The 136,703-nt window shown below is 36.2% G+C and overlaps 3 protein-coding genes and 1 long non-coding RNA gene across 10 annotated transcripts; 2 read left to right on the top strand and 2 right to left on the bottom strand.

Annotated features, from left to right (window-relative positions):
• Nucleotides 1-47,891: 47,891 nt before the first annotated feature.
• On the top strand, nucleotides 47,892-64,830 carry LOC129256980 (protein transport protein Sec61 subunit alpha-like 1). The gene is made up of 13 exons (XM_054895215.2): nucleotides 47,892-47,960; nucleotides 48,121-48,318; nucleotides 54,065-54,132; nucleotides 55,557-55,622; nucleotides 56,185-56,395; nucleotides 56,764-56,873; nucleotides 57,931-58,084; nucleotides 58,897-59,057; nucleotides 59,359-59,499; nucleotides 60,030-60,086; nucleotides 61,570-61,761; nucleotides 62,199-62,275; nucleotides 63,365-64,830. The coding sequence occupies exons 2-13, from the start codon at nucleotides 48,315-48,317 to the stop codon at nucleotides 63,549-63,551; spliced, it is 1,428 nt and encodes a 475-aa protein (XP_054751190.1). The 5' UTR covers nucleotides 47,892-47,960; nucleotides 48,121-48,314; the 3' UTR covers nucleotides 63,552-64,830.
• A 5,227-nt stretch (nucleotides 64,831-70,057) lies between these two features.
• Nucleotides 70,058-135,341, bottom strand: LOC129256982 (myotubularin-related protein 14-like). 7 transcript variants are annotated; one of them, XM_064097374.1, is made up of 22 exons: nucleotides 128,711-128,860; nucleotides 128,000-128,260; nucleotides 107,329-107,461; nucleotides 105,790-105,846; nucleotides 104,523-104,620; nucleotides 99,617-99,731; nucleotides 98,032-98,107; nucleotides 93,428-93,494; nucleotides 90,371-90,493; nucleotides 88,583-88,727; nucleotides 87,718-87,792; nucleotides 86,545-86,608; nucleotides 83,435-83,520; nucleotides 80,367-80,443; nucleotides 79,928-79,964; nucleotides 79,311-79,378; nucleotides 78,917-78,981; nucleotides 78,332-78,515; nucleotides 76,617-76,725; nucleotides 75,867-75,895; nucleotides 72,478-72,600; nucleotides 70,081-72,223 (listed from the first exon to the last, which is right to left on the bottom strand). In XM_064097374.1, the coding sequence occupies exons 3-22, from the start codon at nucleotides 107,431-107,433 to the stop codon at nucleotides 72,034-72,036; spliced, it is 1,893 nt and encodes a 630-aa protein (XP_063953444.1). In that variant the 5' UTR covers nucleotides 107,434-107,461; nucleotides 128,000-128,260; nucleotides 128,711-128,860; the 3' UTR covers nucleotides 70,081-72,033. The 7 variants fall into 7 exon arrangements, with proteins under 7 accessions (XP_063953446.1, XP_063953443.1, XP_063953444.1 ...); XM_064097376.1 differs by lacking the exon at nucleotides 72,478-72,600 and having other exon boundaries at nucleotides 70,058-72,223; nucleotides 128,711-128,814; XM_064097373.1 differs by lacking the exon at nucleotides 128,711-128,860 and having other exon boundaries at nucleotides 70,058-72,223; nucleotides 128,000-128,426.
• On the bottom strand, nucleotides 84,703-85,222 carry LOC135153637 (uncharacterized). Its single transcript, XR_010293115.1, has 2 exons — nucleotides 85,142-85,222; nucleotides 84,703-84,780 (listed from the first exon to the last, which is right to left on the bottom strand). It is a non-coding gene; the product is annotated as an uncharacterized LOC135153637 (long non-coding RNA).
• LOC135153443 (uncharacterized) lies at nucleotides 111,729-114,654 on the top strand. The gene has a single exon (XM_064096020.1). It carries the CDS (start codon nucleotides 111,729-111,731, stop codon nucleotides 112,893-112,895), a length of 1,167 nt encoding a protein of 388 aa, XP_063952090.1. The 3' UTR covers nucleotides 112,896-114,654.
• Nucleotides 135,342-136,703: the final 1,362 nt, after the last annotated feature.

Raw genomic sequence — 136,703 nt, 5'->3', positions numbered from 1 at the left:
TCGGTTGTAGAACTTTTGGGGGCCAGTGCTATGCGGATCGGGTCTGGGGCAATGGCGGCCCAGGATTTTTAACCTCGGGGGAGGCAAAAGAACATTTGGGGGCGGGTCAACACACAAATATTTTGCCTATTTCTCAAAATCGAGCAAGAAGCGCGAGCTATTTGTTTTTAATGTAGACCCTATTGACTTGAAAAGGGACCTGTTAAGGACTAGATGTTTGCATTGGGTCATGAAGTTGATACCTCACCAAATAAATAATGCGAGCGCGAAGCGCGAGCTGAAAATTTTAACATCCTGAGATGATAACTGGACGGTTTATAAGCACTTTTTGTAATCATGAACTGGATGGCTATCTAATTAAACATTTGATGCGAGCGCGCGTAGCGCGAGCTGAAATTTTTTATTTATGAAAATTATGAATAGGCAGGATGCGTATCTCGCCAAAACGAATAATAAAAACTCTAATCACGAGAAGCATATTGACATGAACAATGGATTATTAAGTCCCATTTGAACAGATAATTTACTTATTTCAGTCAACAGCTACTGCGAGCGTGTATAGCGCGGGCGACATTTTGAATTTTAAAAATGACCTGAAAGATTTATGTGAGTGACAAAAATTATAGGGAGCTAACAGTGAATGGATGAGAAAATTTTCAAAATTTAAGGAACGAAAAAGCTGTTTCGGAGCACTTAGCAGCTTTAGTAGACAACATTTACTATACATTTCTTTTATTTTTCAAAATTTTGGGAGTGGGGCCAACTCACTGGGGGCAAATGCCCCCCGTGCCTCCCCTTTCCTGCCGCTACTGGTCTGGGGCGGAGCCCCCGGAACGTCGGGATATTTCTAAACATTGCAGATGGCCACTGTTTTATCAAACCGCGGGTACATACACAACCCATATAACTTCAACGCAGTTGCGGATAATAAACGAAATATTTCGAGGCAGCACAACATTGCAAATGTGGAAAAATTTATAAAAGTCGCCAGCGAGCGAAGCGAGCCAGAAAAAATGGCCTTTGAATATGATTTTGAAATTAAATTCTACTTATGTGATAGTAGCTTTGCAAATTTAGCCAAAGTAAATTGGCTTTTTACGGTAAATCTTGCCAGCGCATAGCTTTACTTAGGTTAGGACATAATATCGGGGGATATGACTAGCCCTTGGCTAACCCTACTTTGGCTAAGGATTTTTCCCGGGACACTTTGTCCTGATTGCGACCATTATATATTGCATAAAATTTAGCAAGCTTATAATAGACGCCATCCACCTTTCTTACCGTTCTTTATATTTTTCATTCCTTGACAACCCGGTCGTGTTATTAAGTTCGCTTATCATTCTCGTCCCTTTTCTCTATATATTCTGATTTTCCAATTAAGCATTTGGTTCTTCCTTCATTTCCCGTTTCTTTCTGCCTCTTTCTCCCATTTTCCCGCCATTCTTGCCCGTGCATGCCATTGCTGAGTCATCCCTTTTGATTTTATATCCCTCTCTTGCTAATCATGCTAATGTATTAGTATTTCAAGATATTTATACTTCCTCACGTGTTCTTCTCTCCTTCTTTTTTCCGCTTTCCTTCCATTTTCCCTATTTATGTTCTTCCTTTCTTTCCCTTTCTTTTAATTTTTTTCCTTTCCCTTTTTCCCTTTCCTCTTTTTCTTTCTTTCTTTCCCTTCCCCTTTTTCTCTGTCTCCCTTTTCTCTTTTTTTCCCGCTTTTTTTTATTTTCCCGGTGAAATCCGCCAGGGGGGGCAGCTTGCCCCCCTGCCCCCCCCCCGCCTGTTACGCCACTGGGGGGGGGGGGGGCTAGCGGCCGGAGCAAAGAAGTTCAATTCAATTCATTTATTTTCTCTTTCAATCTTTTTACATTTTTATATTGATAGTTCAATATACATATTTACAAAACATTTTACTCATTTTTTATAATACAATAATACCATGAATCGAAAGGGAAGGAGACCAACTAAAAAGCAGGCCTACCATTTTTATTCGCCAAAAAATATTCAATATCCTTAATGCCTTTGATTCGAGCTTTGAATTCCACAATATTGGGGGTTTTGTTATTAAATTGACAAAAGTGAACATAGTATTTGAAAGCAAGGAAAATGAATGTTAAAAAATCACATTGAATATACCAAATATCTTTACAAAACTAAAGGAGGAAATTATGATATTCGAATGTTGTTTTTGGTTTTTTATTATAGATAAAAGATCGTCCCGCAATATGTTATCAACCGGACAACCACAAAAAATATATGTACAATGAACAGGGTCTCTTCTACATAATGAACAGTTTGGGGAATCTTTTCTCTTGATTTTAAATAAAAATGCATTGAGGGAGATTGTCTATATACATGTATATGGAAGACCTTGAAATAAAATGATCGGGCGCGGCTATCAAACCCTGATTTACAGGGGGGAAACAAGATTTTGCAGAAAGCATAACAGAATGAATTCATAAAACAGGAATTTTTCTACAATTTAACAGAACAGGTCTGTTTAAAAAGGGGAAAAGGGTGTTTTATTTAAGGAAATTTGTAAGGTTCTTACACCAAATATCAATTTCCTTTATTTTACATGATATAATGTATAAGATTACGCAATCTGGTATATATAAGATTACAGGTGTTCTCGAGACTCTGCTACAGGAACTTCTTTTATTTTAAGGATAAATTTTCTAAAAGTGTACTCTTAAAATTCAGCAAATTAAATGTATTTTCTCCCAGTCTACTTTGTCGTTAGGAGGGCAAGATTCTTCCCAAAAGGAAACATAGTTCTCAGGAAGACATTAATGAAATATTTTGAGTATGCATAACTGCTAATTTTCCTTTTCTCTAATAATTTCTTTACAACTTCGGAATGGATATCTAAATCTGGATTATTTTGCTAATCTAACCATGGACCAGGAATGTTTTGCAATAAAAAAATTATATCTTATTCTATCTTTTGCTGAAATTTCAAAGTCAATTAAGAGCTAACTCTTCAAGTAACTTGTAACCAGGATGGGGTGGATTAAAGAGATCACTTAAAAAACCTATACCTTTATGAAACCAATTTTCATAAAAGAAAAATTGTTTAGATTTGGATCTGACATTTTTATTAAACCAAAATACAATGTGAATAACCCAAATATAAAATAATCTTCATTAGGAGCATATTACAGAGAATTAGAGGTACATCATATTATGTATTGTAATATAGTCATAATCAAATAACGCCCATTAGGGTCATTATTATGTTATCAAGATGTCTACGAATCAATATTGCAACCCCCTATATACTGTTAGAAGAAAAACTAGAAAACCAAGCATGTTCTCCCCTTTGCTGTAACCAAAATTTTTCATCATTAGGTGATGAATGTGTTTCTTGGAGAAATATTATATCACTTTCGATTGAATGTAAATATATATAATTAAATATTTTTCTCCTTATAATGAATTCCTGAATTCCAAGACAATTGAAAGTATATAAGGTTACATACATGGTTCAAGAGGAATATCACTATGATAAACACTATCAATAAATACATATATTAGACAAAAATGGAGCAAGTATCAAGACACCTTAGCATTCAGAGAACATAGGGTTGCAGGCTGTATTGGAGTTAGATTAGAAAGAAAGATCATGGAGCTATAAAACACAGATCTGTTTTATAGCTCCATGCTGTTTATTTGGTTCTTTGTTCCGGGTTGTTGTTCGATACGATGGAGGTATGTTTTGGGCCAGCTGGGTTGGGTCCAATAAATAAATCAGGGACCGAGGAAAGGTTGTGAAAGTGGGGGGGGGGGGGCTGACCCGACCTTGCAAAAATCATTATGGTCATTTTTACGTTAATGTACAGGTTTTTTGGGGGGGGGAATAGGGGCTGAAGCCCCCAGCTACCCCCCCCCCCCGTTTCCGCGGCCCCATACGTGTATATAGGCCTATTGACAAAAATACCTTCTACAAATTTGAGTTATGTAAACTAAATTTTCTTTTATCTCCTGAATTGAAGCCTTTTCCGGTTATTAATCAGTTTCCATGTATAGGCCCACCGGTATGTTTGCCGTCGTTTCTTGTTGTTCAAATTCTTTACAAAACAATTTTTTTGGCATTACGTTAGACAGAAGTCAGGAATTGCATTTGATTTGATTTATTGATTTCCGTTTCACAGTTGTACATAATAATATGATAAACATAAGGTCGAAAATACTACAAGACATGATATAATATATAACATAATCATAGATTTAAGGAACACAATTCAGTAAAGTCAACTCAGATGACATTTGTATTTAAGCGTAAAGCGGAGGGTCTTGCCGAAAATAGCAAAGCTTGTACGAAAGGCAAGCCTCTAACTTATAATTTCATTACAAAATTACAACAAAGAAATATCGGGTCGTAATAACGTATAGAAATTTTGATTGAAAATGAATACAATTTTTTGTGTGCACTTTACAAAAACGTAACTGATGGATCGTGTGAGAAAATATTTTGTTTTACAATATTAGAGAGAGATGGGGGTGAGGGGAGAAGACAGGAGGGACAGAGGAGTGCAGTGTATACTATCAAAGAAGACGGGCAGCAGTAGGTACTTTGGCTAATTGCAATTTTAAGAAGAAAAAAAACAATATACATATATATTATGTATATGATATGAGCGCATATAATACACATATACACAAAAGCCGAGTATAATTGAATTTAGTTATTCAGCTTGACCTGTTTGCAACGACTACTGTAAAATTATAAAAATTTTCAGTATGCGTTTAAAAATATTTATATACATTAGTGGATTTTTTTAACTCTTGAGGCAGAGAGTTCCAGTAGGGAGGCTTGGAGCTAGAAGACAAATGAATTCTTTGCAAATAAAGTTCTTGTTAAAGGAAGTATTTTGGGTAGGTTTGTATCTGTTTTTTTTCCTGGAGCGTAGGCCTATAAGTGATTGGGAAATAAGGGTATAGCCCCTTATAGCGGGGAACCTCTTTGTAATCAGACTTTCGATTTGAAATTTTAAAAGAAATATATCTCTTTCGAAGCAGTTTGTGATAAGATCAATCAGTGGCGTAACAGGCGGGGGGGCAGGGGGGGCAAGCTGCCCCCCCTGGCGGATTTCACCGGGAAAATAAAAAAAAGCGGGAAAAAAAGAGAAAAGGGAGACAGAGAAAAAGGGGAAGGGAAAGAAAGAAAGAAAAAGAGGAAAGGGAAAAAGGGAAAGGAAAAAAATTAAAAGAAAGGGAAAGAAAGGAAGAACATAAATAGGGAAAATGGAAGGAAAGCGGGAAAAAGAAGGAGAGAAGAACACGTGAGGAAGTATAAATATCTTGAAATACTAATACATTAGCATGATTAGCAAGAGAGGGATACAAAATCAAAAGGGATGACTCAGCAATGGCATGCACGGGCAAGAATGGCGGGAAAATGGGAGAAAGAGGCAGAAAGAAACGGGAAATGAAGGAAGAACCAAATGCTTAATTGGAAAATCAGAATATATAGAGAAAAGGGACGAGAATGATAAGCGAACTTAATAACACGACCGGGTTGTCAAGGAATGAAAAATATAAAGAACGGTAAGAAAGGTGGATGGCGTCTATTATAAGCTTGCTAAATTTTATGCAATATATAATGGTCGCAATCAGGACAAAGTGTCCCGGGAAAAATCCTTAGCCAAAGTAGGGTTAGCCAAGGGCTAGTCATATCCCCCGATATTATGTCCTAACCTAAGTAAAGCTATGCGCTGGCAAGATTTACCGTAAAAAGCCAATTTACTTTGGCTAAATTTGCAAAGCTACTATCACATAAGTAGAATTTAATTTCAAAATCATATTCAAAGGCCATTTTTTCTGGCTCGCTTCGCTCGCTGGCGACTTTTATAAATTTTTCCACATTTGCAATGTTGTGCTGCCTCGAAATATTTCGTTTATTATCCGCAACTGCGTTGAAGTTATATGGGTTGTGTATGTACCCGCGGTTTGATAAAACAGTGGCCATCTGCAATGTTTAGAAATATCCTGACGTTCCGGGGGCTCCGCCCCAGACCAGTAGCGGCAGGAAAGGGGAGGCACGGGGGGCATTTGCCCCCAGTGAGTTGGCCCCACTCCCAAAATTTTGAAAAATAAAAGAAATGTATAGTAAATGTTGTCTACTAAAGCTGCTAAGTGCTCCGAAACAGCTTTTTCGTTCCTTAAATTTTGAAAATTTTCTCATCCATCCACTGTTAGCTCCCTATAATTTTTGTCACTCACATAAATCTTTCAGGTCATTTTTAAAATTCAAAATGTCGCCCGCGCTATACACGCTCGCAGTAGCTGTTGACTGAGATAAGTAAATTATCTGTTCAAATGGGACTTAATAATCCATTGTTCAAGTCAATATGCTTCTCGTGATTAGAGTTTTTATTATTCGTTTTGGCGAGATACGCATCCTGCCTATTCATAATTTTCATAAATAAAAAATTTCAGCTCGCGCTACGCGCGCTCGCATCAAATGTTTAATTAGATAGCCATCCAGTTCATGATTACAAAAAGTGCTTATAAACCGTCCAGTTATCATCTCAGGATGTTAAAAATTTTCAGCTCGCGCTTCGCGCTCGCATTATTTATTTGGTGAGGTATCAACTTCATGACCCAATGCAAACATCTAGTCCTTAACAGGTCCCTTTTCAAGTCAATAGGGTCTACATTAAAAACAAATAGCTCGCGCTTCTTGCTCGATTTTGAGAAATAGGCAAAATATTTGTGTGTTGACCCGCCCCCAAATGTTCTTTTGCCTCCCCCGAGGTTAAAAATCCTGGGCCGCCATTGCCCCAGACCCGATCCGCATAGCACTGGCCCCCAAAAGTTCTACAACCGAGAACATAAAAGAAATGATGAAAGAAAAGTAAAGGAAGATGTAAGATATGATGTTATTTTTTTAATACCATGTCACAATCAATCTCAAAGTTAGATTCTCATGAAAAGCTCTTTTTTTTTCTCGCTCGCTTCGCTCGCTCGGGACTTATATTAAGCAACTTTTTGCTGCGCGCGCACTGCTGTGCCCTCTCTTTTTTTTTTTTGGGGGGGATACTTATCACGCATTGAGCTTTGCCCTAATGCTCGGGGCACAATCATAAAAAATCCTGTTCATACCATGATATGACCGGGAAATTTTTGGCTCTTGCCCCCCCTGGCCACCGACCCCTGTTACGCCACTGAGATCAATTAATAAATAAAAATAACAATGTTAGCATCATTGCAATTAGGGCCTAAGGAAAACTTGCCATTCAACCGGTGATAAACTTTACTTTAAATTGTCATGTTAGACTTTTACGATATTATTTTTAGGCCTATTTGTATAGAAATGACTAAATTGGAAATGGTCGCTGAGGTCTGAAATCATGATACCAGAGTTTGCCACGTCCGGAGAATTGAAAAAAAAATGTTGTCAATAACAGACAAATTTGTGGTTGGTTATTAGGGCCTATAAGGGTGTAATCACAGGCGTATAGGGGGAGGCCCCCACTTTTATAGAGCGGGGGATGGTATTAGGCCTACAATCATTCCCCCTCCCCACACACACTTTTCAAGACAGAAACGATATTTTTAATCATCAAATCAATACTGTTAATCTTCAAACACCGTCAAAGTGCTTAAGTTTGTCAATTTTTTCATTCTAAAAATGCAAAATATTAAAGGCCTAATCTTACAAGATTTTGGCCATGACAAAAGTTTAGCTTATTGCAAATATTATATCCCCTGCATCTTAGGAGTAAACGTCCATTTATGAATTGTATGATACCAGCTATCGATTAGGGGTCTATTTCATTCTTATTTTTAACATTAGAAATGTCCACAAATATGGATTGTATATGCAGCTCTATCATGTATTAATTTGTAATCAAATCTTTATGAACACAATAGATCGACGGCCCCCTTAGTACATACCTTTAAATTATTTTACGATCATGAAGAAAGTTGTAATCATCGATATTGAAAGTGGTAGGGGACATTGAATACAAAGTCAGTGAGGCCAATAATAGAAAATGGAAATGGAAAAAGTCTACTCCTTATATCCATTATCGCTATATATTCTTTGTACAAAATTGACGTATTCCGTTCTGATATTGATCAAACCTCCTAAACTAGAATTATATATATACATGCATATGGAATAAAACTGTTTTCTTTGGACCCTTGGAATCTCCAAATAGTGGGGGATCAGTTAAGGGAGTTTAGGATTTATAGTGTTACGATACTGCAACAAATAACAAGGAAAATTTAATTTTGAATTTGATTTCCCTTTTTTATTACAGGAAATATAACAATCATAAACTAACAAAACATAAATCAATATTGATCTTACATGTACATCTCTTGAAGTGTCAGCTCTGCTGATATTCCAAAGTTATGATGGTCCAGTATTTAATCCAAGCTGGTTGGCGAAGATTCCGTAAATTAAAGTTCACAATGATGGCGATGATGAAACTGATTTTGAAGCACGATGAATAACAAGTCACTGTAACGTGTTGAAATGTCTGTGAAGACGATGTTGATGATGATTAACAGTCAATTTCAGCAATCCATGGGTTGAAAAGCGTTCATTAAAACAGGTTGATGATCTCGATGAAAACTGAGAATTCCTCTTTCAAAGTAACTGCAAACAGTTCATTGATGGCTTGCAAATAATTCCACAGAAGATAAATATTCCAGTTGGAAATAAACTCTGCTCTGACATAAAGTCTGGCGTGAAACTCTGAGTTCTGGGGAGTGTTTCATGAAAGGACTTGTCAGATGTTTTATCCGACAAGTCCCATTTTGTCCGACAGTTACCATAGTAACAGTGCTTCTCAGCCAATCAAAATCTACGAAAGTTGTCAGATTCGACAACTTGTCGGATGAAAATGTTAAAGGGGAATCCAGCCTTGGCCATAAAATGTTGTGTTGGGAAGGAGAAAAATAAATTAAACAGAATGGTGAAAGTCTGAAAGAAATCGGAAAAGCAATAAGAAAGTTATAGCTGCTTTAAAATTGCATGAGATCACTAATACTATGTAGATTTCACATTGGCAACTGGGTAAGTAAATTATGACAAGGGGCAAGGACAACTTTCCCATAGGCCATGTACTTTATTATCAAACTAGATTTGTGGTTTTTGTCCTTAAGTACCCATTCCCCTGGGGCAGTAATCTAAATAACCCAGGTAGTATATTGCTTTATGTCCTCATGAAAGAAAAATATAATTTGAAATAAAACTTTTGGGAAAAATGACATTTTAGCCATAATATGTATTGGAGTACATGGAAGAGTAGTCCTTGCCTTACATCACTATGACATCCCATATGCGGCCAATTTGAAGTCTCCATGGGTAAAGTGATTACCAATATTTACAACTTTTAAAAAGTCATAACTTTCTTGTTGTTTGTCCAATATTGTTCAAACTTTCACCTATCAACTTGTCTGATTTTTCTTTTCCTTATAAAAACAAGTTTTTATTTGGGTTGGATTCCCCTTTAATGAAACGCTCCTCTGATCTGATATGATGTGATGATGTCCTTGAAGAAACTGCCAGCTTATATACAAATTATTCACTATTATGGAAGCTTCTAGTATTGTCTACAAAAAGAACATTCTGCCAGTTACTAGAGTAGTCTAATTTTAGAACATTCTTCAATGACCTCAGTGAAATTAACAACATAGCTAATCCTCTTGTTCATTTCCACAACCACTTGGAATATCTTTGTGTTGCAGTCTCTATTCAGAAATAACAACATTCCTCAGCCTTTAAATGGGTGTAGACATTCTGGAATATTCTTAATCATTCTATGTTATGAATATCCTTAAAGAGGAAATAACTAAATAAATAAATGTTATTGCTCTTACAATTCTTTTTATATATAACAATAGTGTGGATAAAATTTCGCAAAGCATTTCACAATTTTTTTTCTGTGAGCTTCTTATATTTACGTGCATTGAACTAAAGTAGTCTGGAATATAGTTTGAAACTATTTTGCCATTAAATTCATTAGCTGTAATTCATTTTGAAGAACGTACTTTCCCCTTTATCTACGAAAATCAAGAAGTATCATATCAATATTCTGGTTAAAGGGATAGTCCATGCTGGAGATATGTATATCTCAATAAATAGAGTAAAATTCACTAAGCAAAATGCTGAAAATCTGATCAAAATTGGATAACAAATAACGAAGTTATTAAACATTAGAGATTTGCTCTATTCAAGGTTTATTTAAACATTTTCTACCAAGAACTAAAACAAATGGATTGACAGCTGCATGATTAAGAGCATTATATTGATTGCTATAACTTAGTTCGTCATGGAGACACATCATTTACACATGTATGAAAAAAAATGAAACAATTATGAATTCATGTAATAACATTAGAAAAAGGAAAGTGGGGATATGACACCACCAGCCCACCTAATGAATATTCATGATGATGTGCACATAACTGTTTTCACAAAATATAAAAAAACTTAAAAATTCAATAACTTCGTTATTTGTTATCCGATTTTGATGACATTTTCAGCATTTTGCTTTGTGAATTTTACTTTTTTTTAAGATATAAACATTTCAGCCCTATATATCCTATAGCTCTTTCGTTCCGCTGATGCATTATACATTATTTGCTGATCGATCGATGCTTATGATGAGATAGATAATTATGTGCATAGGCAGGGGCCGAGGGGGCCGCCCCCCCCCCTATTGGCGGAGCAAAAACAATTAAAAAGGGGGAGAAAGAAAAAAAAAGGGGGGAAAGAAAGGAGGAAAAAAGAGGGAAAGAGGAGTGAATAAAATAAGGTGATAGGAAACTTTAAAAAATTTAAACATATATTTCATGTCATTAGTATTCAATTTTCGCGCGCGCTTCGCGCTCGCATAACCTCTTCAGTGAGATACATATCTTGCTCAATAGGCTGATATGGAGCTTAAAATATCAAGTTTTTTAAGCCAATATACAAAATATATTTTAGCTCAGACACCGAGCTTTCATTATTTTGTTTGATTTACAAATTCATTTTTTAAAGTGCTCTTTAAAATGTCCGCTTTGTGGTCTGAATATCAACATTTTTCCCTCGCACTGCGCGCTTGCATTATTCGATTTGCCAAGTAACTTATTGTCTTCGTGTATTCGATAAAAGTTTTAAGAGTATCTACTTTTCAGGTCTGATTTTCAAAACGTATCAGCTAGCACAGAGCACTCGCATTTTGATTGGTAATTAAGCTATGTATACCATTTATACATTTAACACTTGTTCTTTTGTATTTGATTATCTGAAATTAGGTTTACGAAATAAGGTAAGAAAATGGATAAGAGGTGTAACCTCATCAGCACACCTAATGAATGTTCATGTCGATGTGCATAACTGATTTCACAAAATATTGATAAACTTTAGAATTCAATAACTTCGTTATTTGTTATCCGATTTTCTTGAAATTTTCAGCATTTTGCTCTGTGAATTTTTTACTCTACTTATTTAGATATGAATATTTTCAGGCCGGACCATCGCTTTAACTGCATTCTAAAAATACCACAAATTTAAAAAAATGAAAAAGAAAACATAATCTGTCTGGGAGTTCCGTTCTCCTACACTTTAAAGTGCAAGCCCAGTAGGCTCATAAATCACAGGATACCATCTCCCAGACAGATATTAACTACATCCTTACAAATAACAAGATTTTAGAAAGGAAAAAAGAAAAAAATTGATCTGACTGGGCGTTCGATCCGTTCTCCTACACTTTGAGGGGCAAGCTCAGTAGGCTCATAATTCATAGGACACTATCTCCAAGACAGAAATTAACTACATTCTTACAAAATAATGTCAACAATAAAAAAAAAACTACATTATCTATATTGGCGTTCCGTTCTCCTACACTTTAAGTGTCAAGCCCAGTAGGCTCATAATTCACAGGATACCATCTCCCAGACAGATATTAACTACATTCTTACAAATACTTAAAAAAAACATTACCTGACTGGGCGTTCCGTTCTCCTATACACTTTAAGGGGCAAGCCCAGTAGGCTCATAATTCACAGGATACCATCTCCCAGACAGATATTAACTACATTCTTACAAATACCAAAAAAAAAAAACATTACCTGACTGGGCGTTCCGTTCTCCTACACTTTAAGGGGCAAGCCCAGTAGGCTCATAATTCACAGGATACCATCTCCCAGACAGATATTAACTACATTCTTAAAAATACATAAAAGCATAATCTGACTGGGCGTTCCGTTCTCCTACACTTTAAGGGGCAAGCCCAGTAGGCTCATAATTCACAGGATACCATCTCCCAGACAGATATTAACTACATTCTTACAAATACCAAAAAAAAAAAAAAAACATAATCTGACTGGGCGTTCCGTTCTCCTACACTTTAAGTGTCAAGCCCAGTAGGCTCATAATTCACAGGATACCATCTCCCAGACAGATATTAACTACATTCTTACAAATACTAAAAAAAACATTACCTGACTGGGCGTTCCGTTCTCCTATACACTTTAAGGGGCAAGCCCAGTAGGCTCATAATTCACAGGATACCATCTCCCAGACAGATATTAACTACATTCTTACAAATACCAAAAAAAAAACATTACCTGACTGGGCGTTCCGTTCTCCTACACTTTAAGGGGCAAACCCAGTAGGCTCATAATTCACAGGATACCATCTCCCAGACAGATATTAACTACATTCTTACAAATACCAAAAAAAAAAAGAAAACATAATCTGACTGGGCGTTCCGTTCTCCTACACTTTAAGGGGCAAGCCCAGTAGGCTCATAATTCACAGGATACCATCTCCCAGACAGATATTAACTACATTCTTACAAATACCAAAAAAAAAAGAAAACATAATCTGACTGGGCGTTCCGTTCTCCTACACTTTAAGGGGCAAGCCCAGTAGGCTCATAATTCACAGGATACCATCTCCCAGACAGATATTAACTACATTCTTACAAATACCAAAAAAAAAACATTACCTGACTGGGCGTTCCGTTCTCCTACACTTTAAGGGGCAAACCCAGTAGGCTCATAATTCACAGGATACCATCTCCCAGACAGATATTAACTACATTCTTACAAATACCAAAAAAAAAAAGAAAACATAATCTGACTGGGCGTTCCGTTCTCCTACACTTTAAGGGGCAAGCCCAGTAGGCTCATAATTCACAGGATACCATCTCCCAGACAGATATTAACTACATTCTTACAAATACCAAAAAAAAAAAGAAAACATAATCTGACTGGGCGTTCCGTTCTCCTACACTTTAAGGGGCAAGCCCAGTAGGCTCATAATTCACAGGATACCATCTCCCAGACAGATATTAACTACATTCTTACAAATACCAAAAAGAAAACATTACCTGACTGGGCGTTCCGTTCTCCTACACTTTAAGGGGCAAGCCCAGTAGGCTCATAATTCACAGGATACCATCTCCCAGACAGATATTAACTACATTCTTAAAAATACATAAAAGCATAATCTGACTGGGCGTTCCGTTCTCCTACACTTTAAGGGGCAAGCCCAGTAGGCTCATAATTCACAGGAGGCCATCTCCCAGACAGATATTAACTACATTCTTACAAATACCAAAAAAAAAAGAAAACATAATCTGACTGGGCGTTCCGTTCTCCTACACTTTAAGTGTCAAGCCCAGTAGGCTCATAATTCACAGGATACCATCTCCCAGACAGATATTAACTACATTCTTACAAATACTAAAAAAAACATTACCTGACTGGGCGTTCCGTTCTCCTTTACACTTTAAGGGGCAAGCCCAGTAGGCTCATAATTCACAGGATACCATCTCCCAGACAGATATTAACTACATTCTTACAAATACCAAAAAAAAAACATTACCTGACTGGGCGTTCCGTTCTCCTACACTTTAAGGGGCAAACCCAGTAGGCTCATAATTCACAGGATACCATCTCCCAGACAGATATTAACTACATTCTTACAAATACAAAAAAAAAAAAAAGAAAACATAATCTGACTGGGCGTTCCGTTCTCCTACACTTTAAGGGGCAAGCCCAGTAGGCTCATAATTCACAGGATACCATCTCCCAGACAGATATTAACTACATTCTTACAAATACCAAAAAAAAAAGAAAACATAATCTGACTGGGCGTTCCGTTCTCCTACACTTTAAGGGGCAAGCCCAGTAGGCTCATAATTCACAGGATACCATCTCCCAGACAGATATTAACTACATTCTTACAAATACCAAAAAAAAAAAAAAAACATAATCTGACTGGGCGTTCCGTTCTCCTACACTTTAAGGGGCAAGCCCAGTAGGCTCATAATTCACAGGATACCATCTCCCAGACAGATATTAACTACATTCTTACAAATACTAAAAAAAAAACATTACCTGACTGGGCGTTCCGTTCTCCTATACACTTTAAGGGGCAAGCCCAGTAGGCTCATAATTCACAGGATACCATCTCCCAGACAGATATTAACTACATTCTTACAAATACCAAAAAAAAAAAACATTACCTGACTGGGCGTTACGTTCTCCTACACTTTAAGGGGCAAGTCCAGTAGGCTCATAATTCACAGGATACCATCTCCCAGACAGATATTAACTACATTCTTACAAATACCAAAAAAAAAAAGAAAACATAATCTGACTGGGCGTTCCGTTCTCCTACACTTTAAGGGGCAAGCCCAGTAGGCTCATAATTCACAGGATACCATCTCCCAGACAGATATTAACTACATTCTTACAAATACCAAAAAAAAAAAGAAAACATAATCTGACTGGGCGTTCCGGAGATATTCATATCTCAATAAATACAGTAAAATTCACAAAGCAAATATCGAAGTTATTGAATTTTAAACATTTCCGTTATTCCGCTGAAACAGTTTTAGGCATGTCTCTATATGAATGTTTCATTAGGTGGGCTGATGATGTCATATCCCAACCTGTTCTTTTGTATTTGACTATCTGAAATTAGGTTTATGAAATAATGTAAGAAAAAGGGATGAGAGATGTAACCTCATCAGCCCACCTAATGAATGTTCATGTCGATGTGCATAACTGATTTCACAAAATATTGATAAACTTTAGAATTCAATAACTTCGTTATTTGTTATCCGATTTTGTTGAAATTTTCAGCATTATTGCTCTTGTGAATTTTTACTCTATTTATTAAGATATGAATATTTTCAGCCCGGACCATCCCTTTAACTGCATTCTAAAAATACCACAAATAAAAAAAATGAAAAAGAAAACATAATCTGACTGGGCGTTCCGTTCTCCTACACTTTAAGGGGCAAGCCCAGTAGGCTCATAATTCACAGGATACCATCTCCCAGACAGATATTAACTACATTCTTACAAATACCAAAAAAAAAAAAAAAACATAATCTGACTGGGCGTTCCGTTCTCCTACACTTTAAGTGTCAAGCCCAGTAGGCTCATAATTCACAGGATACCATCTCCCAGACAGATATTAACTACATTCTTACAAATACTAAAAAAAACATTACCTGACTGGGCGTTCCGTTCTCCTATACACTTTAAGGGGCAAGCCCAGTAGGCTCATAATTCACAGGATACCATCTCCCAGACAGATATTAACTACATTCTTACAAATACCAAAAAAAAAACATTACCTGACTGGGCGTTCCGTTCTCCTACACTTTAAGGGGCAAACCCAGTAGGCTCATAATTCACAGGATACCATCTCCCAGACAGATATTAACTACATTCTTACAAATACCAAAAAAAAAAAGAAAACATAATCTGACTGGGCGTTCCGTTCTCCTACACTTTAAGGGGCAAGCCCAGTAGGCTCATAATTCACAGGATACCATCTCCCAGACAGATATTAACTACATTCTTACAAATACCAAAAAAAAAAGAAAACATAATCTGACTGGGCGTTCCGTTCTCCTACACTTTAAGGGGCAAGCCCAGTAGGCTCATAATTCACAGGATACCATCTCCCAGACAGATATTAACTACATTCTTACAAATACCAAAAAAAAAACATTACCTGACTGGGCGTTCCGTTCTCCTACACTTTAAGGGGCAAACCCAGTAGGCTCATAATTCACAGGATACCATCTCCCAGACAGATATTAACTACATTCTTACAAATACCAAAAAAAAAAAGAAAACATAATCTGACTGGGCGTTCCGTTCTCCTACACTTTAAGGGGCAAGCCCAGTAGGCTCATAATTCACAGGATACCATCTCCCAGACAGATATTAACTACATTCTTACAAATACCAAAAAAAAAAAGAAAACATAATCTGACTGGGCGTTCCGTTCTCCTACACTTTAAGGGGCAAGCCCAGTAGGCTCATAATTCACAGGATACCATCTCCCAGACAGATATTAACTACATTCTTACAAATACCAAAAAGAAAACATTACCTGACTGGGCGTTCCGTTCTCCTACACTTTAAGGGGCAAGCCCAGTAGGCTCATAATTCACAGGATACCATCTCCCAGACAGATATTAACTACATTCTTAAAAATACATAAAAGCATAATCTGACTGGGCGTTCCGTTCTCCTACACTTTAAGGGGCAAGCCCAGTAGGCTCATAATTCACAGGAGGCCATCTCCCAGACAGATATTAACTACATTCTTACAAATACCAAAAAAAAAAGAAAACATAATCTGACTGGGCGTTCCGTTCTCCTACACTTTAAGTGTCAAGCCCAGTAGGCTCATAATTCACAGGATACCATCTCCCAGACAGATATTAACTACATTCTTACAAATACTAAAAAAAACATTACCTGACTGGGCGTTCCGTTCTCCTTTACACTTTAAGGGGCAAGCCCAGTAGGCTCATAATTCACAGGATACCATCTCCCAGACAGATATTAACTACATTCTTACAAATACCAAAAAAAAAACATTACCTGACTGGGCGTTCCGTTCTCCTACACTTTAAGGGGCAAACCCAGTAGGCTCATAATTCACAGGATACCATCTCCCAGACAGATATTAACTACATTCTTACAAATACAAAAAAAAAAAAAAGAAAACATAATCTGACTGGGCGTTCCGTTCTCCTACACTTTAAGGGGCAAGCCCAGTAGGCTCATAATTCACAGGATACCATCTCCCAGACAGATATTAACTACATTCTTACAAATACCAAAAAAAAAAGAAAACATAATCTGACTGGGCGTTCCGTTCTCCTACACTTTAAGGGGCAAGCCCAGTAGGCTCATAATTCACAGGATACCATCTCCCAGACAGATATTAACTACATTCTTACAAATACCAAAAAAAAAAAAAAACATAATCTGACTGGGCGTTCCGTTCTCCTACACTTTAAGGGGCAAGCCCAGTAGGCTCATAATTCACAGGATACCATCTCCCAGACAGATATTAACTACATTCTTACAAATACTAAAAAAAAAACATTACCTGACTGGGCGTTCCGTTCTCCTATACACTTTAAGGGGCAAGCCCAGTAGGCTCATAATTCACAGGATACCATCTCCCAGACAGATATTAACTACATTCTTACAAATACCAAAAAAAAAAAACATTACCTGACTGGGCGTTACGTTCTCCTACACTTTAAGGGGCAAGTCCAGTAGGCTCATAATTCACAGGATACCATCTCCCAGACAGATATTAACTACATTCTTACAAATACCAAAAAAAAAAAGAAAACATAATCTGACTGGGCGTTCCGTTCTCCTACACTTTAAGGGGCAAGCCCAGTAGGCTCATAATTCACAGGATACCATCTCCCAGACAGATATTAACTACATTCTTACAAATACCAAAAAAAAAAAGAAAACATAATCTGACTGGGCGTTCCGGAGATATTCATATCTCAATAAATACAGTAAAATTCACAAAGCAAATATCGAAGTTATTGAATTTTAAACATTTCCGTTATTCCGCTGAAACAGTTTTAGGCATGTCTCTATATGAATGTTTCATTAGGTGGGCTGATGATGTCATATCCCAACCTGTTCTTTTGTATTTGACTATCTGAAATTAGGTTTATGAAATAATGTAAGAAAAAGGGATGAGAGATGTAACCTCATCAGCCCACCTAATGAATGTTCATGTCGATGTGCATAACTGATTTCACAAAATATTGATAAACTTTAGAATTCAATAACTTCGTTATTTGTTATCCGATTTTGTTGAAATTTTCAGCATTATTGCTCTTGTGAATTTTTACTCTATTTATTAAGATATGAATATTTTCAGCCCGGACCATCCCTTTAACTGCATTCTAAAAATACCACAAATAAAAAAAATGAAAAAGAAAACATAATCTGTCTGGGAGTTCCGTTCTCCTACACTTTAGGGCAAGCCCAGTAGGCTCATAATTCAAAGGATACCAACTCCCAGACAGATATTAACTACATTCTTACAAATAACAAGATTTTAGAAAGAAAAAAAGAAAAAAATAATCTGACTGGGCGTTCCGTTCTCCTACACTTTAAGGGGCAAGCTCATGTAGGCTCATAATTCACAGGACACCATCTCCAAGACAGTAATTAACTAAATTCTTACAAAATAATGTCAACAATTAAAAAAACTACATTATCTATATTGGCGTTCCGTTCTCCTACACTTTAAGTGTCAAGCCCCAGGGACCTGGGAAGCGGGGTGCTGGGGGTGCTGCGTGTATTATTTTCCATAGGCAGCACCCCCACGAAATCAGGTTCCCCCAGGTTTTATGTCGAATCAAGTGAGCGCGCGCCCGACCGCCCGTGTATTGTATACAAAAATTACAAGTCAGACAATAGAAATCAAATTTCACAGTCTTTTTCGCCCTGCCCCATGGCCCTCCGGGCTGGGAAGCGGGGGTGCTGGGGGTGAAGGGTGAAGCACCCCCAACATTTGGGGGTGCTGCGTGTGTTATTTTCCATAGGCAGCGCACCTCCTGGAAATCTAGTGGTAGGTATGATAAATGACAGAAATGTAATGAAAATGAACGACGTTTTGTAGAACCCCCCCACTCCCACTTCAGAATTTTCCGACACATACTTGTAATAGTGTTTCAATTCACCCTCTTTCAGATCGGAATATCAAATATTTTGTATTTTGATTTTTATAATAAAAAAATGTATTTAGAATGCCCAGATACTAGGTCTAACTCTAAACACGCGCACGCATGTTTATTCAGATACGCAGCTTGATAGGGGGGGGGGGTACTCCGGGCTGAAAATATTTATATCAAATACATTTTATCAAAATAAATAAATTTTATCAAAATCTGATAACGATTAGTTAAGTTATTTAATTCTAAAGTTTAGCAATATTTTATGAAAATGGTGATATGCAGTGTCGTCATGAATATTTAATAGGTGGGCTGATGCTGTCACATCCCCATTATCCTAGCTGTTCCTTGTGGAATCAAAATTCTTTCATTTTTTTCATACCAGAATGAATGATATGTCTCCCTTATAATGAAATAAGTTGCAGCAAAGAAAATCTAATGGACTTAATCAGTTGTCAATTCAACTGTTTTGGTTCTTGAAAGGAAAATACTGAATAAACCTAATTTTATATAATAAAATACAAAAGAACAAGTGGGGAATAATGCTAATTTTTAAAATGCAATAACTGATATGCCTTGTCTAATTTTGATCAAATCTTTATTCTAATGTTCGTCTGAGTCAGTTCTTTATCTGTTCAAACCATTTTACATTCAGTGTGGAGTTTAAGATCAGAATATCAAAAATTTTCTGCTCGCGCTTCGCGCTCACATTATTAATTTAAGAATATATCCAATTACCCATCATTTTCTTGATTTACGAAACATGAATAGAATGTCCCGTTTTCAGGTCTGAAATCTTAATTTTGTTTCCGCTCGCGCTTTGCGCTCGCATCAATTGTATAGTTATATACCTATCATGTTTATGATTAGAAAAGTGCATGAGATGTCTCGTTTTTAGGTTTGAAATCTCATTTCTATTTCCGCTCGCGCTTCGCACTCGCCTCAATTGTATAGTTTTATACCTATCCTCATTATGATTAGAAAAGTTCTTAGAATCTCTCGCTTTTTGGTCTGAAATCTCAATTTTGTTTCCGCTCGCGCTTCGCGCTCGCATCAATTGTATATATACCTATCCAGTTCATAATTAAAAAACGTGCTTAGAATGTCCAGTATTTAGGTCGGAATGTCAAATATTTCAGCTCGCGCTTCGCGCTCGGATTATTTGATTGTTGATATATGTATCGTCTTCATGGGTAACTGCAAACAGTCCTTATAACACCTCCCTTTCGATCAGGCCAGAGCGTATATAAAAAATATCTGCTCGCGCTAATCGCGCTCACAATTATTATTTGTTACATACGCATCTTGGACCACAAACACAAACATTGCTCAAAATGTTCAATTTTCAGGACAAAATACATGAAATTTCCACAAAAATTCGCTCGCGCTTCGCGCTCAAATTATCTAATTATATATTTATGTTCTTTTATAAGAAGAAAGCTAAGAAGTGACTGTCATATATATGTATATTTATAAATAAATAAATATATATATATATATATATATATATATATATATATATATATATATATATATATATATATGTGTGTGTATGTGTTTGTGTGTGTATATGTGAGGGTGTGTGTGTGGTATGTGTGTGTAATTATGAAAAACTCAATTGTGTCTGTCACCCCCCCCCCCCACCTTGAGGAGAGATTTCAGCACCCCCACTGAAAAAATCGTTCCCAGGTCCCTATCAAGCCCAGTAGGCTCATAATTCACAGGACATCATCTGCCAGGCAGAAATTAACTACATTTTTACAAATACCAAAAGTAAAAAAAAAAAAAAAAAAAAACATAATCGGACTGGGCGTTCCGTTCTCCTACACTTTAAGGGGCAAGCCCAGTAGGCTCATAATTCACAGGATACCATCTCCCAGACAGATATTAACTACATTCTTACAAATACCAAAAAACAAACCATAATCTGACTGGGCGTTCCGTTCTCCTACACTTTAAGGGGCAAGCCCAGTAGGCTCATAATTCACAGGATACCAACTCCCAGACAGATATTAACTACATTCTTAAAAATACACAAAAAAAACATAACCTGACTGGGCGTTCCGTTCTCCTACACTTTAAGGGGCAAGCCCAGTAGGCTCATAATTCACAGGATACCATCTCCCAGACAGATATTAACTACATTCTTAAAAATACAAAAAAGCATAATCTGACTGGGCGTGCCGTTCTCCTACACTTTAAGGGGCAAGCCCAGTAGGCTCATAATTCACAGGATACCATCTCCCAGACAGATATTAACTACATTCTTACAAATACCAAAAAAAAAAACCATAATCTGACTGGGCGTTCCGTTCTCCTACACTTTAAGGGGCAAGCCCAGTAGGCTCATAATTCACAGGATACAATCTCCCAGACAGATATTAACTTCATTCTTACAAATACAAAAAACAAACATAACCTGACTGGGCGTTCCGTTCTCCTAAACTTTAAGGGGCAAGCCCAGTAGGCTCATAATTCACAGGATACCATCTCCCAGACAGATATTAACTACATTCTTAAAAATACAAAAAAAGCATAATCTGACTGGGCGTGCCGTTCTCCTACACTTTAAGGGGCAAACCCAGTAGGCTCATAATTCACAGGATACCATCTCCCAGACAGATATTAACTACATTCTTACAAATACCAAAAAAACAAACCATAATCTGACTGGGCGTTCCGTTCTCCTACACTTTAAGGGGCAAGCCCAGTAGGCTCATAATTCACAGGATACAATCTCCCAGACAGATATTAACTTCATTCTTACAAATACAAAAAACAAACATAACCTGACTGGGCGTTCCGTTCTCCTAAACTTTAAGGGGCAAGCCCAGTAGGCTCATAATTCACAGGATACCATCTCCCAGACAGATATTAACTACATTCTTAAAAATACAAAAAAAGCATAATCTGACTGGGCGTGCCGTTCTCCTACACTTTAAGGGGCAAACCCAGTAGGCTCATAATTCACAGGATACCATCTCCCAGACAGATATTAACTACATTCTTACAAATACCAAAAAAACAAACCATAATCTGACTGGGCGTTCCGTTCTCCTACACTTTAAGGGGCAAGCCCAGTAGGCTCATAATTCACAGGATACAATCTCCCAGACAGATATTAACTTCATTCTTACAAATACAACAAACAAACATAACCTGACTGGGCGTTCCGTTCTCCTAAAGTTTAAGGGGCAAGCCCAGTAGGCTCATGATTCACAGGATACCATCTCCCAGACAGATATTAACTACATTCTTAAAAATACAAAAAAAGCATAATCTGACTGGGCGGTCCGTTCTCCTACACTTTAAGGGGCAAACCCAGTAGGCTCCTGATTCACAGGATACCATCTCCCAGACAGATATTAACTACATTCTTACAAATACTAAAAAAAAATATATATATATATGACTGGGCGTTCCGTTCTCCCCCACTTTTAGGGGCAAGCCCAGTAGGCTCATCATTTACAGGACACTATCTCCAAGACAGATATTAACTACATTCTTACAAATACCAAAAAAGAAAACATAATCTGACTGGGCGTTCCGTTCTCCTACACTTTAAGGGGCAAGCCCAGTAGGCTCATAATTCACAAGATACCATCTCCCAGACAGATATTAACTACATTCTTACAAATACTAAAAATTTAAAAAAAATATATGACTGGGCGTTCCGTTCTCCCCCACTTTAAGGGGCAAGCCCAGTAGGCTCATCATTTACAGGACACTATCTCCCAGACAGATATTAACTACATTCTTACAAATACCAAAAAACAACATAATCTGACTTGGCGTTCCGGAGATATTCATATCTCAATAAATACAGTAAAATTCACAAAGCAAAATGCTGAAAATTTGATCAAAATCGGATAACAAATATCGAAGTTATTGAATTTTAAACATTTCCGTTATTCCGCTGAAACAGTTTTAGGCATGTCTCTAAATATGAATGTTTCATTAGGTGGGCTGATGATGTCATATCCCAACCTGTTCTTTTGTATTTGACTATCTGAAATTAGGTTTATGAAATAATGTAAGAAAAAGGGATGAGAGATGTAACCTCATCAGCCCACCTAATGAATGTTCATGTCGATGTGCATAACCAGTGGCGTAACAGGGGTCGGTGGCCAGGGGGGGCAAGAGCCAAAAATTTCCCGGTCATATCATGGTATGAACAGGATTTTTTATGATTGTGCCCCGAGCATTAGGGCAAAGCTCAATGCGTGATAAGTATCCCCCCCCCCCAAAAAAAAAAGAGAGGGCACAGCAGTGCGCGCGCAGCAAAAAGTTGCTTAATATAAGTCCCGAGCGAGCGAAGCGAGCGAGAAAAAAAAGAGCTTTTCATGAGAATCTAACTTTGAGATTGATTGTGACATGGTATTAAAAAAATAACATCATATCTTACATCTTCCTTTACTTTTCTTTCATCATTTCTTTTATGTTCTCGGTTGTAGAACTTTTGGGGGCCAGTGCTATGCGGATCGGGTCTGGGGCAATGGCGGCCCAGGATTTTTAACCTCGGGGGAGGCAAAAGAACATTTGGGGGCGGGTCAACACACAAATATTTTGCCTATTTCTCAAAATCGAGCAAGAAGCGCGAGCTATTTGTTTTTAATGTAGACCCTATTGACTTGAAAAGGGACCTGTTAAGGACTAGATGTTTGCATTGGGTCATGAAGTTGATACCTCACCAAATAAATAATGCGAGCGCGAAGCGCGAGCTGAAAATTTTTAACATCCTGAGATGATAACTGGACGGTTTATAAGCACTTTTTGTAATCATGAACTGGATGGCTATCTAATTAAACATTTGATGCGAGCGCGCGTAGCGCGAGCTGAAATTTTTTATTTATGAAAATTATGAATAGGCAGGATGCGTATCTCGCCAAAACGAATAATAAAAACTCTAATCACGAGAAGCATATTGACTTGAACAATGGATTATTAAGTCCCATTTGAACAGATAATTTACTTATCTCAGTCAACAGCTACTGCGAGCGTGTATAGCGCGGGCGACATTTTGAATTTTAAAAATGACCTGAAAGATTTATGTGAGTGACAAAAATTATAGGGAGCTAACAGTGGATGGATGAGAAAATTTTCAAAATTTAAGGAACGAAAAAGCTGTTTCGGAGCACTTAGCAGCTTTAGTAGACAACATTTACTATACATTTCTTTTATTTTTCAAAATTTTGGGAGTGGGGCCAACTCACTGGGGGCAAATGCCCCCCGTGCCTCCCCTTTCCTGCCGCTACTGGTCTGGGGCGGAGCCCCCGGAACGTCAGGATATTTCTAAACATTGCAGATGGCCACTGTTTTATCAAACCGCGGGTACATACACAACCCATATAACTTCAACGCAGTTGCGGATAATAAACGAAATATTTCGAGGCAGCACAACATTGCAAATGTGGAAAAATTTATAAAAGTCGCCAGCGAGCGAAGCGAGCCAGAAAAAATGGCCTTTGAATATGATTTTGAAATTAAATTCTACTTATGTGATAGTAGCTTTGCAAATTTAGCCAAAGTAAATTGGCTTTTTACGGTAAATCTTGCCAGCGCATAGCTTTACTTAGGTTAGGACATAATATCGGGGGATATGACTAGCCCTTGGCTAACCCTACTTTGGCTAAGGATTTTTCCCGGGACACTTTGTCCTGATTGCGACCATTATATATTGCATAAAATTTAGCAAGCTTATAATAGACGCCATCCACCTTTCTTACCGTTCTTTATATTTTTCATTCCTTGACAACCCGGTCGTGTTATTAAGTTCGCTTATCATTCTCGTCCCTTTTCTCTATATATTCTGATTTTCCAATTAAGCATTTGGTTCTTCCTTCATTTCCCGTTTCTTTCTGCCTCTTTCTCCCATTTCCCGCCATTCTTGCCCGTGCATGCCATTGCTGAGTCATCCCTTTTGATTTTGTATCCCTCTCTTGCTAATCATGCTAATGTATTAGTATTTCAAGATATTTATACTTCCTCACGTGTTCTTCTCTCCTTCTTTTTCCCGCTTTCCTTCCATTTTCCCTATTTATGTTCTTCCTTTCTTTCCCTTTCTTTTAATTTTTTTCCTTTCCCTTTTTCCCTTTCCTCTTTTTCTTTCTTTCTTTCCCTTCCCCTTTTTCTCTGTCTCCCTTTTCTCTTTTTTTCCCGCTTTTTTTTATTTTCCCGGTGAAATCCGCCAGGGGGGGCAGCTTGCCCCCCCTGCCCCCCCGCCTGTTACGCCACTGTGCATAACTGATTTCACAAAATATTGATAAACTTTAGAATTCAATAACTTTGTTATTTGTTATCCGATTTTGTTGAAATTTTCAGCATTATTGCTCTGTGAATTTTTACTCTATTTATTTAGATATGAATGTTTTCAGACCGGACCATCCCTTTAACTGCATTCTAAAAATACCACAAATAAAAAAAATGAAAAAGAAAACATAATCTGTCTGGGAGTTCCGTTCTCCTACACTTTAAAGGGCAAGCCCAGTAGGCTCATAATTCAAAGGATACCAACTCCCAGACAGATATTAACTACATTCTTACAAATAACAAGATTTTAGAAAGAAAAAAAGAAAAAAATAATCTGACTGGGCGTTCCGTTCTCCTACACTTTAAGGGGCAAGCTCATGTAGGCTCATAATTCACAGGACACCATCTCCAAGACAGTAATTAACTAAATTCTTACAAAATAATGTCAACAATTAAAAAAACTACATTATCTATATTGGCGTTCCGTTCTCCTACACTTTAAGTGTCAAGCCCCAGGGACCTGGGAAGCGGGGGTGCTGGGGGTGCTGCGTATATTATTTTCCATAGGCAGCACCCCCACGAAATCAGGTTCCCCCAGGTTTTATGTCGAATCAAGTGAGCGCGCGCCCGACCGCCCGTGTATTGTATATAAAAATTAAAAGTCAGACAATAGAAATCAAATTTCACAGTCTTTTTCGCCCTGCCCCATGGCCCTCCGGGCTGGGAAGCGGGGGTGCTGGGGGTGAAGCACCCCCAACATTTGGGGGTGCTGCGTGTGTTATTTTCCATAGGCAGCGCACCTCCTGGAAATCTAGTGGTAGGTATGATAAATGACAGAAATGTAATGAAAATGAACGACGTTTTGTAGAACCCCTCCCCCCTCCCACTTCAGAATTTTCCGACACATACTTGTAATAGTGTTTCAATTCACCCTCTTTCAGATCGGAATATCAAATATTTTGTATTTTGATTTTTATAATAAAAATGTATTTAGAATGCCCAGATACTAGGTCTAACTCTAAACACGCGCACGCATGTTTATTCAGATACGCAGCTTGATGGGGGGGGGGGGGGGGGGTACTCCGGGCTGAAAATATTTATATCAAATACATTTTATCAAAATAAATAAATTTTATCAAAATCTGATAACGATTAGTTAAGTTATTTAATTCTAAAGTTTAGCAATATTTTATGAAAATGGTGATATGCAGTGTCGTCATGAATATTTAATAGGTGGGCTGATGCTGTCACATCCCCATTATCCTAGCTGTTCCTTGTGGAATCAAAATTCTTTCATTTTTTTCATACCAGAATGAATGATATGTCTCCCTTATAATGAAATAAGTTGAAGCAAAGAAAATCTAATGGACTAAATCAGTTGTCAATTCAACTGTTTTGGTTCTTGAAAGGAAAATTACTGAATAAACCTAATTTTATATAATAAAATACAAAAGAACAAGTGGGGAATAATGCTAATTTTTAAAATGCAATAACTGATATGCCTTGTCTAATTTTGATCAAATCTTTATTCTTATGTTCGTCTGAGTCAGTTCTTTATCTGTTCAAACCATTTTACATTCAGTGTGGAGTTTCAGATCAGAATATCAAAAATTTTCTGCTCGCGCTTCGCCCTCACATTATTAGTTTAAGAATATATCCAATTACCCATCATTTTCTTGATTTACGAAACATGAATAGAATGTCCCGTTTTTAGGTTTGAAATCTCATTTCTATTTCCGCTCGCGCTTTGCGCTCGCATCAATTGTATAGTTATATACCTATCATGTTTATGATTAGAAAAGTTCTTAGCATTATATGAATGTTTTCAGACCGGACCATCCCTTTAACTGCATTCTAAAAATACCACAAATAAAAAAATTAAAAAAAAAAAACATCTGTCTGGGAGTTCCGTTCTCCCACACTTTAAAGGGCAAACCCAATAGGCTCATAATTCACAGGATACCATCTCCCAGGCAGAAATTAACTACATTTTTACAAATACCAAAAGTTAAAAAAAAAAGAAAAAAGAAAACATAATCGGACTGGGCGTTCCGTTCTCCTACACTTTAAGGGGCAAGCCCAGTAGGCTCATAATTCACAGGATACCATCTCCCAGACAGATATTAACTACATTCTTACAAATACCAAAAAAAAAGAAAACCTGACTGGGCGTTCCGTTCTCCTACACTTTAAGGTACAAGCCCAGTAGGCTCATAATTCACAGGATACCAACTCCCAGACAGATATTAACTACATTCTTAAAAATACAAAATAAAAACATAACCTGACTGGGCGTTCCGTTCTCCTACACTTTAAGGGGCAAGCCCAGTAGGCTCATAATTCACAGGATACCATCTCCCAGACAGATATTAACTACATTCTTAAAAATACAAAAAAAGCATAATCTGACTGGGCGTGCCGTTCTCCTACACTTTAAGGGGCAAACCCAGTAGGCTCATGATTCACAGGATACCATCTCCCAGACAGATATTAACTACATTCTTACAAATACTAAAAAAAAAATATATATATATGACTGGGCGTTCCGTTCTCCCCCACTTTCAGGGGCAAGCCCAGTAGGCTCATCATTTACAGGACACTATCTCCAAGACAGATATTAACTACATTCTTACAAATACCAAAAAAGAAAACATAATCTGACTGGGCGTTCCGTTCTCCTACACTTTAAGGGGCAAGCCCAGTAGGCTCATAATTCACAAGATACCATCTCCCAGACAGATATTAACTACATTCTTACAAATACTAAAAAAAAAAAAAAAATATATGACTTGGCGTTCCGTTCTCCCCCACTTTAAGGGGCAAGCCCAGTAGGCTCATCATTTACAGGACACTATCTCCCAGACAGATATTAACTACATTCTTACAAATACCAAAAAACAACATAATCTGACTGGGCGTTCCGGAGATATTCATATCTCAAGAAATACAGTAAAATTCACAAAGCAAAATGCTGAAAATTTGATCAAAATCGGATAACAAATATCGAAGTTATTGAATTTTAAACATTTCCGTTATTCCGCTGAAACAGTTTTAGGCATGTCTCTATATATGAATGTTTCATTAGGTGGGCTGATGATGTCATATCCCAACCTGTTCTTTTGTATTTGACTATCTGAAATTAGGTTTATGAAATAATGTAAGAAAAAGGGATGAGAGATGTAACCTCATCAGCCCACCTAATGAATGTTCATGTCGATGTGCATAACTGATTTCACAAAATATTGATAAACTTTAGAATTCAATAATTTCGTTATTTGTTATCCGATTTTGTTGAAATTTTCAGCATTTTTGCTCTGTGAATTTTTACTCTATTTATTTAGATATGAATATTTTCAGCCCGGATCATCCCTTTAACTGCATTCTAAAAATACCACAAATAAAAAACAAGTGGAATGCCTCTGGCCGTCTCACCTGCATCACGCGATTCAATATAGCAGCAGTGCTGATTTTGAAAACTACTATAACTCGCACAAGATGTTCAGTGATACTTGGTTACTCTTATTTCCACGTTTTATGAACTAGACCAATACACTTATAGAGATATGATGGCAATTCAACAAATACCCCCAACGTGGCCAAAGTTCTTTGACCTTACATGACCTTTGACCTTGATCATGTGACCTGAAACTCGCACAGGATGTTCAGTAATACTTGATTACTATTATGTCCAAGTTTCATGAATCAGATCCATAAACTTTCAAAGTTATGATGGTAATTCAACAGATACCCCTAATGCGGCCAAAGTTCATTGACCCTAAATGACCTTTTACCTTGGTCATGTGATGTGAAACTCATGCAGGATGTTCAGTGATACTTGATTACTATTATGTCCACGTTTTATGAACTAGACCAACACACTTTCAAATTTATGGCTGTAATTCAACAAATACCCCAATTTGGCCAAAGTTCATTGACCCTAAATGACCTTTGACCTTGATCATGTGACCTGAAACTTGCACAGGATGTTCAGTAATACTTGATTACTATTATGTCCAAGTTTCATGAATCAGATCCATAAACTTTCAAAGTTATGATGGTAATTCAACAGATACCCCCAATTCGGCCAAAGTTCATTGACCCTAAATGACCTTTGACCTTGGTCATGTAATGTGAAACTCATGCAGGATGTTCAGTGATACTTGATTAACCTTATGTATAAGTTTCATGAACTAGGTCCATATATTTTCTAAGTTATGATGACATTTCAAAAACTTAACCTTAGGTTAAGATTTTGATGTTGATTCCCCCAACATGGTCTAAGTTCATTGACCCTAAATGACCTTTGACCTTGGTCATGTGACATGAAACTCAGGCAGGATGTTCAGTAATACTTGATTAACCTTATGGCCAAGTTTCATGAACTAGGTCCATATACTTTCTAAGTTATGCTGTCATTTCAAAAACTTAACCTCAGGTTAAGATTTGGTGTTGACGCCGCCGTCGCCGTCGCCGCCGCCGCCGCCGTCGCCGTCGGAAAAGCGGCGCCTATAGTCTCACTCTGCTATGCAGGTGAGACAAAAAATGAAAAAGAAAACATAATCTGTCTGGGAGTTGCGTTCTCCTCCACTTTAAAGGGCAAGCCCAGTAGGCTTATAATTCAAAGGATACCAACTCCAAGACAGAAATTAACTAAATTCTTACAAAAAAATGTCAACAATTAAAAAAAACTACATTATCTATATTGGCGTTCCGTTCTCCTACACTTTAAGTGTCAAGCCCAGTAGGCTCATAATTCACAGGACACCATCTCCCAGGCAGAAATTAACTACATTTTTACAAATACCAAAAGTAAAAAAAAAAAAAAAAAAAAAAAAAACATAATCTGACTGGGCGTTCCGTTCTTCTACACTTTCAGGGGCAAGCCCAGTAGGCTCATAATTCACAGGATACCATCTCCCAGACAGATATTAACTAAATTTTTACAAATACCAAAAGTAAAAAAAAAAAAAAAAAAAAAAAAAACATAATCTGTCTGGGAGTTCCGTTCTCCTACACTTTAAAGGGCAAGCCCAGTAGGCTCATAATTCAAAGGATACCATCTCCCAGACAGATATTTACTACATTCTTACAAAAAAAAACAAAAAAAAAACATAATCTGACTGGGCGTTCCGTTCTCCTACACTTTCAGTGGCAATCCCAGTAGGCTCCTAATTCACAGGATACCATCTTCATGACAGATGTTAACTACATTCTTACAAAATAATGTCAACAATTAAAAAAAACTACATTATCTATATTGGCGTTCCGTTCTCCTACACTTTAAGGGGCAAGCCCAGTAGGCTCATAATTCACAGGACACCATTTCCCAGGCAGAAATTAACTACATTTTTACAAGTACCAAAAGTGAAAAAAAAAGAAAAAAGAAAACATAATCTGACTGGGCGTTCCGTTCTCCTACACTTTAAGTGGCAAGTCCAGTAGGCTCATAATTCACAGGATACCATCTCCCAGACAGATATTAACTACATTCTTACAAATACCAAAAAAAAAAAACATAATCTGACTGGGCGTTCCGTTCTCCTACACTTTAAGGGGCAAGCCCAGTAGGCTCATAATTCACAGGACACCATCTCCCAGGCAGAAATTAACTACATTTTTACAAATACCAAAAGTAAAAAAAAAGAAAAAGAAAACATAATCTGACTGGGCGTTCCGTTCTCCTACACTTTAAGGGGCAAGCCCAGTAGGCTCATAATTCACAGGATACCATCTCCCAGACAGATATTAACTACATTTTTACAAATACCAAAAAAACACTACATTATCTATATTGGTGTTCCGTTCTCCTACACTTTAAGTGTCAAGCCTAGTAGGCTCATAATTCACAGGACACCATCTCCCAGGCAGAAATTAACTACATTTTTACAAATACCAAAAGTATAAAAAAAAAAAAAAAAAAAAAAACATAATCTGTCTGGGCGTTCCGTTCTCCTACACTTTAAGGGGCAAGCCCAGTAGGCTAATAATTCACAGGATACCATTTCCCAGACAGATATTAACTACATTCTTACAAAATAATGTCATCAATTTAAAAAAACTACATTATCTATATTGGCGTTCCGTTCTCCTACACTTTAAGTGTTAAGCCCAGTAGGCTCATAATTCACAGGATACCATCTCCCAGACAGATATTAACTACATTTTTACAAATACCAAAAAAACACTACATTATCTATATTGGTGTTCCGTTCTCCTACACTTTAAGTGTCAAGCCTAGTAGGCTCATAATTCACAGGACACCATCTCCCAGGCAGAAATTAACTACATTTTTACAAATACCAAAAGTAAAAAAAAAAAAAAAAAAAAAAAAACATAATCTGTCTGGGCGTTCCGTTCTCCTACACTTTAGGGGCAAGCCCAGTAGGCTAATAATTCACAGGATACCATTTCCCAGACAGATATTAACTACATTCTTACAAAATAATGTCATCAATTTAAAAAAACTACATTATCTATATTGGCGTTCCGTTCTCCTACACTTTAAGGGGCAAGCCCAGTAGGCTCATAATTCACAGGATACCATTTCCCAGACAGATATTAACTACATTCTTACAAAATAATGTCAACAATAAAAAAAAACTACATTATCTATATTGGCGTTCCGTTCTCCTACACTTTAAGTGTCAAGCCCAGTAGGCTCACAATTCACAGGACACCATCTCCCAGGCAGAAATTAACTACATTTTTACAAATACCAAAAGTAAAAAAAAAAATAAAAAAAAACATTATCTGTCTGGAAGTTCCGTTCTCCTACACTTTAAAGGACAAGCCCAGTAGGCTCATAATTCAAAGGATACCAACTCCCAGACAGATATTAACTACATTCTTACAAATAACAAGATTTTAAAAAGAAAAAAAGAAAAACTAACCTGACTGGGCGTTCCGTTCTCCTACACTTTAAGGGGCAAGCTCAGTAGGCTCTTAATTCACAGGACACCATCTCCCAGGCAGAAATTAACTACATTTTTACAAATACCAAAAGTGAAAAAAAAAAGAAAAAAGAAAACATAATCTGACTGGGCGTTCCGTTCTCCTACACTTTAAGGGGCAAGCTCAGTAGGCTCATAATTCATAGGACACCATCTCCAAGACAGAAATTAACTAAATTCTTACAAAATAATGTCAACAATTAAAAAAAACTACATTATCTATATTGGTGTTCCGTTCTCCTACACTTTAAGTGTCAAGCCCAGTAGGCTCATAATTCACAGGACACCATCTCCCAGGCAGAAATTAACTAAATTTTTACAAATACCAAAAGCAAAAAAAAAAGAAAAAAGAAAACATAATCTGACTGGGTGTTCCGTTCTCCTACACTTTAAGGGACAAGCCCAGTAGGCTCATAATTCACAGGATACCATCTCGCAGACAGATATTAACTACATTCTTAGAAATACCAAAAAAAAAAGAAAAACACATTCTGACTGGGCGTTCTGTTCTCCTACACTTTAAGGGTCAAGCCCAGTAGGCTCATAATTCACAGGATACCATCTCCCAGACAGATATTAACTAAATTTTTACAAATACCAAAAGTAAAAAAAAAAAAAAAAAAAAAAAAAAACATAATCTGTCTGGGAGTTCCGTTCTCCTACACTTTAAAGGGCAAGCCCAGTAGGCTCATAATTCAAAGGATACCATCTCCCAGACAGATATTTACTACATTCTTACAAAAAAAAAAAAAAAAAAAACATAATCTGACTGGGCGTTCCGTTCTCCTACACTTTCAGTGGCAATCCCAGTAGGCTCCTAATTCACAGGATACCATCTTCATGACAGATGTTAACTACATTCTTACAAAATAATGTCAACAATTAAAAAAAACTACATTATCTATATTGGCGTTCCGTTCTCCTACACTTTAAGGGGCAAGCCCAGTAGGCTCATAATTCACAGGACACCATTTCCCAGGCAGAAATTAACTACATTTTTACAAGTACCAAAAGTGAAAAAAAAAGAAAAAAGAAAACATAATCTGACTGGGCGTTCCGTTCTCCTACACTTTAAGTGGCAAGTCCAGTAGGCTCATAATTCACAGGATACCATCTCCCAGACAGATATTAACTACATTCTTACAAATACCAAAAAAAAAAACATAATCTGACTGGGCGTTCCGTTCTCCTACACTTTAAGGGGCAAGCCCAGTAGGCTCATAATTCACAGGACACCATCTCCCAGGCAGAAATTAACTACATTTTTACAAATACCAAAAGTAAAAAAAAAGAAAAAGAAAACATAATCTGACTGGGCGTTCCGTTCTCCTACACTTTAAGGGGCAAGCCCAGTAGGCTCATAATTCACAGGATACCATCTCCCAGACAGATATTAACTACATTTTTACAAATACAAAAAAAAACTACATTATCTATATTGGTGTTCCGTTCTCCTACACTTTAAGTGTCAAGCCTAGTAGGCTCATAATTCACAGGACACCATCTCCCAGGCAGAAATTAACTACATTTTTACAAATACCAAAAGTAAAAAAAAAACAAAAAAAAAAAAAACATAATCTGTCTGGGCGTTCCGTTCTCCTACATTTAAAGGGGCAAGCCCAGTAGGCTAATAATTCACAGGATACCATTTCCCAGACAGATATTAACTACATTCTTACAAAATAATGTCATCAATTTAAAAAAACTACATTATCTATTTTGGCGTTCCGTTCTCCTACACTTTAAGTGTTAAGCCCAGTAGGCTCATAATTCACAGGATACCATCTCCCAGACTACACTCTTACAAATACCAAAAAAAACACATAACCTGACTGGGCGTTCCGTTCTCCTACACTTAAAGGGGCAAGCCCAGTAGGCTCATAATTCGCAGGATACCATCTCCCAGACAGATATTAACTACATTCTTACAAAATAATGTCAACAATAAAAAAAAACTACATTATCTATATTGGCGTTCCGTTCTCCTACACTTTAAGTGTCAAGCCCAGTAGGCTCACAATTCACAGGACACCATCTCCCAGGCAGAAATTAACTACATTTTTACAAATACCAAAAGTAAAAAAAAAAATAAAAAAAAACATTATCTGTCTGGAAGTTCCGTTCTCCTACACTTTAAAGGACAAGCCCAGTAGGCTCATAATTCAAAGGATACCAACTCCCAGACAGATATTAACTACATTCTTACAAATAACAAGATTTTAAAAAGAAAAAAAGAAAAACTAACCTGACTGGGCGTTCCGTTCTCCTACACTTTAAGGGGCAAGCTCAGTAGGCTCTTAATTCACAGGACACCATCTCCCAGGCAGAAATTAACTACATTTTTACAAATACCAAAAGTGAAAAAAAAAGAAAAAAGAAAACATAATCTGACTGGGCGTTCCGTTCTCCTACACTTTAAGGGGCAAGCTCAGTAGGCTCATAATTCATAGGACACCATCTCCAAGACAGAAATTAACTAAATTCTTACAAAATAATGTCAACAATTAAAAAAAACTACATTATCTATATTGGTGTTCCGTTCTCCTACACTTTAAGTGTCAAGCCCAGTAGGCTCATAATTCACAGGACACCATCTCCCAGGCAGAAATTAACTAAATTTTTACAAATACCAAAAGCAAAAAAAAAAGAAAAAAGAAAACATAATCTGACTGGGTGTTCCGTTCTCCTACACTTTAAGGGGCAAGCCCAGTAGGCTCATAATTCACAGGATACCATCTCGCAGACAGATATTAACTACATTCTTAGAAATACCAAAAAAAAAAGAAAAACACATTCTGACTGGGCGTTCTGTTCTCCTACACTTTAAGGGTCAAGCCCAGTAGGCTCATAATTCATAGGATACCATCTCCCATACAGATATTAACTACATTCTTACAAATACCAAAAGAAAAACATAACCTGACTGGGCGTTCCGTTCTCCTACACTTTAAGGGGCAAGCCCAGTAGGCTCATAATTCACAGGACACCATCTCCCAGACAAAATATTAACTACATTATTACAAATACTAAAAATAAAAAAAATAAAAAAATAAAAACATCTGACTGGGCGTTCCGTTCTCCTACACCATAAGGGGCAAGCCCAGTAGGACTACATTTTTACAAATACGAAATGTTTAAAAAAAGAAAACAAGAAAACATAATCTTACTTAGCGTAACAAATGCTTGATTTTTTTACCTTGTCTGTTTCCATTACAACTATTCATCATATAACATGGTTCTTAAATTGAAGTCTTTTGATTATTTTTTCTAAATTGAAAATAGAGATTGAAAAATGAAAATTTTCTTCAAATTTATTTACAAGTTTTTTTGAGCGCTCCGGTGAATTTAAACATTATCCCCGAGTTACTAATGAAAAATAGATTGCAACTGTATGGAAATGAGTATTTTTGTTACAAAAGTGGCATTTTAATGAATTTTTAAAATGTGTGTCGTATATGAAAATATATACTGCAGTGGCGGATCCAGGGGGGTGGCGCAGGGGGCGCGCGCCCCCCCCCCTAATATTTGAGCGGCGCCGAAGGCGCCGCTCAAAAAAAATAAAAGAAAAGTAAAAGAAAGAAAAGGCGCTGCTTGAAAAAATAAAGGAAAGAAAAGAAAAGGCGCCGCTTGACAAAATTATACACTGATATAATGTTAGCAACAGCAAGGAAAGACTATCCCCCAGCAAAGCACAATCATATCATCTTCCTTATTTTTTCTTTTAACTACCCATTTCCCAACAACTTCGCCGGTTAAAAATAATCAGCAGTGTGCTGCCTGCATATAACTGGCGCCAATCAAGAATAATCAGCGCCACCTTAATCTAAATCGGCGCCGGACAAGAATTATCAGCGCCATTTGGTTATAAATCGGCGCCAGTCGAGAAAAATCGGCACTGCCAGAGTCTTAACCGGCGCCGATCAAGGATAATTTGCGCCACCTAAATCTAAATCGGCACCAGATAAAAATAATCGGCGCCATCTGGTTATAAATCGGCGCCGGTACAGAAAAATCGACGCTGCCTGAGTTCGTAACCGGCGCCGATCAAGCTAATCAGTGCCACCTATATCTAAATCGGGGCTGGTCAAGAATAATCAGCGCCATCTGGTTATAAATCGGCGTTGCCTGAGTCTTAACCGGCGCCGATCAAGAATAATCAGCTCCACCTAAATCTAAATCGGCGCCGGACAAGAATAATCAGCACCACCTGGTTAAAAATCGGCGCCAGTCAAGAATAATCGGCGCCTCCTGGTTTTAAATCGGCGCCAGTCAATTATGAATTGCCGCTGCCAGAGTCTTAACCGGCGCCGATCAAGAATAATCAGCTCCACCTAAATCTAAATCGGCGCCGGGCAAGAATAAACGGCGCCATCTGGTTATAAATCGGCGCCGGTAAAGAAAAATCGGCGTTGCTTGAGTTCGTAACCGGCGCCGATCAAGCTAATCAGTGCCACCTATATCTAAATCGGGGCTGGTCGGCGCCTCCTGGTTTTAAATCGGCGCCATCTGGTTATAAATTGGCGCTGCCAGAGTCTTAACCGGCGCCGATCAAGAATAATCAGCTCCACCTAAATCTAAATCGGCGCCGGGCAAGAATAAACGGCGCCATCTGGTTATAAATCGGCGCCGGTAAAGAAAAATCGGCGTTGCTTGAGTTCGTAACCGGCGCCGATCAAGCTAATCAGTGCCACCTATATCTAAATCGGGGCTGGTCAAGAATAATCAGCGCCATCTGGTTATAAATCGGCGTTGCCTGAGTCTTAACCGGCGCCGATCAAGAATAATCAGCTCCACCTAAATCTAAATCGGCGCCGGACAAGAATAATCAGCACCACCTGGTTAAAAATCGGCGCCAGTCAAGAATAATCGGCGCCTCCTGGTTTTAAATCGGCGCCAGTCAATTATGAATTGCCGCTGCCTGAATCTTACGTGACGTCGGTAAAAATAATCAGCACTACTTGTTCTAAATCGGCGCCGGTCAAGAATAATCAGCGTCCCCCGGTTCAAATAAATAGGCGCCGGCAGAATATTGAAGAAGGGCCAATTGCCAACCAAATCTAGATCGGCGCCGGTCAAGAATGATCAGCGGCACCTGGTTATACATTTTATTGTTGAATGGTCATAACAAAGCTTATCGCTTGCCCTTACAGAGTGGACTGGGGCGGGGCAGTTGCCCACAGAATGACAGATGTCATGAAATCTTCAATTTATTTTAAAAATCCCAGAATCAATCAAAAGCGTAGAGCAAATCCTTTAATTTTGATCTTATTTTCCAATGCTTTAATAAAAAGAAGGTCAGTTACTTTTCTTCTTTACACATTCCACATTGTGCCACCTCTACGGCCTTTAGTTTAAGACAGCTAATATAGTGTTTTATGAAGATGATTCGAAATTTTAGCCCAAAACTTTGCTAAAACCCGTTGCTAGTACCGGCTGGGAGTGTATAATTACGCAACCAGTCGTATATTGAGATTGAGCTACACAACTCGTTCTTTATTTAAAATCGTGCTTAAATTATCCGCTTCTCAGATTGGAATATAAAAATTTTCAGCTCGCGCTTCGCGCTCGCATCATTTCTGTAGCAAAACCCCATACTCTTCATGATTAAATAGGTGAATAGAATGTCCCTTTTTCAGGACTAAACGTCAAAAGAACTCCCGCTTCAATTTGCAATAATCTTTTGCTGGATATAATCTTGTTCTTTATTATTTTTTCAGATCGAAATATCAAGATTTTAAGCTCGCGCTTCGCGCTCGCATCTATTGTTTTTTTTAGATACCCATCTTAATCATTGCTACCAAAAATTCATAGAATATCAAGCTTTCTGGTCAGAATATAAAGAAATTTTAGCTCGCCCTCGGCACTCGCATTATCTGTGTAGTGAGATATGTATCCTCCTCATGAGTTACTACAAACAGTCCTAAACAGGCACCTTTTTCCTGTTTTCAGGTCAGTATACTAAAATATTTTAGCTCGCGCTTCGCGCCCACATTAATTTGTTGGTGAGATATGTGTTTCTATCTCATGAGTCATATAAAAATATATATATGCATATGTGTGTGTGTATTTGTGTGAGTTTGTTTGTTTTGTGTGATATCGAGCGCCTTTGGAAAGTTGATTCATGATTTTACCCCCCAAATCTTAAAAAAAGGATCGACACCCCTGTGTGTATATATATATATATATATACATATAGTAACAAAAACTTGTATCTCTATTAATATACAAAAGTATTGGCCTCATCGCAATAAAAGTGTTAATACACGAGATTTTGAAATCGCACATAACATGCATAATTTGTGTTACTTTTTGCTTGTTTCTTTCTTTAATAAGTTTTTCAATCTCTCTCTATATATGTTTTAGAAAGATTATATGTTTAAATTGATGTATATTTCTGTTATAATGAGATATGTTTAAGTGGACTTCAGGGAATGGTCGTACGCAGCAAGGGGGAAGGGGGGGGGGGCACATTCGCGATCTGCTGTTGTGAAAAACATTTTTTTCCCCTTAACATTTCATGAAAACTATGAAAAATGTGCAAAATAATGTGAGATGTGCACCAAATTTTCGAGTCTTGCCCCCCCCCGGAAATATTATCTGCGTGTGGTCATGCAAAATGGCATGACTGGAAATCCTACATTTTGAAAAGAGCATTTGACAGGGTCAGACTTTTCCCCTTTTTCAACATTTTCTTTTATGGCGCCGGTGAAGTGCAAAAATATGTGCGCCGCTCGGCAGTGCGCCCCCCCCCCCTTTCGCCAAAAGCTGGATCCGCCTATGTACTGCATATATCTACATTTAGATTCCATTTAGATTTCCCGCAGGCAGGGTGGTAGCAGTGAACAGGTGCTATGTTCTTTGATAATACAGGTTCCTCACCTTTTTCACAGGCACACACTCTCTAAAAATTAATATATTTGGGTAAATACCGTTTACCCGGGGGGGCCACTTACATTGACGAGTGGATACCATGCGCGACCAAAAAAACACGTAAAAAGGATGTCCTTTTCACGATAGGGCACGTTACGTACGTAACGTGAAAAGGGTATCAAAAACACAAAAATAATGAAAAAAGGGTGTCTATTTCGCTAGGAAAATTACGTGTTTAGGGTCGAATTTGCGGGAATGATAAAACAAAATTAAAATGTTTTATAAAGGATGTCCATTTTGCCCCAACACTTCGTGTTTAGAGTCTGATTTGCGCGAGGTGTAGAAGGTGGGGTCGTACTAAACCAAATAAGGTAAAGCCGATGACCGAAGGACCCGTAACAATAAAACATTCCTGTACTTGTTTAGGGGTTCATTTCAGGGAATATTTGCCAAGAGTATCGTTTTGTTTCCAATACTTGTTAAGGGTATGGTTTCACAAGCCAATACTTGTTAAGGGGTGCATTTTCAGAATATGGAAATTACGTGTTTAGGATGCTTTTCGAGACCCCATGGTCGCGCATGGTATCCACTCGTGAATGGAAGTGGCCCCCTGTTCGAGAGTTAAAAAAAGGTTAAAAAAAAACTTGATATACCAGCAGATCCAGTACAGATGTAGGGAACACGAACCTCGTACAGAGGATGGGCGAGAGGGAAGAGGATCAGTGACTGGATTAGCTAAATATGCGAGTCTACTGAATTCAGAAGTCCCTGTTTTAAACGATACCATGAGTGAGCTTTTCATGAAATCCGTTGTGATTTACATAGACAAACTGGGTACCAGCCAATAGGAAGCAAGGATGTGGCTTGTAACACGGTTTTTAATGAAAATCTGTGAAAGACCTTCAGATAATGATCGGATACCTTTGCATTGAGTTTGACCACTGGACTAGTTAACTATAATCGATAAAGCTTTCATCTAAATTGGCAGCTATGGTAAATGTGCTTGGGCATCACAAGTTCAATAGTAGAAAACGTGTACCACAGTCAGTCACAATGGCGAAACCAACTCAGAGCGACCAAAGTTTTTATAATTACAGCGGCGTATAGATGGGGGGACTTGGGGGCGCTTGCCCATGCCCCCCCCCCCAGAAAAAAAATAAGAAGAAAAAAGTGAAATGGAAGGAATAGGAAAGAGAGAAGGGTGAAATATGATATTATTTTTTAAATGTTATGTAAAAAAATTTCACAAAATTGGATATTAATAAAAAAATGTCAAAATTTTCAACTTTTTCATAAATTTTGCTCGTTACGCCATATCTAGCCCCCTCATGCCAATGATCAGTAGCGTAATGAGCAAATATAAATTGAGGGGCTCAATTTGGTGTATTGTGTAATTTTTTATTAGTTGAAAGCGAGCAAAAATTTCGACATTTTTATTACAAATATCCAAATTTATGATAGATTTTTACATAATACTCAGAAAATAATATCATATTTCACCTTATCCCTTGCTTTTCTTTCCTTTTTCTCTTTTTTTTACTTGGTCATGAAATATTGGGGTAAGAGCCCCCAACCCACCCCCCATTTGTACGCCAGTGGCAATGATTACAAATGACATATAATGGTTTCGTTGGTGTGTAGCATCGAAGATTTTTATCTTCAAATGCATGAATGACGGAGCGACATCTATAGAGGCAGTCATCATAGTGCATTAGATTAAACAATAGCCCCCTTTCGCAATCATCACGGACGCTAATATTAGGGTCGATCCCCAACACAAAAGTTAACGCTTAATCATTCACTTGATTTTTAAGATTGATTGTACATTATAGTCAATAGAATCAAACGTAGAAAACTGCTCTACAATCAATGCTAAGCTTTGTGTTACAGGGGGGTTACAGGCCCTACAGATCTGCTTTTCGTGTGCAAAATTCTTTCCCGCGACACCCGCACCATACATGCATGTACATTACGACTGATGGCTGGAGATATTCGAAATGCAGGACCTACAATATATTATGACATGGATAAGAAAGTGGGTTTTCAAACAAATCGAGTACATATTGAGTGAGGAAAAAGTTACTGAATTAATTGGCTTAGATATAGATCATTACAGTCCATCGAATCGATATTGCATTTAATGTGGATTATTGGTGGAGCTCTGGCAATTGATTCCATGGGTCAAATCACCTCTCCAGCCGAAACCGTTCGCATGCGTTGATTATGTACAAGTGCACAGCATGTATACGTCTGAACACATACCAGCTGAATTTGCGGGTTTTTTTTCTTTTTTTACTCCTACACAAACGATATGCCTCTATAGCACACAATGTAATGGGCATTATGTTTTACTTTCCCCAGAAATGGGGGATTAGATTCAAATTCCCGGGGGGACCACTTCCATTGATGAGTGGATACCAGGCACGACCATGTGGTTTCGGAAAGCACCCTAAACAAGGGAAGCAAGGCTTTTCCAGATTATGAAAATGCATCTCTTAACAAGTATTTAGCTTGTGAAACCCTACAAGTATTGAAAACATAATTATCCTCCTTTTCAGTATTTTAAACATCGTTTTTGACACCCTTATAACGTTACATAGGCCTATACGTAACGTACTTGCCCACTCTTTCCATTTTACGCGTGGTCGCGCCTGGTATCCACTCTTCAATGGAAGTAGGCCCCCCGGGCGGCCTCTCGAGCTTTGGGAGGAACCAAATGTGGCTTTGGAAAGTCGTCCTAGATCAGGGGAGCGTTTCATCAATATTTTCATCCGACAAGTTGTCAGATCTGACATCTTTCCATGATTTTGATTGGCTGAGAGGCATTGTTCCTATGGTAACTGTCGGATAAAATGGGAGTTGTCGGATAAAACGTCCGACAAGTACTTTCATGAAACGCCCCCCAGATATATCGTTGTTACCATAGTAGCAACCAGAATTTTGCACACGAAACGCATATTGAATGTTTCCGTTGCAGATGCGAAACGAAAAAAAAAAATCTCATGTCACACAATTTGCATTGCAGGACAGAGTTTTACGACCATGACGACAGGCCCAAAAGTCTCTTCCAAAATCAACTAACGTCGTAAATAAGCGTTTGCGTTCTCCAACGAAAGGTCGGGATTAAGCAAATAGACCAGGGGCCTGTTGCAGAAAGAGTTTCGTTTAAACGCGCAAGTCAAGAAATCAACGCAAGTCCCAAATGCGCGCTGTTGATTGGTTGAAAATCAAGTTGCACATGATTTTTTAGAGTTGCAATTGATTGCAACTCTTTCGTCTTCAACGGACCCAGTCTTTCCATTCTGCGCATGATCAGAAGAAGGTCATTTGATCACAAATGGCATAAGATAAGCAATAAACTTTGATTTCTTGACTATTTATGAATTCAACTTGATTATTCATAAATTCAGTTCAGTTCAGTTCAACTTTATTCAATTCCAATATTAAAAACATTTAACAACACATTGGATAAAAAATGCAATTCAAGGTAAAATAAAGTAGTTCAATGGTATGTACATGCATATTGAATAGAAAAAGTATTGAAATTAGGTATAGCTGTAAAAAACCGTAAAGGTCTTGTCAAGACAGCTCCCTTAATAACATAAGATTTGATCAATTAATAAAAGCGGATAACAATTCAGTAAATATTCAGTAAATAAAAATGAATTGCGTCTTGCACCAAGACAAACCCAGAACAAACATACATGTAAAGGGTAGAAGAGAATGAAAAGCAGAGGGGGGGGGGGGATTGAGAGTGGAAAGAAGACAAAAATAATTTAAAATTCAACGAGAGTCACGTTTGATCAAATATAGCTTTACATTGTGCTTAAATCTATTATAAAATGAAATTGAGGTTATACATGTAGGGAGTGAATTCCAGATTATAGGAGCATGATGCCTACATGAATAAAAAGCAAATTCTGTATTCACATTCCATCTGTGGTATTGATTCCTGTTTCTAGTATTATAAGTATGAATTAATCTGTTCTTTACAAACATATCCGATATGTATTTAGGAAGTTGAGTGTTTACATGTTTAAATATGAGAATTGCACACATACTTATAGTCAATTAACTGGTATACATCTAATAGTATTGAGTTGAACAGTGGGCTAGAATGGGCTTGATAATGAGAAAGTGTAATTATTCTGACAACCCTCTTTTGCAGGAGGTATAAACATTTGAGTTTGGTTGGATGAGTATTTGCCCAAACAATATTACAGTAACTGAGATACGGTAAAATAAGAGTATTGTATAACATTAGCAAAACGGATTGAGGCAAGACATGGCGAAGTTTGCTGATGACACCAACATTTCTAGATATTGTTTTGTTAATTTGAGCTATATGAGTTTTCCAATAGATTTTCGTCAATAGTAATACCCAGGAATTTGGTTGAGGTAACACGTTTGATATAGTTTCCTGACATTTGCAATTTAAATGAATCGAGGATATCTGCTGATAAACGTCGATATTGGGAACAAAAGTATATGTAGTAAGACTTATCAGCATTAATTACCAATTTATTACATTTAAACCAGTTCATATAAAGAAGTAATGTCATTTGAAGTAAATAAAATATTGGTGTCATCAGCAAATAAAATGAATTTCAATTTATCAGAACAAAAAGGCAGGTCATTGATATATATCAGAAAAAGGAGGGGCCCGAGGATCGACCCCTGGGGCACGCCGCATGAAATCTCTAATGGGTTGGACAAAATATTGTTAAAAGAAACATATTGAATTCTATTGTACAAATAACTTTCAAAAACCACTGAAGTGGTAATCCTCTTATTCCATAATTATAAAGTTTTGAAAAGTCAATGGTGTCGAAAGCTTTGCTTAAGTCTAAGAATACTCCAATAGAATAAAGTTTTTTATTGAAAACATTAATTAAATAATCGTGTAAATCAATGACAGCCATTTCGGTTGATACATTCTTTAGGAAACCATATTGACATTCATTTAAAATTTCACTAATCAAATAATGTGAGCGTGGAGCGCGAGCTAAAAATGTTTGATATTCAGACCTAAAAAGGGACATTATAAGCAAAATTTTGTTATCATGATACGTAAATGTCTCGCTAGACAAACAATACGAGCGCGAAGCGCGAGCTAAATTTTTTTGTATACATAGACCCCAAACAGGGACATTTAAGGACTGTATTTTAGGAATCAATTAAAGTATATATATCTCACCATATTCATCTAATGCGAGTGCCAAGCGCTTGCTGATTTTGTTAGAATTACATCTAAACACACTAAGCACCTGTAGTAATTAATTGTAATCATGATTAACATACGCATCTCACTAATCAAATATTGCGAGCGCGAAGCGCGGGATGAAAATTTAGGAAATTCAGACCTGAAGGGGTGCAGTTTAAGGCTTGTTTGTCGGAATTCACGAAGACCATACGTATTTCACTAATCAAATGATGCGAGCGTGAAACGCGAGCTGAAATTTTTGTATATATTGACTCCAAACAGGGATATTTGAAGGACTATTTTTAAAGGAATCCATTGAGAGTATACATATCTCACCATAGTCATCTAATGCGAGCGCCAAGCGCTTGCTGATTTTGTTAGAATTACATCTAAACACATGAAGCACTTTCTGTAGTCATTGTAATCATACGCATCTTACTAATCAAATATTGCGAGCGCGTAGCGCGAGCTGAAAATTTTTGATATTCAGATCAGAAAAGGAACATTTTAAGGACTGATTTTAGGAATTCACGAAGAGCAGGCATATCTCACCAATCCACTAATACGAACGTAAGCACGGACAGGAAATGTTTCATATTAAGACCCACTAGTGTACCTAAGGGGGGGGGGGCAAATTCCCCCCCCCTGACGAGTCACAACTCATGCAGGGGACGTACCCCTGCCCCCGTGACGATTTTTTTTCTGGTACGAAATGTCCTTTATTTGTGGTTGAAGACCTTTTTTTTTTGCTTGTCAAATTTTTCGCGGACGAAATATTTGCCCCCCCCCCCTCTTGGAAAATCCTGGGTACGCCGCTGTTAAGACCTTAAAATTTGGCAATTACTGTAAGTAGTCATGAAAAAGAAGCATGTGTCACCACATAAAACAATAATAAAGGGTCAGTTTAAGCACTGATTCAAGCAATGTGTAGGAAAATTGTGAAGTGGACATATGGATCGCTCTTAATAAATGATGTGAGCGCGAAGCGCAAGCTGATATTTTTATCATTTTTATTTTGACCTGGGACCTAGACATTCTAAGGACATATTGTCATCACATGAAAATGTTGACTTTTTTCTATTCTATTTCCTAAGTGCGAGATATTCCATTATGAAAGAAAGGACATTTTAATTATTATAGGAATTCATGAAAATGTTATTTTTGTATTTATTAAACTAGTAAGCCTAATGACATCTCGACATTAGTTGATATTAATTCCTGAAAACTGGATAGTTTAAGCACTTTTGTAATTATGAATAGGATGCATGGGTTAATATATTTTTAACAAATAATTGAGAGCGCAAATCGCGATGTCATGAAAAGGGGATTTTAAGTAGTTTGTTATAGAATTGCTTATTATTATAGAGGAAATTATTGAGGTATACATTATTCACCAATCAAAATGCGAGCGCGCAGCGCTGGCTGAGAGGTGTTGACAATCAAACCTGAAAAGGGAAATTTTTAAAACTTTATACACGAAGAGAATAGGTACCTGACCAATGAACTAACGCGAGCGCGGAGCGCGAGCTGAACATGTTGATACTGTGACAATAAAACGGACGTTTTGCAGAACACTTTTTGAAAATCAATATAAATCAAACAAAATAATGATAGCTCGATGTCGGAGCTGAAATATGTTTTGTATATTGACTTAAAAACTTCATAACTTAAACTCCATATGAGCCTATTGAGGAAGAATCTCATGTAGCCCTATCTCATCAAACACACAATGCGAACGCTAAGCGCGAGCGAAAACTTTATATAGTGACATGAAAGGAACCATAGAGATAATTAGTATACATCTCTATGGTCGGAACGTCAAAAATTTTCCGCTCGCGCTGGCGCGCGCCCATTATTTAATTGTTGAAAACCGTCTTCATAACTGCAAACAGTCCTTATAACAGCTACATTAAGATTAATTACCTTGGTTTATACTTTAGATATTTCTGCTCGTATGTGCTTCGTACTCGATCGCAATTATCTAGTTACATATACACCCATCTTAATTGTTCAGGACTCCATAAACATTGCCCAGAATGTTCAGTGGCGTAACAGGGGTCGGTGGCCAGGGGGGGCAAGAGCCAAAAATTTCTCGGTCATATCATGGTATGAACAGGATTTTTTATGATTGAGCCCCGAGCATTAGGGCAAAGCTCAATGCGTGATAAGTATCCCCCCCCAAAAAAAAAAGAGGGGGCACAGCAGTGCGCGCGCAGCAAAAAGTTGCTTAATATAAGTCCCGAGCGAGCGAAGCGAGCGAGAAAAAAAAGAGCTTTTCATGAGAATCTAACTTTGAGATTGATTGTGACATGGTATTCAGAAAATAACATCATATCTTACATCTTCCTTTCCTTTTCTTTCATCATTTCTTTTATGTTCTCGGTTGTAGAACTTTTGGGGGCCAGTGCTATGCGGATCGGGTCTGGGGCAATGGCGGCCCAGGATTTTTAACCTCGGGGGAGGCAAAAGAACATTTGGGGGCGGGTCAACACACAAATATTTTGCCTATTTCTCAAAATCGAGCAAGAAGCGCGAGCTATTTGTTTTTAATGTAGACCCTATTGACTTGAAAAGGGACCTGTTAAGGACTAGATGTTTGCATTGGGTCATGAAGTTGATACCTCACGAAATAAATAATGCGAGCGCGAAGCGCGAGCTGAAAATTTCTAACATCCTGAGATGATAACTGGACGGTTTATAAGCACTTTTTGTAATCATGAACTGGATGGCTATCTAATTAAACATTTGATGCGAGCGCGCGTAGCGCGAGCTGAAATTTTTTATTTATGAAAATTATGAATAGGCAGGATGCGTATCTCGCCAAAACGAATAATAAAAACTCTAATCACGAGAAGCATATTGACTTGACAGCTTGCCCCCCCCTGCCCCCCGCCTGTTACGCCACTGAGAATGTTCAATTTCCAGGACAAATACATGAAATTTCCACACACAAAAAAGCTCGCAATTCGCGCTCGCACTATATTGGGATTATTGCATTTTTTTAAATAAGAATACAGTGTCAAAGTGTACACTCTAAATTACAGGGATTTAAAACAAGTCCACATGGACTGTAGTTAGGGACCAATCGAATTCCGGATTTAGTTTGAATCCTTAAGATTCATTTTTAAATCTCGAAAGATTTAAATTTAAATCATTTGAGATTTAAATTTAAGTCGTTAGGATTAAAACTAAATTCAGAAATCGATTGGTCCCTAGCTACAGTCCATCTGGACTTATTTTAAATCCCTGTAATTTAGAGTGTATGTAGGACTATATGGGTGAAAAAAATTCGCCCCCCATATTGTCAAAGGCTCAGATCCGCCCTTGTCAATGCACACTTTTAACAAAAACTTGTGAATTTTTGCATATATGCCTTCCCCGGCGGCCGCCCCCCCCCCCAAAAAAAAAATATATATTACCCGATGGACTGTCCAGAAAACGCCTTGCAAAGTTGCAATGAATTTCTACTATCGAAATCATAGTGAAAAGCGTAGCCCATTCAATGAAAATTTTCCCATTTAATTGTCTGGGTAAATAAATAAAATAATTGAATTTCATGACAGTTCCAAAAATTGCCAATTTTGAACTCCATATGGGACACGCATGCACCATGGCACGCACGGGATCCCGATTTCCGACTCAACTTGTAGAGATCAGTGACGCATGGACGGTTTTGTTGCAACGTCCCATAATAGCCTTTTACCAGTAAATTGTATAAATGTGTCAGATAATATTCTGATGATACATGAATTCAAGTCTATTAGATAGGATTAAGACATATGTAATTAGCACAAAATAGACAATTTCAATTAATAAAATGGAAAAAAATAAATTGTTACATCCTTTGATAATTTAAATTATTTAGAATACAGGATCTGACGCCCAAAGCCAAGGCTCTAAATGCCGACGTGTACGTGTATTTGTCACGTGACCAAGCCCTTTTCATATGTTGGCCGTGTAATTTGGAGTGAGTCCTCTGCAGAAGAGCCGTATTTACCAAGGTTTCTCTCTTGGTTTCCCCTCTTTTCCATCTGATAACTTCCAGAAAAAGAAGCGATCATGGGTAAGTATATTTCCATGTATATATTATATAGGATTAATATTGATATCGACTAAAAATTACGAAGACGAAGTGCGGCAGCGAGCAATCGACGCTGAGCTTTCTTCCTGCACTGCATGTCATGACTGTTGACGTGCATACCGACTGTAATTAAATAATAGTAATATGTGGCGCACGGCCAATATGGGAGACTGTCTCCCATGATAGTTTATCTCCAATATCAGAGACTTATGTAAAGAATTTGGGTATTCAATTTCAGAGACAGTTTCCAGTTTGGGAGACCAATTTCCTTTGTTACATTTGCTGCAGAAAGAAAAGGATTAACGTACCTTGGCGGCAAAAATAAAATTAAAAATGTGATCTGATATTATTATTAATGATTAATTAGAATTAGATTCCTCATGTCTCATGAAAATTACCCCTTTTCACCGTCTACTTTAAAAATTCACTGTCTACTTTTGTTTTGATAAGGATTTTTGTTGTCATCCACACACAAAACAAATGGTAGCTATCACAGTATACTAATACTAACCTCGCAATACGTGTGAGTGATCACAGCCGGGTGTTGTGGCGTGCGCCTGTAATCCAAGCTGTAGGGAAGTTACAAATTGATGCAGAGGTCTCAGATGTAAATAATCATATCTGATTGATACACGTCTGGCAAAACTCAAATACACACACACACAGCCGGTTCGAGATTACGACACTCGTATCTGTCATGTCACCGTGTTAAATTGCCGAGATCAATTAGCCTAGGCCTAGGCCTACATCATTTTTTACAAAAACTCAAATAAAAAAAAAATAAAAATGGTATGTAAGGGAAATAAGTTTTATGGTATACAAAATTATTAGGCCTACATTTAAAATTAACATCTGAGGTCCATAATAATCCATTTTACATAGACGATCTTGTCACGTGTACATCCCCCAAAAAGTCGCAATCTTGAAAATACCAAGTTTCGCGGGATCTGACTTCCGGGTTTTATTTTCTCTCTCATATCGTCGCTATTCGATGAAACATAAATTTTCTTTCTTTTCGAGCATGATTCCAAGTTCGAAAAGGTCTTTTGATGCAGAAAATATGAAATGGGTGTTTTTAAAGTGATTATTCATTTTCATAATTCATGCATATTATCAATTTTTGTTCGGCCTTTATCTTTCATTTCTCAGGCGACGTTTTCTTGATGCTGATGTATGAATTAGGGAAGGTTTTTTCTTTGGGCGATGGTCATTTTCCGACTTCACAAATGTGTCGCATATCACCCTCAAAGCTTAAACGCAAGGCGATGTTGGATAAATGAGTCATTATTTTTCTCGAGTTTGAGCGAGGATGAACTGGCATTAATAATGACCATTTTGAAAATTTTGTTTGATATAAATAACATTACATACCTCTATGTCGCATTCTACTTGTGCAGTGAGGTGAAATGAATGGGTCAACCGGATCGAGCTCTGTGTCTCTAGTGCAGTGGTCACCAGTAGAACATGTATAAGAGCTGGGAATCTGCACGTGGCGTGTGTGTATGTGTGTACAATTACAATTCGAGTAAAGCCAAAGGGGCAGGGTAGGAATTTATTTCTTTTTTTAGGGGCTACTTTTTTTTTACATAGGGGCTACCACTGAACATCTTGGGGCTATTTTCTAATTCATGGGGCTACTTTTTTATCGCATACCAGCAATTACCTTTTGACATTCCGAGACTCACTGTGACGCCTAAAAGCTCAGAACATTTTTAACTGTAATTACTGTAGGCTACAGGCCTTGCAATAAACAACAGTGATCCCACCAGAGCAGTGGCGTACCTAGGATTTTTCACAGGGGGGGGGGGCCCAAAAATGTGACAAGCAAAAAAAAAAAAAGGTCAATTTTCAACCACAAATATAGGATTTCGTACCAGTATCTCGATTTGGAGAGGCTTCTGGCGCTGGCTCTGGCCATTTGGTAGAGCCAGGTTGAACTCGAATTAGAAACTTATCCATCTCGCACTCCGACTTGACGATGTCGATAATCAGCGCTGTCACAATCACCAGCTGATCGCATACAATTCTGTGCATGCCTAGTACACATACTATACCGTACGATGCACGTGGTCTCAGTACCAGCTGTGCAATCTAATCGTGCACGCGTACATGTACATAAGCCATGCTGCAAGTGCGTCAACAATTCTAAAAACCCCGTGCTAAAGACTATGCGTACTCCGCATCCCATATTGCATTGCGCGTTTATTCACAATCGCGAAGCTTCCGGTGTTACGGAAGGTTCGGATATTGCATCGACCGTTCAACTTAAAGCTGGCAAGGGCGATATAAAAGATGCGCTTGCTCCGCCGCCGGAGAACGTAATTATGTGAAGTATTTTTTACATTGTCGATGGTATTTTATTGGGACGATTCTGAAATAAATAGTCGCCCCAAAGCATTGGGTTTTGAGAATTTTTAGGGGCGATTTGGGCTGTCATGGGGGCAAAATCGCCCGTCGCCCCCGTGTAATTCCGACCCTGCAAAGGGGGTATGTTAGCTCCCTCTTGAAATATATTTTTTGACACCATGTGGGTTACATCAAGGATGAAAGGGGTATATCTAGTGCTGCAAGTCAGGCGGCATGTTCGGGTTCTGTTCGGTTCGGCAGGGTTCAGCAAATTTTTTCCAAACTTTGGTTCGGTTCGGGGTTCGGCAATTAATGCGCAATTAAATTATTAACATGTAAAACTCGTGATTGCCAACCCTCGGACAAATAATGATAACAAAATTCTGTCGTATATTTATAATAAATTTTGTTTCTAAAAAGAATGGTTATAAAAATTGCTGCATAACTTTCTTTTATTTATTTCAATCTTGAAACCAAAAATAAGAGTCATTTCTACTTTCATTTTTAAATTGAATAAAAAAAACAAAGAAAATAATATTGATAACGAGAGAATTAGGACAGAAACAGAATTACAAAGAACAGAATATTTTTTTGTTCATTGATTATTCCATGTAGATATGATCATGATCGATTACAATGCCATTGCAAACGCAGCTTCTCCGATTGGAAAGTGTTGATCGGGAATGTCTGAACAGTAGACAAACAACCTCAACTCAACTGTTTTTATACTGGTAAAATTCACATTCCAAAGAATATGAAATCTTTTAGAAAGTCCCTATTTTCTGAAAAGTGGTTAAATCTGGTCAATCAATTACTTTAAAAAGATAAAATATCAGTCCATTCTTGGTCCCGAAAGATCGACACTAGAGTGACTTCAAACATATTTCCAACACGAAAATGAGTACATGGGACTGTACTGTGTATTTTAGTGTTATGAAATCACTCGGCGTTGATCGTCAGAACCAAGACGGAACTGAAAATTTATCATTTCATTTTCAGTAAATGACCAGATTAAACCACTTTTTAGAAAATATTGACAATGGAAAAACATTTCAAATTCAGAATATGAATTTTACCAGCATAATAGCAACTGAGAGCAGGTTGTTTGGACTTCCTGTTTCAACTTTCCTTACCAACCACTTCCGGTTCACAATAAGGGAACATGCGTTGACTTGCTTTGAATTTTTATCTTTTCTGTTTTTTCTAACCTCATTCCTTCATCTCTTATTTATTTATCTTTAATATTGATATGTATATTTCAGAAGGTGAAATATACATACTTTACCATTACTTTGTCAGTCACAAGGAATGAATTTATGTCAGTTTTTTTTCTATTATTAAATACAAAACAATTACATGTACGCCCGATCACAATCATGATCGATTACAGTTATACGTAATTCAACTACACTTTTTAACCGAGTTTAGCTTAAAATATCCCCACATTTTATGAGAAAAATAAATAAATTCATGGTAATAAAAAAATTGAGACTGATAAAAATTCAATCAAAGACGAGACCGAAGCTGTCATACTTTGTCATTTACGAGGAATGAATTTATGTCTTGTCCTTTTTCTTAATTAAATAGAAAACAATTAGGTCCGATTACGATCACGATCGATTACGGCAATACGTAATTCAACCACACTTTTATACCGAGTTTAGCTTCAAATGTCCCCTCATTTAATGAAGAAAAAATATATTCATGTTAATAAAATATTCTTAAGTTGATAACAATTCAATCAAAGACAAGATGGGAGCTTAAATAGTGGATTTAAAAAATATTTTGTGTGGAATTTTATTGTGCACAATCACTAACCAATATTTTTTTTCATTTTATATTTAAATATATGTAGTCCCCGCTTTTATTCACATTATTTAGTAAAATAATTGTGCCTAATTTTATTGTACCGAACCATCGAACCAGGCCTTTGTGTTCGGTTCGGTCCGGTTCGGAAGTGCCAAGTTCGGCGAACATCCGTTCGGTTCGGCAGTTCGGCTACAGCACTAGGTATATCTCTTTTCAAATATAGTATCTTCACACCAGGGGCAGATACAGGATTTTATAAAGGGGGGGGGGGCACACTAATGTGTTTTAACAGCATTGAGTAGGAGTTTGTTAATCCAAGAGGAGATAAAGTAAAAAAGAGCAGGAGATGACAAAACTAACAGAGGGGATTGAAGACCCCTTTTTAACCCTTTCCTCTTCAGCTTCTTTCCCTTTCTCAAGTTTAGATCGAAAAGGAGAAAAGGTAGGAAGCTGAAGAGGTGGAAAAGCCAAGGAGGCTTACCTTTAGAATCCAATGTCATGTGATATAATGTCTTGTGTGTGTGTGATGGCTCATTCTAACACTACAGTTAGATACGTGTAGTATCCGTGCTCTCATAATTGATTATGACATTGGATTTTAAAGTTACTCCGGAAAAGGATGCCTGAGAAGATGAAGCGGAGCAGGAGGATTAAGAGGATGAGATGAAGGAGAAAGGGGATTATTGAGACAATTCAGAAGTCCCAAACAACGAATTTAAGACTTTAATGCAACATGTACGAAAATGGAGGATTGAAAGATCAATCATCAAAGGATAAAGAGTCCCCCCTCCCCTGAAACAGTTAATTTCAGTTAGTGAGGAAAGAAAAACAAAAAGGTGATATCAAAATGGATTCATGCATGCATGGAGGGGATTTTTTTTTTGGGGGGGGCAACCAATCAAGGAATGGTCTTCTTGTGTAAGTTGTGTCATAAAGAATAATTTTAGACAAAATAAAACATTGTGTGTGTGTGTGTGTGTATTAGAGTTTTGTCAGACGTGTATCAATCAGATATGATTATTTACGTCTGGGACCGACCTTTAACGTCACCATCCGAAAGACGTGACCAGGGCTCGAACCTCAAACCTCTGCATCAATTTGTAACTTCCCCACTGCTTGGATTACAGGCGCACGCCACAACGCCCAGTTGACAGATTGTTTTCCAGACCATGGCCTATGGGTCAAACAAGACACTCAAAGACTATATTTTGTAATCAGATATTAATAGGTGTTCTTTTTCTTTGCTTCAAACCTCCACACAGACTACAGTCACATTGGTATGTGGCTATAGAATGTGATTAATCTGCATGTATAAAACATTGCATGTTATGATGTGTAAAACTGTTTTTGATACCTCTTAAGATATTTGTGTTCTAGTATTTGGTGTGGTTTAATGATTAAAAATACGATATAGCCTATGCTTTGTGAGAAATGCACTATGATTTTTTTTTATTATTTTTCTTTATTGATTGACTTCTGTAAAGTAAGTATCTGGAGATTTTTTGAAATTTCTTGTAATTTATGCCTCATGCTGCATACATGTCAAATTAATTTTTAAAAATTTGTTTTACAGTGAAGTTTCTGGAAGTCCTCAAACCTTTCTGTGCAATCCTTCCTGAAATTTCAAAACCTGAAAGGAAGGTAAGTAGTCTGCACATTCAATATTTAAAGTGTATTTCTATTTTAGTTAATTATTTGAATCAAGATAAATTGCATAGACTATATATATATATATATATATATATATATATATATATATATATATATATATATATATATATTATTCAAACTTATATATACAGTATATATATTATTCAAATTCTTCAATTTTTCACATTTACTCTTATAGCTAGGCTTCAAGGTAGAAGAAATCAAACTATTTTTTTTGACAGACAGAGACCTCAGAAAGCTCAGAATGTAGTCAAATTTCCTTGTTTGAATCCAATTCACACAGTTTGTTGATGTTAAATGGTCGGGGAATACCAAGTTATTTGGAATATTGGCTGTTACCAATAATGTTATTCTTGTTAGTGCATTACAAATATGCAGTAGTTTTATAGTGAAATAGTGTGAAATGACATGATGTATTGTTTGTGCATGAATAATTAGTAAAAAAATGATTACAAGGGATTATTTGAAATTGAATGTTTTAGATTTCATTAGGTGAAGTATGAAAAAATATTAGTTTATTGCATCAACTCACAGTATGTTTTTCACAGTAAAACTTTGAAATTATCAAACATTGTAGTTTTTCATAGTTTGTTAGAAAGCGTTTGCTTTGTTAAAGGTCAAGTCCACCTTATTAAAATGTTGATTTGATTCAACTGAGAAAAATCAGACAAGCGTAATGCTGAAAATTTCATCAAAATCGGATGTAAAATAAGAAAGTTATGACATTCTAAATTTTCGCTTATTTTTCACAAAACAGTTATATGCACAATTTAGTCACATGCAAATGAGAGAATTGATGATGTCCCCCACTCACTATTTCTTTTGTTTTTTATTGTTTGAATTATACAATATTTCATTTTTACAGATTTGACAATAAGGACCAACTTGCCTGAACCATATAATGTTAAACGATGGTAATTCCACATGTTCAGGGAGAAATAAAACTTTGTTTCACAGGACAATGAGGAGAAAATTAGAATATATCATATTTCATATAATAAAATACAAAAGGAAAAGTGAGTGACTGATGTCATCAGTTCCCTCATTTGCATACCGACCGGGATGTGCATATAACTATTATGTGAAATTAAGCGAAACTTAAAAATGTCACAACTTTCCTATTTTACATCCGATTTTGATGAAACTTTCAGTGTTATGCTCGTTGGATTTTTCTCTTTTTATTTAAATCGACATTTTGTTGGGGTGGACTTGTCCTTTAATTTGATTCTGTTTATTCAACTCAATGTGAATTTTAGGCGGACATGACCTAAAACATCTTATTACTTGGATCAGGAGAGGGATAATTGGAAAATACAAAATATAATTTCTTTCTCTTTATCCTTGATGCCTCTTAGATGTTTTTTTTTCCTTTGCTTTTCATTGATTACTTACAGATTCAGTTCAGAGAAAAGGTGCTATGGACTGCCATCACACTGTTTATCTTCCTTGTTTGCTGTCAGGTGGGTCAAATCATTTATTATATTAGCTGTAATTCTTCAATAGTTTATTTTTTATAATTTCACAAATCACATGTCTAATATCACATGAATTCCTGGAGTCAGATGTGGCCAATAGTGCATGTAAACAAAAAATTGTCATAACCTGTACAGTTAATGTCCCGAGTATTGTGTAAACCTCTGTCAAAATATTGTACAAGTCATGCAATTTTTTTTTTTAGTACTACTTTCCACAGTCTACTGCCTAAATTTGTATTTGCTTCATCTTTGCAGTGAATGGGAAATTACCAGGTCTCTTTTTTATTTTCCAGTGCTCTTTTGAGCATTTTAATTGCCCTGAGCACCCTGTGTAATTTTGTCCCCTGGTACATGTAATTGTTGTCATCATTATTTGTTAAATACGGTCATATATATCACTGAGAAATATATATACTCTCATTATTTCCTCAAATGTACATGTACAAGACGTCTCTAAAATAAAGGCAATATATTTTCACTTGAGAGAACTGTTCTCAACTTGTATCTGACTGATATGATAATTGTGTCCCTTCTCTATCTTTGTCAGATTCCATTATTTGGAATCATGTCCTCAGACTCGGCGGATCCATTCTACTGGATAAGGGTCATCTTGGCCTCCAATAGAGGTACCCTGATGGAGCTTGGTATCTCTCCAATCGTTACATCAGGTCTCATCATGCAGCTCCTTGCTGGAGCTAAGATCATTGAGGTTGGAGACACTGCCAAGGACAGGGCACTCTTCAACGGAGCTCAGAAATGTAAGTGTGATCAGATTTCATGTCATTCCTTTCTCACTTGTGGGGTTAGAAAGAGGAGTGAGCTGTCAAGGAGATACATGCTGAGAAAAATGACGAGACCAGGGGGCATTTCATTGAAAGTTTTGACAGTAACTTTCGCAGACCAATGTGATCTTGTGTGCTATGAATATTGTATCCTCTCATTTGTCAACAAGAATTTCATGCCAGATGTTCTTGGTATAAAAGTGTGATAGAACCAAATTTGGATAAGGTCACATACATGTATCACCATGTATACCAAAATAGTTATCATTTATCAAGCAGGCTCTATCAAGTTGTCATTATTCTGTGAACATAATCTGTAGAACAATTATATGCTCTCTCACCAGTGTTTGGAATGATCATTACTGTGGGTCAGGCTATCGTGTACGTGATGACTGGTATGTATGGAGACCCTTCAGAGATTGGAGCCGGTATTTGCCTCCTTATCATTATTCAGGTTAGTTTTAAGAAATTTTATATTTTGATGCAGTTTCACAGTGCACATTTGTAATGCAGGTCAACCTAATACAGGTACCGGTTTGTAAAGGGCATCTTTCAGTTTCCTATGGATTTTGACTTGGTACTGAATTTGGTACAAGGCAATCCATACCATTAAGACCGCCTTGCCTGTTAAGACTCATTTCTTGGTTTCTCTTGGACAGTCATAATTTGTAGCTTTCATAGAAATTAGACTGACTTCCATTGCAAACTTACTAGACTGGAGGGATGCTCAAATGGCTAAATATAGCTTTTCCATATGTATTGAATATTTTCCTATGTCATGTACAGTATACATGTACAGGGATGCTGATTTTCAGACAAAAGTAGTAATTCAAACTATTTCAACATACTTGTATCTGTAGAAAACACCTTTTGTGTACAAATGGGACATTTTAGATGATTTTCCTGGTATCTTTAAAGTGAATTCTCAGTGACATCCCTGTTTCAATTTTGTATTTTCATCAGTTCAATGAATCTAAATATGCCAAATTCTTTTGAATGCACAATTTTCGAGAACTTCCAATTGGGTGAACTTCAAAGCTCAATAGCTAAAAATCAAGCACATGAACCCATATTATTTTTTGCATATTTGAAACATTCAGGTGCTCAATTGACTGTGCAAAATTTGGTGAAAATGACATGAATTTCATTTTAACTGTGGAACGTCCTTAAACACATTTTATTGCATCTTTTGGAGGAATCCTACAAAGTACCAAGTAATACCATCCTGGAGATTAGTATAAATAGAGTACGTTATCAGATAATTTTCGTCACTTGATAAAGAGTTGCAGCGGCACTCGAAAGCTCGTGAACTTGTAAGCTAGTGAACACTTTTTGCGAGAGTGATCACGAATTTCCTAGAAAGCCAGTGAACACTTTTTGCGAGAGTGATCACGAATTTCCTTGTTGACCATAGTAGATTGCGAGACAAATGAATACCCTCTAGCGATTATTTCAATCCGCAATAATGAACCTATTTAGTAATACCATGTTGTTTACTTCTTACATTGCAGTTGTTTGTTGCCGGCCTGGTTGTTTTATTACTGGATGAGTTGCTGCAAAAGGGTTATGGTCTTGGTTCAGGTATCTCACTCTTCATTGCAACCAATATATGTGAGACCATTGTATGGAGAGCATTCAGTCCTGCCACAGTCAACACAGGACGTGGTAAGTATGTTTATTATGTCAAGTCAACCTTGTATTAACTCTAGTCAAAATATAATCTAGGTTGTATAACTATTGACATGTCCCCTGTTTATATTTTAATTATCAGCAGGAAAGCATGTTCATAAGCCTCATTAGATTTGACTAGCCAGCTTACAGGGATGCTCTGGGATGAAAATATTTATATATGAATAAATATAGTAAAATTCGCAGAGATAAATGCTGAAGATTTCATCAAAATCTGATAACAAATAGTGAAGTTGTGGAAAGTTTAGCAATATATTGTGAAAACAGTTATATGCACGTCATCATGAATATTCATTAGATGGGCTGATGATGTCACATCCCCACTTTCCCTGTTCTTATGTTATTCATGAAATCATTATTGTTTCATTCTATCATACATGTGTGAATGATATGTCTGCCTTGTAATGAAATAAATTGCAGGAATGAATATGTAATATGCACTTTAGCAGTTATTCCAATAATTTTGGTTCTTGAAGGAAAAAATTTGAATAAACCTAATTTCATATAATAAAATACATAATAACAAGTGGGGATATGACATCATGAGTTTGCTTATTGAATATTCACAAGGACATGCTTAGAAATGTTTCACCGGAATAATGCAACTTTAAAATGCCATAACTTTGTTATTCCTTCATCTGATTTTGATCAAATTTTCAGTGTTTTGTTTGTCTGATTTTTCTCAATCTGTTCAGATCATATTAATTTCAGCCTAGAGTACTCCTTTAAACTTGTTAGTATGATTTTCCATGATGGCTTAACTTCCAAATCACTCTCTGTCATTGCAGGAACCGAGTTTGAGGGTGCCATTATTGCCCTCTTCCATCTTCTTGCTACCCGTCAGGACAAGGTACGAGGTCTCCGTGAGGCTTTCTACCGTCAGAACCTACCCAACCTGATGAATCTCATGGCTACAATCCTCGTCTTTGCTATCGTCATCTACTTCCAAGTTAGTACATTCAATATGTATTCATTTGCTATGACGCTATCTCTGTTTCAGCAACTGTCCTCTCATAAGCTATTTAAATCCTTGCATCTGATTGGTTGAGAAAAAATGTATTATTAAAAATCAATGATGAGAAACTTCAATAACCGCCCCTTGAATGCTGAAAAGGCAATTTTTCCATGATATTCTATGTAAATTTCATACAGGATTAGTTGGTTCTTTTTTCAGATTTATCCTTGGTATTTGTCATTTTAGGTTTATTTTCTTTTTAATAACTTTTACCAACTGTTTGTTTCTTTTTCAGGGCTTCCGTGTTGATCTGCCAATCAAATCAGCTCGTTACAGAGGACAGTATAGCAGCTATCCCATCAAGCTCTTCTACACCTCCAATATTCCTATCATTCTTCAGAGTGCACTTGTTTCAAATCTTTATGTTATTTCACAGGTAATGGGATATCAAGTATTTTGTGTTTTCATTGAACTAGAGGTGTTGTTGCCCAGTGCAATAAAGCTTTCCACTGGAAATAGTTATTGAATGGACCCCCACTGTGGTACTTGTGATTGCCTTATTTTTACCATACGTAGGGGAAATAGTGATGTGTGTGGGTTTTATTAAGAATCGATAATTTACCAGAGCTTGATTTTCATCAGTTTTCCAATGTGAACAGATGATCAAGAAAGTAGAATTTAGTGGATATCACTGAAAGTGCAAAATTGAAATTTGATTTACTTCTATAATGAACAGTCACAGTTGTAATAAGTAGATGATTTACATGTTCAGACTAATACACATATTCTGTACAAACCTTATTTCTGATATTGAGAATAAATCCAATGGTCAGTTAAATTTTAAAATATTTGAACAGTGAATCCTTTCATGTGGCTGCTGAAAGAAAGCATATCTTGATAGTTCTCTATATGAGGATGTAAAATCTAAATTTTTTCACAATGATATATGTATATTTTATTTTACAGATGCTTGCTGTTAAATTCAGCGGGAATTTCTTTGTCAACTTACTTGGTGTTTGGGCTGTAAGTGTTTTTGTCATTCTTAAGCCTGTCTTTACCTTAGGCAGATCCCCTTATTGTGGCAACAAGATTCCAAATCATTTCTTCTTCCTTTACCTTTAATAGGCAGATCCCCTAATTGTGGCAACATGATTCCAAATCATTTCTTCTTCCTTTACCTTAAGCTGATCCCCTAATTGTGGCAACATGATTCCAATTAATTTTTAGATTAAATATGAAAGTGTTTGCCCTAAAACAGGTATTGTGTTGTGTAGGATATGAAATTAAGATATGTGATTTTACATTGAAATATGTTTTGACTGGGTCCCCGATCAAAATGATATATCTATTTTTTCATGTTTGTTAAAAACCATTTCCAAAGCTTTGAATGAGCTGAAATTTTTAGGATATAATCTGTTTGTAGCCTTTCGATATATCCATTTGCTAGATTTGAAAAATAAATGCATGAAGAGCCTTTTTAAGAGAAAAAATAAAAACATCTCTTAGAGAGGGCACTTGATGTGAATCAATGTCAAATTTGCATGATTACATAAGAATTTTGGATGATACATTATATTTCACATTATTGACCCTTTACCAAAACTATATCCAGGCTTTGATTGTCCCAGTAAATGAAATTGTTTGTTAAGTGTTTATAGCTACCATTAATAGTCTCACCTTTCACATAAATGTAAATATATATTTCTTAGTTAGAAATTGAAGCCCTGAAATGTGCACTAGCTGTTGATTTTCAGTCTTTTTAGTGAGGGGATTTTCCAGCCCAGTTGTCTCCATGCAATATTCATGAATACAGATTTTATTCAGTTGGGACTTTATCTTAGTATTTACTAAAACATCTAACCTTTTTTCACCTGTGTGTTACTGCTGCTTTGTTTGTTTACATCCACATACAGAGCAGAATAAAGCACAGGTATATTAAGTTTCATGTTTGCTCTGATTACTTTTATGTCACATTAACATATATGATATACATCTGAGCAACAGGACATACACCTACCCTTTATTAAAGCTAGTCATCACACACAGTCACTTTTTTGCTGCCGTGTAGTGAGAATAACAAGTTGTTAACCCAATATTTTTTTTCCTGAATTTGAAAGCTACAATGAATTTGGATTGTTGATTTATTGAGCACATTTTTCTTTCAAAGACTGATGACATAGATTTGTCATGTAGTTTTAAATAGGCTTCTCCCTCCCATTGGAATTTCTAAAGACAGTGTTGAAACCAATCTGTGTTACTCTCATGTCCTGCCAATTTTGCATGTTGAGCTTAAATTTGTTTCAAATTGTTTACACATGGAAGTTTTACTGAAAAAGTTTTTAACTGTTTCTTTTTTTTTACCAGTTTACTCAAGAGATAGCCTTTTCTTATGTAGTATGTCTAATTTAATGAATGAATATATTTTTGTTTATTAGTATATTGATAGCTGTCGTGGTAGTATAATATCCTCATAACACATCTTCAACTCTCTGTTTAATTGATACAGGAGGCTGGTGATGGGGGCCCTGCCCGCTCTTACCCTGTAGGTGGTTTGTGCTACTACATGTCACCTCCTGAGAATATCACCCGCATTGTGAGTGATCCTATTCATGCCGTGGCATACATTGTCTTCATGTTGGGCTCATGCGCCTTCTTCTCCAAGACTTGGATTGAAGTCTCAGGATCATCTGCCAAGGATGTGAGTTGTTTCTTCTACACATCTCATGATTCCTCCATTTCAGACCTGAATATGCAAAATCTGTGTTATTAACATCTAAGTCCAACAGATTTTTCATTTTTGAAAATAAATTTTACTTAGGCAAAGTTATCTGTATTCTAAATTTTGGAGGCATAAATTTTGACTCTGCTGTCAAGGATCCACTTAAATTCTTGTTTGTGCAGAATTTCTATGCGGTGTTAATGAACTATTATATACATTTTGGAAACATGTATTTTGATCTCTGCAATATTACAAAGCAAGCGCAGTTGAGAAAATATATTCAATTTATTGTTGCTGTAAAAACAACAAGATTCCTGGAAATGAGACCATAATAATGTGTTAGATAGGAGTGCCATTATGTCTCATTAATATTATGAAAAATGATAATTTGGTTCTTTTTCTTGTTGTTGATCAAGGTTGCTAAACAACTAAAAGAACAACAGATGGTGATGAGGGGACATAGAGAGAAGTCAATGATCCATGAATTAAACAGGTAATCTTTCAGAGTTTGTTACTTTGTTTTTAAGTTCAATTCTTAGGTCGAACTGATTACCCCCAACAATATTTAAGCTTCTTTTCAAGGGATCTGACTGTTGTGAAATCTGTTAGTAATGATATGAGGGCATAGTATGGATGATAGAATGAGTTCAGGTTATAAATGTCATATGAACACCATGGATGGGATGATTGGAAAAGACAGTTGATTATTCTAAATCAAGTAATATTTTGTTCGTTGGTTTTGAGAAGCATTTAAGAAATCATGCTTGATGTAACTTCTGAAGGTTTCTATGGCGAAGAAGAATACTGTAGTTGGTTTCACGGTACACCTTGTATCTTTCTTGGGAAAGTGGTGGTCCTGAAAAGCTTGGGTGGTCCTTTTCAGGACCAACACTTGCCCAAGAAAGATACATGGTGTGCCGTGAAACCAACTACACTAAATCATGCTTGACTTTTAATTTACACTTTGTTCTCACTGAGTATTGTCTAGATTCATGACAACTGTTTCAGTAATGACAGAAGTGCAATTGTTATCAACAGATATTGCTTGGTGAATTTCAACTTTACCTCTGTGCACAGGAAGCGCAAAATGTTTAATCTAAAGTTGTTGTCCATACCTCTCCTATGTTTGCCCCCATTGAAAATTTCTTGAGTAAATGAGCAATAGACTTATTTGTCAGCAAATCTAAATTTTACGCATATGTTTTTGTATGACAGTTGTCTTTGACAGTGTTGAAAGCTTACCGGAAATTGCAGCAAATGTTTTTAGATTGGATTTCATAGATTGTACTTAATTCATTATGTAAAGTAATGGATCAATTACTACCATGTCTCTAGAAAGAAATATTCATAAATGTAAACATATGGAGCTTATTAAGAAACTTGCATTTGATTCCAAATCAAGCATAATTTCAAAAGTAAATCACAAATCGATTGAATAAACACAAATTTGTAATTGATTTGCACTCACTTTCCACTCAATCACTTAATTTGCAATTGAATGTAAGTTTGTTGCAATGCCCCATTAGTCTGTTGGGTAGAAATATAGTTGATTGCTGACTTTTATCCTTAATTGTATCAATAGGTACATCCCTACTGCAGCTGCCTTTGGTGGTCTATGTATCGGTGCACTGTCTGTATTAGCTGATCTCTTAGGAGCCATTGGCTCTGGAACCGGTATCCTGCTAGCTGTCACCATCATCTACCAATACTTTGAGATCTTTGTCAAGGAACAGAGCGAGATGGGCAGTATGGGAGCATTACTCTTCTAGCATTAATTACTCTTAGAATAACTAAATAATTATCAAACTAGGATAGGTATTATATTGATAGTTTGATTTGGATCGCATGGACCAAATCAATAGGGTGCATCCTGTCACTCTAAACCCCATATTACAGGATTGGTTTGCTGCTATGCATTTTAAGATGAGCCTATGTTTATCATTGGGTCATCTGACATTAATGGAAATAATACATCAGTTCACAATTGGCACAATACCTGTTGATTTTTTTTAATATGAGGGTTAAACTTCTGATGTAGCCTTTCAAGCCTTTGCCATGCATGCTCGATTCACTTTTTACAAGAACTGAAAATTAACCAGTTTATCAGGCAAGTTGTTTTCAAACTCCTAGTTTCTAATATAAAGAACTATACTGTAAATAATGAATGTCACAGTGCTGTTACTACATATCTTTTACTTCTATTTCCATGTTTACTCTTTTCTTTTGTCTTTACTCTTCCTTTTGGAATGCAGTGAAAAGTAAATGTCATTCTTTGATTCAACACTTTCCAGTGCATGGATATCCTCAATCCAACTTGGATATCATTGTGTATGTTGATTACTTGTAGTGATTAAGGTAATTTAATGGTCCAGATTTGCTCTATGTTGGAGGAGTACGGCAGGGATTCTCTTAATCTCTGTGTCAAAATATAACATGTGCATGTAAATTATGTAAAATTATGTGGCTGTGTATTGCCGAAATGTATGGTTTTGTTATTGAAGCTATGATTGGTCAATTAGATTACATATAATGATGCACAAGATGAAATCTTGGTAAAGTAGGGGTGGCTGGGACATTTTTTTTTTTTTGCTCCAATGAAATGAGTGTGCAGCACTTGTAAAAAATAGTACATTTCATTCCAAACAAATTTTAGCGATAGTTGATAGTCAATAATGTCCATTGTGTAGTGTCCGTATAAGGGAACTGGGGAATTTTTATAGTAAAACTTAATCAATATTCGCAAGTGTTCTTACTACTTGTTTTACCCTGCCAGTTGTAGTTTTAAAATGTTTTCTAATTCAAATTACAATAGAAAATAAATTGTATATAAATACCGGGCCATTTTATTTTTATTTGATAGCACTGGTCACAATGCAATTACCACTTTATCCCAATTTATTTCTTTTCTTTACCTCCATTATGTACTGTTTAAGTGCATATCTTAACATTTCTCTGCCATCTATTTCAGATAACTACCATTTTGTCAGAGGTATATTGTGTCTGAAGTAGTGATAAAGATTAAATTAAAATCTTTGGACAGTTTACAAACATGTGAATGTTTATTTTATATGTGTGTGGAAGAGAGAGAGAGTACAGATGAATCTGCCCGAGTTGTATTTCTTTGGACCACAGAAGCCAAACTTTGATTCGGAAGAGGTAAATAACATGTTTTGCACAACCCAATATGAAAATTGCTTCAAAATTATTAGACATTTGGTTTATGCGGACTCCATTGTATCAATTATGTATTATTCATGTATGTTTTCCATAAGCAACCACAGGTAACTCTGCTTAAGTCAACCTTCCATAAGTTGAATATTCGCTTCAATTGAAGCAAGTATTTTAGACCACATTCAAAATATGTTATATACCTCTTCTACATAAAAATTTCTCTTCACTCTAAAAGGCCCGGGGGGGATCAGCCCCCCCTCTATTTTTTTTTTGCCCACGAAAATTTTCAACCGCGCTGCTTGCTTTTTACTTTTTAATCTCGCACAACTTTTGAGACCAAATTTGCAATGCCCAGGTACGCGGTTATGAAATTACGCAACATTATGTATGTGCATGTCAGACCCAAAACTGCTCAAAAACGTGAAGTCATGTACAAATCCAATGCAAATTGTGTATTTAGCCAAAATTCATAAATGTATCATTTCTACTTCTACTGATTAAACTTAATTTGTCTTGTTAATGATCAGAATTAAGTCTTCAACAATTTCCATCGAAAAAACAAAAACGAAATGTCGAAAAACAAAGAAATACATTTAAAAAAAAAAAAATTGCGATACCAATTTTTTTTGAAGTACTTTTGATCTGGATCCTACAAAGAGTTTGTGAATAAAAAATTAGCAGTTTTGGTGCAGTATGATAGTTGATTAGAGCAGATGTTTTATTTCATGCACAAATTAGCATAATTCATTAAATCTTATGAAATCTTATTTTTAAAAAATTAACCATGCAGCCTTGAAGATTTTATCGCACACTACCACCATGCAAATTTGTCGGCGCTCGCACAATCGAAGACTAAGATCTCACGGCCGTGAGATGGGTCCAAATAACCGGACTCTTTTACAGATTTCTGTGGTCCCAATAGTTTTGAATTTGGCACTAACCTGTATATTAATATATATAAAATGTAATCCTTGGTCGACTTGGCATAACAAATGCACAATTTTGTTAACAACTTTACTGTAAGCCAATCAAATCTAATTATTTCAGTAGCTTTCAACTGTTACTTCAAATCTTTTGTTATAACTAGTTTCATGAACCATAGCCCATGGAGTGGTTCATCGATTTAATTGCTAGTACTAAATTCTAATGCAAATATACTTATCTCATTTCCATTATATCAAAGTTTAAAATAATAACTTGTCCAAGATTAATGGTACTTCTGATTTCAACATCTTGAAAATTCAGAATATTAGCATTGGACTAAATCTTATATAGTTGATATCAATTTATTGACCCCCAATAACCTTTGACCGTCCCCAAGAGACTTAAAATTTAAATTTATTTGTTTGCCTACTTGATAACCACTTTATGTAAGTTTTCGAGAATAGAAACTTTCAATATATTGAATATTCGTTGACCCTAAATGACTTTTGACCTTGTTCATGTGACCAGAAACTTGTGTCAAATGAGTGATAACCCTTGTGTCCAAGTTTCATGAATAGGTCTTTATTCACTTATGACATTTAAACCTATGATTTCGTGTTTATGCTGCCATTACAAGTGTCTTTGATATGTCTTGCTGATGCTATGCAAGCAAGGCAATAGAAATAAACAAATATATATAAAGAAATGCATGTACATAAAATATAATCTTATAATACAAATTGTCTATTGCAGAAAAGTTTCAAATGCTGCTTAACCATGCCCCAAATCCCCTTTACATTTCTTGGATTGCCATGTCTACAGATATGGCAACTAGACTAATTGGTCATTAGTTTTTTCAGCCAAATTGATGATTGGGATCAAACTGACCAAAATGATACCAAATCGGTTTTATTAATGAGGCATTTAATCTAAGAATTAGACTTGATAGACAAACCATTGGGACCCTGTTGCATACCACTTCACTATACCATGATATATACCTGATGGCATTTTAATTTGACTTACTTGGTTTACAGTCCTTTTAGGACTTTGCCTCATGATCTAACAAGAGACTTCTCGCTATCATCTTTGTCATTCTTGCCTTTCATTTCTTAATACTCCGCCACCCAAAACAAACAGTCCTTTTCAGAACCATATAGTGAACTGCAACCATTCTCTGCTATCAGTACCATCATGTAAACTTGTGTAAAGATAAAAACAAATACAATCCATGTGTCATACCTGGCATGTGGCAATTCACATTCTGCATCTCTCACAGTATGTTTGTGAAAAATATATATCCTTTTAAAAAAAATGACAAAAATTGAAGAAAATTCTTGCTTTGTAAAATAAAAAAAATCATTTATTTTTCAATATTCTGATACATGTAGAATAGAATTATGTTTCATTCCGATAATACTAAAAATAGAATTCATACATGAACATGCTTTCATTGAAGACATTCTTGATATAAAATGCCACTGATGCATTGGTCCAGCAGAATAAAAGATTAAAAGCAACCATAGAGCATCATTTTGTGAAAAAAAAAACAGAAGACTGGTCTGACTGGACAAGTTCAGGAATGTCCTGATGATATGAAGCAACATTTTTTTTCTTCTGTAAAACAAAATAACTTTCAATTGTAGGACATGTTCTATCATGCCCAACTAGACGTATAATAGCTGAAAATAGTTACTGGTGGGTTTCTCCTGTAAAATAACATATTCACACATCAGAATTCATATTAAAAGCTAACAGTTAAAAGGGTTTAAAAATATAGACTGCATTATGAAACCTGTATACCAACAGTATCATAATAAAAATTAACCTTTCAATGGTGAAAAACATTTGTTTGTGAAATACATGTAGGATCATAGTGATGAGGATCAAAAATCCTTTTGAAATGTTTATATATACCAACCTACTTGCTCTATAAAGTTTTATGCCACCGCATCAGAGCTACATTTCTTACTGCAGTACTGTTACATAATGATTCTTCAGATTCTATCACAGCATTGAACTAAAAAAAGGGACATGTTCAAACATGACATGACAAAGCTCAGAAACATTTCTTAGACATGGCAAACCAATTATCTTCTATTAATATGGATGATAAAGCTTAGCTCTCTATAATCAAGAGGTATAGTGTATAGCCACATGGCACAGCATCCACCCTCCAACTTATGTAAAATCATGCACATTACATGTTAAATCTAAAAACAATTATTTTTTCTCTCCAAAGTTGTGTAACATCATAATTCTGCTTATTTTCTAGGAATGTGATTAATCCAAATCCAGGTGGAATAATGGTCTCCTGTATTCTACATTAAAACTAGCACATCAATTATGTGGTGCTCATCCAGCGTCTTGCAACAAAATTCAACACAATATTTAATTTCAGCCAAGTTGACACTAGTGAATTATATTAGTGACATAAATTGAGGAAACAGAATTGAAATTGATGAAGAAATGACAAAGAAGCAATTTTTGTGATTTATGAATAAACTTTGTACAAATTACATAATTTTCTAGTCAAAATTTCTAAATTCTGCGAAGAACCTTGGTGAACCTCATGTAGCTGTCGGATGGAAAAATAAAATCGGTCACCAAATAAAAAGGATTTTTGTGAGTTTTCAAAACGATGTATAAATCAGCATATCTAATGAGCTTCAAAATTCTATATAGAAGTTTTGTACTATTCCCACCTAAAGCAATCATAAAGCAAACAAAATTCAAATTTTCAAAATTCTGTGCAGAAGTTTGGTGAACTTCATGAAGCTCTACCAGATGGAAGAGAAAACAAATCGGTCAACAAATAAATAAGAAGTATTTTTTGTGAATTTTGAAAAATGTGCAAAAATGAGCATATTCAATGTATTTCAAATTCTTGTGTAGAAGTTTTGAATCCCCCACCTAGTGCTATCATATAAAGCAAACAAAATTGAAATCGGACTTGAAATGACTAAAGAAATATTTTGAAATTGTGGACGGTCGACAGACGCCACGGCACGGCAAAAGCTTATCCGGCCCGAAGGATGCCTCATTATTTGTTTGTTGCCAAGCTTTTTGCATCAGTTCTGAAAGGGCATTTATTTATCAGAAGAAAATGCTGTGTATTACGAACAGAGACATTTAACAAGACAGTGGATAAGTTAAATCCAATATCAGAAACATAAGTACTTAGACATACACAGAAATACGCAACAATTGCTAAAATAATATCCCACAATGTTCAATGGAACTGTCTGTCTTCATCAGTTGATAGAATAAATCTGCACTGGGTTTTCGAGACTCTCTCAGTCGTTGAGCAGTGTCAGACGACGATTGTCTACTCCCATATCCAATGATTGTGCATCATCAAACAACCAGAGTCGTCTCAAGTTTCATGCCTTGGGCCCGAGTCGTCTAAAAAACCCAGTGCACATTCGTTTCACCACATGATGGAGATGGATAGGTCCATCAAACCTCTGTGGGATTCATATGTTTTCATTAGCTTGAACTCGCATCCAATTAATGATGACTTTCATTGCATTATTGACAATATGTATTTGGAATCCCATTATTTCCATCACAATGAAAACATAGAGTTGTTTTCTACAATGCTCATAATTGTCTGGATATATTACTCATAACAGCTTCTGATGGAGATCATCCTAATCACTTACTTTGCATATTAACTTATAAAGGAATATATCTCTATATATTACTCTTTCATGCGATACAAAAATATACATATACAGCAAAACAACAGAACATAAAGATATAAAAATTTGAAGAGAAAGAAGAAATATTAACATTTTCAATGGGCATAGAAAAGGACATTCAATTATTGAACTACAAAGTGATTCACAATACATTCCTAAAATATTTATACTTTACATAAATCCAAATTCCCATATTTCAGAAAAAAAGATAAACATAAAATGTGATCAATCTTAAAAATTTCCCAAGGTCAAAATGAAACATTAAGAATGGATTACTATCTCTTATGTCAAATAAAAATGAAAAGTAAACTCCTAATTTCCTTTGCCATGTCTTTTAAAACCTGTTTATAAATAAGATTGCAAGAATTCATTAACTGTATTTGCTCTCAGCCAATCAAAATAACAGGATTTTAGATTGAAATAACTTAACAGGAATAACAAGCTTCATCAAACACATTTTTTTTCGATAATGTCAATATTTCAATTAAGCTGAAATAACCAGGAATGGCAAGATTTTTATATTTTGGCATTTATAGTTGTGGGTTTGAAGTGGATTTACTAAAAAAAAAAAAAAAAAAAAAAAAAAAAAAATGTACAAAACTAATATCAGGACTATCATATAGCTTATCATATAAAAATGGGCCTAAATATTACATAAAACATGCCTTTTTTTTCATTTACTTATTCATTTTTTCTGGAGGGGGCACTCAAGTATGTTGTAGTATGCGGATCTGCTGCATTGACATTACTTTTTCGAGCTGATTGCCATTCTCAAGATTTGCGACCTTCCAGGTTTGAGCTACAATGTAGTATATATCCCCTTTTCAAAATTATGATTATTTTCTACCATCAAAATACTTTCTTAAGACACGTGTTTTAATCATGGTACACCAATCAATACACAATGATCTTTATATTCTAACAGTAATGGCTTTAAACTATGTTAACACTTTATATCTTCCAAATCTTCCCAACAAATCTTCTCTATATGACAATTTCTTTTATAATAAAATTTATATCCTGTCTAAATACAATCAATAAGGAGATTACAGAGTAAAGTTCGAAAATAAAGCTGATTGCCTTTTATTGAGCGATATTATGACAGGTTATTTCATAAGCTGGTGGAACAGACTGGACTCATTACAGAGCCAATAGTGGAATGAATTCAAGATCTAGACTTTGCAGCCAGGGACCTATTATGTAAAAACATCTTTACGCAATTCAATGAACATCCCATAGAAATGGGTGTCAATCATAAAACACCTGTTCCTATAGTTTTTCTCAGAAGATATAGAGACAGTGGATCATTCCCAGTGCAACGTGTGTTGTTGGTATTGCTGCTGAAAGCACATATGAGGCTATATATCTTAAGGCGACCGCACACCTTACGACTGGTCTGCGACCCGATTTTGGAACAAATCGCATTTTGCTCATTTTCTGAAGATGTGAATGGAACATATCATTATATTTGAGGTTAAAATTAATTGAAATAATAATATCATAACAATTTTGAATGATTGCAAGCCCTTATTTTGGAGTAAAGTCCAAATTAGTTTCAAATCGTAGCCAATCGTAAGACTGCTATGACGTCATTACGACTAGACATTAGATTCGCTTTTATTCTAAGAAGGATGATAGCATAGTCACAAATTTGATCATAGGTATTCGTACGATGATTTCGAACATTACTCAGTAAGATATTCCAAGTCTCAATATTAGCATCAAATTCTATTACATTTTATTCTGTGCGGTGGCCTTTAGCTCTACCATCAGCTGTGATTTAGAATAACTCAATAGATCACATCAATGATAGCACTTGCCAATATGATGAGTCTTCAGGATGTAACCATAGAAATGCAAAAAAAAAATCACATTTCCCAATCCTGAAGGTTTGGTGTTGGGGGAAATGACATACAAATCATTCGCAGTAATTGTTATACCAGTATTCACTTCAGCAGACAGTATTCATCCCAAATTTACAAAATCTACCAGAAAAACATTGTATCTTTTCAGATTCTATGCATAAATGATCAAGAAAAATATGGCAGCTTTCAAAATCAAACTTACAAACATTCTACTGGAGTTTGAAATTGAGAACTTGGGCTGCAAATCAATCAAAAATTATCATGCTTGAGGAGTCACAGATGAGTTGGATCAAGCCATCTGTAATATGCCTGGGGTGATGTATTTAGTCTGCCACCTCCAAAAGACTTTCTACTTCTGAACAAGTATTGTGATAAGTGAGAGATCTTGGGCTTCCATCTTTCATTTCAACCACCGCCTCTCAAGTGTGAAGACTTTGTGAAAGGTAAAATTCCATGTACAAACAGACATCAGAGTCATATGCAACATGCCATGTGCTTTACATGCCATCTGCACTCCTAACAGGCACCTCTGAAAAATGAAGAATTAGAGCATCACAAAGATAGAGTCATATGTGAAAGGTCATGTGTTATACATATTGTCCCCTTCCACCTTTGAGTCCTACTTTGGTAACTAGGCTTCCTATCACACTCCCTAAACCAGTGCTGGGTTCCATTGCATACCTTGGTCCAATCACTGATGAGTATATCTTGTTGAACTCCATACGGACTTGGTCTAGTCTCTGTTTTCTTAAGCTCTCCTCAGGAATGTGTTCAGGTCTGGAAAAAGAGATCAATAAGACAACAAAAGAGATGTAACATAAAACTTGTAATGCATTTGATTCAGCTTATCTTCAAATTTATACCTGAACTCAACACTTGAGACAACTAACATTAGACAACACAACACAACTACACAAGTCAAAATTTGAAAGTAGGAGGTAGGGGAGGAAAAGGGAAAACACAGAATCAGGAATCAACCTGATTTGGCCAAGGTAAACACCAAACATTAAAAGGGCCTTGAGAATGCTTACATTGGTGGGTTGCTGTTAGCTGAGCTACATGATCCACTTGAGATGTCTGAATTGATAGTGAGAGGAGAGTCTCGGGCGGAGAAGTACCCCTTTACACTCCCTGTACCTGATATTATCTGCCAACTGAAACATTACAAATGTGAATGACCTCTTTGTTTTTCTCACTTAGCGCTTGCTCTTTTATGCTGAACCCCAATATATGAAAATCACCCTCTTACAATGAAAGAAATAGGCCTTGAATTCATTTGATAAAATATCTTGTCTACAGTTAAATTAAAAATACTTCTTAACAAAAAAATCTTAATAATACAAATGAAACATCACTTAAAATTACATTTTAAATAATCTAAATACAAAATAATAAAAACCAAATGAAGCTTCCTTTGATATTTTTAAAAAGTATTGTCTGTACAAAGAAGAATGACTGGAAGGCATTTCACCAACATTTCAGTCCGACAAGTCGTCAGATCTGACAACTTTCTTTAAATTTGATTGGCTGAGAAGCACTGTAACTACAGTATTGTCAGATAAAATGTCTGACAATTCCTCTCATGAAGCACTTTCATCAACATCAAATTAACCACCATCATCATCACTATCATCATCATCATAATCATCTTCATCATCTACAACACAGCCACCTCAACCACAACCATCATCATCATTGTCATCATCATCATCATCATCATCATCACCACCATCATCATCACTCTCATCATCATCATCATAATTATCATCATCATCATCATCATCATCATCACTGTCATCATAATCATCATCATCACAACCATTATCACCATCATCATCATCATCTTCATCACCACCATCACCTTCATCATATACATCACAACCATCTCAACCTCCACCATCACAACCATCATCACCAACACAATTATCACTATCTTTTTCACAATCATTTTCATTAATGCCATCATCATAATCATTATTATTGTCATCAGCAACATTATCTTTATCTTCTTCTGTATTCAATGCATATGATACAAGTTACGTTTTGGAAAAGCTGCTAAATTGTGTTTCTAAACAAGAAATTTTTTTTTTAACCATTGATATAAATTTCAAAGCAGGGGTTCTCAATCAGTATTGCTCAAGCACTATATTTCTTATCGGAATCTATACTGCGCCAATATCCAACATGCAGAGCGAGCAAAGTGTTGCACCATGGGGTACAGGGCCCCATATGAAGGCCCCGATTGGAGGTTCAAGGAGCAGAGCCCCGCAAAACTTTTCAATACCGGGCCTTTTATTGGGCAAAATCAATGTAAGTCTCAATACAAATTCAATACAAAAAAGAAAAAATTGAAAAAAAAAGATAAATCTTACATATCATTGGTGGTCATCCGAACCGTTGTATCAGTCAAATTTGGTCAAAAAATCAATTTTAAGATTTTTTCATAAAATAAAAGTACAAGTTCTACTCTATTCATAACTAAATTTCTAGGCAGCAATTTATTTTGTTTTCCGAGATATGAGAGGATTTTCACGGCGATGCCAAACAAATTTTTAATAAAATGCGCAAATCCCATTGGAAACCTGTACTGTAACAGAGCGATACGACGTTTTGACTGACTGCGATTTCAATGCGTGCAGTCAGCCAAACTGTCGAATCGGCACTGGGAACTGAATTGACTTTGCACGTGAAAAGCGATACGTTTTGACTGACCGCTCGCATTGAAATCACGGTCAGGTTTGTTGTATTCCCTATGGCGTTTTTGTACAGGGAAAATCTAAACTGCTCAAACCGAAAATTACAAGCATGTAGCCCTTTTGCAATATTTTCTCGGATTCTTAGTTTTGTGTAAAAAATACCAATGTCAAGCAATTGTATTGGTCTTTCCAACCATGCATTTTTCTAGCAATGAATATGTTGTAAGGCTGGGGAACTGTGAAAATTATAGTAAACTTTGAAGTCGATTTTCTCTGAAATGGGTTTGCACCGTCGTATCACACATACGACGGTTCGGATGACTGCCGACGATATATATTTCATAGTGGTTTGCATGTGCTACTTTGCAAGGCCTGATGTGCAATCAGTAGTGTGTGCCCCATTAATTCAGAACCTCTACTCTAAAGTATCCTTTATCAGATTGCTTTTTTTTCACGCATGAGCAAACACTGTCATCGTTTGTCAACTGTGTGAAAAATGGCTTGCATTGAAATGATCATATTTCACTGATTAATGTGTCACTGCCATAAAACTTACTTTAAAAAAAATTGTTTTATGCATGATTGAGGGCAAGCAATATGTAATAATTTAATTTTTAAATGGGAAATTGACCAGACATTGTACTCAAAGGACATGAAAGAAGGAGCTGGACACATAGAATCAACATGTCAGCCACCCAATCAATAAGAACAGAACTAATTAAAATAATTCCTGTCAATAGCTGCTCAACTGGCAATATCTTCTAGCAAAATAAATATTCCTTCATTCTTCACAGTAATACTACATGAAAGACCCTCAAAACACAGGTAATTAAAAATCTATATTCATTGTTTTATGCCAAGCAAAATATTGAAAAAAATACAAGCCTAAACCAAGCAAAGAGCAAATTAGACCAAAAGCTTCGGTCTCTGTTATGTTGGTTGTTCAGCTGAACTCCGTTGGCTTCACTCACCAAATACAAAGACCGAAGTTCTAGCGCGATCTGTACAGGGGACTCAATGGCCATATGTTTATGTGTATTAAGTTCTGATAAAACAGGGCAGTGAAGTTGCGCGACAGCCGAGGTAAGTCACTGTTTTTGTTCCTTTTAACTTGATTTTCCCCGTTTTTTGGCAATTAATGCCAAGAGGGAATATTAATTTGCATTTCGGTTGCGTTCATTTTCAAAAGTTTGATTCATTAAAGACAAAAATTGAAGAGCCCCAACGGGGGGATTTTGCATTGTAAGTCCCCTAATGGTGGCTGCACGATAGCGAGCCGTCTGTGTATGAGGAGAAATTTAAAAAATAAAAAAATGTTTAAAAACTCCTCGAAACAGACGGCTGCCAACTGTTTAAGAGCAAATATAACATCACAATCATGATAATAAATTGACACATATTATCATAATAACAAATGAATGCAGAGAGCAATTCATTTAATTGGGATTACTCATTGCCATAGCAGTCATTTTGGCATAAGCCATTTGTCAAATCCTGAACAAATAGGTCAATGTTGCTCAAGCATGAACAAGGAAAAGATCTTTTTGATGTTATCCAATAGAGTTGAATTTAGAGCATCTTTCAGTATTTAAAAAAATCTAGCATATTTAGAAATATAATTTTGAAAGCTTTTCCAAAATTGTAAACAGTATTTTTATATGCACTGTATACAACAGTATCTATCCCTCTTCATTTTCAAGTTTTGTTTAGAAATCAATACATACCTTCCACATGCTGATGATGTTGACTTTGCCTGGAAAATGAAATTAAGGTATATATACAGGTAAGTATCACAAAAAACACAAAATAAGTTACACTTTGTATTGATTATATTCATATATTTCATATATTTATTCAAGATCAGTAACTACAAAATATTCATAAAGGTAACACATACTGAAAAGCATTTGAGGTACATGTAAGGGATTTTTTTTTAAATAACAAAATATTTCCCATTCAAATTCTTCTTCCTCGGCTTGGCAGTGGTGAAAAATATATTTCATGCATATTCAACATGAGATATCAAAACAAAGCAGTTTTCCCCAGATTTTTCAAGGGGGGAGGTACAGGTAAATAGCTATTCATAAAGCTATGCATGACTTCATGCACAACTTCTATATGGATTGCCCATACATTGTACGCAAGCCCAAAATTTGTCTTATTGCTTGAACAAATCTGATAGTTTGTATAAAGCAATCTCTTTTCGTTGTGGCAAATAATACACTTTGCAATAACAATGCAAAGTAATGGTAATCCACATTTGCATAATTGAAATTTAGTTAATTGTGTTTGAGATACCCACTTGGCTTGCAATTTTCAACAAGTATGTAAGATTGTGTGTAACTTAATAAGGCAACTTGATTAGACAGCCACCTGATTCAATGGCAAATGAAGACACTTATCATTGTGATTATTTGATTTAATCATGCAAATTGTGGTAAAAGTAGGATCTGGAAAAGAAGAGTCCCCCTCACCATATCAGCCGATGACCTTCGACATGACCTGGGTACTGCTACAGGACTAGTTGCTGATTGGATGATTGTTTGCTTTGCACTCTCAGGCCGGTGGATTGATGACTTTGGTCTGAAGAGACAAGACAACAGAATTAGCCCCATTACTTGAACAATTAAACCAATTTTATGATCTTTTTCTTCTTGCACTAATTGGGAGTAAGATCTATGTCATCATTACATGTATCCAAAGGGTCTTTTATTCTTTACAATGTATGTACGATGTAGTGATGAAAATGGGTGATTTCAAGTACGGTGTCAAAATGTTGTGTTGGTGTTGTGACAACACCAACACCAGCCACAACACCGTACTTGAAATCAGGCTGGTGTTGGGATTGACCTAAAAAAGTATGACATATTTCTGGCAGTTCGTGTTGAGCACTGGTGATCAAAGTCTTCTGCTAAACAGAGCATCACAGCTGATGTTGACAATCCCCCAGGGATTGGAAAAATTGTAATTTCAAGTATGTTGTTGTTACAAGATGAAACATTCCCCTAAAATTAGCATTTACAGTTAAGATAAATGTCAATCAGAGCTTTGAACATTTTTATGAATAATATTTTTTTCGTTTAGATAACTGAAGTTATTTTGAATATAAATAAATAGGAGCAAAACCATCACAAGGAAAGAACATGATTATACAACAAGTGAAATGCCTCTGGCGGTCTCACCTGCATCACACGATTCAATATAGCAGCAGTGCTGACTTTGAAAACTACTATAAAATAATTATTCACAAAAAACACCATTCATATAATGATGCAATACTACCTTCATTGATATTTGACCTTGATCATGTGACCTAAAACTTGTCAGTGATACTTGATTACCCCTATATCCACATTTTATACACTATATCTATAGACTTTGAAAGTTATGACAGCAATCTAATAATAACCTCTAAAATGGCCAAAGTTCAATGACCTTAAATGACCTTTGACTTTTGTCATGTGACCTGAACCTCGCATGAGATGTTCAGTGATACTTGATGACTCTAATGTCCAAGTTTTATGAACTATACCAATATTCTTACAGAGTTATGATGGTAATTCAACAAATACCCCCGACATGGCCAAAGTCCATTGACCTTTGACCATGGTCATGTGACCTGAAACTCGCACAAGATGTTCAGTGATACTTGGTTACTCTTATGTCCATGTGTTATGAACTATACCAATACACTTACACGGATATGATGGTAATTCAACAAATACCCCCAACATGGCCAAAGTTCATTGACCTTAAATGACCTTTGACCTTGGTCATGTGACCTGAAACTTGGAAGGGATGTTTAAAGATACTTGATTACACATATGTCCAAGTTTCATGAATCAGATCCATAAAATTTCGAAGTTATGATGGTAATTCAAAAACTTAACGTTAGGTTAAGATTTTGATGTTGATTCTCCTAACATGGTCTAAGTTCATTGACCCTAAATGACCTTTGACCTTGGTCATGTGACCTGAAACTAAGGCAGGATCTTCAGTAATACTTGATTAACCTTATGGACAGGTTTCATGACCTAGGTCCATATACTTTCTAAGTTATGCTGTCATTTCAAAAACTTAACCTTTGGTTAAGATTTGGTGTTGACGCCGCCGTCGTCGGAAAAGCGGCGTCTATAGTCTCACTCTGCTTCGCAGGTGAGACAAAAATAGCATGTGTAATGAATCTTACACATTATATCTGACAGCACCATTTGACGTTTGATGAATATCCCCGTTTCTTGTCTCTTCTTTACTGCTAGAGTCTTGAACAGATGTTAAGATAGGTGAACTTGTGCTACTGATACTTGTAATACTGATGTTACTACTAAGACTGGAGTTACTGCCTAATTTGTGCTTTCTGCTTTCTTCTAGATCTGTTGAAATTTAATAGAAAACAATCGGACAATTGTTGAAAATTTTGAATTCAATATACAGAATGCTCTTGGGAGTATATATCTGATATTGCAACATCTGTAATTACTATATTGTTTAATGTGTGCATGAACTAAACACAGTAGACCAACCCCTCTCTAAAAGCATATATGGTATTGACTCTAAAGCACTCCTATATTAAATTATGCACTTAAGTAGAACAGATACAATGAGTAGACACACTTAATTGGGAGATTCTTGAATACCTGTATTTTTTTCATTTTAACAGGTCATTACAATGAAGTTTACACTCTATTTTCATTAAAGCTAAAGGTAGATACCGGGCATTCATTTTTACTGACTGAAGCAAAACAGGATTTGCAAAGAGAATGACTAAACTGACCTAATAACACCATAGGTTCAAGACATGATTCTGAGTCTGCTCTACTTGATGCTCTGTGTCGTCTACTGTAATGGAATGAGACAACATAATACTACATTTAATTCGAAATATCAAAATATGAAATGTAATATCTTAGATTAGGGACATAGAAGAATATTTTGTCAATTTACTTAAAATATTCTACAATTCATTTACACCGTCCAAATAAAATTAATCAATTAACATTATACAAAGAATGCAATTCAGCAATAAAAGGGTTAATGTAAACATCAAATATACTGAATGATAACAATGAAGAAGGGGGGGGGGAGAACCTGACACTATCATAAAGTTTTGTTTTTTACAAAGGTAACTATAAATCACACTTGATATTAAATCAAATGTGTTAACTGACCTTCTTTGGATTAATGAGAAATCATCAGATGTGATATGTTTCAGAAAGTTGAAACAGAAGAAGAAAACCTGGAGGGGTGAAATAAAATTTATAACCTTATACATTTATAAATCCCAATTTATCAGTTGGAATAAATATGACAAGCAAGTGAAGTGATTTAAACATCAAAAATATACTTTGCTAAATCCCCACCCCCTCCCAATCATGTCTATCACTATTCTAATTCATCACTAGATCATATGAATGTGCATGTCCTAAAGTAGTTATGATGTGGAGGATATGAAATGTGTTTTAGAGGATAAACTTGCAGTATTACATGAACATTTATTTGAATGGGTACCCGATCAATATATATATACATATATATTGATGTATCAATGTAACTATTGATATATAATTATATATATCAATATATATTGATATATATATTGATATATATATCAATATATATATATATGATACAGTCTAATTCACATTATCAACCTTTTATTAAAAGCTTTAGCTGGGCTTTAAATAAAGACAACTTTTTGTTGTTACCACTGATTACACAGAAACAGTGTAAATAAGATCAATGCTTCAAACCCAATCAATTTAAAAACAGAAATATGAGTACTCACATCCTCTCCCTTCCCTAATCTGTCACATAGATTGTGCCTGAGCAAATGTGAAAGACAGAAAAAAAACGAAAAAAATCATACCTACTATAATAATTAAAGAAAAATTTCAATGTTGAAATAATCATTACATTCATTACGACATCTTTAATGAAACTCTAATTCAAGAAAACTATCTAAAGATTTTCCTTCTGTAAAGAATTTGTGACTGATTACTGATAATTTATTAATGAATAAGAGTCTAAATTACTTGTAAAATGATAAATATTACAATACTTATTGTTTTTTTTAACTATTGAAAAGGTAACTGATCCAAAATACAAATGTAAAGAGAAGGGGGAATTTTCTCAATGAAATAGCAAACATACTAATAAGGGACATAGTCAAATTTTTAAGGACTGCATACATGTAAAGTCTTTTAAGAGATACCTCAAGTACTTACCCAAATAAGAGCCAATCATATGCTATTGTGAGATAGAGTATTTCAGCTGCACTGAGATTTGCATGGGCTTTGCAATCCTTAGTTGTAAAAAAATGAAATAAAATAAGTAAGGCTACTAAAATGAAACACGTAGATTAATACATTTAAAGTTTATGGAGCTGTTTTGTAATAAAACCTTGACAATTAACTGCTTCAAATTACTCTTCACAACTTTCACAACTTCTTATGATAATTCAGGAAATTACCAGATAATTCATTTTCTTGTAATGTATTTCAACAATTACAGGTAGCACGACAAATTTCTATGTACCGTATACAGAGATGCCAACCTCCAAAAAGCAAAAACAGTATTCTGAGAGGAAAAAAACAGTATTTTGATTTTTTAAAAAGTATTTTGTAAAATATAACGAAGCAAAACGACCGAACCGTGGCACAAAATAAAAAAAGGGAATCACTGAAAATAATTATAAAAGAAACAAAGAAAAAATGAATTAAAGAAAATGAAGGAAAAAAGAAAGAAAGTTAGAATAAAAGGATGAAAGAAATAATAAAGGAAAGAAAGGTTTCCTTCATTCTTTGAAATAAATAAAACAGAAAAAAGGAAAGAAAAAGAAAGGAAGGGATGATGAATGAATGTTTGAACGAAAAAAAGGAAAAGAAAAAACATGGAGGATGAATGAAGGAATGAAATTTTTTTTCATTCCTTGAGAAAAAGAAAGAAGAAAACAGGAAGGGAGGGAGAAAGGAAGAAAGGAAGGAAGGGAATAGCAAAAAGGAAAAAGAATGAAATAAAGGATGAAAGAAAGGAAAAAAAAAGAATAAAAAAGAAAGAAAATAATAGGAGAGAAAGAAAAAAAAAAGGGTGAGGAAGGGAAAAGGATGCAAAGACAATTTGAGAAATGAAAGAATGAAAGAAAAAAAAGAAGAAAAAAAGAAGGAAAGTAAGAGAAAGAAAGAAAAACAATGAGGGACATGTAAAGAAAGAAAGAATGAAGAAAATAAATGAACACAGAAAAAAGGAAGGAAATCTAGGAAATAATAAGAAATAAATATAGATGGAATGAAAAAGGGAATTTAGAAAAGATAGGATGGAGAAAGAAGGAATGGAAAAAGAAAAAGAAAGAGAAAAAATCAGGAAGGAAGATAAGAAAGAATAAGGGAAAGGAAAAGAAAAGGAAGGAAAGAATGAATGAAGCGAAAGAGAGAGTGAAAGCAAGAAAAGAATGAAAGAAAAGAAGAAAGAGGGAATGACAGAAAGAATGAAAAGAGGAGAGGAAGGGAACAAAAAAAAATAAGGAAAGAAAGGAGAAAGGAAATAAAAGGAAAATAAGAAAAGGAAGGAAGGGAAGAACAAAAAATGAACAGAGAGAGAGAAAGGATCAGGAAAGAAAGCTAGGAAAGATTTGAAATAAGATAGAACAAAAAAGCAAGCAGGAAGGATAGAAGAAAGGATGAAGAAAAAAAGATAGAAAAGAAAGAAAATGAACGAAAGAAAGCAATAAAGAAAGAAATGAAGAATTAAAGAGGAAAAAAATTCAAGCTTCAAGCAAACAAAACAAATGTAATCATCTAACAAAAATCTTACTGATATTTGTCTTTTTTATAATATATTTAAAAATTGTTAGAAAACTAAAATGTTTTAGAAACGAATAAAATTTCAAAGTGAAACATTGTCAAACTTTAATAAAATGAACATCGCGGCATCGCACCATCTCTCTTCCCATTGTCTTGTCTTCTTGTTATCGGTGCGAACACGATAAGACTCAATTTCACTCAAAACAAAAGCTGAAACAACTAGACCGAACTAGTAATGAAAACTTGATAACTTGCTCCTACGACTACATCACCAAATCATTAATCTGAGGATCCATATAATTATATGTAATTATAAAAATGTCCTGCCGATTTTGTGATTATTTTGTTGGAAAAACTATTAATCATGTGAGATTGTTCACTTTGATTCAGAGTTTGCAAATCTCCTCCGATCACGCAAGCCTGCCACACACCACACAGGCAGGCAGGCCAAGCCACGTGCGGCAGCTAGTACATGTACACTGTATGCTAACTTTGCGTGTGTGTGTGTGTCTGTGTGTAGATCCCAGAAAATCACAGAAAATGGCTTGCAGTTTGAATTGATCTGAGTTAGTTTTTAACTTTGTTTTTTTCTCTCTCTCTTCTGCATTTTTGCTTGTGAAATATGGGAGAACTTTGTAAACTTTAATCTTACACTGAGAAAGGGCATGACCAGTTTTGAAAAGGGCACGTCGGCCAGGTAGAAAAAAAGGGCACAGCCTTTTTGGCCGTGAATTGATCACTTTTTGTAAAGGCATCACGGCCAGTTATAGGGGCATCGACGCCCTGGCCGTCGATTAATTTTATGGTATACCTTAATTTATGCCCTGCACAAAGCACCACCACATTGGGGATTTTTTATGCGTAATTCTTTACCGCACTACCTATCGTAATGCACACTCACCTTAAACACCCAGCTAGCTAAACACAATGCATATTGTACACGATCGAAATCTTAAGAAAACGTATTTTGCAAAGAAAAAAAGTAACGCCGTATTTTGGGTGAAAAAACGTAACAAATACGGCAAAAATGTACCGGTTGGCATCTCTGCGTATACTTTACTGGCAGTTGCTAAAGCATGGAATATTGCAGAAATTGTATGATTTATACCAAATATTTATTTCTTTTTTTACATGCACACTGTCCACACTGTCTTATCCATAAATTGTGATCCATTTTGTATGGATTGAAAAAAGTACAGTATATTACTATCACTGATTTTCTTTCCCTTTAAATTGTCATTTTTGTAACAACTCTGCAAATTTTATCTAAAAAAACTAAATTTACACTTGCTTGAAAAGCTATAAAACTTTGGAATAGCTTACCAACAAATGTCAAGGAATCATCATTGTGAACATTTTTTTAAATAAATACTGAAAGCATATTTTAAAAATATTAATCAACAAATATTCCACAAACTCTTGCATTTCATACTACATCATTATTACCATACACTTGGCTCTTTTTGTACATAAAATGAGAGGTAATTTCTTACTGCCCAAAGAGAAAGCCTGAGAAGAGAGATGAAAAGAGGTGTGCGATCCCAGCCTGATATACAGTGAACTAAAACACCAGAATCTCCTGCAAGAGTAAAGAATAAATATATAAATACCACTAAATATTAGTAAGAGATAAACAAACAAACAGACAAATACATAAATTTATAAATAAAGCAAATAATTTGGAAGAATACATATCATTATTATAAACAGTCTTTCTTCAAAGTAATTTAAAAACACATTGCAAAAATAACTAAAAAGCCTTTTTCGGTTCAAATTTTGATATTTACGGTAGTCATTATCGATTAGATAGGATTTAATATCCTACTCACGCTTTACATAAAATAGTCATTCACTTCCATACATTCAATTACTTTGAAAAGTTTTGTCAATAAGCAACTAGGTATATCACTGAAGGGGATTAATACCCCCCCCCCCCCCGTGGCATTATGTGAGGAGTATATATAATAAGAAAATGTCATGGAAACAAATTACCAACATATATAAAATTGTGCTATAGGAAATATTGAATAATACCTTATCAGATATAATAAAAGGAAATGTATAACTTGACACTTTCTTTCACTGTAGAAATTAAATATTTATACAATATTGACTGGCCTTAAGGGAACATCAAGTATGTTGCTCGCAACAGAATCATATCGGCCCCAAGTCTTTAGACGAGGGGAATACTCGGGGGGGGGGGGGGGGGGGGGGGGGGTCACTTACATTGACGAGTGGATACCATGCGCGACCAAAAAAACATGTAAAAAGTATGTCTTTTTCAAGATAGGGCACATTACGTACGTAACGTAATAAGGGTCTCAAAATCACTAAAATAATGAAAAAAGGGTATCCATTTCACTAAGAAAGCTACGTGTTTAGGGTCAAATTTGCGAGGGTATAAAAAAGACTAAAATGTTTTATAAAGGATGTACTTTTTGCCAAACAGTCAACACTACATGTTAAGAGTCCTATTTGCGCGAGGTGTGGGAGGTGGGGCCGTACTAAACCCAATGATGTAGGTAACAGGGATGCCACTAGGTGTTCTCCAAAAATACTGAAACTTATCGCGGGCCGGGATAGTGTCCAAGAAAAATTTTTTTTAGGGGGGGTCCACCTTTAATTTTGGGATGGACACATGTCACAGGTAAAAAATTGGACAAGCAAAAAAAAAAAAAAAAAAAAAAAAAAATTAGGAGGGGGGGGCGGTCCGCCCCCACCTCAAATTTAGGGGAGGGGGGAGGACCAAGTGGTTTCTTACCTTGTTGTGATCGATGACTTTGAAGTCAATTAGGTTTGAAAAACTGACGGTAGTTAGTTGTGTGTTTCTCATAGAACGCTAGACCAAAAGCTTCAGTCTCTGTATTTTGGTTGTTCAGCTGAACCGCGTTGGCTCCACTCACCAATACATAGACTGAAGAGTTGTTGGCCCGTACATAAAGACAACGTATCAGCTAATCAAGGGAGCTCCGGCCCGCTTTGCGGGCCGGGGCTAGCTGATACGTAACCCAAGGAGCTCCGGCCCGCTTTCCGGGCCGGAGCTCCCTGGGTTCCGTATCAGCATGCAGCAGTAACGTTAGATCTAACATTCGGCGGAAACCTGATTTTCGGATCGTTTTTGGTACATAAAATGTCACATTATAAAAAAATAATTACATCCAAACTTACGAGAAAATATGTAAAATTCAGAAACATCGTACCTTAGACCGCAGTTACCGCTAATTCCTTTCAAATGATGATCAAAACTTAGTCATCCTCGATTCCTTCGTTGGTCATCGTAAGTTGCCATCTTGGATGACGTCATCATCTGTACAGACGTATTTACCAGTCGCTAGTATACCGCGATTCGTGCCGCTACTTTGCGCTTGTCTATGTGCGTGCGTTTGGAACTTGTCGCTCGCATTGATTGGCCAGGATATCGATAATTCTAATCAGAAAGCCTTGATAAAAGCATAACTCAATGAACGTAGTAGGCAGTGCGCGCGTTTATAATATATGTACTGTATAAAAGCAAATATCTCGGGGAAATATCTCTCACTCAGTCGATCGACATGCATCGCAATCGGAAGAAATAGGGGGAAAAAAAGGAGGACTTTTCATTTTTTTTAATACACAGAAAACAGGAAAAGTCGGAAATACGGAAATAAGACAGATAGCAGGAAAAAAGCCGGAATTCCGTATAAATACGGAAAAGTGGCATCCCTGAGGTAAAGGTAAAACCGACGACCGACGCCCGCGACATAACAATTGAAATATCGCTGTACTTGTTTAGGGGTTTAATTCACGGAATATTTGCCAATAGCATCGTTTTGTTTCCAATACTTGTTGAGGGTAGGGTTTCACACGCCAATACTTGTTAAGGGGTGCATTTTCAGAATATGGAAAATACATGTTTAGGGTGCTTTTCGAGACCCCATGGTATCCACTCGTCAATGGAAGTGGCAATACATTTGATGCTCCGCGAAAGAATAGCTAGTCAATATCATTATCATTATTATTATTACCTACAGCTGTATAATGTTTAATAAAAGCTATTATTTGGAACTATTTAAATGCCTGTTTGCTTATCACTACTTCTGATGTCAGGTTAATCACAAACTTGGCTAAGTAATCCTTGCTGATAAGCAATTGTGACGTAAACTGTTACCATGCAGTCCCACGTCATCTTTGCACATCATGCATGGCGCGCACATACACTTAGCCTAGCGCATGATCTACAATGTGTTGGGTCAGAAACTAGTCCCAATCAGATTTCGCATATACTGAAATTAGTGATCAAAATCGGCTCCTACTGCGCAAGTGAACTAGCAGAAATATGACCAATGTTGCCCTCTGTGTTTGTACAGTATTCCTATGGGCAAAGCCCAGGAAGTTCAACATGGCAACTGTTGGTTGGTCTCAGATTGAAAGTAACAGGCATATAAATTGTTCCAAATAATAGATCGTTGGTCTTGGATTGAAAGTAGCAAGCAAAATAATGACAATTATTTATCTGCTAAAATGCCTTATAATAACTAATAAGGAAAGAGTGAAATTATATTGACCTACCATCTGATTTACTTGTAGTATCATAAAATTTATGTAAGGTTTTATTATCACTCACCATCTTTGATGAGGAACAGGAGTAGCTTCAAGTAGTTTTGTGTTATCCTTACCAGATCCCATGACTGTAATAAAATGAAAAACATCAACAATGTCGTTTTTGAAAAATAGACATTGAAGTCTTTGACGATTCAGAATTTGGAAATGATTCCTGCTTGTCCATATTACTACCTGCCCATATAAGAAAATGCCACTTCCTATAATAATTTTTTTATCATGATTTTATTCAAAGTGTTTCCATATCAAACCATTCTTGCAATGATTACATCCTTTAATGAAAGTCATGGTCACCTACTTCATAGTAACTTTATTGTCTTTTCATTAATACCACATATAAAAATAAAATCTGTTAACAAAACAGTAACATTTAAGTGCTGTAGATGATACAGAATTAGTATGTGCAACCTGACATTATTTATCTGTCTGCCTCAGAAATGGCACCCATCGGTATATTTGAAATGACTGTTAATCCTAAATAGACTGGGCTATATCGACGCCAAAGAAGACTGGCTGATTCAGCACTCCCTTATGATCTCGGCCGTCGATCGCACGATCACGACAAATATTGGCACGTGCGTTACCCACCAGCATAATCTACAAATTTGTAAGATAAAATTCTGTGAAAAATCTCATTGCTAATAAATTATGCTAATTTATGCATAAAGTCAAATATTTGCTCTAAATAACTAAATAATGCCCCTAAAATGCTAATTTTTGGTTCACAGACTCTTTATAGGAATCTGATCAAATGTACTTTAAAAAATTCAACATCACATTTATTTTCTTACGAATTTTATTGTTTTCTAAATTTCTTATGTATTTCCTTGTTTTTCGACAATGTCCTTTCAATGGAAATTGTCACTTTGTCAGGGACCATAATTACCATAAACAAGGTGAGATTAATTGATTTTAATCATTAAAAGGGGAAATAATGAAACATTAATGAATATTGGCTAAACACACTATTTGCATTGGATTTGTACACGAATTCACGTTTTTGAGCAATTTTGGGTCTGCATGCACTTACGAAATGTTGCGTAATTTGAAACGGGGGGGGGGTCGCAATTTTGGTTTCGAAAGTTGCACGAGACTTGAAAGTAAAAAGTCAGAGGTGGGGGGGGCTGATTCAGTTGTGATAAGTTGTATTGATAAATGAAGTGATAGATTATCTCACCCTGTAAACATGCCAATCAATGCCAGTTGCAGTGGCTACTCTGTCTGGAATACTCAGATCAGCATCAACAAAGTCCTATTTACATGTTGAGAAATAGAAACAAAAAGGGTAATTATTTTTCATAAATATTGTAAAATCAATACAAGGTCAAGGAGGTTTTTCATACAGATGTTTGTAAGTTATGTATGACTTTTCATATGACAGGTAACTGATTCTTGGGAGCTTATCAGATTCTCAATCATTTTGATACACTTTTAACTAATGTTGAAATCCAATCTTTGTAGATAATTATTTTTTGTTTACAACCATCTGAATGCAAAATTTATCATTTGTCAAAATTGTGTAATTATTCACTCTCACTAATGTTAAAAAGGGGGAAAATTAGTAACTTGTTTACCACTTTAAATCATGTAATCTTCATGCATTCTATTATAAGTGGAACGCCACTACAAATTTTCGCCTGCATTACACGATTCAATATAGCAGAGTTTATTTTGAGATTTATAAAGTATATGTTAAACTTTTTTGTCAACTTGTGTGAAAATACCATAGTCTATAAAATTTGTGAACAATATCAATTAACTATCTTGTTTTGTTCTATTTTCTGCTATATTGGACTTTGAACAGATATGAAATTGAGGACATTGCCATAAGTCCTATTGTTTTTTTATATTTGTTGATCAAGAAAGACATGTATACAGTAACGTACGCAGGTTTTTCTGAAAGTTGATTTATTGGGGGGGCAGGGGTGGAACCCCTGTCACCTAACTCCCTGCATACAAAATGGGTTTAAAAACCCGAGTAACCCCCCCCCCCCCCCTCACCCAGCGTATGCCAATGCATGTATGTGATGTATTTTGGTTACCTGGGACCAGTCAAAGAAGAGATTAACACCATTGAAGCCATTATCTCTGAAATCTTTGAAGAATTCACATCCAGGATACGGCAATGATAGCAAGCAGAAATCAGAGTACCGATGCTCCTTGTCAACTTTCTCTGATGATGTTACACTGTCAAATGATGATATAACATAATCTCATTTTTATTTATCATCTATCATCTTTTTTAGGTTATTAAATAATTTAAAGATTTATTTTGCTGCATTAATTCTCACTATCTATACAGATGGGACACAATGGACCAGGCCTACATTGGGCGGTCCACACTTCTATGCACAAATGCACGGTTTCACTTTCTTCATTTAATAGCCAAAATTTGTATTAAAGAAATAAATGAAAGTGATACTAATCTCACTACAAAGTTGAAAACTTATTATTTTTTCATACAATTTCCATTGCAAGATAAGGTATTTAGTGTGAGAGATGGGAACATCACTTAAAGTATATTACCCTTGAAATATATTAATCTACATATAAGGATACAAACCATTACCTTCTGCCAATCAGTTCATGAGGCTAAGCCAAATTACAGGGTAGTAGTGCTGTTAAGGATAACCTCTTTATCGCTAGTCTTGTCTATAATCACATGTTTTTTGCCACTTAGCGATATTGATAACCTTTCTCTCATTGTCAATAATACCCGCTATTATGTAGGGACATAACAATGATTTTACGCGACTGCTGAAAACGGACGGAATTTATTGAAACGGCCGTTTGAAAGTGGCCTTTCATATGGAATATCACGGAAATTGTATTTTTCCTCAAAATGCACAGAACAGCAACAGAAATTACTCCCAAATCTCAACAAAATACAAGTACTTACTAGCCACAAAACATGATCTCACTTCGCAATAATCATGACAATCCAAACATCATGACTGCACTTGACCCCATTCGATTCAAACAAAAACATTCACAAGCGCAAGCTCAAATTTAGCGACCAAAAACAAGTACCAACTAACGTAGAAGGCAGCACACGGCCGTGTGTTGCTGCCCTCTATGTTCGAAGATGTACAGCATGATATCAAAATGGCAGATAGGCGAAAGTCATTACCTGCTTAGAACAATGTCCAAAAAGCCCCAATATATTATTGATAAAACTTCATCAAACCCTAAAATAATGCTAATAACGTGAAAGGTGAGGATGTATTTATGCTAAATGTGGAAATAAATTTTATGAACTTCATGAACTAAATATGTTTGTTAAAAGTTGTTATGTAATTGAATGCGGATTTTATAGCATTCTTGGTACAGTGGCAGATACAAATTTTGACCAATGTGAGTATTGTGACATTGCTAATCAATGCATAAATAATTTGTATTGATTATGTTCTTTTGTCGACAGTTATCTATATCAGTAAGATAGTTTTAGCGATATATCGACATAATTTTTTTTACCAATAACAGCACTATTATAGGGCATTTTATGGATATTGGCTGAAGGGTTTATTTCATAGAATTTCCCAGACAAAACTTTATGTACGTCAGTACAACAAGCACAAAACAAATCAAAACTCAACAATAAATAATGATTTTAAAATACAACTGTCTACCTAAACATGAGATCCTCAATACACCTAATCTCACCCACAATCTTTGATGTGACCAAAATCCAAGTTACAATCCTGTCCAAACTGGGATTGGGAAATTTTGGCAAAATTTTCTTTGCGATAAGTGCAACGAACCAATAGATAAATTGTAATTTTAAACAAAGGTCAGTTGAGCAAATGTCAGATCATTACAAGGTCACTTACTTGACTCCAAACTTGACTTTCTTATTCTCCAGCATAAGGTCACATACAGTCGTCACAGACAGCATCTTCAACAACTTGATATCTTGACCTCTGTACCGGTCAAACAATGGCCAATCATTGCTACTGTAGTGCAAAATATAACAAGAAATTGATAGACAGTTCAATTTGATAAATATGCTAAAGATTTGTACCTTTAAATTGTCAACTCGAAGACCACATAATATGCCCACCTGTAGTTAACATGGAAAATGGAGTTATAGGTCAAGTAGGAAGAGTGGAAGGTGGTGACTTCACCTTCACCAGGTTAAGTTTAACTAAAGTTATCGCATTTACAAGGACTTCAGATGGGCAAGATGAAAACATGTTACTATGACCTTGACCTTTTGACCTCAAAATCGATAGGCTTTGTGGGATTCATGCTATCATCATACACACCAATTTATATGAGCCTAGGTTTAGTTAAACTGAAGTTATCATATTTACAAGGACTGCAGAAGGGTAAGATAAAAACATGTCACTGTGACCTTGACATATGACCTTGAAATTATTAAGCTTCCAGGGATCTATGCTATGAGCCTAGGTTAAAAACTGAAGTAATTGCATTTACAAGGAAAATTTAAGGGACGGACAGACACCAAGCGTGATACCATAATACGTCCCATCTAGGACGGGCGTATAAAAATTCAAATGAAAGGAGGATGTTGTTCACCCGATTCAATTTAATGCAATATCATATTTTAAGGACGTTCCACAGTTATGTTTGTGCGCATTATGATCTGCGCATATTTTACACTCTGCGCGCTGACATCACAATGGATGAACAGGTGATTAATCAGCTGTCGGTATGAGCTGATTTTCTCCTTATCTGCACTAACTGCAGATCCGATGTGTTATTTTATGGAGCTAATAAACTGGAATTATTCCATATGGACCATTTTTTTTCTTGAATTCCTCTACAATTTCAAAATACTTTACTCTGTAGTGCTGCAAAGTATGACGAATATGACCCCTAGTTTGAATAAATGTTAGAGTGGTTTGGAATTTTCATACATTACAAAGCTTTTTGTGCTTTTTGGGGTGTTTTAAAAAGCACATTTGCTCTAATAAAAGTGCTGATAGTTTGAAAATGAGCATATGAACCCATATATTTTAATGTTTGCACCTCTTAGGTATACCTTCCTCTACAACTTTGAAAAGTTTGGTGAAAATGACATGGATTTTGCATAAAGTGCATTATTTCTTGTACTTCTCAAGTTTTTTATTGAAATTTCACATTTTTGAGGTTGAGTTTTTGTTATCTTATGCGCAATTTCTAAGAACTGAGAGTGCTGTTAGACTTACAGTGTAAAAGAGCAAACAATTAATAGCAATATAAATACATTATCCATCTTAACGATACAATTATTAATTATATTGTAAAATTTGATGAAATTTTCATGGAGTTTGACTGAGTAATTGAGCTTTAAACTCATTGTTGTGATCTCGTGAGGTCTAAAAATGCAAAATTCTTTTGAATGCTCATTCTTAAGAACATCCATTTGGGTGAACTTTGAAGCTCTATAGCAAAAAATCAAGCACATGGACTCATGTTAATTTTTGCATATTTGGAATATTCAGATGTTTAAGTATCTATGCGCAAAGTATGATGAAAATGACATGCATTTTAGACGGTATAATCAGGCTTTTGCTTGTTCTCGGCGCATTTTGGGCTGTTCCAAGCCAACTTGCAACACTACAGACACTGATAGTTTGATAACGAGCACATGGACCCCATATTTTAACGTCTCCAGAATATATTCCTCTACAAATTCGGAGAGTATGAGGAAAATGACATAGATTTTGAATGCTTAGGAGCAGAACTACGGAACCATTCGTATTTTAGACATTTTGGACGGTCTTATCACACTTTTGCACTTTTTCGGCGCATTTTGGGCTGTTCCAAGCCAACTTGCAACACTACAGGCACTGATAGTTTAAAAACAAGCACATGGACCCCATATTTTTAATCTTTTAACGTCTACAGAATATATTCCTCTACCAATCTAGAGAGTATGATGAAAATGACATGGATTTTGAATGTTTGGGGGCAGAACAAAGGAACCATTCGGAATTTATACATTTTGGACGGTATTAGACTTTTGCCCATTTTAGGCGCATTTTGGGCTGTTTCAAGCCAACTCGCAACACTTTAGACACTGATAGATTAGAAACGAGCACATGGACCCCCATATTTTTTATCTTTTAACGTCTTTGGAATATATTCCTCTACAAATCTAGAGAGTGTGATGAAAATGACATGGATATTGAGTGTTTGGGAGCAGAACAACAGAACCATTCGCATTTTAGACAGTATAGACTTTTGCACGCTTTCGGCGCATTTTAGGCGATTTTTAAGCCAACTCGCAACACTTTGGACACTGATAGTTTAAAAACGAGCACATGGACCCCATATTTTTAACTTCCCTACACCTTTGCAATGTATTCCTCTACGATTTAGCCAAATTTGATGAAAATGACATGGATTTTGAATAAAGTGCAGCTAAAAATATACCGGTACTTTTTAAATTTTCGAGTAGATTCACGTCTTTTAAAGATTTGTATTTTGGAAGTTTATGCACCATTCTTGTGAAATGAGGGCGCTGCTGACTCCAAATAGATACGGTTTTGCCAATTAAAATATATTCTCCTACTTTGGTATCTACCAAATTACACATCCTGAAAGTTTGATGCGATATCGACAGAGTAAAGATGATGTAAACTCATTTGGTGAATTCGTGAGGTCTAAGAGAGGCATAATTCTCTTGATTGCGCAACATTTCATATCATTCAAATACAGCGACTTTGAAGTCCCGTAAAGCACATGAACCTATATTATTTTTTGCATTTTCATAATGCATACATACCAAAGTAACTCTCGGCAAAATTTGGTGAAAATGACATGGACTTCATTTTAACTGTGGAACGTCCTTAACAAACTAAACCCGTCTACTCACAAACTTGTACCAGGAGCCCAACATAAAAAGCATCCCCCTTGTACTATCTATGTATACCACTGACCTTGTAGATGGACTCCTACTCAGACTGGTAAAAGTTTCTTCATCCTCTGGTTCTGCACTTTCACCTCCTGTTAAGGAAAAAAAATGACTGACTCACTTTAAATCTGGGCTATTTGAGATGTATTGAGGACGGGGAGGGGGGGGGGGTGATGGCCCCCCCCATTCTGATCTTAGCTGCCGTTCACGCGATCGCACCTAAATTTGGCACTCACATTCTTTGCCACTTAAACTACAAGCCAGTATAAACAAAAATTCTGAAAATAATCATTTTTCATTTATTATGAATAAAAATTTATTCATAAAAATACATTTTCGTGAAAAAACATTATTTGCAAAATTAACATCAAATTTCTCTACAAATTTCTTCTTTTTTTCCAGATGTCTTCTTTGTAATCTAATTTAAAGATTTCCACAAAGAAAAATTGCAAAAGCAAGTTTTTTCCTTATGTATTTCTTTGTTTTTTAGAATTAATCTTTTGTTTTTCATTGTTTTTTTCAATGGAACTTATTACAGACCATTTAACAACTAAATTAAACCCTAAATCAATTAAGCAGACCAATTAGAACAAAAAATAATCACCCTTTTATGAATTTCATCTCCCACAGACTTTGTACACTAAGTATAAAAATGAGCCACTTTTGGCATGAAATTGTTATGTAAAAAGTCACGTGGCCTCGCGATTCTATACCCATACGTCGCAAATTTGGTCTCAAAAGTTGCGCGAGACTTTAAAGAAAAAAGTCATTAAATTTTGCGGCGCTATCATTTTGCGCTTCGGAAATAGATTACAAGGCAAAAGCGATTTTGTGTCTCGCCCACTTATGAAAATAACCAGAAATATCGTGATTTGCGAGGGTACGCAACAGAATTGTATTAAAACTTCATTGTGAAATGACTGGGATGGAATAACACTTGTCATAAGTGCCTTGCACATAAAATTTAAAGTTGACCTGAAAATGACCTTTGACCTTACCATGTGACCTCCGACTGCAGCCTAACATGTAGGTCCCCCAAGTCCATCTACCATCCAAGTTTGGTTGAAAAGTGACTTACGGTTGCGGAGTTAGGTGTCATAAGAGTCTTGCATGTAAACTTTAACGTTGACCTGAAAATGACCTTTGACCTTACCATGTGACCTCCGACTGCAGCATAACATGCAGGTCCCCAAGTCCACCTACCATCCAAGTTTGGTTGAAAAGCGACTTACGGTTGTGGCGTTATGTGTCATAAGGTTTGTGACGGACGGACGACGGACGACATTTAGATCCCTAAGTTTCGCTTTCACCTCTGGTGGGCGAGACAAAAACCTTTTGAATCTCATTTTAAAACCATTTGAATTTGAAAACAAATAATTACCATACTCAAACAGATAAAAGTATAACAAAATATAACAGAATATCTATATATTTATAGAATCTATCGTTTAACATACATGTAATATTGTTAACTAGTAGAACATTGCTCACCTACGGTTCTAGGACAACTACCCCCTGGACAATCACCCCTCAGAAAACTACCCCCCTGACAATTACCCCCTCGAGGACAATTACCCCCCGAACAATTACCCCCTGAGGACAACTACCCCCCGAGGACAATTACCCCCCGGACAAATACCCCCCGAACAACTTCCCCCCGGACAATTACCCCCCGGACAATTACCCCCTCGCACAATTACCCCCGAGGACAATTATTTTATTCTCGAGTATCTTGAAATCAAACGATCACCGCTGTAAGAAGCCGTAAATAGTCAGCTTCATCTGCAAATCTTTACGAAATCCAGAAGTCATACGAACGCATCATTCGTACGATAATTATTGTTATGTCACCATAGCATAAGATCATTCGTTTTGGCAATCTTCGTATGACCAGCACAATTTTTTTTTCTTAGCTCGCCATGTGGGCCGCCGGAAGATGTGATTGAAGCTTTTACATTCCAATGTAAATATCGCGCAGCTCAAATAACCGCTACTTCCCGTGCGTTCAGGCGTGCTAAAATAGAGGGGGAAAGAACAAGAGATTTGAATGAAATTGTAAAACTATATTAAGAAGGTATAAAGTGATACAATGGATTTTCTTGTTGTTGTTGTATTTGTTGTTGTTATTGTTTTTTAAACGCTGAATAAAGAATATTCCAGCTTATAACATCCTACTGGGGTTTGAACTTCTTTTGTAACAATAATCGACACGGCGCAAATCCTACATAACAGTTTGCCTTATTATTAGGTTTTGGTTTAACTGTTTTGTGTTTGAACAGAGGTATTATCATAATTATCTGGCGCGCGAAATATATGTAGTGTTGATTTCTTTAATGAGAATGCTCTACTTAATCAACAATGGCAAAATAAAAGGAAATTGGGAGACTTTTCTATGCAAACCATACGACCCGCCATTGATTTGGTACATGAGTCCGTCACTATTTGCAAGGATGGAGTGGGTGCAGATGGAAAGGGGTGGGAGGAAGCTCCTCTTGGATGGGTTTCTGTATGTTAAACAAAAAGACCTTGCTAATGAATATCAATCATTCGAGTGCGAGCTAAGAAGGAACAAGCGCCAGTGCAAGGCACGGGTTAAAGTACGTGGTCAGACTTCAGGGACGCAGTGTCCGATTGTGAAATTCCTTGTGTTATGCTTATTTGTTGTATATCAAGTTTTAGAACAAAATGTTTAAGTGATAGTTTGCTGCCAAGGTCAAGTAGCCTTTACATGTAATTCGAGATTCTGATTTCGTTATCATATTTCTCGAACTTCGTGACAATCGCCTACTCTTATGTAAGGTAGATTTCAAGCGTCAAGAATAATTCGTGACGTAAACTTAAATGTTTAGGATGGTATGCGTCACCTAAAAAAAAAGTCATAAGAGATCGGAGTACATTAGTTCAAAGATCAGTAATCGCAGATATCAACTTACGAAAATCTATATGCTGACCTCGTATCATATTATATTGCCTATTATATGCATTGAACCATTCTATATACAATTCAAAATCAGGACGACGTTGGTCAAACGTCACAGATGCAGAGGACGCAGTTGAATCTGTCTAGCTCGTTGTTGTATGTTTGGTGTTTGAATTTTTCTTAATAATATAGTTTCTTTGTTAACCCATTCATGAGAGTAGTTGTTCGGGGAAATTAAGATAATCCTTTCTTCTTCAAATTGACAAGACCTGTATTTTTTAAATAAGTGTTTGATACTATAAACAAATTGTATATGCTTAACACTATCATGATTGTCCACACTGTATTTGATTATGTCATATCGTTTGCAATTTAGTACTTAATTTCCTTCTAATTACTTTCACCCTTAATGGTAAAATTACATGGTATTCTTGTGTGTAGTGTATATCTTTGCTTTAAAGTTATTAAACTTACTGTATTACGTTATAAAGTCACGTTTTAATCTGGAATGTGCACCAATTGTTACATAATTCTTAGCTTCTTGTTTGTTGAATTGTTTTAAATAGCAGTTTTATACTTGTCAGTGTTAGTGTTGATGGTTGCGTTATCGACTTTCATTATTTCTACCTATGAATGTGTCTTTTGAATGTTTTATCTATTTTCCTGATTTCTTTTTCTTGAAATTAAACCCAAAATCAATAAGAAAAATTAGATCAGTTTGAATCAGAGATATTCAGCATTTGTGATTATCATGTGTAATTGTGTCCTTTCATGAATGTTCAATTGTTCTATGAAAACTTGAAAATAAAAGGTAGTATGAGGGACGCTTTACATATTATCTGATGCATATGTGCGTAACCAAATGGGAGGTTTGGAGGCGCAAGCTCTGAAGTAAAGAAAAAAGGAAAAAGAAAAGAAATGAGAGAGAAAGGGAAATATAAAAGAGAAAAGGAAAGAGAAAGTTATTAAGATAAGGTGAAGTAGAAAATATTTCGAAAACCTGTGTCACCGGCCAAGACTTACAATGGATCCCGCTTGATTCTAACAACGATGCCGGAGAGGAGGGGGAGGGGTAATTGTCCGGGGGGTAGTGGTCCGGGGGGTAGTTGTCCGGGGGGTAATTGTCTGGGGGTAATTGTCCGGGGGGTAATTGTCCGGGGAGTAATTGTCCGGGGGGGTAATTGTCCAGGGGGTAATTGTCCTGGGGTTATTGTCCGGGGGGTAATTGTCCAGGGGGTAATTGTCCGGGGGATAATTGTCCGGGGGGTAGTTGTCCGGGGGGTAATTGTCCGGGGGTAATTGTCCGGGGGGTAGTTGTCCTCGGGGGGTAGTTGTCCTTGGGGGGTAATTGTCCGGGGGGTAATTGTCCGGGGGGTAATTGTCCGGGGGGGTAATTGTCGGGGGGGGGGGTAATTGTCCTCGGGGGGTAATTGTCCGGGGGGGGGGGGGTAATTGTCCGGGGGGGGGGGTAGTTGTCTGGGGGTGATTGTCCAGGGGGTAGTTGTCCTGATACGCTCACCTACATATCTGATATCAACTAGTCAGTAAAATAAATGACATCCTATAATTAGTAGTATATCTAGTTGAAACACAATTAATAATCATTTACATAGACCAAGTACTGATTCTACTTCTCATGTTCTGACAATACAATCTCACTCCTCATACACACATTATCATTACATTTGTACATATACAAAAATTGGTACCTGAGAAAAAGTAATTGAATCCTGAACGCCCATATATTTCAGGCCCTCCAGAGAGAGTGGCTGATCTGCAAATATGCTACAAATATGTACAAATCACAAGGATTTATTATCAAAGTAAGAAGAGCATGTTATTCAAGCATACAGAAAAAGCAATATTTCCGCGGCAGGTCCATATTTCAATTCAATTCTCCCTAATATCGCCTCACATTCATGTTAGTAAAAAATTTCTAAAAAGGATACTATAGCACTCATTTCTTAACTTCTCCCCAGAAAGAAGAAAAGTCTGAAGGTGTTAATAAATACCATCACATTATTCAAATTTTGTAATGAAAGAAAGCTTAACTTAATCCAAGGCCATCAAGTCCTTGACCTTGGGATGCCCTACTGAATTGTCTCAATGCTGCTTTCATTTACCTTGGATATATTTTGTGCTCTTGTAACTTTTCCAAAGTGTGCAGTTATACAGTAACATGCCCTTTGGAAAAATGAGCTTGTCTTTAATAAAAATATAGAAATTTAAGGCCTGATGACACCATCAAACGTGATAGGACAGGGATTTAGGGTTTCACTAAAAGTATTTGACTATAATCTGAAGCACTAAATTATAATAATCTTTAATAATAAATCTTTAATAATTTATGACAGAGCCACACTTAATCAATTAGTTTTACTTTCACAATGCAGTTTTAAAATGAAAGGGTTTGGTGCCATAAAATTAAGAGTCAATCAGTTTTGTTTTGAGCAACAGTTTATGCATAAACACATAAATTACTTAGAAATGCAATTATGAGACAACCTCCCTTTCTTATTAGATCAGAATAAAATTTTGTAGGTTTGCATTCATTATTGACAAACAAACTGATGTAGTTGGAACCTCTTTAATTCATATGCATTTTTCCTAAACCTAACAGGCAATATACTGATCCAAATAAAGTTTTGACATGTAAGCATCAATTTTGAGCATTTATTTTCCTTTGTAAAGAAATGTCTTATTCTTGAATATGTTGTATAATTCTCACTTTCAGTAAGGAGCTTGAAATATAAATGTCATAGATGGTGAATACTCAGAAAAATCAAGAAAGCTTGCAAATCATAAACTTAACAGTAAATTAATACTTGTAGTGTGCAGTATATTCAAAATTCCTTCATCAGAAACTTCTCATATTATTATCAAGTCAAAAATATAATCATCTGCTTCTAATTTGGATTCACAATACAGTGCACCATCTATTGGTTGCAGCGGACAGGCCAATTTTTGACTTCGAGGTCGACATCGCATGCAGCCGCAGGCAGCGCAAGGTGCTAGTGTACTGTAATGTGACTGTGATGCTTCAAAATTGGAAACCATATGGCAAAAGCGTAGGAAGAATTCACCAAAAACAGTCTAAACATCGCAAAGAAATATGCAGCAAATTTCTCCTGGACCATTTAGTTGAATTTACACTGATGACTAGCAACAACAAAAATTAAAAACAATTAGGTACCAAACCCTTAAAAATATTTATCAATACACATTGGAAAATATGATAACAAGAAACTTGTATATCAAGAAATAATTCCTTTTGAAAACTAAAAACAAACTTACCTTGCCATCACAAAGGATAACTGGCATGACAAATCTTTCCCTACACCTTGCAAATCTTGAGCGGCACATCATCTCTCTCAGCTTGGCAACATCATACATACTCTCCACATGGTCTCTGTAATAAGGTCATTACATGTCTTAAACAAGGAATCCTTTGAATTATCTGGTTATGCTTAATGGAATTTTCAAAAGTTTCTAAAAATGGTGTAGGGGAGAGTGGGGTAAATAAGGCTATGGGTTAAATAAGGCCACCTGTTAGTTTTAGCTCACTGTTCAAGAATGGTAGGGTCAAATGGATTAGTTTGTGTAGTATTTGAGACAGTTCCTTAGGTCGAACGGGCCTAATCACAACTGGCAGGCCATAGATATTCATTCGAGCCAACCCATTGCTCAATTTTTAAATTTGATATTGCTGATTGACAAAAATGAATGAATATGACTGACAATCTAACACTGATTATAGGGAGGGTACCTACTGAACTTCCCTTTTCCACATTGGAAAGATATATCACTATTATGGAACTATACTTTTACTGGCGGAAGAATTAGGGTCATTTTACTCTCTCAAGTGATGAATTTGGTCCCGGCAGGTGTAGTCTTCATAAATGCGGATTTATTTTTAAAATGAGCCGGTCGAGGTACCCTTTTCTGGTCAGATATGGAATGTCAGACATTTATCCTATACACTGGTAGTAAACATTCAACCCTCGATTTTCCTCCTTATTTTTTATGAATTCTTTTTAAGTGCCACTTTAACACACGAGTCTATGGGAAATGAATTAGGCCTGTGAGCCCCTTAGCACAGATTTTGAGCATAGAGAATGTCTCACAGCCCAGTACACATGTCCACAAGGAGCACAAACCCAGCAACACCTCAAATTCAAAATTTTGAAAGTAGCATTGCCACTTTAGAGAGGCAAGTACTTTACCTACCTACCAGTAATGTATATAAACTTTTATCTTAGTTTACTCCAGAGGGTGGGGGATTCAAATTATTTTTTGATGGGGGTGTGCCTTACGAAACTCTGAAATGATGGTCTAAAAGGGTAAAATACGGGGTCTTGGGAATGAAATATATACCGCAGTGTGTGAAAAACAGGGTCTACGGAACGAGATGGTGGCACTGCAGGTACATTGCACCATAGCGCTGTCCATCCACTATGCATGCATGGAGCGGCTACTAGTTATATATAGGGAATTGTGAAGCTGTACGTGCATCTCTCACATGCAATGCTCGCGTTTGACAATTTTGGCTAGGCTGGGGAACTGAAATGTCTCGTAATGGGGGTCTTGCGAGCGGGGCTGGGCGGCTTCTGAACTGAACTTTGTCATTTGGAGTATCTATGGAACTGAAAATTAGGTCTGAAAAAAAGGGGTCATCAAAGCGACACTTCCCCGTACCACCAATATATGTAAGTGCCCCCCCCCCCTGGAGTTTACTTGTGTAAGGTATTATTGTGCATGCCAGAACTGTAGTAAATTTCACCACTTTCCCTCTTTTTTTTTCTGACTGGATGCAAGCCTTGAAATAAGAAGCTGCCGACCAGGGGCAATTTTTCAAAAAAAATTGCCCCCGGCTCACAGGCTTTTTACAGGAACTTAAAATAAAAACTTAAAATTTAAAAAAATAATACAACGGTGAACCACACTGCAAATTTGTTTAAAGTAAGCGCAGCTCCTGCAATTTTTTAATTAGTACATGAATAGCATGCTAAGTAATAGGCTTATTCAAACATTTAAGAAATCCGATTTAAATGTTTAAGTGTGTTTTGACACCCTCACTCCACATCCCCTTTACAACCACACACACATGGGCTTATTTATTTTTCATCTTTAATGAACCACGAACAATGAACCCCCCAAAAAAAATCTAAATGAATGAATAAAATAAAAAAAAATAAAAAGAGAGAGAGATGGAGAAAGTGAGAATTCAGATCAAATAATAATAAATTTAGAAAAAAATAAATAATTTTTAAGTTTTTTTTTTTCATGGTTAGAATCACGGGTGTGGGCGAGTGTTTGTGTGTGATTGTAACTGTGAGGTGCACTTGGATTGAATATAAATTATGTTAGGTTCATGTACCTTAAAGGAGAATGAAACTCTTGGAGCAAGTTAGCTTTTGTGAAAGCAGAAAAATCAAAGAATAAGATCAACAAAAGTTTGAGTAAAATAGGACTAGCAATAGAAGAGTTATGAGCATTTGAATGTCGAGATCACTAATGCTATGGAGATCCTCCCATTGGCAACGCAACCAAGATCTATGATATCACAGATGAACAACTCTCCCCTTTTGGACACTGAAAATATACCCCAAAACATCTCTTTTTGCTCATTCTAATCATATGACAAACGATTCATCAATGATATAATGTTGTGAAACCTCTGTACTTGTCCTCTCATAAAGAGAACACCTCACCTTGTGATAGATTCTATAATAAGTGAGAATATAAGTGAAATAAGTACTAAAGCAATGAGGGAGTTGTACGTGTGTGACATCACAGATCTTGGTCGCGTTGCCAATGGGAGGATCTACATGGCATTAGTGATCTCAATATTCAAATGCTCATAACTTTCTTATTATTCATTCAATCTTCCTCAAACTTTCAACAATATGTTTCTTTGAATTTTTTCTTTGATATGGATTCAGCAGGTTTCAAGGGTTTCATTCTCCTTTAAGTTTTTCACAAGTTATTTGAAAACGCAGATCGCCACAGAAAATGCCTTTCATTCTGGGAGAGTCTAAATTTGGTGAAAATGTATTCATTAATAACTTAAATATTCATCACAATGAAGAAATCATAAAGTTTTTCGACAGTTTTCAAAAATTAACATGAAATCTTAACTCTATCTGAAACGGAAAATCACCATCACTTAGGCCATTACTGATAGAATTCTCACCCAGAGCTCTGGCAGAGAACATGAGCTCAAACTGGCTAGCTAACGGCATGCAAGCACCACACTCAAGCGCACGGCGTCTTCCTATTTTTTTTTTTTAGATGGAGCCTTGTTTGATGATTTATTGTCTGGTATTTACCCCTCTCCAAGAAAGAAATTAAAAAGCTATAATTCACAACTATAAGCTAAGTGATTTTGGATTAAGGCTCCGTTTTGACAAGCAAAGTCGGCGACTGAGAGGATAAGACTCGCACATCGTATGTGCTGTGAACAGGGATTTATCTCCTGTGCAATTCGAATTACTATATTACAGAATTGTGATATCCCAACTGGAAATGTGTGCATTAGAAATTGCACATGGTGAAGTATGGAAAAACTATTACCGCTACCGGAAGCACACGCGCACATGTATAACCAAAAAAAAGACGAACGTAGCTCACTTTTTATGGTACAGAAAAAAAGACGCAATTGGCAATTTGAAACTGTGCTTATCGTAAATTGAAAGTTACTTGATTTTGGCTTTTCAGATATTTAAATTACATGTATGATATGGCTTCACTGCTCACTCACGGCGGGCGCAATTACCTGGAAAATATTTGTACCCGGTCGTCAAAATTTTGATGATTTTGGGGCTTTATGGCTTTATGAGCGCGAATTTGCGCCCAGCGCCCGCTTATTTCAAGGCTTGACTGGATGCCTATAACTCGACATGTCCAATGGAGCAAGTGAGGCCATCCGGATTAATACATAATTAAAACTCTATATGGTTACATCTATTAAAACTTTAAAATGCAGTTTAAACATCACCACACTTGATTATATATAATGTTTGTGTCCAATACCAATACGTAGATACACAATAATATAACTGTGACAGTAGAAAACACAATCTGAGAATCTCTTTTTCCATAATATTGGATAGGATTAACAAATCAATCCTAAAATGGGGACTTTTAATAAATAACTAAATTTTAATATGATTGTTACTAGTAAATGTTTAGTAATTGTATCAAACCAACAGAACTATTTTTACTTTGAATAAAGCAACATAAAATAGGTTTCAATCAGGCAGCCTCATTTGCCCCTTTTTGATGGGGAAAATAAGGCCACCCGACAAAAATATTTATAGCTCATTAATATGCAAATTAGGCTGATTAGTTCTAACATTTCTAATGGATAATGTTGGTCTACTCTAGATCTTGTAATAGACATCTAATCATGTTTCTACTGCTTTACATTAAAAAGATATAATTGGAATTATAAACAAGTTGGCTTTATTTATCCTACTCTCCCCTACATTGCAGGTTCAAGAAGAACTATAACTGAAGGTGATTAATACCCCCGCCGTATGCTGTTACCGTGGGAACAGTTTCCACCACATGGAAAAAATATGTCTTGCCTACTATTACCCCAAGACCAATGTCTCTGAGTTAAATATTAGAATTGTTTTTTTTTTAAAGATGAAGAAGTTCAAAATGCAAGATTTTCGCCTAATTTTTTGGACATATAATATGCTGTTACCATGGCAACATGATTTCAAACACATGTAAAAATATACCCTGCACATCTTTACCTCAAAACCGATGTGGAGCCAAATTTCATGACAATTGGTAGAGAACTAATGAATTTATTAGTACAAACCGCAAGATTTTTACCTAATTTATGAAAATATATGTTGTTACCATGGCAACTTGATTTCCGACACACACAAAATATGTGTCTCGTGCATCTTTACCTCGAAACCAATGTGTGAGAAAAATTTCATGAGAATTGATTGAAAATTGATGAAGTAATTCAAACTTTCACAGTATAATATGTTGTTATGGTTACCATGGCAGCATGATTTCTGAAATACACATTATATATATGTCTTGCACTCCTATACCCCCTTCAAACTTTGTTTGGTGGGGGTATAATCATGACCACAGACATGGAACTATTTGATCCCATATCCTAAATAAACTTTGTGAACATTTTGTTATCAGTGCTTGATACACTTGAAGGAATTACCTTTCTCCCAGCAGCCCATCTGTTCCAAGCATATACTCTAGTACAACTAGCTTGCCTGGGTAGTGACCACATAACTCCCCATTGGAATTCAGGATTACCTTTCAATTAAATAAAAGAAAATGTATCAGAAAAAAACAACCAAATCCTTTATAAGAAACAATATAATTTTTGAAAGAGACAAACTACTGTAATTAACTTTGAAAAATGTATCCTATTTTACTGTATAATTAATAATATACATGTATTTTGAAATAACAACTTTTTTCAATACATTTCTGTCAGTTCATCTTATGACAATCTGAAATAAAGTGGTCTCATACATCATGTATGGTAGTGGATCATATTACTGAACACTTTTCATGAATTCAATCATATCAAACACAATATTCTAATAAAATTCACCAAACTTTCTATAAATACACAAATACCTACAAAATATAAATACGTAAAAGTTTTGCCAAAATTGTTTTTCTTTTTTACGATATCAGCTTCCAATCGGACCCCTTTTTGCATGTGAAATATTTTGGTCACTTCAAAAAGGTATCATATTACCGAATGTGTGTTTTCTATGGGAAAAGTTGAGAAAACAACAAAATCACTAATGAGCTATTTTGACCATATTTCATGATTTTGAGAATATAACACTTTGAAAATATGTTTTTGACCATTTTTCATCATTTTTCTATTCAAGTTCCCTTTGGAAGGATGTTGCAAACTTATGAAATTATTTTCTGGCACGTATGATGCGCGCGTTCGGTAATAAAAGCCCGGTTGGTAATACACTCACTGTACATGTATGCAATGTCAAACTGCAAAAACAAATGTAATATGCAAAAACATAAATAATCTTCTGTTCTAGGATACTATTCATTACAACTGGCATTTCCTAAAGCTTGCCGATGAGCCCATCACAAGACTTTAGGTCTCTTAGAGCCAGATATTATCTCAGTAAAACCAATGATATAATGAGACTGAAGAGAGTGAAGTGAGTGTGTGTGTGGGGGGGGGGGGGTGGTTGGTGTACATGTACAAACAATGAAAGTGCTTGAAATTTGCAGAAATACCATCTTTATCATGTTTGTATGCTTGAACTTCTCTCGAATAAACTTTTTTTTGAAGTTTAAAGAACTATTTTCCTTGCATACATAGGTTTAATTTTTTTAATCATCTTCATGTTATTCACAGAGAATCAAAATGTATAAAATGTCAATCTCTACCACTATTCACATGCAATAGAGCAAGACCAAGGCAATGCTTATCAACTTACTGAGTATTTGTAATCCTTTGCAAATAAAGCCAAACATTTCCTCTCAAATCCTTCAACCTGTATCAAAATAAGAGAACATACAAAGAAAAATTATGAAACACACAAAAAAAAAATCATATGTATATATTTTTCATTAGAATATATCTCAAGTAAGGCACACAAGGCACACACATAAGGCACACACTACATAAACTGAATTTTACAGATTAAAGACAAAAGCTCTAGGATAGCCCCATAGTGGATAAAATAGATGTCTGTATCGTAATATTAGTACATAAAAGATAAAAATAAAATTTTCAAAATGAATTCTTGCTCTATTTCATTTTCAATCAGTCTATCATAAACCAACTTTTACCAACATATCTGGATTTTCAACTTATTGCTATTCCAACTCAATTAGTTGTGATTTCATTAAATACATGAACATAGAGATAAACACTGTTAGTATTAAATGTTTAATATGCCAAGTAAAAATTAAATATACATGCATATATTGTATATATTGTATACATGTAAAATATGTATGGATAGTTTATATGATTGAAACTGAATAAAATTGAATGAAACACTTGTGTACATTGTTTAAGAATTCCACATTATCATCAAGAGAAAGATGTTAAAAGCTTACAATTTAAAAAGACTTAAGTTTGATATATAACGTAAGGTATCTTTTTCAAACAGCTCATATTTCCATTGTTATGATTTGATACATTTAAATGGATCCTCTAAATCATTGACTTGGTTAAAGATCTAACAGAGAGAGCAAATAGACATTATAAGAACTGTTGAATTTACAACAGGACTGCAATTGTTCAATAATCAGATTTAATAATTGGAGACCTTTAGAATTCTATTTTCCTCCATAAGTAGGTATGAATAACTCGGTAATTTTTAGTTATCAAAATGTGTTCCTTCATCCTAAACGCTAACCAACAACTTATACATGTACATGCTGGTTTAGCCCTTATGATATTCTAATCCTGGTTAGTATGAAATCACCCACTTACCATTTCTTTTATGTTTATTATGCTGTATAAATATGAAATATAGAAATAATCCTCATAACGTATCAATAAAACAATTTATTCCTCTCAAACAAGAATTGAATTGGTATTGCATGTTGTTCAAGCTGTTGTTATTTAGAGGTCAAGTCCACCCCTGAAAAATGTTGATTTGAATAAATAGAGAAAAATCAAACTAGCATAACGCTGAAAATTTCATCAAAATCGGATGTAAAATAAAGTTATGACATTTTAAAGTTTTGCTTATTTTTCACAAAACAGTGATTATGCACAACTCAGTGACATGCAAATGAGACTGTCAATGATGTCCGTCACTCACTTTTTCTTTTGTTTTTTATTTGTTTGAAATTGAATTATACATTATTACATTTTTTACAGATTTGACAATAGGGACCAACTTGACTGAATCATATAGTTTTAAGCAATGCTAGTTCAAGATGTTCCCTTTTCATTCAAACCAACTTTTGTTGTGGTGGACTTCCTCTTTAATGTTAGAAATCTGGCTTTGTAAACCTACTTTGCTACTGCCATCACGAGCTCTGTATTGAGTCTTAGAGAAGTGATCCAATATTTGACGCAAGTCAGTCTCGTTCACAACTGCTGCTCCTTGACTTTCCCCCATCTTTTTTTTCTTATCAATGCTGTGTATGCTGTAAAATAGAACACCAGATACAGAATTATATTAGAATATTGCTCCTGTCTCATTCAGTCGCTGAGAATCAGTCAGTCTCTGTCCTTTTCAATACCGTTACTCACACACTCAGGACTTCGATCTCAATGATTTTATTATTATCTGAGTCTGTCGAAAATTGCAAGATCCTTATGTTCCCATTTAAAAACCCTTTAAGAAACAGGTAACAGCATCTTGCTGAAAAAAAGCTTACAGCTGATGGCAGGCTTTTCAATTATATAATCCAATGTTTACTTAGAAAATTCAAAATTACAATATACATACAACCGATTGCCTAAATCTGCCACATTGGACCAAAAGCTTCAATCTCTTTTCTTTGGTTGTTCCATCTTGCTTCACTTCACTTCCTCCACACAGTCAGATGGCAGGTCCCAAGAAAGTGGCTTCTTTCATCCAAGTGATATTCATGACTTGAGATGTTTTGCATATTTAATGAGCTTGATGCGGACCAAAACACCTCTTTTCATTCAGTCATTGCTGCTCTAATTGTGCATCGAATTTCATGAATTTGGTATCATTGTAAAGAAGAAGAATCATTCTTTCAGGTCGTGTGTTTGAATTTATTCAAAGATTTTGTAATATAGGTTAAAATTTTGATCTAAAATATGCTACAAAATAATAATATTTTCACCTGACAAAAGCTGCTATTTTCACACTTTATTTTTGTTTGAGCCCAAATGATTTTTAAATCATGATAAAGCTGAATATGTATGCTTTAAAATGATATAGGTTCTAAAATAAGAATTGGTTTAATCGGGTCAAGATCACACTTTTCATTTGCCAAGTACATAAAGCAGCTTGAAAACAAGAATACTGCACTCTGATTGGTCAAAGAGACCACACACTGGCAAATTCCAACGGTTCCAGTGCCTGGGTTCATGGGAAGGTCACACTTCCCATGTGGTAATCTCCTCAAATACACCGCGCCTGTTGTTCTGTGAACCTTATCCAGCCAATCAGAACTCTGGATTTCATGCAAGTACAACATTTCAGAAATCTCGTCTTGTACCTTGGTGGGAAAAGTGTGATCTTGACCCGATTAAAAGGTGCCGCATATCAAGAGTGGCATTGTGAGAAAGTACAGAAGTTCAGCTTTATGGTGATATAGATATCATTGAGGCTCAAAATAAAAAGTTTTGCACAATTTGCAAAAGAAAGCAGAGGAAGAAAATTCAGTTTTGAGTCACATTTTCAGGCCAGAAATTTACTTATTTAACAAAATATTGTATACAAAATAAATGACCAATATGAAAGAGTAACATTTACTCTATCTGATGGTGCAATAATATTTCATTTAACTTGAGATAAAACAGGTAAATTCTTAGAGAAAGAAAATCTCACGAATCACGAGATTTTGCAAGGAGGAGGATTCAGCCACGAGACGATTTGGATGAATCTGGCCTTTTTGCTCATTGGCATAGGGACCTGCGGTCTGACTGACAGACTGAAGTCTATCATCCACTCTGTGCAGGGAGCATATTCCCCCAAGTTCATGATTAATTTACATTTTTCTTAGAATACAGGTCTTGACATAATTTTTTTGGTAATTTCTTACTCTTAAAAAAGACCTGAATCCAGTTTTTTTTTGTCTTCAAAGAGAGAAAATTCTTAAGATAGTGTCTTTTCCTTATGACAATCATGGGGAGCACTTACAGGTAACACTCCACCAAGTACATACGTGTGTATCTGCAAGTTAATCTGCAGAGCAACTTGAAATTGAATCATCATGTGGATATAACAACCAAGAAGGCTAGCTCTGTACGGGGCTTTCTGCAGAGGACATGAGGGCCTGTCCATCAAAGACAAAGGTGTTGCTGTACAAGACTCTGATACTCCCTGTATTGGAGTATGCTGCGGGGCTATTCCACGGTTACTCACGTTACATTTGGAGACACCTTGACTCATACTTGGAGCTGTAACTCCATTATTATTGATAGGAACTAAACATCTCTTTATCACAACAAAGTACACAGTCTGACTATCCTTTGTATAAAAACAAAACTTGGGAAATTTTATTATGCTCCTGGCAAATCTTTGGAATGTGTCGGTTACTCACGTTACATGATTTAGACATGCATAAAATGAAAAGTCGACATAAGTGAAAAGTCTCCTCATACAAGGCTTTTATGAAAGTTGATTATATCCATTTCAAAGAAGTATATTAGGGAGACAAACTTTGTACATAATTAAAAAAATAAAGAACACATGGTTTTTACTTGGGGTGCAGATAATATGGTTACTCACGTTACGGTTACTCACATTACATTTTGTCCATGTATGGTTAACAACACAAATGTCATTAAAAATTCAATAATGTGTGTAAAATTCATTGCTAGGAACATCAAAAAGAGATTTTATACAAAAAATTGGAACAATTGGAGCTTTATTAGGGAGTAAGAGGGAAAAGTATGATTTTGCTTACTAATTATGCATAAATTAGCATAATTGATTCATACCAATTTACATGAAATAAATTACTGACAGTATTGTAGATTATGTCCAAGACAACCTGCGTGCAAATTTTCGGCGTGATCGGGCGGCCAAAGGCCGAGATCTCAAGGGGGGCCTAGGAGGCCCCCCCCCCCCCTTGGGCCATATTAACTCCCAAAATACCCCAGCCTAGATAGGGTTACAGGTAAGGACATTCAATGTGTTGTTCGAACACTCTTTAAAGTTTGGTTAATTGAAACCAAGTCTTACTAATGCACTCTCGCATTGTGAATACTTCTACTAATATTCAATTTTTTGTGTTATTGTATGACCACTGATATTTTGATGAACAAAGAGTCACATCTAAGAGGTGTACCCTCATTTTGCTTTTAATTAATCAAAAATAACTTCACAACTCACCATGAGACTTAAAACTTGACATCCCACAGAAAATGTTACCTAACTGCATAATTTTTACAGGTTACTCACATTACATGATGGTTACTCACGTTACAAAGTTACTCACATTACAGTTTTTCTTCATCATTTTTATAAAAAATTGTACTTTTTAATGATTTTGTTAGTCATCACTGTGTCAAAGATTGTTTGAAGGAAGAGAATTTAAAATCCCACCAATTAACTGTGAAGAATTTTTCTCTTAGAAAACAAAGTCATTTTTTTCGGTTACTCACGTTACATCACCTGAGCAAGTTGCAATATTCATTTTTGAATGAGTACTACAAATTTACTTGAAAAGCTGTTGTGTATTTTAGGTAATTTGACTCTTCTAAACTTCAGAAATATATAAAGTGGTATGTTGTTGCAATAACAAAATGGTAATAAGGCATATTTCATTTTTCACTATTTTTCTTGTATTTTGGTACAGAATGGAAGACACAACTTTTGACCATTTTTTTCCAAAGTATACATATGAAAATGAACTTTTTATTTCTTGTTCCTGAAACTATCAAGCATGAAGGACTTAAAGTATTAAAAAATTCAAGAAAATATTGAATTTGAATTGTTAAGCTCATGTCCATCAACCTGTGGAATTGCCCTGCGGTAGTTTGGGACCCATCCACACAAGAGAACATCAGAAAGTTAGAAGTGGTACAAAGATGTTACGCCTGTTTCATAACTTAGAGCAGAGCAGAGCAGAGCAGAGCGGACGCTTTTGACAGGAGCTCTGCAGCAGTGTTGTTTTCACATAGACGTTTTGGCGGGAAATTCAAGTCGGCTACACCCGGCTCCTCACCGGCATCTGTGCCGCTTCCTAGCCACCTCCAGTCCATCGGCCTGCTCCCCCTTTTCTGTTGAATGGAATTGATTTCTGATTGATCTCCAGTTGTAGTAGATCGAGGATTGAACAGTCCAGTTGCCGTAGTGAGCGGAGTTGGAGGCTTGGGTTACCATATAGCCGTTCCCATGGTGACATGCACTCATTTTCATTCATACTCACCTTATTAACACTACGTTACCGGGTAAGAGACTAATTTCAATTTATCAATAGGCCTACAGATTATTATGTTCTTGTAAAATAAGTAATTATGGCGAATAACCTTTCGATATCCTCGGGCGAAGAGGATTATTTAGCAGCAGCGAGTAATAGATTTAGGCAAGCGCCAGATGAATAAGTGGTATCTTCCGATGATCATACTGTCCATGATGAGGACAGTTATGATGAATCGAATTGTTCTTGGAAAACGGCGATCAATAGAAATTCTATCCGATCGGCTAAGAAAAGGGCAAGGGTTAGGAGCAATAGCGATAGTACTCTAAATACGAAGAACAGTAAAATGCCTAAATTCTCTACTCCCACGCATTCAAGCAGGAGGGTAGTCATTGTTGGCCTTAAAAATAAGAATATTTGCAGAGCAAACCCAGTACAAGTGTTCAAAGAAATTCATAATCTGGTAGGCAATCTGAATGGGAAAGAGAAAGTGAAAAATATGATGATTTTGAAATGTGAGAATGACATACAAGTCATGAAATTGTTGGAACTAACCAAGCTTGCTGGTATAGACGTTAAAGCAACGCGTTATGAAGATAATCATGATTTTACAACGAAAGGTGTTATTCATAGAATAGATACACAGATAAGTAATGAGGAAATTGCAGAAGTATTGAAAGATCAGAAGGTAATTCATGCTAAGCGTTTTATGAAGAAGATCGATGGTGAAATAGTACCAACCCCATCAGTTCTCATCACCTTCAAAGGCAAGAATAAACCCGAGACAGTGAACTTTCTGTATGAGCTTAAACGTGTGGACAACTTTAGTCCACCGGTGCCAAGGTGTCACAAATGTCAACTTTTTGGGAACATGAAGGAAAACTGCAAGGGTAAATTGCGCTGTGTGAGATGTGGAGGGGAACATGATTTTGAAGAGTGCCCACAAAAGGAAAATCGAAAATGCTTTAGATGTGGAGATAAACACTCGGCGGCGTATCAAGGTTGCAAAATTTACATAGAGGCAAAACAAATACAAAAGGTTAAATTGAAGGAAAACATTACATACGCACAAGCGACTAGGGTGTATCGCACTCAAAAAAATGAAATAGTGGAAGAGGAAAGTAAGACCATTAGAACTAGCGACACTAAAGAAAACACTCAAAGGAAACTAAAGAATGTTGGTCCCATTTCAAATTCAATGGCATCTGACCACGAATCAATCCAACAATCAAAGATTCCGCGCCCAATCCGAGTACAAAGGAACAATGAAGGAAGGCGGGAAAGAGATAAGGAGTCAGGGCAAGGAACTGAGTCGAATAACCAAAAGAAAGATACTGTCAACACATTAATGAGTGTAGCACCCCTGGATTTCATTATGTTTATTCTATTTGTGATACGTAAGTTACCACAGTCTGAAAACGATGATCAGTTTTTGGAATCTGTTGTACATGCTAGTCGTAATTTCTTAAAGACAGACATAACATTGGAAATGGTCAAGTGCCACCTTAAATAAAACAGTCTGTCTCTGATCTAGTAATAGTCCAGTGGAATGCTCAAGGCATGGTTTCGCATGGGTCGGACTTTCTAACTTCTCTTTTTGATAATAATTTATTGGGTTCCAACCCAGACATTATTTGTATTCAGGAAACATGGTTAATGATTTTAATGTATCGTTCATTCCTAATTATTTTTGTGTTTGTAGAAACAGACAGGATGGTAGGAGAGGTGGTCTGGCTATGTATTTTAAAAAGGACATCGCTTTCCAGGTTATGAAAGTTCAAGAGTTAATCGAATATCAAAGGGTAGATATTTTTTCAAAGAAAGGCATTATTTCCATTATCAATTATTATAATCCCTGTAAAAAGATTGAACTAGAAGAATTAAACTTCATGATTAGAAATGTGCCAGGGGAGCTTATTATTTTAGGTGACTTTAATAGCCACAATCCTCTATGGGGGAGCAGCAAGCTCGATTCCAACGGAAGAACTGTTGAATCTTTCATGGAGGTTAATGATCTAGCATTACTCAATGACGGATCACCAACAAGACTAGACCCGCACTTTGGTTCTTATTCCATGTTGGATTTATCTATAGTCTCCAAGGAACTAGCTTGTAGTATGGAGTGGCAAGTATTGACCAATAACTTTGGCAGCGACCACAATGCAATCGTGATCAAATTAATACAGACAAATAACGTAAATATTAAAGAAAACGCAACTATAGGTATTAGATGGAGTTTTAGAAACGTAAACTGGGAAGAGTATAGAAAAGCAATTACAAATGAATTACTTAATCTAAATTACAAGAGACATTACTCGGCATGTAATTTGGATATTCAAGGACGATATGATATAATAGTTAAGGTAATCTTGAATGCTTCGAAGAGGTGTATTCGTCGAGTGCGAATAGGAGGAGAAAACAGAGGTAAAATAACTCCCTGGTGGAACGAAGCATGTCAAAAAGCGGTGGCGGAGAGAAATCATATTAAAAACAGATTACGAAGATATTATGATAAAAATGATGTTCAACTATACTTGAAAAAGAAAGCATTTGCTCAGAAGGTGCAACGGCGAGCACGATATGACTATTGGTCTAAATACTGCGGTAAAATGAATAGATTTACAGATATCGGAAAAGTATGGAAACAAGTAAAAGGAATGAGAGATAGCGCAATGAACACTCATATTTTTCACAATTTAATCATTGACGGCAATATCATTAGTGAATCTAAAGATAAGGCTAATGCGGTCGCCCGTTTTTTCAAGTCTATTGACAGATCTTTTTATAATAATGATCATGATGATGGTGAAAATGAAGATAATTTATGTAAAGAAATGTCGAATGATGACTGCATTAATGACGATTTTAACATGAATGAAATGAAGAATGTTTTACAAGATTTGAAAAACTCAGCGCCAGGTAAGGATGATATTCATGCGATTCTGTTAAAAAACTTACCCCAAATAGCGCTTGATGTCATATTAGATCTGTACAACGACATATGGAAAACTTCACATTTCCCTTGTCAGTGGTATGAAGTTGTTCAAATACCTATTTTGAAACCTGGAAAGGATCCTAGTTTAGTGTCGTCCTATAGACCAATTTCTTTATTATCAACCCTGTTTAAAGTCATGGAGAAAATGATTAAAAACCGTCTGAATTGGTTTTTAGATAATAAGAAGAAGTTAAACCCACTTCAATCAGGATTCCGCAAATATCGTAGCGTCAAAGATCATTTAGTCAGGATTGAAACAGATGTTCATTTAGCATTGAAGGAGAAAAAATATACAGTGGCAGTTTTTCTAGACCTGGAAAAGGCGTATGATTCGTTATGGAAAGGAGGTCTCTTGAAAAAATTGTCAATGTTAGATATTAGTGGAAAATTATTTTTCTTTATTAGAGCTTTCTTAAGAAATAGATATTGTAACGTGAAAGTTAACAATAGTATGTCAGACAACTATGTATTAGAGCACGGAATCCCGCAAGGGAGCTCATTAAAGGAGAATGAAACTCTTGGAGCAAGTTAGCTTTTGTGAAAGCAGAAAAATCAAAGAATAAGATCAACAAAAGTTTGAGTAAAATAGGACTAGCAAGAGAAGAGTTATGAGCATTTGAATGTCGAGATCACTAATGCTATGGAGATCCTCCCATTGGCAATGCGACCAAGATCTGTGATGTCACAGATGAACAACTCTCCCCTTTTGGACACTGAAAATATACCCCAAAATATCTCGTTTTGCTCATTCTAACCATATGACAAAAGATTCATCAATTATATAATGTTGTGAAACCTCTGTACTTGTCCTCTCATAAAGAGAACACCTCACCTTGTGATAGACTCTATAAAAGTGAGAATATAAGTGAAATAAGTACTAAAGTAATGAGGGAGTTGTACGTGTGTGACATCACAGATCTTGGTCGCATTGCCAATGGGAGGATCTACATGGCATTAGTGATCTCAATATTCAAATGCTCATAACTTTCTTATTATTCATTCAATCTTCCTCAAACTTTCAACAATATGTTTCTTTGATTTTTCTCCTTGATATGGATTCAGCTGGTTTCAAGGGTTTCATTCTCCTTTAAGTCCTGTCATTTTTACATTGATGTTAAATGACTTAAAGATTAAAGAAAGTGGAGTAAAGCTATCATGTTATGCAGATGATATCGCGATTTGGTTTACTAGCTCAAACTTAGATCTGGTTCGCCAAAAGCTGCAAGAAGCCCTCCATGAAATCGAAATCTGGTGCTGGAGATGGAAATTAAATATTTCTCACACAAAGTCTGTAGTTTTAGTTTTTACCAATAAACAAAAGAAAGATATTACTTTGAAAATAAATGGGCATGTTTTGCCTCATTGTGAGCAGTTCAAATTTCTTGGTATGTGGTTAGACTCAAAACTAACTTGGTCTAGCCACATTAATGCGATTATTGATAAATGTAAGAAAAGATTAAATTTATTACGTTGCGTTTCGGGTACGTCCTGGGGGAATAGGTATGAAATTTTGATGATGATATACAAAGGTCTTATTTTATCTGTTTTAGACTATGGAAGTGAAATGTATGATTCTGCCTGTGCATCTCATAAGAAAAAGCTTGACTCTATACAATATAGAGCTTTGAAAATCATTACAGGAATGATATACAATGTATCATTAGAGTCTTTACAAGTTTTGACTGGTGAATTACCGTTGTATCTTCGGAGAAAACTATTTAATGATAAATTTAGATATTATTTGTTGTTTAGCACTTTATGCCATCCAAGTAGAGAAATTTTCATTGAACATACGAACAGACACGAATGGAAGGAAGGGGAAAGACCTTTCAAACTTCGAGCCTGTAGTGATGAGGTACTTGTAGAGAAGCAAGACAACTTATTAACAAGAATCCCGGAATGGCGTTTGTCCCGCCCCCCTGTGTCGTTTTGTGCTCATCGTATAATTAGAAAAAAGGATATGCTAACGGCCGAGATGAAAGCTATCGTTCTAGAAAGAATTGGAATTGTGTGGAATGGTTATTTACATATATATACTGATGGATCCAAACAGGAAAATTTTAGAACGGGGGCAGCATTTTATGTTCCTCAATATAAAATAAAAAAGTATTTCAGGTTATCCAATGTAAGTATCATGAGAGCGGAACTCCTGGCCATTTTAATGGCACTTGAGTGGTTAGAATCCTTTGATAAACCATGTTCAGTTGTAATTTTTTGCGACTCTTTGTCAGCGCTGAATGTGATTGATTCATATTTCATAAAATGCACCATTGTTAATGAAATTTTATTTAAAATTCATAAACTCAGTATGAAAGATATCTGTATTAATTTTGAATGGATTCCCTCACATTGTGATGTCAACGGCAATGAGATCGTTGATAAAGCTGCCAAGAAAGGAGCCGCGAAAATTTTTGTAGACATCGTTTTACCAAACATTATAAATGAACTCACATGCTCACGCATGACATTTTATAAAAGTGTCTGGCAAGCAGATTGGAATGCGTCTAGAAATGGTAGATTTTTATATGCTATTCATGATAATGTTTTTAAGCAGGCATATAGAAAAGGTTTTTCTCGGAAAGAGGAATGCCTCCTTCATCAAATCACAGTAGGTAAGTGCAAATTAAACTATTATATGTTTCAAATTAAACAGCACTCTTCCGGCCTCTGTGAGGTGTGCAAAGAATTTGAGACTATTGAACATTATGTTTTATTTTGTTCAAAATATGTAAAGGAGAGACGCATTATGTTTAATAAACTTAAGATGAATGACCCGAATCTTAAACAATTGTTAATTAATCCCGATTATACACGGGAACTACTATGTTTTATATATGCCACTAACCGTTTTTACAGTTAGGTGTGTGTCCTTTTTTTTTTTTTTCTTTTTTTTTTTTCTTTTTTTCTTTTTCTTTTTCTTTCTTTCAAACACAAGAAGGATTTAAAAATTGTATTAATAAGAAACTAAGAAAAGACAAGACAAAATAATAAGAAGGACGTGTAATTGTATGTGATATCACATTTGAATTGTTATTTGACGAATATTTTAAGAAATTCTATAAATATATAACTTGTAGCCGATTGGTTAGCTGGTGTGCCCTTTTTCACGAACAATCATTTAGCACGCGCGATATTTAATTTCTCTATTTGTATTGAAGTATTATTCCTCGAAGATGTTTAATCTTGTAGGACCTACTAATATAATAGGTGGATGGGTGACTAATCTATATTAATATGTCATATAATCGTCACCAATGGTCTAACGTCGTATGGATCTCCTTTGCCGACGACGTCCTACTTACGAAAGTGACTGGCGCGTATAATCTGGAGAGATTGAAGAGCGCCATCATATTCAACAACAACAACAATAGATGACTACCACCCCACATGCAGTGTAAAATCTATGCTGCACCAGCTTCAGTGGCAAAGTCTTCAATAGAGGAGGGCTCTGCAGAAAGTTTATATGGTATACAGCATACTCCATGGCTTGTTTGATGACAAACAGAACAGGATCAGCCAGGTTCTTCTTCAATCGCTCGATCGTCGTTAGCGCAGCTAGAGCTGAGCACACGAACGCGCCAGTCAATCCGCTGGCGCGTCTGTTCGCTCAGCTGTAGCTGACGGTGATCAAAGAAGAACCTGGCTGCTGATCCCGATCTGTTTGTCATCAAAATTGGCTATTTTCCAGCATAGTTTTCAGAAAGGTGGTAAGCCGATTGCATTTGGTATAGATTTATCTTTATCATTTTCTTCCTTTTTCAGCAGTCAAAAAGCAAAATGTAGTAATTTTTTTTTAATTTAATCTATACAATCCATATTAAACTCTTATGCTCTGTGTTATATCATTCATGTACATTACATGTTGTATTTACTATGTATTTAATATAGGCTGAATATTTTTATATACTATTATGTTCACATTTATTATGTTTGTATCTTTTGTAAATATGTTTCTATGTTTGTACTCTCATACCCCGAGAGGGGGTCAATAGAGTCAATAAATCCTATCTATCTATCTACCTCATTTAATACACGATTATAAATAATTATTATATGATGGTGGGCCCCAAGTCTGCGCACCTAACAATTTGAGTTAAGATTTAACATGAATTTCTTCTTATTTCACAAAATCTTTCGGTTAATAATGTTCCTTATATTATCATTAGTAAGTGTACCAAATTTCTCATTAAAAAATGAAAGAAAATATAGGATTTTCTTAATAAACCTCGGGCTGTCATTTTCAGATTGAAAAAAAAAATGGTACCCCATGTCTGCGCACTCATTCACTTTGCACACGATTTGGGGATTTTGATGAGAAAGGCTGCGTTTTGAGGCCATCACATGAAATGCCCTTAATTCATTATTTTTCCATCATTTTGAGTCGGATTTTTTTATGAATACCTGTCTATGTATTGCATGTGTAGAGCTCGTGCTCGTTGCGTATCTTCTTTTACTAGAATCGCACAGATACGCGTGCGCGCAGACAAGGGGGACTGCGCAGACTCGGGGGAACTTGCCATAATAATAATCATTTATAATCACGTAATAATTATTTATAATCACATATTAAATTTTAGTATTTGTTGAATAATAATTTTTATCTATAAATTGTTCTTCAAAACGGCATTTTGTAACATCGCTAATCAAAGGTATGTCATAACGAAGCGGTTCAAGGGTCAGACCTATTGTATTTGCTTTGTTGACAAACGGATCAAGGGATTTACACGAGATCGGTCTGGTAAGAAACCTTCAATTTGTCACCTTTTTATTAACAAATTTGTTAAAGCTTCATACGCATTTTATAGGCGTATGAAGGTGTAAAAATAAATAAAATTACAAACATTTACATGATTTCCATCTACAAGGATGGATTTCCTAGGGAAATCCATCTTTGTTTTGATGTGTCTCTTATACATGGGAGGCGGTTCAAGGCTCCATTCCGTGATCAAGTATATGTCAAAATCCGGGGGGGCCACTTACATTGACGAGTGGATACCATGCGCGACCAAAAAAACACGTAAAAAGGATGTCTTTTTCAAGATAGGGCACGTTACGTACGTAACGTGATAATTTAAGGGTGTCAAAAACACAAAAATAATGAAAAAATTTCGCTAGGATTTCTTTGGCTCGCTTCATCAAAAGCACCAATGCCAACTTCTAGCACCAGTAATGCAGTATCTAAGCAAATAGTACCTAGCAGCTCATCAACCTTGTGACAAACACACTGAGAGTATACCGAGGAGATCATTTGGGTGTGGAAACGACCCACAACGAACAACAACAACAACAACAACATCGCTAGGAAAGCTACGTGTTAAGGGTCAAATTTGCGGGGATGATAAAACAAAATTAAAATGTTTTAACTTTTATAAAGGATGTCCTTTTTGCCCCAAACATTACGTGTTTAGAGTCTGATTTGCGCGAGGTGTGGGGCCGTACCAAACCAAATGTGTAAAGGAAAAACCGACGACCGACGGACCCGTGACATAACAATAAAATACTTGTTTAGGGGTTCATTTCAGGGACTACTTGCCAAGAGTATCGTTTTGTTTCCAATACTTGTTAAGGCCTAAGGGTAGGGTTTCACACGCCAATACTTGTTATTTATGTTAAGGGGTGCATTTTCAGAATATGGAAAATACGTGTTTAGGCAAATTAGGGTGCTTTTCGAGACCTCATGGTCGCGCATGGTATCCACTCGTCAATGGAAGTGGCCCCCCGGGGTCAAAATATTAAAAAATATCATCATGGACATGGAGTCCGGCTTGACTCAAGGCCAACCGCGTAGCCAGGATTTCATTTTGGAGGGGGCGGTAAATGCACGCGAAGCGTGCCAACACTTACAGAGCGCGCGAAGCGCGCTCCATAGGGGGTGGGTGCAGGGAGGGGGAGTTTCCCCCTCCCGCGCGAAGTGCGAAGCTTTCGGTGTTTCATAAATTGAAATAAAAAGGAGCCGCCTCCCTTGTCTCTAGTACCTACATCAGCTCCAATTCATTTGACTATATTGTGATTTTGAACCTTATTTTCAAAAGTGATTGTAAAATGAACAAAAAAGGGATAAAATGGGAGGAAATTAAAATAATATTAACCCCACGCAAAGCGCGGAAGCTAAAGCATTTTTTTCAATTTTTTTGAAAAGAAAATGGTCCCGAGAAAAGGTTATTTTCTAAGTTATATTGAATACTTCCCTTGGAAAGATCAGATTTGATTACAAACAATTTAGCGACAGTGCATATCTTAACTCGCAAAACAGAGGAGAAGAAGGATATATGCCGGGAGGAAGATATTCCTCCCCGCTAGTAAGACTCTAAGAGCAATGAAACTCTGAAATTTCAAACGGGCGGACGTTTCATCAAATGCAGATATCTCTAATTCAGTTAATTTTCTAAGATTATTGAACTTCATTACAAGGAAAATAGTGCGCAAAAAGTTGAAACTTCTGTGATTATTGAAATTATATAAAACACGATGATGTATAATTTATTTCACTTATCCTGATGCGCTTCACTTTGAATGATAAAGAAACTTAAGTGTCATTCAAAATTTCAAACTGAGGGCGCAAAACAGGACAGGAGATGAATGTGCAGGGAAATGACATGAAGTTGAATAGAATTTGATAAAAAAATATTGCACTTTTTTTTATTTAATACGACACGAATTTTATACCTTCCTCTTTTGTTTGCCCCCAAATTAGTGCTGCAAGTCAGGCGCCATGTTCGGGTTCGGTTCGGTTCGGCAAGGTTCGGCAGAAAATTGCCGAACATTGGTTCGGTTCGGGGTTCGGTAATGATAGACTGATAAAGTTATACTAGTAGTTCATTCAGGTATACGTAGCGTACCGGTAGACAATTTGTACTTGATTGACTGCATGTGCTCGCGTGTCCTCTGTCACATCAAACCATTTTATCTCTATCTTGTTGACATGAAACTATGAAAGTTATAGCGCTCAACGAATCAACTGTTATCTCGAATTTGATTATCTGATGACAGATTTATTGGGTAACTCACAGTTCTAAAATGGCGACTCTTCCTCGTCGTCCATACCTGGACCACACTTTGGATACTTGCCAAATTACTCGTATACAATATACCAGCTAGGCGCTAGGCCAGCGCATGCAGTCCCCTTGTAGCGGGACTCTGAGCTCATGAATATTTATATTTACAGTCCGGCCAAACGTGATTGGCCATTGCATCACATACGAGGCGGCCAGCGCCAGTGCACTGAACTGCAGGCATAGTAGGGCCAGGGGCGTGTCGAAGAAAGCGTGCTTATGTAATGCGCCTTTCGCTAATTGGCTCGATGGGTGAACTAAACCACCAATCGCATGTCGCTGATTGTCGCATTGGTACATACAGCCACGTGCTTTGTCTGCGCGCGAAACTCAGCTCACCGATTGAAGAGCAATTGCCGAGATTTCTATGATTTTATTGGTCAGATTTCATGCGACCATGAACATACAGACAAAGTGGGATGCAATGTTTTACGACTGTAATGGGACAGGGGGAGTAGAGTGATCATCGAATTGTTTATGGTTAATTTGAGAAGTTGATAAGAAAGGGAAAAAAGTAAACGGATTGGGGGTCATTTTCCCCCAAGAGATGAATGTTTCCGCTTTATCTTCATTCAACTTTTCAACGAGGGGAAGGGGATCTTGCTATATCGTAATCATTCATGAGTGTTTGATTTTTATTTTCATCTGATTGTTAATAATAAAAAAGATAACTTCACCTCATCTCATTTCTATATTATTTGTTTTGCGTCTCTCCTTTCCATCTCTAACAGTCACTCACTTTATTTCCCACTTTCACTGGATCTCTCGTTTTCAAAACTCTTTACTTCTCTCTAAAATCATGAAAACTAGACAGTAGCGAGCCGACACCTCAATAATAATGTTAATCACCTCAATCAGATCTTTATTCTCCGCCGCAACAATACACGAGTTACGATCTTAATCACGTATCGTAATTCGTAATATTAATGGTACTTCATCTTTCACTTTCAGTTTATTGAGCTCGTTCATTCAAAATACTTTAAAGATTTTCAAACAAGAATCTTGTTCGCCACCTAAAAAACAACAATATTTAAATAATTAGATTTAACCAATGAACACTCATACAGTTTTGGTTTTCTTTACCATGCTTCGGCGATTCGGCCACAGAGCGAGAGATGATGAAAGCCAGTAAAATGATTATAGCGCAAGCTCGCTCAACATCATTCATCGGATCTCCCTTCAGGGCCGTAAAAACCACAATGTCAACATGAAAATGAAAACAAAATCTAGTAACCGCAAAATAAGCGCATACTTCCAACATAAAATTGCAAAGAAGATTAGAGAATGCGCAAATATAATGATTAGAAAGGGTGTAAACTTATAAATTTATTAGCTGAAAGCCGTTTTTTTTTTTTTTTTGCCGAACTTCCGAACCAAGTCTTAGTGTTCGGTTCGGTTCGGTTCGGTTCGGAAGTGCCATGTTCGGCGAACTACCGTTCGGTTCGGCGGTTCGGCTACAGCATTACCCCAAATTATGGTTGTTTAGTAATGAGCTGAAAAGCGGGAGAAGTTGCCTATATGGAGGTGACAGCAGAAATTGAGATAAAGATTTTACCCGCCCGGAGCCGACCCGACCAGAAGTTGCGCGATCAATAAAAAAAAAAAGATATAAATTCATATACTTCGGCCTAACCTTACTCTAATCATGGACCTATTGAATTTTAACGGGAAAGAAACACATATAGCTGAGGTGGAAAAACAGGGTTAGAGAAAGGGTGAGGGAAACAAAGGAGAACTGCAATATTGTCAATATTTCTTATATATAAATTTAGAGCAAGAGTCACGGAGTTTCTTTTTTTAGAAAAAAAATAAAGAATAAAAAGAAAAACCCACAAAGCTACCTTTCTTCCCTTTCCTCTCTTCGCGTTTCCTTTTCTCCTCTCTTCCCCCCCCCCCCACTTTTTTTTCTTTTTGGGGACGTTTTTGGGGGGGCGACCGCCCCCACCGCCCCCCCTGGCTACGCGCCTGCTCAAGGCTAGACTGGCGCCTCTACTGAATGTCTTCTTAAAGTATACATCCGAAGAATCAAAAGTATTTTATAATGATTTTATGTGGTCATCATTATAAAGGGGAAGTATTACTAATCAGATATATAACTTCACTTTTCAAAATAGTGATCAGAGTTTGCAGAAATCAGCTCTCAAAAATGATTTATTTTCATGCCATATTTCTGCCTTCCACCGGTCCTCTTGCGAGCTCCAGCTGAGTGACGTCACACAATGAGCAGTGAGCAGCTGAGCTGACAGCAGCCCATTGGAGACGATCTTTCCAATCAGCGTTTTTTGCTCTTAGAATTGTTTATTGCTCTTAATATTGGTCTTGTTATATAGATAAAAGTTTGAATTTACTGAACAGTGAAAAAAAGTGCACATTTAACGTATTTTGGTAACCGATATTTAGCTTAGAATTTTTTTTTTTTTTCAAGAAATATATGTGAATAAACAAAGCATATTTTCACGTAGAAATCACACTTGCGTCATATTAATATTATAATCAATATAAAGCATAGACATTCTTCTTTATGACTGAACAAAAATTATGAAATTTCATTAAGTAGCAAAGTCAGGAACCACAAAAAAAACATGGCAATGTCCATCGCGAAATGACTGAAATTGCAGTTGAATTGCCGAAGCATTATTAGGCAACAGCGGCGAGCGGACTTTATTTCATATATCTTAAAAATGCCTTTCCGGTAGGGCAATTGTCTGTGGCCAAATGCGTTGGCCATTGTTTTGTCATGTGCGAGGACCCTGGTTCGAAACTCGGATTTTTTTTCTGGGCATTTTTTTTTTATTCCTTCCCCGTCCCTACCCATCTTTTTTTTCTCTTTTTATTTTCTTGTGAAATTCTATTCAGACCTGTATTTATCAAATCTTGCTTCTTAATTGCTGCTTTTGATTTTCAAGTTCTTGATTAGATTATTTCTACTCTTATTTGGGATGGGAGGGGTAGAGTTAAAAGTCAAGTCCAAATCAACTAAAAATTATTTGAATAGAGTAATTTCCCTTGTTGTTTTTACTCAAAACAGTCATATACACAAAACAATGATATGCAAATTAGAGTTGTCACTCACATCACATTCGTTTCTATTTTTTGTGGCATTTTGTTTTTTATTCTTTGCAGATTTGACGATAGGAAACTCTTCATCTGATCACAATAGGTTATATTTACGGAACTGTTAAAATAGTAATTATATAAATTTGAATCAAAGTTTTTATGAAATTTCCTGCAATATCTTGTTATTTTTCTTTAAATTCAAATGAATTTTTGATTGCGTGGACTTCTCCTTTACTCTTAATGTAGGGAATGCATAGCAAAATTTATCCAGAAACAAAATTGTCTTAGAATATGCAAATCAGTAATTGGACACATGTTCACTTTTCTTTCATCCAGGCCACTTCCTCACATCCACCAGGCTTTCAGTCTTATAACAAAAATGATGAACCATCACACAACAGCACACAACATTCACAGTGCTTCACAATAAATATTTCACTTCCGTTCATACATGCAATAAATATTGTGGAAAACAAATAAAAGGCGTACCCATATTCAAATACCGTTTAAAAGGACAAATATATTATACCTTTCGAGAAAAATCAGCACGTTAAATATCTGATAACAAAACATAATTATGGGGCACTGCAAGAAACTTATGTTCAATTGCAAATCAAGCGTAAGTCTTAAATTCAAATTCAAGCGTAATAAGGTCGAGTTGCAATCGCAATTCAACTACATGTTTAATCAAAGGACCTACCCTTGATTTGGGACGTGTGATTGAGCATAACATTTCTCGCAATATGCCCTAGTAACATTAAAATTGTTCTTTCGTTTTAAATTGTGTGTTATTATTTTTGACAAGCTGTATTCCTGTCCAAGTCAAATTTCTTAGTTCTCTCCAAAACTGTGCTCAAAATTGTTTCCAAGATTGATAAAGAAAATTTTTCTTTTGTATCATTATCAGTCCACAACTGGCAAACCGTAGGTCCTGGAAAGAGTGAAGAAAAAAATGGCTATATCCAAATCATAGTAAAAGGACATGATGGAATCTCCCAGATTGAGGTAGCAAGCAGAGACCAGAAGTCACCAGAGTCAGCAAGTGTGCAGATCTGTGTGTAGAAGAGAGAAAAAAAGAAATAGTTTAAATAATCAAATCAAAGTATGAATTTAATTATCGTGATGATTGATGACGTGCGGTGGCATGTAATTCCCGGTCAACAACAAATGATAGTAGGTTAAGACACCTGAAAAGTTACACTCAGAACACTGGTGCTCTACCTCAAGTGATGTTTGTGTAGGCCCCACTCCACTTCACTACCGCTACACTACCGTACATGTACGCCACACCTACCCGGGTAGGTGTGTAGCGTAGTGTAGGCTGTAGCAGTAGTGAAGTGGAGACTACACGAACATCACTTGAGGTACGGTGCTCTCTGAGTCTCTGTGTCATTACAAAGATTGCATTTATCTTCATTGTTGAAGGCATTACGCATGCATATATGCAGCAACACTCTAATCAGAAAAAAACACCAGACTCTAATTTTGGCCCACCCAAGGGTTCATTACATGCCGCCGCGCACAGAAAATTCAAGCCATAGAAGTCGTGTGTTGTGGACCCAAGAAGTGAGATCCCAGCACGCGCGACCCACTAGTTAGAAATCCACTGCCAAACGCGGTTCGTGGTTAGTATACTAATACTAACCTCGCAATACGTGTGAGTGATTTTGGCCAGGAATCAGGGTAATCACTGCTGAAAATTTGTCTGGCTCCTAAATAATTTAATCGCCTGCCTGAGTCCTGACTAGACCAAAAGCTTCAGTCTCTGTATTTTGGTTGTTCCGCTGAACTACGTTGGCTCCACTCACCATACATAGACTGAAGGGGATGGGGCCCCGTACCTACAGCCAACGTATAGTGAACTAGCGTTTTATAGATCGCGATTTAAAACTGTTTTTTAAGCAAAATTGAAAGTTTCATGGTTTCCATTATCAGGGAAATATAAATAAATTAAGTAATTGCATACCTTGGGCCGGAGTTATTGAAAAAAATCCTCTGGATGATTGAGAAATCTGTCATCTAAGACATTTTCACCTGACCTGACGGTTTTTCTTGCAAGTTGCCATCTTGAATGACGTCATTATCGTTATTAACTTAATGTCTCGAATCGATATATCGCGATTATAACTAGAACTAGTACTAGTATAACTAGTATCGTTTATCTTCGGTTTCGTTCGCATATGGAGCAGATCGTATAATATCGAAAGCAATATCGATATCACATTCGTGATTGTTGACGTTCGTTTGAAAATATTTTATAGTTTGGCTGCCATTTTGACCATTTTTATCGTGTTCAACCCAATTAAACATCGGTAAAGTATATTTTTCATGCCTTTTTCATCTATATCGTTTAAAGTATTCAAATGTTGGAATATCATGAATTAAAAGTTTGTTGTTTATACATCCTTAGATTGTAAATTCGATGTGTAAAATTACATCAAACTTTGGACTGTGAATTGACAAAAGGGAGGGAATGAGAACACATGCGAGCCCACACGTACACCCTACCGTCGGTAAATGGGGATTACAGTAAAATGTCAGAAATTGTTGAATAAATCCCCAGAAACGACGGTTATTCCTGTCTAGTCCTGACCAGTTTTAGAAATCTGAAGAAAAAATCTGCTGGAATTGTGCAAAAACATTATTTCTAAAATAAAGACTTTTTAATTTTAATAGTATAGGCCTACGCCAAAATGCATGATTCTAAACTTATATCAGATCTGTATCTGTCATCTGACCTGAATGCATCGTCAGAACAAGTACAGTTTCCAAACATGCTTACCTTGACTTTTGACTGGATCAAACAGCGTAACCTGCAACATGCATCGGGAGCAAGTGAATGGGACCGTGCAGCTTGGAGTTTTTCAATAGTTAGTAGAGCAACACAACGAAGACTGTCGAGTGGACAAAATCGATCTTTCCAGTTCACAATTCAATAAAAACCGGGCAAAATAACAGTTCTGGTTCCCTTATAGTCTGAAGTTGTCGAAAACAGAATTCGGATATCACAATACATGAAGAAAACGGTAAATTCGAAGAAAAATAGAGACCAGGAAGGTGAATCAGCTATCAGTGTACTGCTGGCTTGCACAGAGCTAGAGAGCGGCTGAGTGAGTCGATCATCATGTGACGTCATTATTCTCGACTGTATTTGATCGCGTTATTGTCTGTCTGGGGGCGGCTGGGGGCTGAGAAAGGTCTCTAATAATTTCATTTCTTGCATTTCCACGACATCAATAAGACTTTTTAGTGACATATTTGTGTATAAAAAGACAAGACCTTTCCATTCATATATAATTTGTCTATAATCATCACTTTCGTGAATTTTCTTTGGATGTATAGGCCCTACTTAGTTTAATCATGTTAATGAAAATGTGTTTGTCATATTTTGCTACATTGCATTGTAACTAAGTAATAAGCCTTCACTGCAAGCCAATAGTAAGTCACTTTCAATAGTTGGTACAAACAGTCACATACATTCATTGCTAATTAAATATGTAAAAAGTTACTTACATTTGTAGACTTGTTGTACACAATACGGAACCTAGCGGCTATATTATAATATAACCTCGTTCGTAATCGTAGGATGAGTGGCGGCTAGCGGATCGCTCGCCTCAACTCGTACTCAGCTTGCTCAGCATGCAGGTACCGTTACGGTAGCACAGCTCAGCTCAGTGCTCGTCGAATTCTCACTCAGTCACGTACCGGTACCGGACGTGGACTCCATGATCCACACAATACAAATGAGCAGCTAAAATGTCCGATTCTCTTTTCCTGCTTGGACGAAAATTAAGCCAAAGCGTTTAGAAAATGCAAACGTAAATGACTCCTTGTTTCTTCCTTAATTTTTCGACTAAAACTCATATTTTGTCGCAGTAGACTCTGAATGATCTCCGACTACTTGAGAGTCAACATTACGGTCATATCATCATGCGACAGCAAAATTATTCCCTGCATGATATAACAATTACTTTTATTAATTGGTTGTCTCATCTTTCTTTCTTTAAAAAAATGATTGACAGTCAATGATCACTTAAAACAATTTTTAAATCTCATTTTGGGACATGTTAAATGTCTTTGTGTTATTATATTAGTATTATATTATATTACCCACTAATATAATAACACAAAGACATTTAACATGTCCCAAAATGAGATTTAAAAATTGTTTTAAGTGATCATTGACTGTCAATCATTTTTTTAAAGAAAGAAAGATGAGACAACCAATTAATAAAAGTAATTGTTATATCATGCAGGGAGTCGGGCTGTCCAGGGTCGGGCTGTCCGGTGGTCGGGCTGTCCCGGAACCGGTCATATCATCATGCGACAGCAAAATTATTCCCTGCATGATATAACAATTACTTTGGTTCCGGGACAGCCCGACCACCGGACAGCCCGACCCTGGACAGCCCGACCCGCTACCCTGGACAACTCGTCCCGGTCGAGTTGTCCAGGGTTGGCTCTGAATCGGACAACTCGACCACTTGAATTCTTCTTCAACATTTCATGAAATAATATTTCAAACTTTACTTCAAAAGTATTTTCCCGCATAATCCATGTTTCTACAATACATTCTCGACAGAAAATTTGACATTTCAGTGCATTTTGAGCTATTTTGAAAGAAAATAAAGCGAGTTCCCTTGCAACGAGATTACCGGTATCTTGATAAATTGATAATCCGATACCGCCGGCGGGCTGTGTTCAAATTCTGCAAATTTGAGTTGATTTTTCCGTCACTTGACATATTTTAATGATGAGGGTGTGCTATTTTGTATTTTCATATTCCATTTTCACATTTCCTCTACTTATTTAAAGTTATTGCATTTCACAAAACTGATACTTATGCAAACTTTTGAGATAGTTCACCTGGAAAGGACACCCGATGCGGTGCTTCGCCTCGCAGGCCAGCTGGGCGACCGGCTGTGCTGTGAGGTACCGTGCTGTGATTGTGACTGAGTGTGGCACTCGGCTCAACTAGCTATGCGAAGTCAAACTTACTTATTTTAGTAAATTTTTCCGTCTCTTGACATATTCCAATGGCGAGAGTGCTATTTTTGTATTTTCACACTTCTTCCACTTATTAACAAGTTTTTTTTAATGTCACTAAGCTGATTATAGGAGTATAGGACAGTGAATGCGTGGTCGGAATGTGCTTCCCAAAACCATCCTTGACGCCCCTCTTTGGAAGCCTTCAGGCCAGGGGTGTGCTTCCAACCAACATATAAACAAATTAAGGAAATAGATTTGAAAATGTGTCAGTATGTAAGTTTTGAAGTTTACAATTTTTTGTAGGAAAGTGTCTTTTTTACTCTTTATTGTTTATTTTTGTTGTTAAATAACTACCGCGGTATTACAAATTTTTATTGTTTTCTATAAGTTTAGAGGAGCAGAATGGGGGTGCACAACTGACATAGATTGGGTAATTATAATTATCAAAATTGAAAAACTTAGTTTTGATATCAAAACGGAATAGTTTATTGAAAAAAGAAATTTTATTATATGAAGTAAGGTTTATTCAATTTTTTCCTCCAAGAACTAGAAATGTATTGCTGCAACTTATTACATTATAAGGGAGACAATGAAATAATGAAAAAATGATTTTAAGTAATAACATAAGAAAACGGAAAATGGGATGTGACATCATCAGCCCACCTAATGAATATTCATGACTGTTTTCACAAAATATTGCTAAACTTTAAACTTCAATAATTTTGTTATCCAGTGAATTCTACTCTATGTATTAAGATATAAATATTTTCAGCCCGGACCATCCCTTTTAGAAACATCACCACCAACATCATCTCTATCATCGCCACCATCACGATCGTCACAATCAGTGCCATCACCACCATCATCATCATCATCTCTATAATCACTATCGCCATCATTATCATCACCATTATCTTAATTATCATCGCTATCGCTATATTCATCGCCATCATTATCATCACCATAATCACTATCGCTATCATCATTGCCATCATTATCTTAATCACCATCATCACATTACCATTCAACATCATCGTCACCATCAATATCCAGAAGCGGATCTAGAGGGGGGGTTGGGGGGGTTGCAACCCCCCCCCCCCAAAAAAAAAAAAAAAATCCGGGGACCATTTTTTAAAGAGTGGTGTTTTAGATGCAAGAAAACGCCATTTTCACACACAGATTTTCAAAAATTTTCCCTACTGTGGGAGGGGGGACACCCCCCTCCCACACCCTCCCTTGGACTCGGTCGCTGCGCTCCCTCGCATACCACCCCAACCCCCCCTTTATAAAAAGCTGGATCCGCCCCTGATATCACAATCATTGCCATCACCACCATCATCATCACACCAACATCACTACCAGCATCATTCTCATCCAGTCCTTATCATCATCGCCATCACCACTATCATCACCCTCATAATCGCCATCATAACCATCACCATTATCTTCATCATCACATCACCATCATCGCCACCATCACCATTGCCATCACCACCATCATCCATCATTATTGTCATCATTATCATTGTATCACCACTATAATCACCATCATCGATCAGCAAGCATCATCATCACCAACATCATCGTCACCGTCATCACCAATGTTCATCATTATCATCATCACAAACATCATCGCCACCAACATCCTTTTCATCATCTCAGGAATATTACTGAGAACCTCTTGGAAATGATGCAATCCCGAAGGCAATTTGACTCGATCTCATCAGTGGCGTAGCTGGGTTTATTCAGCTTTGGGGGCACTGGGGGCCTTGAACTTTTGTAGGGGGCACCAAGATAAATATGTTATGGGGATAGTCCTGCAGACCAAAGTTTAAGAAAATCATCAACCATTTTTGCATCTCCATTCCTGTTTCATCTCAATCCCTCCTCTCATCTCCACCCCAACTCATGTCAACCCTTCCACATCATCTCCATTCATCTCATCATCTCCACCACTCCTCACCATCTCCATCCTCATCTCTAAACCTTATCATCCCCATCCGTCCTCTCATCATCCACACCCCTCTCATCAACTCCATCACTCCTCATCATGGCCATCCCACCTTTCATCATCTCCATCCTCCCCCCTCTTCATCTCTCCAATTATCTCCATCTGATTACCATGTGACACAACATTTGCTCCTGCGACAATTCCCCGGGCTTAATTTTGTCCCTTTCACAATTGGTGGTGCGACTGCTTACGACCGTTCACTGTTGCAATTCTGTGCAACATATATTGTGACCAAGTAATCGCAAACGATCGCACAAGCAATTGTGAAAGCCCCTTAAGATAGAGGTTTTAGGGTTGCAATAGAGTTTTAGGTTAGGTTTAGGCCTTACTGGTTGAAGCTGTTCATAAGATTACGGTGTGGAATTTACAGCGGAGCAATTGTTGCCAGAGCAAATGTCATGGAACCTGTCACCACAGCTCTCATTAAAAGGTAAATATTCAGCGAGAAAAAGGATACGCAATAGTGAAAGAACCAAATATTCAAAATACTTTTTTGGAGTCAAGTGGGTTTTATTAAGTAACATTAAGGTAAACTTGATCAGATGTAAAATTACATAGTAACACATATTGAACTTCAGTGTATATAAAATATATTATATCCCACATAGATTACATACTGGTTCAAAATTTCAAATATTATTACATTACCAAATATGTTATTATGATGATAAATATGACTATAGCATAGTCTTATTTATCATCACAATTCCAGTTGGGAACAATATCCTCTGCTTTTGGTGTTTATGTAAAGCTAACAATAAAATTACATTAGTGCCAATATAAATTAACATTAACAATTGCACTATCAGGAATATACAACCTGTTATACATTATTATATTTGGTTTCCATGGCAATTAAATGATCCCTAACTTAGCTAGAGGGATTTTCAACCCTCCCTCATCTTTTTTTTGTCATACAAAAACTGGCCATACAGAGTTTGCAATTCAGGTGGTCTCAAAGAGCTGGAAAGATAGAAATAAAATAAAGTATTGACGATATAGTAATTTCAACTATTTGATGCTCTGCACCTCTTTTGCTACTGAAACAAATCAAACCATTTCAACCTTTAATTTAGGAGCAAATACATTTTTTAAAATATATTAAAGTTAAGTTAATTGCAACTAATTCAATCTTAAAGGGAAAGTTCACTCTGAAGAAAAGTTTGTTGTAAAAATAGCAGAAAAATAATATAAAAATATTGGTGAATGTTTGAGGAAGATTAAAAATGTTATTCAATTTAAGTTTGGATTCGTGGCGTCATAAACGAGCAGCTGCCAAATATATTTTGTAATATAAAGTGCATGAATTTAATTTTTTTTTATGGTTCCTGATGACTTATTTTTGTTTTCTTTTCATGTTTGGGTGTGAAATGTTTTGTCTTTTGATATACAAAAGGTATAGTAAAACCATTTTCTGAGAAAATGACAATTGATTTTTTACCATTCATTATGTAGAAATGCTGCTCGCATATGACATCACAAATCAAATAATTGAAATTCTAATAACTTTTCAATTCTTTGATGGATTTTCCTCAAACCTTCGGCAATATTTTTAATTATTTCTGCTGTTTTTACAATAAATTTTTTGTCAGGGTGAACTTCCCCTTCAAACTCACTTGAACGATACTGGGTATCATCTAGAAGATGTATATAACATAAATGTTCCACATGAATTAAGCATAACCTCTACATACCCAAAATTAATTTAGAATGTTACAACTTCTACTAAACCTAAAAATGTAGTGGTTACTCACATTATCAAGAAGCAATTTTGAATATTTATTAATAAAATAAGAAAAAATAAGTTAAATTTTTGTTCAATTGAAACAATGTATAAAAGAAAAAATAAGTAAATTTATTGTTCAATTGTCCTTTTTTTCTTTTAAAGAATTTGAAGAAAAAAATAATAAAAAAATTGAACTTTGATATGCCTGCATGAAGTGCACAAAAATTTATTTATTGTATCTAAGAAGCTGTATTTACCTCATCGATCAAGGGACTGCCGCTCTGATGCCCAAGTCATTGGAACTCAGTATTATTTCTGCTCGTGAAAGAAATGGAAAGGCCATCGCATGTCGAGTATGAAACCTCTTCTCCTCATCCCGGGTGTAGGTGGTTGGTACCAGCCCAAGTGCTGGTATCCTCCAGAAGACCCGTTGTTTCCAATGGAAGTTGCATTAAAAAAAGTTGTGACAGTATAAACTGACAGGTAAAAAATGAGACACATGTTTTTCGATAACGAAAGGCAAGTTTTAGATTTTGATAAAAAAGTTAAGTTTTTCAATTACGGTAGAAATAAAAAATATATTTTTCTTTTTTCAATAAACTATTCCATATTGTAAACTTCATAACTTACATACTGAAACATTTTCAAATCTATTTCCATAATTGGTTTAGATCACTTGTTCACTGCAACCACCCTGCCTGTGGGGAATCTACAGGTTGGACTATGGCATGCCAATGCTGTACAGAGCACACACTTTAAAAAATGATTAAAATATCACTTTTGTGACCAAAATTACTAATATCCATACAGTTGCAATTTATTTTTCATTAGTAACTTGGGAATAATTTTTGTATTCACTAGAGCGCTCAAAAACTTGAATTTTGGGCATATTTTTGTGTACGCCCTCTATTGGTGGAAAATAATATGGCAAGAAAATTTTCATTTTTTATCTCTATTTTTAATTAAGAAAAAAATAATTTAAAGAATCGAATTTACTTAAGGGCCAAGTTGTATGACGAATAGGTGTAATGGAAACTGTCAGTGTAAAAAAATCAAGCATTTGTCCCAAAGAAAAAGAGAAAATAAGCCAAACATTGCCATCCTTATTTTGCCACACATGGAGATATAACTGAGAACAAGGTTATATCATAACCTTGTTCATTGAATGAGTGGTTTAGATGTTGGTTGGAAGCACCCCCCTGGCCTGAACTTGAAGGCCTCCAAAATAAAAGGGGCGTCAAGGATGGTTTTGGGAAGCGCATTCCGACCACGCAGTCATTGTCCTATAATCAGCTAATACCGTGTTTACACATAATCGGCAATTGGTTCTGAACCAAATGCCGATGCAGAATCGGCATTTGGATTGCGTTTACACGTTGTTACAGCTCGCGGTTCAGAACCGCGAGCCGATGCAAAAACCTGAAATGATACGCATACCTACAATATACGTCATAATAAAGACAACGCTGGATCAGTGCGCTTACAATTACGTCACAATGGTAAAGTAATTGAAATGCGCACAAATTGCCGGTGCAGAATCGGCTTTCTGTTTACACGTAGTAAAAAAAGCCGATTCTGCATCGGCTCGCGGTTCAGAACCTACTACTTTGGTGGTGCAAATTGCCGGTTCTGAACCGCGAGCCGATTCAAGTTCCTCGCGTTTACACGCTATGAAAAAGCCGATTCAAATGCCGATTAAGTGTAAACACAGTACCGGGTATTAGTGACATAAAAAAAACTTTTCAATAAGTGGAAGAAGTGTGAAAATACAAAAATAGCACACTCTCGCCATTGGAATATGTCAAGAGACGGAAAAATTTACTAAAATAAGTAAGTTCGACCTCCCATAGCTAGTTGAGCCGAGTGCCACACTCAGTCACAATCACAGCACAGCCGGTCGCCCAGCTGGCCGGCGAGGCGAAGCACCGCATCGGGTGTCCTTTCCAGGTGAACTATCTCAAAAAGTTTGCATTAAGTATCAGTTTTGTGAAATGCAATAACTTTAAATAAGTAGAAGAAATGTGAAAATGGAATATGAAAATACAAAATAGCACACCCTCACCATTAAAATATGTCGAGTGACGGAAAAATCAACTCAAATTTGCAGACCTTGAACACAGCTCGCCGGCGGTATCGGATTATCAATTTATCAAGATACCGGTAATCTCGTTGCAAGGGAATTAACTCGCTTTATTTTCTTTCAAAATAGCTCAAAATGCACTGAAATGTTAAATTTTCTGTCGAGAATGTATTGTAGAAACATGGATTATGCGGGAAAATACTTTTGAAGTAAAGTTTGAAATATTATTTCATGAAATGTTGAAGAAGAATTCAAGTGGTCGAGTTGTCCGATTCAGAGCCAACCCTGGACAACTCGACCGGGACGAGTTGTCCAGGGTAGCGGGTCGGGCTGTCCAGGGTCGGGCTGTCCGGGGCGGTATCGGATTATCAATTTATCAAGATACCGGTAATCTCGTTGCAAGGGAATTAACTCGCTTTATTTTCTTTCAAAATAGCTCAAAATGCACTGAAATGTTAAATTTTCTGTCGAGAATGTATTGTAGAAACATGGATTATGCGGGAAAATACTTTTGAAGTAAAGTTTGAAATATTATTTCATGAAATGTTGAAGAAGAATTCAAGTGGTCGAGTTGTCCGATTCAGAGCCAACCCTGGACAACTCGACCGGGACGAGTTGTCCAGGGTAGCGGGTCGGGCTGTCCAGGGTCGGGCTGTCCGGTGGTCGGGCTGTCCGGACCCCTATTAGGTTATTAATGCACATAAGTAATTTATTGAAGTTGATGAAACCATTAAAAGTGCTTTATGAATATCTTTTATGATTTTTTTTAATAAATCATTTATTCATTTTTATCTTTATTTATTTTTAAGTTGATAAAACAAATAAAAATTGCTTATGATCTCTTTCAATTTTGTGTATTTATTTATTCATTTTTTTAATTTACTATTACATGTATTTCTTATTTTTTATTTAGTCATTATTGTATTTACTGTATAGTTTCTGTTATGTTTTTGGACTCTGATAAAAGAATCGATAATAAGGCAAGAGTGACTATATAATTATATATCATCAGTAAGTTATATTTTATTATGCCATTGGAATTGAGCGCCCATGCAGAGTGCGCTAAGGTAATGGGAAACTTCTATTTTGCACTTCTTTAGATGAACCAAGAAACCTGCAATAAAACACAGAAATCAAGTACCGGTAAGTGATATATGGAAATCAATATTGTTAAATCTCAATATGAATATAAAAAAACCCTGAAATACTCCTACTTGCCTCAATAAAAGTAGCGAGACAACAGAAATGCATTGTGGTTATATCCTCCAAAATATATTCCCTACATGAATTACTCCATGAAATAAGTTCATATACTGGCAGAGAGAAATTATACCAATGTGATAATAAGTGAGTTCAAATGATTAAGTAATAATAACACAAATGATATATAGGCCCATATGAAAGAAGATGC

Source organism: Lytechinus pictus, chromosome 3 (assembly GCF_037042905.1).
Source record: "Lytechinus pictus isolate F3 Inbred chromosome 3, Lp3.0, whole genome shotgun sequence".
Lineage (NCBI taxonomy): Eukaryota > Metazoa > Echinodermata > Echinoidea > Temnopleuroida > Toxopneustidae > Lytechinus > Lytechinus pictus.
Note: the sequence above shows the minus strand (reverse complement) of the source record. Positions and strands in the feature narration are given on the sequence as shown.

Coding starts and splice junctions, on each gene's coding strand:
- LOC129256982 (XM_064097374.1), bottom strand. CDS start 107,433: ATGGGGGAAAGTCAAGGAGCAGCAGTTGTGAACGAGACTGACTTGCGT. Junction 83,521..86,544: donor CCTGTTCCTCATCAAAGATG/GTGAGTGATAAT, acceptor TTACTCTTGCAG/GAGATTCTGGTGTTTTAGTT. Junction 78,982..79,310: donor TTCTCATTAATCCAAAGAAG/GTCAGTTAACAC, acceptor ATTCCATTACAG/TAGACGACACAGAGCATCAA.
- LOC135153443 (XM_064096020.1), top strand. CDS start 111,729: ATGCCTAAATTCTCTACTCCCACGCATTCAAGCAGGAGGGTAGTCATT.
- LOC129256980 (XM_054895215.2), top strand. Junction 56,874..57,930: donor GCCTCCTTATCATTATTCAG/GTTAGTTTTAAG, acceptor CTTACATTGCAG/TTGTTTGTTGCCGGCCTGGT. Junction 60,087..61,569: donor ACTTACTTGGTGTTTGGGCT/GTAAGTGTTTTT, acceptor TAATTGATACAG/GAGGCTGGTGATGGGGGCCC.